Source organism: Triticum urartu, chromosome 3A, assembly GCF_056163025.1.
Source record: "Triticum urartu cultivar PI428250 chromosome 3A, HENAU_Tu73, whole genome shotgun sequence".
Lineage (NCBI taxonomy): Eukaryota > Viridiplantae > Streptophyta > Magnoliopsida > Poales > Poaceae > Triticum > Triticum urartu.
The window spans coordinates 565,324,430-565,468,608 of NC_141875.1; the positions used below are offsets into that span (position 1 = coordinate 565,324,430).

Genomic DNA, 144,179 nt, shown 5'->3' on the forward strand with positions numbered 1-144,179 from the left:
TCGAGCGACCCGTCCGCCTTGAACTTGTGGCGAAAGAGCCATTTGCCGGTGACGACATTGACGCTGGGGGCCGTGGCACGAGCCGGCAGGTTGCATTCTCCATCAGCGCCCTGTACTCCACCTGCATAGCAGACAGCCAACATGGATCTTGCAAAGCAGAGCACACCGATTGGGGTATGGGTGAGATGGCAATGTCGGCGACAGTGGCAGTAAGGCTGTCGGCATACTTTGGGTTGGGCAGGAACTTGCCGGCCTTAGGGCGCGTAGTCATGGTGTGGGTTGGGATGGGCGCGACGCGGCACCGTGGACGCGGTGGCGTGGGTAGTGGCGAAGGGGTGTTGCTGGGAGCAGTGGTGGGTGTGCTGGTAGGAGGGGTGGCTGGATCAGCTGTCGGTGTAGGTGCCGTAGGCGAGGAAGGGGCTGTGACACCCGGATAATTAAGCTACAGTAACCCTCTACTAATGTTGCCACGTCATCATGATTACCGTTGATAATCTCACGATGATTCAAAACTCGTTCAAATACATATTTGAAATAAAGTTAAACTAGAAGAGTTTACAAAAGTCAAAACTAAAATGTTCTAAATGTAGCAAGTAATTCATAATAAATATTGGTGGAGAAACCAAACATTTAAAACATGTTTAAATGCTCAAAAGTAATTAACCTAGTGGCTAAAACAATTAGATAAATGACTTTTGTATTTTATAAAATCCTAAACTAATTTATTTGGAAGTCAAGCTTTTATGGCAGAGGCTTAATTTACAACATTAATTTAGGCACTAATTATTTATTATAGAGAGTTAAAATAAATTGAAAGTTAAAAGAAAACAGAAAAGAAAATAAATAAAAGAAAGAAAATACAAAAGAGGAAAACAAACAAAAAAAGAGGAAAGGAAAACCCCCCGGGGCTCCGGCCCAACAGGCCACCGGCCGAACTGGGCCACGACCCACCAGGCCGGCCCACATCGCCCCACTCCCTTATCCCCCTTTCCCCCGTAACCTAATCCAACCACCCCCACTCCCCCCTGCAAAATATCCTTCCCCTCTTCCCCGATTGGATCGGGAGGAGACCATCGCGCCCGGAGCCGATGCCGCCTCGCCGGGCCTCCCTCACCTCGCCTTCCTCTTCGTTGTCGACCGCGTCTCCGACACCCACCTCGAGCACCGTTGCCCCGGACCCTACCTCCCCCTCGTGAGCGCCCCTCCTTTCTCCGCCCTGAACCGCACCCGCGCGTGCACCGTGGCTGTCCGCTGCTGCTCTCGCCGCGCCCCGCGCGCCCCGCTCCGCTCCACTCCGGCGGCCCGCTCTCACCGTGGCCTCACCCCGCTTCGGCCCCTCCTGCTTCTCGCGCGCCTCGCCTCCATCGCTGCGCCCCGCCACTCCTCGATACCCCCGCGCCGGCTCCGCCCTTCGTTGCCACGGCTCGCCCCCCCCTCCGCCACGCCTCCACCACATCCCTTGTCGGCACCCGCGCGGTCTCCACCGCTCGCGCCCACAGCCGCCACGCTCGGCGCCCTACTGCGCCGATGGCCGCGCGCCGCCTTGCCGTCGTCGAGCTGCGCGCGTCGCCCCCACCGTCCGCCCTCGCCTCCTTTGTGCCCCGGCCTCGCCTCATCCGCCCCGACGCACCGTCCCGTCGCCCCGGCACCGCCTGCATCCCCATAGCCTCGCCCTGCCGTGGCCTCTCCGCTGCCATGTCGACGCCGGCTGGCGCCGCGCCGGCGTCCTCCCCTCGCCGTGGCACCGACTGGCCGCGCCCGCGCCCGTAGCGGCACACCGCCCGCACCCGCTCCGGTTGGCCTTTGGCCCTATGACAAACGGGGCCCCCACCCTAGAACGATTTTTTTAAAGGAATAATATATATATAAAATAAAAATAAAATTAATTAATTAAAGAAATAGTTAACTTAATTAATTTTGATTAACTAAACTAATTAAACATTACTTATCTAATTAACCTGGTTAGTTAATTAGCTAATTAATTAGTATGACAGTGGGGCCCACCCCTTAATTAATACTAATTAGGTTAATTAATATGTCTAATTAAAATGTGTCACTCATCAGTGGGACCCACTGGTCAGGTTGACTAGTCAACCCTGTTGACTGCCGACGTCAGCATGACATCATGCTGATGTCATAAATCCATTTTCAGATTAAATTAAATAATTAATTAAATTCTAGAAATTAATAAAATATTTAGAAAATCATATCTTTTAATCCGTAACTCGGATTAAATTATTTTCAACATGAAAGTTGCTCAGAACGACGAGACGAATCCGGATACGCAGCCCGTTCGTCCGCCACGCATCCCTAGCATAGCAAACACGCAACTTTCCCCCTCCGGTTCATCTGTCCGAAAACACGAAACACGGGGAATACTTTCCCAGATGTTTTCCCCCTTCACCGGTACCACCTCGTACCGCGTTAGGGCACACCTAGCATCACGCTTTGTCATGTCATGCAACGTCATGCATTTGTTTGCATTATATTTATTGTTTCTCCCCCGTCTTCTCTCGCTAGACACCGAGACCGACGACGCTGCTACCCAGTACGACTACGGAGTTGACGACCCCTCTCTCTTGCCAGAGCAACCAGGCAAGCCCCCCCTTTGATCACCAGATATCGCCTACTCTTCTCTCTACTGCTTGCATTAGAGTAGTGTAGCATGTTACTGCTTTCCGTTAATCCTATCCTGATGCATAGCCTGTCATTGCTACTACTGTTGTTACCTTTACCTGCAATCTTAATGCTTAGTATAGGATACTAGTTTATCATAAGTGGCCCTACATTTTTGTCCGTCTGCCATGCTATACTATCGGGCCGCGATCGCTCGGGAGGTGATCACGGGTATATACTATATACTTTATACATGATACATGTGGTGACTAAAGTCGGGTCGGCTCGTGGAGCACCCGCGAGTGATTCATGGATTGGGGGCTGAAAGGACCTTTGTCCCAACGACCCTCTGTGTGGATCTTTGTGGCGAAGCGACAGGGCAGGTTGAGACCACCTAGGAGAGAGGTGGGCCTGGCCCTGGTCGGCGTTCGCAGTTATTTCAAGATAACACGTTTAACGAGATCTTGGTATTTGATCTGAGTCTGGCCACTGGCCTATACGCACTAACCATCTACACGGGGATAGTTATGGGCACTCGACGTCGTGGTATCAGCCGAAGCCTTCATGACGTCAGCGACTAAGTGGCGCGCGCCGGATTGGAACGTAAGCCTGCTCTTGTATTAAGGGGGCTAGTTCTGCTTCCGGCCGCCCACGCAACGTGCATGTGTGCGATGGGCGATGGGCCCAGACCCCTGCACCATAGGATTTAGACCGACGTGTTGACCTCTCTGTTGTGCCTAGGTAGGGCTGCGACGTGTTGATCTTCCGAGGCCGGGCATGACCCAGAAAAGTGTGTCCGGCCAAATGGGATCGAGTGTGTTGGGTTATGTGGTGCACCCCTGCAGGGAAGTTAATCTATTCGAATAGCCGTGATCTTCGGTAACAGGACAACTTGGAGTTGTACTTTGACCTTATGGCAACTAGAACCGGATACTTAATAAAACACACCCTTCCAAGTGCTAGATACAACTGGTGATCGCTCTCTAACAGGGCGATGAGGAGAGGATCATCGGTTAGGATGTTGCTATGCGATGCTACTTGGGGAACTTACCATCTACTCTCTTCTGCATTCTGCAAGATCGAGGTGGCCAGAAGCGTAGTCTTCGAAAGGACTAGCTATCCCCCTTTTATTCCGGCATTCCGCAGTTCAGTCCACATACACTACTAGGGAAAAGCTTATACACAGGATCTTACCAGCAGCGAGTTTTAAAATAAGGCGCTGCTGCAATGTAGCAATAGCGCGCTCCGTCAATACGCGCTGCTGAAATAGACATATCAGCAGCGCGCCTCCTCTAAGCCGTGCTACTGCTATAATTCCCACGACCCCGTCGCAAAGCTAGTTCTAGCAGCAGCGCGTTTACTGGGACCGCGCTATAGGTAGTTCTGCAGTAGCGCCTGTGCCTTTAGAGCGCTACTACTAAAACTAGCTATCTCCAACCCCACGTACGCTCCTCTCCGCGATCCACACTCACACACTCAGACTCACTCCCCCTCAACCCCCCCGCGCACCAGTCCTCCCCCGCCGGCCGCCGTCGCCCCGGCTAGCCGTCGTCGCCTACCCCTCTTCCCTCTGTGCCGCTATCAACTCCTCCTCCTCGCTGGACTCAGTACCGCCCTCCTCCTCCGTCCTCCCTCGACTTGCCGCCGGCCGTCCCCTCCTCGCTCCGCCTTCCTCTCCGTCCTACTCTCTTCTCCCTCCTCGAGTCGCCCCTCCTTCTCCCTCCTCCCTGCTACATTTTGATTTAGTAGGCTAGTTCATATGCAACATTTTGATTTAGTAGATTTAGTAGTCTAGTTGATTTAGAACATTTTGATTTAGTTGATTTAGTAGGCTAGTTGATTTAGTTGATTTAGTACGCACCATTTTATTGTTATTTTTCTGTACATGGATATGTAGATGTTTTTGTTTTTTTGTAATAAGTTATTTTTTGGCAAAATGTAGGTGCCAATTTAGTTAAAATCACATGCTACTGTTTTTCTTTCCTGTGAAGTGGATCGTTAATGCTTTGCTCATATTGCTTTAGGAAAATGGCGCCGCCACCACCACCACTATGTCGACTGTGCAAGACAAGGTGCGCCAGCAGCCTTGCAACTGGCAAGCTGTTCGGCATCTACTTCCAGCCGAGTTTTCATCATGCGGCGGTAAGAAATTAGATGAAATGTAACAACTATTTTATTTTTAGTGTTGACATTACTGCATTGTGTCATTTTGCTTTTTTTTACACAGATCGTCCCATGCAATGTGAGGTTGCTGGCTGTCATTTATCTCAACCTGGTGGAAGATGATGAAGATGACGAAGATGATGAGAACCCACTTCATGAAGCCATCGTAGCTCAAAGAATGAGGTTGAGCGAGGAGGAGGTGCGCAACCTATGGGACATAATTCCGCCACGTGATGACTTTGTCGGGGTGCCATTCGTGACCCGCCTGACAAGTACCGTGGTCGATCGGCATGAAATGGTATGTTATACTTACTGTAGTAAGTTGATGATATATATATATATATATGCTTTATTGTTATACTTACAAATGCAAATTATCCGATGATATGCTTAGTGTAGAGTCCAATGATATGCTATGTGGAATCTAGTAGATAATCCATATATACTTATTAGTAGAATTCATGATTAAATAGTACAAATGCGTAGTACTGTGTCTTTTGATAGTGTAGAAATATAGACTTAATAGAAATATATTTGTAAGAGTATGTGCAAAGCTATTTATTAATTTATATGTTTTTCTTATTCAGAAATTGCCAAAGAACCTATCTGCGAGTTGTGGTATCGAGCCTCATGAAGAAGGCTCAGCTGGACTACGCCTTATCGCAAGGGGCTCCGTCATCACCTGTACTTACCACATGGACACAGACGACGGTCGCACACACTTAAACTCGGTTGGGTGGAAGAGATTCCTTGTTGGCAAGAATCTTCGTGTTGGACAGGCCATCCTAATTACTATCAGGAACACCCGCCGCCCAGGCTTGAGGATGATGATCGTCGTCGATATCATCTAGAACTACATATGTGTGTGTGGCTATATCATCTAGAACTACATATGATGATTGTCGTCATATCATGTAGAACTACATATGATGATCGTTGTCGATATCATCTAAAACTACATATGATGATCGTCGTCGATATCACCTAGTACTGCTTGAGGATGCATGTTGAGTATATATGAAATTGTTATCTAGTACTCCCTCCATTTCAAATTACTCATTGTGGTTTTAGTTCAAATTTGAACTAAAACCACGACGAGTAATTTGGAACCGGGGGAATACTACCTAGTACCTATAATGCTTTATGGCTTTATGAAATTGATATCTAGTAGTACCTAGTATCTCGAAATTGTAGTTTATTGAAGCTGAAACGGGGTTGAAAAAATGAAAGATATAGCAGTAGCGCGGGGCTAGGAAATCGCTACAGCTAACTAATAGTAGCGCGTTCTGTAAAAGCGCTGCTGCTATAGTCAATAGTAGTAGCGCGGGTACATACAACGCTACTACTAAGAGTTAGCTGTAGCGCCTTATTGGTAGTGCGGCCACCCGCGCTGCTGATAGCCTAAAACCCGCGCTACTACTAGGGTTTTCCCTAGTAGTGATATGATACCCTTATTCCATTTGATACCAATGCATACATATGTAGTGTAGCTCCTTGCTTGCGAGTACTTTGGATGAGTACTCACGGTTGCTTTGCTCCCTCTTTTCCCCCTTTCTATACTCGATTGCTGCAACCAGACGTTGGAGCCCAGGAGCCAGACGCCACTGTCGATGACGACTAATACTACTCGGGAGGTGCCTACTACTACGTGCACCCCGCTGACGACGATCAGGAGTAGTTTAGGAGGATCCCAGGCAGGAGGCATGCGCCTCTTTCGATCTGTATCCCTGTTTATGCTAGCCTTCTTAAGGCAAACTTGTTTAACTTATGTTTGTACTCAGATATTGTTGCTTCCGCTGACTCGTCTATGATCGAGCTCTTGTATTCGAGCCCTCGAGGCCCCTGGCTTGTAATATGATGCTTGTATGACTTATTTTATTTGTAGAGTTGTGTTGTGATATCTTCCCGTGAGTCCCTGATCTTGATCGTACACGTTTGCGTGTATGCTTAGTGTACGATTGAATCGGGGGCGTCACAAGTTGGTATCAGAGTCGACTGCCTGTAGGAATCCCCCTTTCCAACTCCTTGGCCGAAGTCGAGTCTAGTCATTGAAAAACTTTTACTAACATGGCCGTGTGGCTTACGGGCCCACGTCGCCATTGGGTGGTATTAGGATCTTTTACTCCTTGTCTATACTCTGGAACTATGATCTCTCTTCTATTCGGGTTAAATGAATTTTGCTAACTCTAACTCTAGGTTCTCGTAAATACTTTCTCCCGGAGAGCCCTACCGTCCGGACGATCGACTGCTTCAACAGAAGATTCTGACAATACTCTCAGTTGTCCTCCCGAGACTTTGTGCCATCGCGTTTGCAATTCCCCTTCCACCGTCAACCCTTATGGATAACTACTTGCAGTTGTTATTCTTACATTCATCCCCAGTTGATCTTGTTATTACAAGATACCCCGAAATACTCGTCATTGTTTCGATAACCCTTTGAGCTTACTGCCTTGATGTTCTTTGTCATCTGAATACCCCTATGGATAATTCTCGCACTTATCGAGTATCCGCTCATCCCCCAGTTGTTCATGTGTTTCACAATGGTCTTCGAAATACTATTCGATCCTCCAAAAATCCTTAGTAGCTTATTGCTCTGCAATACTTGTCTGCTTGCATTATGGATGCTTTCCATATGTCTGGCAATATTTGTTAGTATCCTTAGACACTGTCATTTTGATCCTATTGAATCAACATGAGTGCGAATGCACGCAATCATTAGTTGATCCTTTTAAATTATCTTTCTGGCTCAGACGTCATTTTTGGACATGAGCTTGTTCTCGACCAATCTGTTTGCCGTCAATTGTACCCTTAGGTCTATTGAACTTATCCACCCTTGATCTGAGCGTCTACTTCTGATCCTTCTATTTGGAAATCATAATTCCTTTGATATCTGAGCATCGAATCATTCAGGTGTCCTATAATATGATGCCCTTGCATCCTTTCTTCAACTGACTGTGTGCCGATGCTCACATCAGCTCCGCTATGGACCATCAGATCCTTTATTGGATTATTATTCGATAGTGTCCTCCTTATTCAATAACCTTGTGAGCCTTTCCTCGGATACATAATGCTTTTGGTAAATTGTATCCTCTGTTTTCTCAAACATGCTCTGTTTTCAAGCTGGTGGTATTTACGATTGAAGCTTGTGGTATATGTTTCAACGATACCCTGACGGGTTGAACCTATGCCTTTCTTAATCGGTGTGAACCCGAAAGTTTTCACGGGCATACTCCTATGGTAATTCACCAGGTAGGTTTTGACATTGAAATCATTTTTATCTAGAGCAGTGAATGAAAGGTTATGCATTGAAGAAGTGGGAGTCGACCTTGAACTTTGTGTTCACGCCCATGGACACGATGTAGATCTTATCATTAGAGCTTCTCTTAGATTAATTTTTCCCTTGGTATAAGTTCTTATATCTGGGATCCGCCTTTTGCAATCGTGGTTTCGACCATATGTTCTTCTTTGACCCCATTTCACGGGCAAGTTTCAGCACTTGTCTTCTGTGGATCAATACACCACTCCAACCTTTACTTTGATCTTCCGTTGAGTATTACACCATGGTACATCGATAATATCAAGTACTACATAACCTCTTATGAGTTCTTCATCAAGTACTACATTCTCACTGATTCCAATTTTTCACGGGCTCTGAGTTATTAAACACTCAGAAACCGATAACTGAACTGAGTCCACACTACGGTTCAACAACTATTATAAATCTTCTTTGCTTACGAGTTTGTACCCGATCACATCCTTCCTACCCTATTTGGCAATATCATCATTGTTATGATTTTAACTGTGCTACCTGGTCCTTATTCCCGGAGCACAACTTTCGACGATGAGCTAAGCTTACGTCGATCTTCCTCATCATACCATTTTGCCTTAAACAACAAGCTTGGTTTCGAGTTTGTGTCATACCCTTGGGTTCAATAACCTTTTGCTTCATCATTCATTTGGCTTGATGTCATCGCCGACCGATTACATCTTCATGAAATCTCTCAACAATTGTGTCGTGATCATCATCGGCATTCTGAGCTCTTCCAGGATGTCAATTGAGTTCATTATGAGAAATACCATCCTTTCCCTCGATGATCTGTGTTATCGTCGACCACTTTATTGACTTCCCTCCAACACAAACGTATTCGTGTTTTGTGCTATACTTTGAGATCCTTGCTATCCAGCAATTATTCTTCTTTACCTTGGAGTATTACTATCTTATATGTCAAGAAGGTCGTGAGAATTGCTCCACCTCTATTCCTTCTTGGTTTCCATGTTGATTCTAGCCAGGATACCAACAGGTGAATGGTGCTGCTTGGATTCTACACTTCTAGCAACCATATTGCTTTGAAGTTAATGGTCGACATTTCATTCTTAGACCATTGGTTATAGAATCACCATTCTTACATCGGTCATGCTACCTAAGCCCATATTTCGGGTGCACCTTCCAACCAATGTTTAATTGGGTATGTTTTCCTCGAGCATACCTCATTATATCATTTGATCTGACAAATGTTATCTCCTTGTTCACATAATTGTGGAAATCCATCTTTTGGAAATCTCGATGAATTGTCGCTAAATTCATCAGCTGCCTCCTCACCCTCTCCTTGTTTTAATGATGAACCCTTGTTTTGGAACTCGCTTCCATAGTCCATTTCCCGAGAATTTTATAATGACATCTCGTAAATTGGTGTTGCAACTTTTCTTTTCAGGGATCCCGTGTCTGAGTTATCTTGATACCAATCAGATCTGAATCTCGGTCAGATATGATGGTTGGAACATATTTTCAAGAGTTATAACATTGATCCTCATATGACCCGGTAAGGTGATGTCATGCACACCTGACCGGAGGACCAAGTGTTATAGTTTCCTTTTTAAAAAGGTTAACCATTTTTCCATGAGGAAATTGAAAGCCTTGTTTAATAAGTTTATCCCAATGGATCCTTTGTGCATCCAAATTCTGAACCTTACTTGATGACCATGCCAATGCTATCTCGAAGCATGTCCGTGGTACTCTGATCATCGATAAGAACATTTTAAGCACCATGCTAAATTTCCTTTATCAATTATTCAAACGCCGTTGATTGGGTAAAGTCATGAACTTCCTCTCCTGTTACCTAAATGGTTTTCTATGTTATATCCTGTCATGGATATCATGCTCTGCTTGTCCTTGTGGAGGATATACCCCTGAAAAATGTGTTTAAACACATTTTCCTCTCCATCGTTCTGTTTAATCTGATGACCACCTTTTTCTTTCCATTGTTATGTTTAACCTTTCTGGTGATCTATATGATCTAAGCAGCAATATTCTCCTGCTTATGTAAACACCTCGGTGTACAACTCTATCAGTAAGATCCTGTTACTATTGTTGATGACATTCCGGTAACCACCGATGGACGAGAACTTTGCCTATTGGTCCGCCTCGTCCTAACGAGCAGGATAGTGGTTCTCTTTGTCCCTCGCCCTTGGTACCGAGGTTGTTGCCGACATAACTAACATGCTATCCTCTGACATGCCTTGCTTACATGATCGTGCAAGACGTCACCGCCTTTCCTACTTTTAACCACATGGTGGGCCCATAACCCACAGTTCCACAGGATCGTAACCTGACTCTCATGTACCCCCTGTTCCCAAGGTTGTTCCTCGCGCATGGCCTCGTAGGTAATTCATGAGCCACTTTCCGAGAGATCATCAAATCTGTTACCAGGCACAATACTTATTCCCGTTGCTTTGAGCCCCTTTCACGCCCTCTTTCAGGCATCGAACAGTTCCCTGCCCGCTCGAAACTTCCCATGATACCTCATTACTTTGCTCTCAGTATTTTCTTAAGTTTCAATTCGAGAGTTACTTTCCACCACCTTCCCCGATGTTATCGACCAGGTAGTCAACCTTGCCGATGTCCGTTCTCCCCGAATACTCCCCCTTTATTCTTTCATAAGTACGATGGAGTTTCAGTAGAAAGGATACCGACTTCATCATGATGACATGAAGCTGAGAAATGGAGACATCAACGTAATGGATCGACCTCTTCGAGAAGGACAACCAAGACCGAGAAGATTCGTTAGAATTTCGTAACCAAATCCTTTCCCCCTTACTCCCCCTCTTAAATCTCGGGACGAGATTTCTTGTAGTGGAGGAGAATTGTAACGCCCAGATAATTAAGCTACAGTAACCCTCTACTAATGTTGCCATGTCACCATGATTACTGTTGATAATCTCGCGATGATTCAAAACTCGTTCAAATTCAAATTTGAAATAAAGTCAAACTAGAAGAGTTTACAAAAGTCAAAACTAAAATGTTCTAAATGTAGCAAGTAATTCATAATAAATATTGGTGGAGAAACCAAACCTTTAAAACATGTTTCAATGCTCAAAAGTAATTAACCTAATGGATAAAACAATTAGATAAATGACTTTTGTATTTTATAAAATCCTAAACTAATTTATTTGGAAGTCAAGCTTTTATGGCAGAGGCTTAATTTACAACACTAATTTAGGCACTAATTATTTATTATATAGAGTTAAAATAAATTGGAAGTTAAAATAAACAGAAAAAAAAGAAAATACAAAAGAGGAAAACAAACAAAAAAAGAGAGGAAAGGAAAACCCCCCGGGGCTCCGGCCCAGCAGGCCACCGGCCCAACTGGGCCACGACCCACCAGGCCGGCCCACACCGCCCCACTCCCTTATCCCCCCTTCCCCTGTAACCTAATCCAACCACCCCCACTCCCCCCCCCGGGCAAAATATCCTCCCCGTCTCCCCGATTGGATCGGGAGGAGACCACCGCGCCCGGAGCCGACGCCGCCTCGCGGGGCCTCCCTCACCTCGCCTTCCTCTTCGTCGTCGACCGCGTCCCCGACACCCACCTCGAGCACCGTTGCCCCGGACCCTACCTCCCCCTCGTGAGCGCCCCTCCTCTCTCCGCCCTGGACCGCACCCGCGCATGCACCGTGGCTGTCCGTTGTTGCTCTCGCCGCGCCCCGCTCCGCTCCACTCCAGCGGCCCGCGCTCACCGTGGCCTCGCCCCGCTTCGGCCCTTCCTGCTTCTCGCGCGCCTCGCCTCCATCGTTGTGCGCCGCCACTCCCTGATACCCCCGCGCCGGCTCCGCCCTTCGTTGCCACGGCTTGCCCCCCTGCCGCGCCTCCACCGCATCCCTTGCCGGCACCCGCGCGGTCCCCACCGCTCGCGCCCACAGCCACCACGCTCGGCGCCCTACTGCGCCGATGGCCGCGCGCCGCCTTGCCGTCGTCGCGCTGCGCACGTCGCCCCCACCGTCCGCCCTCGCCTCGTCTGTGCCCCAGCCTCGCCTCGTCCGCCCCGACGCACCGTCCCGTCGCCCCGGCACCGCCTGCATCCCCACAGCCTCGCCCTGCCGTGGCCTCTCTGCTGCCACGTCGGCGCCGGCTGGCGCCGTGCCGGCGTCCTCCCCTCGCCGTGGCACCGACTGGCCGCGCCCAGTCCGGGTGCCCGCGCCCGCAGCGGCACACCGCCCGCACCCGCTCCGGTTGGCCTTTGGCCCTATGAAAAACGGGGCCCCCACCCCATAACATTTTTTTTAAAAAAGGAATAAAAATATATAATAAAAATAAAAATATATAATTAAAGAAATAATTAACTTAATTAATTTTGATTAACTAAACTATACAACTAATTAAACATTAGTTGTCTAATTAACCTGGTTAGTTAATTAGCTAATTAATTAGTATGACAGTGGGGCCCACCCCTTAATTTATACTAATTAGGTTAATTAATATGTCTAATTAAAATGTGTCACTGACCAGTGGGACCCACTGGTCAGGTTGACCAGTCAACCCTGTTGACTGCTGATGTCATAAATCCATTTTCAGATTAAATTAAATAATTAATTAAATTCCAGAAATTAATAAAATCTTTAGAAAATCGTACCTTTTAATCCGTAACTCGGATTAAATTATTTTCAACATGAAAGTTGCTCAGAACGACGAGACGAATCCGGATGCGCAGCCCGTTCGTCCGCCACGCATCCCTAGCATAGCAAACACGCAACTTTCCCCCTCCGGTTCATCTGTCCGAAAACGCGAAACACGGGGAATACTTTCCCAGATGTTTTTCCCCCTTCACCGGTACCACCTCGTACCGCGTTAGGGCACACCTAGCATCACGCTTTGTCATGTCATGCAACGTCATGCATTTGTTTGCATTATATTTATTGTTTCTCCCCCCTCTTCTCTCGCTAGACACCGAGACCGACGACGCTGCTACCCAGTACGACTATGAAGTTGACGACCCCTCTCTCTTGCCAGAGCAACCAGGCAAGCCCCCCTTTGATCACCAGATATCGCCTACTCTTCTCTCTACTGCTTGCATTAGAGTAGTGTAGCATGTTACTGCTTTCCATTAATCCTATCCTGATGCATAGCCTGTCCTTGCTACTACTGTTGTTACCTTTACCTGCAATCCTAATGCTTAGTATAGGATGCTAGTTTATCATAAGTGGCCCTACAATCTTGTCCGTCTGCCATGCTATACTATCGGGCCGTGATCGCTCGGGAGGTGATCACAGGTATATACTATATACTTTATACATGATACATGTGGTGACTAAAGTCAGGTCGGCTCGTGGAGCACCCGCGAGTGATTCACGGATTGGGGGCTGAAAGGACCTTTGTCCCAACGGCCCTCTGTGTGGATCTTTGTGGCGAAGCGACAGGGCAGGTTGAGACCACCTAGGAGAGAGGTGGGCCTGGCCCTGGCCGGCGTTCGCGGTTATTTCAAGATAACACGTTTAACGAGATCTTGGTATTTGATCTGAGTCTGGCCACTGGCCTATACGCACTAACCATCTACGCGGGGACAGTTATGGGCACTCGACGTCGTGGTATCAGCCGAAGCCTTCGTGACGTCAGCGACTGAGCGGCGCGCGCCGGATTGGAACGTAAGCCTGCTCTTGTATTAAGGGGGCTAGTTCTGCTTCCAGCAGCCCACGCAACATGCAGGTGTGCAATGGGCGATGGGCCCAGACCCCTGCGCCATAGGATTTAGACCGGCGTGCTGACCTCTCTGTTGTGCCTAGGTAGGGTTGCGACGTGTTGATCTTCCGAGGCCGGGCATGACCCAGAAAAGTGTGTCCGTCCAAATGGGATCGAGCATGTTGGGTTATGTGGTGCACCCCTGCAGGGAAGTTAATCTATTCGAATAGCCATGATCTTCGGTAACAGGACGACTTGGAGTTGTACTTTGACCTTATGACAACTAGAACCGGATACTTAATAAAACACACCCTTCCAAGTGCCAGATACAACCGGTGATCGCTCTCTAACAGGGCGACGAGGAGAGGATCATCGGTTAGGATGTTGCTATGCGATGCTACTTGGGGAACTTACCATCTACTCTCTTCTACATTCTGCAAGGTGGAGGTGGCCAGAAGCGTAGTCTTCGAAAGGACTAGCTATCCCCCTCTTATTCCGGCATTCTGCAGTTCAGTCCACATATGATACCCTTATTCCATTTGATACCAATGCATACATATGTACTGTAGCTCCTTGCTTGCGAGTACTTTGGATGAGTACTCACGGTTGCTTTGCTCCCTCTTTTCCCCCTTTCTATACTCGATTGCTGCGACCAGACGTTGGAGCCCAGGAGCCAGACGCCACTGTCGATGACGACTACTACTACTACTCGGGAGGTGCCTACTACTACGTGCAGCCCGCTGACGACGACCAGGAGTAGTTTAGGAGGATCCCAGGCAGGAGGCATGCGCCTCTTTCGATCTGTATCCCAGTTTGTGCTAGCCTTCTTAAGGCAAACTTGTTTAGCTTATGTCTGTACTGAGATATTGTTGCTTCCGCTGACTCGTCTATGATCGAGCTCTTGTATTCGAGCCCTCGAGGCCCCTGGCTTGTAATATGATGCTTGTATGACTTATTTTATTTGTAGAGTTGCGTTGTGATATCTTCCCGTGAGTCCCTGATCTTAATCTTACACGTTTGCGTGTATGCTTAGTGTACGATTGAATCGGGGGCGTCACAGGGATGGATGGAGCTGTGTTGGCGGGAGGGGAGTGATCGACCATCGTGTCCACAGGGTGGTCTGGTGCAGAAGCGGGTTGTGCCCGCGCAGTATGAGGTCGCCGGGGCACGAACGGGAGCGTGAGCTCGTCGTCAAGGGGGGCATTGGATCAGGTGGCGACGCACTGTATGGATCGCGAAAGGGAAAGCGGCGCTCGTCGAAGACGACATGACCAGGGACGAAGCTAGAAAAAAGTCTACTGGGGTCATGTCTATGACAGTGGGGTCATCTTTCATAAATGAATAGTCATTAGTACTAAACTGATGAAGGATTGCCTAATTTCATTGGGGTCAATTGACCCCAATGCTTACCAAGTAGCTCCGTCCCTGGACATGACGAGAGATGATCACTCGCCCAGTTGCAGGGTTGAGACATCTATATCCCTTATGATCGGTGGCATAGCCGAGGAGAACGCACAGCGCCGAGCGCAGGGCGAGCTTGTGAGGGGTTGTGGCTATGAGGTTGGGGAAGCATAGACACCTGAAAACGCGCATGGTTGTGTAGTCGGGGTGAGCACCGTACAGAAGGAAGAACGGTGTCTGGTCATGGCCAGGTCGGCACGGCCGTCGGTTGAGTAGGAAGGTAGAGGTTTGCGGCGCTTCTGCCCAGTAGGAGAACGACATATGGGCATGGGTTAGCAGTGCTTTGGCGATGTCATTGAGTGTACGGAGCACGCGCTCAGCGCGTCCGTTCTGTGGAGACGTGTACGGGCACTACATGCACAGGGCAATGCCGAGCGAGGCGAAAAGGGCACGTGAGGAAGCATTGTCGAATTCTCTACCGTTGTCTGTTTGGATTGTGAGGATAGGGAGATTGAAGTGGTTTTTGACGAATGCGATGAAATTGCGTATGGTAGGAAAAACGTCTGATTTGTGGCGAAGAGGGAACGTCCATGCAAAATGACAATAGTCGTCGAGCAATAATAGATAGTATTGACAACCAGAATTGCTAGGTACGGGGAAGGTCCAAACATCACTGTGTACAAGCTGAAACGGAAAGTAAGATACATGCGATGATGAACTAAAGGGTAGTCTAGTGCTTTTGCCGAGATGACACGCCTGACACACGCCGATGGTGCTGGGTTCTGGGGTGATGACGGAGGGGCGCAGGGTCCGGTCGAGGGAGTCGATGGCGGGATGACCTAGGCGTTGGTGCCAAAGGTCACGCGAGACCGCGGTGAGCGCATGGTGAGCATGGGTCGGTGGCGTGTACGCCAGGGGGTAGAGCTCGTCACCGACGTCATTACAGCGGAGGATCACCTTCCTCGTTCTTCGATCCTTGAAAGAGAAGCCAAGATCATCAAACTCCACATTAACTGGGTTATCATGGGCGAGAGCTTTGACAAAAAGTAGGTTTTTGATGAGGTATGGGGAGACGAGGATGTTATTGAGGTGGAGCGGGGAGTGGGATGTAGGTATGGTGGTGTGACCGGTGTGCGTTACTGCAAGCGACGATCCATCGCCGACTACTATGCGATGAGAGTAGCAAGGGTTTGTGGAGGAGAGAATACCTAACGACGACGCCATCTGCGATGAAGCGCCTGTGTCCAGGTACCAGTCGGTGCTCGGGGGGAGACGGTTGCTGCTGCTGCACCGTCATGTTGTTGAGCGCGGCGATGAGGGCGCTCTGGTCCCACGCCGAGGTTGAGGACGAGGGCGGGGGAGCAGGCGCGGGTGCGGGCGCGGCGTTGTAGAGCGGGTGTGGAGGCACGGCCGGGTACCAGGCAGTGGGCGGGGCAGTATTGTAGGCGCCGGGCGCGGTCGCGTGGTGTGTGGCCGAGCCAGCGAACGGAGCAGCCCCTCCAGGGCTTGGCCCAAGGATGCCGGAGCCTGGGGCGTGGGGGCGCCATGGCATGGGCCATGCGTGCACCATGCCAGTCCATGGAGTGGGTGCGGGAGCAGCAGGACGAGGAGCTTGGGTGCCCCCGCCGGAGTTGTGGCCCCCGCCGGAGTTGTTGCCCCTCCCGCGGCCGCGTCGACCACCGCGCTGCCCGCGGTTGGTGCCGCCGCCCTGTCCAGGAGCAGCGGGACCGCCAGGATTTTTGGTTTTGGCGGGGGGCCGAGCAGCATGGAGAGCCGTGTCGGTGGTGGTGTCGGCGGTGAGCCGGCTCTCCTCAAGAAGAAGAAAGGCGCGGCAATGCAGGAGCGACGGGAATGGAGTCTGCATGGTGAGAATTGGCACGGCATACCTGAACTGGGGGTGAAGCCCACGAATCATGTTGAGAACCTGGTCGCGGTCGTTGACGGCGGCACCGAGCTCGGTGAGGCGATCGGACCTCTTCTTTGAGACGCGTGAAGAAGGAGAGGATGGAGGAGCCGCCTTGCTCGATGCGCCGGAACTCGGTGGAGAGCACCACCACCTGATGCTCGGCGTTCTCCAGGAAGAGGTCACAGATGGAGCTCCAGACGACGGCGGCCGTGGCGCCTCGCTGATCGATCAGGCCAAACACCTCCGGAGTGACGCGGTTGTACAGCCATGAGAAGATGTGGGCATTGATACATCTCCAATGTATCTATAATTTTTGATTGCTTCATGCTATATTATCTACTGTTTTGGACATTATTGGGCTTTATTATTCACTTTTATATTATTTTTGGGACTAACCTATTAACCGGAGGCCCAGCCCAGAATTGCTGTTTTTGCCTGTTTTAGGGTTTCGAAGAAAAGGAATATCAAACGGAGTCCAAACGGAATGAAACCTTCGGGAACGTGATTTTCTCACCGAATACAACTCAGGAGACTTGGACCCTACGTCAAGCTAACTAACAAGAGGCCACGAGGTAGGGGGCGCGCCTGCCCCCCTGTTGCTCCACCGACATACTTCTTCCTCCTAAATATACCCACCTACCCCCAAATGATCAGAACAGGAGCCAAAACCCTAATTCCACCGCCGTAACTTTCTGTATCCACGAGATCCCATCTTAGGGCCTGTTCCGGAGCTCCGCCGGAGGGGGCATCGATCACGGAGGGCTTCTACACCAACACCATAGCCTCTCCGATGAAGTGTGAGTAGTTTAGTTCAAACCTACGGGTCCATAGTTAGTAGCTAGATGGCTTCTTCTCTCTTTTTGGATCTCAATACAACGTTCTCCCCCTCTCTTGTGGAGATCTATTCGATGTAATCTTCTTTTTGCGGTGTGTTTGTTGAGACCGATGAATTGTGGGTTTATGATCAAGTCTATCTATGAATAATATTTGAATCTTCTCTATATTCTTTTATGTATGATTGGTTATCTTTGCAAGTCTCTTCGAATTATTAGTTTGGTTTGGCCTACTAGATTGATCTTTCCTGCAATGGGAGAAGTGCTTAGCTTCGGGTTCAATCTTGCGGTGTCCTTTCCCAGTGACAGTAAGGGCAGCAAGGCACGTATTGTATTGTTGCCATCGAGGATAACAAGATGGGGTTTTCTTCATATTGCATGAGTCTATCCCTCTACATCATCTCATCTTGCTTAAGGCGTTACTCTGTTTTTAACTTAATACTCTAGATGCATGCTGGATAGCGGTCGATGAGTGGAGTAATAGTAGTAGATGCAGGCAGGAGTCTGTCTACTTGTCTCGGACGTGATGCCTATATACATGATCATACCTAGATATTCTCATAACTATGCTCAATTCTGTCAATTGCTCAACAGTAATTTGTTCACCCACCGTAGAATACTTATGCTCTCGAGAGAAGCCACTAGTGAAACCTATGGCTCCCGGGTCTATCTTTATCATATTAATCTCCTACTACTTAGTTATTTACTTTGCTATTTACTTTTCCTTTATTTTACTTTGCATCTTTATCATAAAAATACCAAAAATATTATCTTATCATATCTATCAGATCTCACTCTCGTAAGTGGCCCTATAGGGATTGACAAACCCTATTTGCGTTGGTTGCGAGGATTTATTTGTTTTGTGCAGGTACGAGGAAAGCCAACGCAGTGCTAAAAGAGGTAGCAAGAAAGATTTCTGGCGCCGTTGCCGGGGAGGTCTACGCAAAAAGTCAACATACCAAGTACCCATCACATACCCTTATCTCCCGCATTACATTATTTGCCATTTGCCTCTCGTTTTCCTCTCCCCCCAATTCACCCTTGCTGTTTTATTCGCCCCATCTCAATCCTCCCTCTCTTTCTCTATTTGCCTCTTTTTGTCCGCTTGCTTTTTGTTTGCTTGTGTGTTAGTTTGCTTGTTTGTCGCGATGGCTCAAGATAATACTAAATTGTGTGACTTCACCAATACCAACAACAATGATTTTATTAGCACTCCGATTGCTCCTCTTACCGATGCTGAATCTTATGAAATTAATACTGCTTTGCTGAATCTTGTGATGAAATATCCGTTCTCCAGCCTTCCTAGTGAAGATGCCGCTACCCATCTAAATAGCTTCGTTGACTTGTGTGACATGCAAAAGAAGAAAGATGCGGATAATGATATTGTTAAATTGAAGCTATTTCCTTTTTGGCTTAGAGATCGTACTAAAGCTTGGTTTTCGACTTTGCCTAAAAATAGTATTGATTCATGGAATAAGTGCAAATATGCTTTTATCTCTAAGTATTTTCCTCCCGCTAAGGTCATCTCTCTTAGAAATGATATTATGAACTTTAAGCAACTTGATCATGAACATGTTGGACAAGCTTGGGAGAGAATGAAATTAATGATACGTAATTGCCCTACTCATGGTTTAAATTTGTGGATGATCATACAAATTTTTTATGCCGGATTGAATTTTGCTTCTAGTAATCTTTTAGATTCGGCCGCGGGAGGCACTTCTATGGAAATCACCTTAGGAGAAGATACTAAACTCCTAGATAATATTATGGTTAATTATTCTCAATGGCATACTGAAAGATCTACTAATAAAAAGGTGCATGCGATAGAAGAAATTAATGTTTTGAGTGGAAAGATGGATGAACTTATGAAATTATTTGCAAATAAGAGTGTTTCTTCTGATCCTAATGATATGCCCTTGTCTACTTTGATTGAGAATAATAATGAATCTATGGATGTGAATTTTGTTGGTAGGAACAATTTTGGTAATAATGCGTATAGAGGAAATTTCAATCCTAGGCCTTATCCTAGTAATCCCTCTAATAGTTATGGTAATTCCTACGACAATTCTTATGGAAGTTATTATAAGATGCCCTCTGATTTTGATTCTAATATTAAAGAATTTATTACTTCGCAAAAGAATTTTAATGCTATGATTGATGAAAAATTTCTTAAGACTGATGATTTGGCTAGGAACGTTGATAGAATTGCTCTTGATGTTGATTCATTAAAACTTAGATCTATTCCACCTAAGCATGATATCAATGAGTCTCTCAAAGCCATGAGAATTTCCATCAACGAGTGCAAAGAAAGAACCGCTAGGATGCGTGCTAAGAAAGATGCCTTTATAAAAGTGTGTTCTTCTAGTTGCTATGAAAATAATGATAAAGATCTAAAAGTTATTGATGTGTCCCCTATTAAATCTTTGTTTTTCAATATGAATCTTGATAATGATGGGACTGAATATGATCCACATTTACCTAGAAGGCGTTCCAAGAATTCTGAATCTTTTGATCTTGATGCTAAATTTGATAAAAGTGGGATTGAAGAAATTAAAACCCTTGATGTTGCTAAACCCACTATTATGGATTTCAAGGAATTTAACTATGAAAATTGCTCTTTTATTGATTGTATTTCCTTGTTGCAATCCGTACTAAATTCTCCTCGCGCTTATAGTCAAAATAAAGCGTTTACTAAACATATCGTTGATGCCTTGATGCAATCTTATGAAGAAAAACTTGAATTGGAAGTTTCTATCCATAGAAAACTTTATGATGAGTGAGAACCAACTATTAAAATTAAATTTAAACATCATGAATGCTATGCTTTATGTGATTTGGGTGCTAGTGTTTCCACGATTCCAAAGACTTTGTGTGATTTGTTAGGTTTCCGTGATTTTGATAATTGCTCTCTAAACTTGCACCTTGCGGATTCCACTATTAAACCTATGGGAAGAATTAATGATGTTCTTATTGTTGCAAGTAGGAATTATGTGCCCGTACATTTTATTGTTCTTGACATAGATTGCAATCCTTCATGTCCTATTATTCTTGGTAGACCTTTCCTTAGAACGATTGGTGCAATTATTGATATGAAGGAAGGAAATATTAGATTCCAATTTCCGTTAAGGAAAGGCATGGAACACTTTCCTAGAAAGAAAATTAAAATACCTTATGAATCTATTATGAGAGCCACTTATGGATTGCCTACCAAAGATGGCAATACCTAGATCTATTCTTGCTTGTTATGCCTAGCTAGGGGCGTTAAACGATAGCGCTTGTTGGGAGGCAACCCAATTTTATTTTTATTCCTTGCTTTTCGCTCCTGCTTAGTAATAAATAAATTATTTAGCCTCTGTTTTGGTTGTGTTTTTTTGTGTTTAATTAGTGTTTGTGCCAAGTAGAACCGTTGGGAAGACTTGGGGAAAGTCTTGTTGAACTTGCTGTAAAAAAACAGAAACTTTAGCGCTCACGAGAACTGCTGTCATTTTTATTTGGAAAGTGCTATTTAGTTAACTATTTTTGCAGATGATTAATAGACAAATTACTCATGTCCAGCAATTTATTTTAGAATTTTTGGGGTTCCAGATCTTGCGCTAGCTACAGATTACTACAGACTGTTTTGTTTTTGACAGATTCTGTTTTGCGTGTGTTGTTTGCTTATTTTGATGAATCTATGGCCAGTAAATTAGTTTATGAACCATAGAGAAGTTGAAATACAGTAGGTATAACACCCATATAAATAAAGAATGAGTTCATTACAGTACCTTGAAGTGGTATTTTGTTTTCTTTCGCTAACGGAGCTCACGAGATTTTCTACTTTAAGTTTTGTGTTGTGAAGTTTTCAAGTTTTGGGTATAGATTTGATGGATTATGGAACAAGGAGTGGCAAGAGCCTAAGCTTGGGGATGCCCATGGCACCCCCAAGATAATCTAAGGACACCTAAAAGCCAAAGCTTGGTGATGCTCCGGAAGGCATCCCCTCTTTCGTCTACTTCTATCGGTAACTTTACTTGGAGCTATATTTTTATTTGCCACACGATATGTGTTTTGCTTGGAGCGTCTTGTATTATTTGAGTCTTTGCTTGTTAGTCTACCACAATCATCCTTGTTGTACACACCTTTTGAGAGAGCCATACATGATTTGGAATTTGTTAGAATACTCTATGTGCTTCGCTTATATCTTTTGAGTTATATAATTTTGCTCTAGTGCTTCACTTATATCTTTTAGAGCACGGTGGTGGATTTGTTTTATAGAAACTATTGATCTCTCATGCTTCACTTAGATTATTTTGAGAGTCTTAATAGCATGGTAATTTGCTTATAATCCTAATATGCTTGGTATGCAAGATTAATAATAAAACTTTCTTATGAGTGTGTTGAATACTAAGAGAAGTTTGATGCTTGATGATTGTTTTGAGAAATGGAGGTAATAATATAAAAGTCGTGCTAGTTGAGTAGTTGTGAAATGGAGAAATACTTGTGTTGAGGTTTGCAAGCCCCATAGCATGCACGTATGGTAAACGTTATGCAACAAATTTGAAACATGAGGTGTTATTTGATTGTCTTCCTTATGAGTGGCGGTCGGGGACGAGCGATGGTCTTTTCCTACCAATCTATCCCCCTAGGAGCATGCGCGTGGTACTAAGGTTTTTGATGACTTGTAGATTTTTGCAATAAGTATGTGAGTTCTTTATGACTAATGTTGAGTCCATGGATTATACGAACTCTCACCCTTCCATCCTAGCTAGCCTCTTCGGTACCATGCATTGCCCTTTCTCACATTGAGAGTTGGCGCAAACTTCGCCGGTGCATCCAAACCCCGTGATATGATACGCTCTTTCACACATAAACCTCCTTATATCTTCCTCAAAACAGCCACCATACCTACCTATTATTGCATTTTCATAGCCATTCCGAGATATATTGCCATGCAACTTTCCATCATTCTCTTCATCATGACACATTCATCATTGTCATATTGCTTAGCATGATCATGTAGTTGACATAGTATTTGTGGCAAAGCCACCGTTCATAATTCTTTCATACATGTCACTCTTGGTTCATTGCATATCCCGGTACACCGCCGGAGGCATTCATACAGAGTCATCTTTGTTCTAGTATCGAGTTGTAATCATTGAGTTGTAAATAAATAGAAATGTGATGATCATCATTTTCTAGAGCGTTGTCCCAAGTGAGGAATATATAAAAAGAGGAAAGGTCATAGAAAAAAGAGAAGGCCCAAAAAGAAAGAGAAAGGCCATACACAAAAAAAGGCCAAAGAAAAAAATGAGAGAAAAAGAGAGAAGGGACAATGTTACTATCTTTTGCCACACTTGTGCTTCAAAGTAGCACCATGATCTTCATAGTAGAGAGTCTCTCATGTTATCACTTTCATATACTAGCCGGATAAAAATTTCTACACTACAACTTTCTCAAAAGAGAGAAGTAAATGAGAGGTTATGCATTGAAGAAGTGGGAATCGACCTTGTACTTTTTGTTCATGCCCATGGACATGATGTAGATCCTATCATGTAAGTTTCTTGTAATAATAACTTCCTTGATATAATATCATCTGGTATCTGTGAATTGATCCTTTGCAATCGTGGTTCCGACCATATTCTCTCCTTGATTCCATTTCTCACACAAGTTAAAGCACTTGTCATCTACAGATCAATATATCTCCGCACACCCCTATGTTTATCTTCCTTCGAGTATTACCCTCCGGTATCTCGAGAATATCAAAGAGCTGTGTTGCTTCCTATGAGTCTTCTTCTAGTATTGGTTCTCGCCGATTTCGGATTTCCCCAACACCTATAAGTGAATCGATTCTGCCTTCGATTCAATAACTCTAAGTAATTTTCGTGCTTACGAGTTTAATAATCCTTTAAGTCATTCCTAGCCCGATCGACTATATCATTATCGTGCTAAATTTTAACTGTGCTATCTGGTCCTTCCTGGAGCACAATTTTTCAATGATGAGCTAATCTTACGTCGATCTTCTTCGTCATATTGTTTTTCCTTGAACAGTAAGCTTGATTCCGAGTTTCTGTCATATTTGTGGTTCCGATAACCTTTCGCTTCATCATTCCTTTTGCTTTTTGTCATCCATGATCAATTAGATCTTAAGAAAACTCTCGACAATTGTGACGTGATCATCATCAAAATTCTGAGCTCTTCCAGGATATCAATCGAATTCATGTTGAGAAATACCATCTTTTCCCATCAATAAATTGTGTTGCCGTCGACAACGTCCTTGCCTTCATTCCAAACACAGACTTGGTCTTGTTTTGTGTTGTACCTTGAGTTCCTTGCTATCCAACTCATGTTATGATCTACCTTGGGGTATTACCATCTTTAGTGTCAAGAATGTCGTGAAAATTTCACCACCTCTTAAGAATTCTTGATATAGTAGTACTTCTTGCCATCTCCTTCATTTAATTTTGGAAATCCATGTTTATGGAAATTTCGACGAGTTGTTGAGCCCATCGGCCACATCCTCATCTTTTACATGATGAAATTGTACGAGCTGTTCTAGCAGTTCTTCCTGGATCCTTTTGAGTTTCCGAAGTCCGACCTTTACCTGCTGACCATGTAGATGCTATCCTGAAGCATGACTGTGGTACTCAAACCTCAACTAGGAACATTAGAAGAAAAAAATCTTGACCAATTATCCAAACACCATGACATGGGTAACATGTTGAGTTTCATCGCCCCTTTACCCAAATGGTTATCTACTTGTTGTCTTGTTGTGCATATCAATCTCTACTTGTCCTTTGGAAGGATATACTCTAATACTTGAGTATAAACACCTTTTCCTTCCCATTGGTCGGATTAAAATAATAATAACATGTTCCTTTCCATTGTTTTGTTTAACCTTTCTTGTGATCTATATGACATAAGTAGTAATATTTCCCTGCTTATGGAAACACCTCGGTGTACAACTCTGTCAGTAAGACCCTGTTACTATTGTTGATAACATTTCGGTAACCACCGATTGACGAGAACTTTGCCTATTAGTTCGCCTCGTTTCAACGAGAAGGAAAATGGTTCACTTCATCCCTCGCCCTTGGTACCAACGTTGTTGCCAACATAACTGGCAGGCTATCCCCTGACCTGCCTTGCTGCCATGGCCGTACAAGATGTCACCGCTCTTCCCACTCCTAACCCACATGGTGGGCCCATAACCCACAGTTCCACAGGATCAAAACCTGACTCTTCTGTATATCCCTATGTCCAAAGTTCTTTCTCGTGCGTGGCTTCTTAGGTAATTCACAAGCCACCTTCCTAGTGATCTATTCTGGTATCAGACGCAATACTTATTCTCGTTGCTCTGAACCCCCTTCACACTCTACTTCAGGCATCAAAATGATTGCTAACCCGTTTGAAACTTTCGTACCCTCTTAGAAAGCTCCCGATGTGCTCCCGATGTGTTTCATGTAATCAACCCGAGAGATACTTTATGCTTCTTCCCCCGAGTTAACCGTGTGATGCTCAATCTTATTAACATCCATCCTTATAGAGTTTTCCCTCTTATCCCTTCATAAGTACGGAGAAGATCCTGAAGGAAGGACGACAACTTCATCATGATGCATGGCTGCAGAGAACTGAAGACATCAACGAGTGGGATCAACTACTTCGAGAAGAACAACCAAGGACGAGAAGATCCGTTAGAATTACGTAACCACAACTTTCCCCCTTACTCTACCTCCTAAATCTCGGGACGAGATTTCTTGTAGTAGAGGAGATTTGTAACACTCCGAGAATCTTGCTACAGTAATCCCCCCTAATGGTGGCCATGACATCTTGTTACAATGCAGTTTGCCACTTGTCCGAAATCAGAGTCAAATTCAAATTTTAAAATATAAAGTCCAGAAATTTAGCTCATCAAACACTAGGACAAAATGTGTTCAATATTCTAAATAATCCCCAGGTACTTGTCATGGTGAAACTAACTTTTGGTAAAGTGTTTAAAGGCACTAAAACAATTAAATCAAGGGCCAAAACATATTTAAAATGCTTTTTTAATTATAAAAATTCCCAAACCATTTTATTATGTGCCAAACCTTTTTGTGACAGTGTCTAATTTAGCAACATTATTTGTGAACTAAGTTTCATATTTTAGGAAACTAGTTTGCTATTAAAACTAAAGGAAACGGATATAAATAGAGATAAAAAAGAGGCCCACTACGCTCCTGAGCTCAAATGCACATTGCACTGAGGCCCAGCCCACCTCCACGTTCCTCCACCTCCTGCTACAGAAGGCAGGGGCCGTGACGCTCATCCCCCGGCGCCATGGCCGGCGATGCATACGCGTCGGGCATCCACCCGAGCTTCGGAGAAGATAAGATCGACCCCCAGGCCCCCGCAATGAACCCTAGCCCCGTTTTCCCCTCTCCCTCGCTGGTCCTCTTCTCCACAACGATAGCAGTCGCAGCCGTTACCACGGCCTTGCCGTCCTCGCGGCGGTCGTCGTCCCCGCGTTGAGCTGGGACGTCCAGGAGCTTCACCACCATCGCCTCCTTCGTCTACGCTATTGGGTTAGACTGGGCAGGCCATGTACGCCCGCCATCGCCGTCGTCCCCGTCGCGTACATCTCCGGCCGCCGTCGTGGATTCCGACCGCCCCGGTCCGTCCCCGACCTCCCCGAGCACGCATACGGCTCCACGGTGAGCTTCTCCACCGGATCCTTCCTTTCCCTGCCTCGATCTGTCGCCGTTGAGGCCAGCCCCGCGCTCGGCCGCCATGGACGGGAGCTCGAGCCCTTGTGTGTACGTGCATGCGCTGCTGCTTGCTTCTGCTATGCTACTGCGCCACTGCTGCAGCATCCGCCTGTTGCTAGCTGCACCGCGGCCGCTGCTTGCTAATGTTGCTAGCGCTGCTGCTACTGGCGGCTGCTGCAGCTACTGGCGGCCATGGCCATGGCCGTGTGCTTTGTGTGCGTGTGTGTACAAAGCCGTATGGCTGGCTGTGCCTCTGGCCGGCCATGTGCATTTTAGATTAGGTGCTAATTAACACTAGTTAGATTAGTTGCTACCCTATGACACGTAGGTCCCATTTAATTAGGTTAGTTTTATTTATTTATTTTTGGTACAGCCTATGATATGTAGGCCACCCCTATTTGACTAGTCAAGTTGACCTTGTCAACTCGTTTTAGAATAAATTCAAAAAATCTAGAAAATCTTTTAAGACTTTAAAAGTCATAGAAATTAATCCGTAACTCGGATGAAAATAATTTATATATGAAAGTTGCTCAGAAAAATCCAGCGAATCCGATTACGCGGTCCGTTCATCTGTCACATGCTCCTAGCATGCTGAACATGGAACTTTCCCCCTTCGGTCATCTGTCTGACACAGGTCCGGAACAGGGAAAACATTCCCGGTTGTTTTCCCCCTTCACCGTTATCGTGTAGCCATACGTTAGGTCACACCCGACACATCTTATTGCCATGTTATGCTTTGTGGTGCTATGTTGCTTTATATTTACTGTTTCTTCTCCCTCTTCTCTCCGGTAGACCCCGAGACCGATGTTGCCCCTATGATCGACTACGTCGACGACGACCCCTCCTTGCCAGAGCAACCAGGCAAGCAAACCCTCCTTGAGCATTCCGATATCGCCCATTTCTTCCCTCTCATGCTTGCATTAGAACTGCTACTGCTTTCTGTATGATCCTACTCTGATGCATAGCCTGTTTTTGTTACCTGCTTATTGTTACCTTACATACTTATCCTAAACTGCTTAGTATATGTTGGTTAGTGATCCATCAGTGACCCCCACCTTGTCCCAGTTGCCTCGCTTTATGTTCGATGACTCGATCAACGTGATCGACGTTCAGGCCCCGACACCGCACATCACCCCCCTAGTTGTACGGCTCTGCAGAGTTATCATCGAGTGCCGAGGGTGGAACCTCTTACATCACTCCTGATGAGATCTTTGTAGTGTAGCTATCCGGTCGAGGTCATCGAGGGTGATTTCCTCCTTAACCACTTCAGTTACGGCTCTGTCGTGCAACCCCTCAAGTGTGAACCTCGAGGGTGGATCCTCTTCCGTTCACCTTGATGATAACATCTAGTGGAATTCATCGAGGGTGATTCCTTGGGTTTTCCCCTTGGTGTTAGACACACAGTTACTATGGTTACTATGATTTTGCACTGAGCCATGTTACTAAAGACGGGTCGGCCCTGAGGGGTACCCGCGCGAGCTTAATAGCGAGTGATGTGGAGTCGGGTTGACCTGGAAGGTGCCCGCGAGATACTTACGAGGCGTGGCCGGGCATTCTTAGCCCTTGCCGCAACTACTCGAGACGGGGCAACAGGGTCACATCTTTTGTGAGTCTTTGTTTGTTACCGCGCGTTACTAATCCACTACGATTTGGATATTTGATCCAAGGGGCCTCTGGCCTGATAGCACTAACCATCACGTGGGCATAGTATGGGCGTTCTGCGTCGTATGCATCAGCCGAAGCTTAATAGACGTCAGCGACTGAGCGGCACGCGGCGGGTTGGACTAGTAAGCACCTGCCTTTTTGAAGGAGGTAGCTAGGTCTGCTCACCGGCCGCGTACGCAACATGCAGGAGTTCCTGGGGAGATGGCCCATGACCCCTGGGGGCATAGGTTTAGTCCGGCGTGCTTGACCTCTCTATTAAGCCTGGGTCGGGTTGCGGCGTATTGTTTGGCCGAGGCCGGGCATGACCCAGGAAAGTGTGTCCGGTCGGAGTTAATCGAGTGTGATGGGTAAGTTGGAGCATCCCTGTAGGGAAGAAAACATCTATCGATAGCCTGTCCTACGGTAACGGACACTTGGAGTTGTATCCCGATCGATACAACTAGAACTGGATACTTGAGATGAGACATGGATATGAGACTTGGATATGAGATGATAACTGAATAGTATGGCTCTGGGATTGCTTTCTCGCAGGGAGTCGAGAAAGGATCTCTGGCCGAGGTTGATAACACTTCTACTACTTTACTTTATGCTACTCTACTCCCTCCTGTTGCTGCAAGATGGTGGTTTCCAGAAGATGCTAGTCTTCGATAGGCTAGGCTTTCCCCTTCTCTTCTGGCATTCTGTAGTTTAGTCCACAGATACAACCCATTCCTTTGATACAGATGCATACTTAGTTTAGATCTGATGTAAGTCTTGCGAGTACTTTGGATGAGTACTCACGGTTGCTTTGCTACTTCTTTTTCCCCCATACCCGATTGTTGCGACCAGATAACGGATCCCGGTAGCCAGACGATGCCACTGATGACTACTACTACCTGGAGGATGCCTACTACTACGTGAAGACCGCAGATGACAAGGAGTAGTTAGGAAGCTCCCAGGAAGGAGGCCTTGCCTTTTCGATCGTTGTTGCTTTTGTGCTAGCCTTCTTAAGGAAAACTTGTCTAACTTATGTCCATACTCAGATATTGTTGCTTCCGCTGACTCTTGTGTATTCGAGCTTATGTATTCGAGCCCTCGAGGCCCCTGGCTTGTAATATAAAGTTTGTATTATTTTAATTTGTGTCTAGAGTTGTGTTGTGATATCTTCCCGTGAGTCCTTGATCTTGATCATACACATTTGCGTGTATGATTAGTGTACGGTTGAATCGAGGGCGTCACACTCAACAGTAATTTGTTCACCCACCGTAGAATACTTATGCTCTCGAGAGAAGCCACTAGTGAAACCTATGGCCCCGGGTCTATCTTTATCATATTAATCTCCTGCTACTTAGTTATTTACTTTGCTATTTACTTTGCGTTTATTTTTTACTTTGCATCTTTATCATAAAAATACCAAAAATATTATCTTATCATATCTATCAGATCTCACTCTCGTAAGTGGCCCTATAGGGATTGACAACCCCTATTTGCGTTGGTTGCGAGGATTTATTTGTTTTGTGCAGGTACGAGGGACTTGCGCGTAGCCTCCTACTGGATTGATACCTTGGTTCTCAAAAACTGAGGGAAATACTTACGCTACTTTGCTGCATCATCCCTTCCTCTTCGGTGAAAACCAACGCAGTGCTAAAAGAGGTAGCAGGCATCATCCTGGAGCCAGTACGGGTCTTGGGACCACGGCGGTCCGGTGAGGTGGTCGCCTACCGCCTGCTTCTGGAACATCACCTCAAACAAGGTACGCCAGTGGGAGAAATTGGGAGGGTTCAGCGATAGCATGATGGGGACGTGCTGGTTAGTGAAGATGCCCGCCAACGGAGAGGCTGGCGGCGGCGCTGTGGAAGTGGAGGCACCGGCATCGGAGACGAAGAGTGCTCCGTGGTTGAAGACGGAGGGGGTCAGGAGAGCTGGGTTGGAAGGCTGGGTCATCGGCGTGGCCGGCGTGCAGGGTGCGCCGCCAGTGCCACTGCCAGGACGTGGGGGAGGAGGTGGTGGCATTGACATGGCTCGGCTAAGCAGTTGGAATGGGCAGCGGAAGAGGTCTATAGGCTGGAGAAGGGTCCAGTGTCTGATACCATGTGGACGAGACAAAGAATGAGCAATCCACCTTAGGTGGTGCTGTGATTGATCTCTGCTTATATAGGGCCAGCACAGAGGGAGTGCCGAGCGCTAGCGAGATCGCGTAGTCGATCGTGGAGATCATGTACAGGAGCATGCAGGCGCATGCAGGACGTGGGCGAGCGGGGGTTGTAATCTATACAACTAACATTGACCACAGGCCACAACTAAAAAAGCGCGTTGATCCAGAGCAACAAGACGACATAATGTTATATCCAACCTAAAGCCAAACTACTAGTGCTTGCAATGGGGTCGATGATTGTGCCGATGGAGCCGATCACAAACGTCGACGACGGCAACGACGATCCACCGCCCTCCCATGCAGGTCGCCAGCAGCGTCCTAAGTTCCCAAACATGGTAGTAGTGCCACTCCTGAAGAAGGTATGAAACTGAACCTTCTTCTGGCTACATTCCTTCGGGCTTCGGCCAACCAAGAACTAATGGTTCGATCAGGCGACGGTGGAGTTCCTCGGGACGTTCATCCTGATGTTCACCCAAGTGTCGGCCATCATCATGGACGAGCAGCACGACGGCGTGGAGGGCCTCATGGGCGTCGCCGTGTCCGTCGGCCTGGCGGTCACGGTGCTCGTCTTCTCCACCATCCACGTCTCCGGGTGCCACCTGAACCCCACGGCGAGCATCGCCATGGCGGCCTTCGGCCATCTCCCGCCGGCCCACCTCGTCCCCTACGTCGCCGCGCAGGTGCTGGGCTCCACCGCCGCCTCGTTCGTGGGTGTCAGATGGAAGCATTCCTACTCTCCGTAGAGAGCCGCGTGAGTTTATATTGATCGAGGGCAAGAGGCGCCCTTGCCGTGGCTTACAAGTTTACCTGATCGCTAGAATTCAGGTTCGGTACATAAAGATAGAGATAAAGGTTGTTACGGGAGAGAGAGAGAAGATAAATAGTTGAGATTACAATCTATCTCTAATTCTAACACCCTCCCTTAATCTCAACTATCCTACATTGAGATTCTTCTTGAATTCCTCGAATGGCTTGACTGGTAAAGCTTTGGTGAATCCATCTGCAACTTGATCTCTGGAGGGAACGAATCATATGTCCAACTTCTTCTCTGCAACCCTTTCTCTTACAAAATGAAAGTCAATCTCTATATGCTTGGTTCTTCCATGAAATACTGGGTTTGCAGAAAGATATGTGGCTCCTAGATTATCACACCACAAACATGACACACGACGATGTTTAATTCCCAACTCATTGAGCAACGATTCAACCCAAATGATTTCAGCAGTAGCATTCTAGTGACTTGTATTCAGCTTCAGTACTTGACCTGGATACTGTGGCTTGTTTCCTAGCACTCCAAGAGATAATATTAGAACAAAAAAATACTACAAAGCCTCCAGTTGACTTCCTGTCATCACTTCATCATGCCCAGTCAGCATCCGAGAAAGCACTAACAAGAGTGGAGCTGGAGCGTTTAACTTGAAGGCCTAAACTCACAGTATGTTTTATATACCGTACAATTCTTTTAACAACTGTCCAATGTATAATAGTGCGTGCATGAAGATACTGACAAACCTTGTTAACAGCAAAGGAAATATCTGGTCTTGTCAATGTCAAATACTGTAAGGCTCCTACTGCACTTCTATACCTTGTGATTTCTTCCTCCTTGAGCGGATCACCTTCAAAAGCTGAGAGTTTTTCTGAAGAGGATAATGGTGTAGGTGAAGGCTTACAATCTTTCATCCCCATACGAGCTAGAAGTTCAGTGGCATATTTTTCCTGGTTCGGTGCTATGCCATCTTGAATCTTCTTTACTTCAATGCCCAAGAAGAAGTGTAGACCACCAAGATCCTTCAAAGCAAACTCTAAGCTCAAATCATGTAGAAGGGCATTAGTAGCACTTTGCGATGAACTTGCAACTATAATATCATCAACATATACTAGTACAAAAATAGTTGTGTTTGCCTTGTTGTAAATGAACAATGAAGTATCTGCCTTAGATGCAACAAAGCCTAAACGCCTTAACTGAGAGCTTAACCTTGAGTACCATGCCCTTGGTGCTTGCTTCAGGCCATAAAGCGCCTTGTCAAGCTTGCACACATGATGAGGTGCTTTCTTGTCTACATACCCAGGTGGTTGTCTTATGTAAACCTCCTCTTCTAGAACACCATGCAAAAACGTGTTCTGAACGTCTAGCTGTCTCAAGCTCCATCCTATGGACACAGAAATAGCTAGCACAAGTCTAATAGTTGCAGCTTTGACAACAGGACTAAAAGTACCCTCATAATCCAAACCATAGCGTTGTTTGAACCCCTTTGCAACCAAACAAGCTTTATACCTGACAATGGAGCCATCTGCCTTTCTTTTGATTTTGTAAACCCACTTACAGTCAATAATATTTTTTACCTTTTTTCTCTGGTACAAGATGCCAAGTCTTGTTCCTCATGAGTGCCGAATATTCATCATCCATTGCATTTTTCCATTTGGGATCTCCAAGTGCATCTTCCAATTTTGTTGGTTCTCCTGCGATACACAGCATACCATATGGAATAGCACCATCAGTTCGGACTTTGGGGTTTCTTATACCTTTTTGCGACCGAGTCATGACACGTGAAGTTGTAACTTGTTGGGGCTGGCTTTGACGTGTACGTGCTAGTTGTGCTACAGGAGATGGCGCAGAAGACTCCGGCACAGAAGATCCCGAAGAGTGCCCAAATTTGCTTTCCACAGCAGATCCCGTGGCCTGAGGTGTGTCTGACTTATCAGAGTTTATTGCCGCCGAAGGTCCGCCACTGATTGCTGGCGCATGCAAAAGTGGCGGGGATCCTGACGCTGACCCCACCAAATGTCCTGCCGCTTCGCTGATTTCTGGTGCATGCGCGCGAGACAGCGACCTTGACGCGGACCCCATCGAATCTGTCGTTGTCGCTTGCCCGCGCGTGGGACGCGGTGTGGACCGCGGTTCGTCCGCACATGATGACGGGGCGCTAGCTGATTGGCGCGGCTGGAGGAGACCAGGCGCGCGGCTTGGCGCCCGATCCAAGGCAGTCAGGCGAACAGGAGTTCCATGTGACTCCAGATCCGCCTCGTGCTCTGCACCGGCTTCTACCTCTTCTGCTGCATGCAACATAGGCTCATTTTCTGCAAAAATTTGATCATTTTCTCCACCAATTTCTGCACCGTTTTCTGCCGCATGGTCCTGCACACATGGAGACACAGTTCCACTAGTAGGATCATCAGTTGGATTAGTACAATTGTCGCCCCCATGATCAGTGTTTTGGAGATGTGGTGGAAGAAGAAGGATTGCTTGTTTGAGAAGTGCTCCGTCATTAGGATGAAGGGATTCGAATGGAAAAATTGACTCATCAAATACTACATCACGAGAGATATAGACCCTGCCAGTAGACACGTCTAGGCATTTGAGTCCTTTGTGAATGGGACTATACCCAAGAAACACGCACTTCTTTGAGCGAAAAGCAAGCTTGCGTGTATTATATGGTCAAAGATTGGGCCAACAAGCACAGCCAAATAGACGTAGCGACTTATAGTCAGGAGAGACGCCAAAGATACGTGTGATGGGAGTTTCAAAATTTATGACCTTGCTGGGCAGCAAGTTGATGAGATATGTGGCAGTTAAGAAGGCTTCATCCCAGAATTTTAGTGGCATAGATGAATTTGCTAGTGGAGCTAGCCCTACTTCAACAACATGGCGATGCTTCCTTTCAGCAGAGCCATTCTGTTGATGTGCATGAGGACATGCAACATGATGTGAGACGCTAAGTTCTTGAAAGAAGGAATTTAGTTTTCTGTATTCACCTCCCCAGTCGGTTTGCATGGCAATGATTTTAGTGTTTAATTGGCGCTCAAAAAGATTTTGGGAGTTCTTAAAAACCTGAAAAACTTCAGATCGTTTCTTGAGGAGGTAGATCCATGTAAACTTGCTATAGTCATCAATGAAACTAACATAATATGAGTATCTACCAACGGAGGTGGGGGCTGGCCCCCACACATCTGAAAATACAAGCTGTAATGGAGCAGTTGAAATACTGGTAGATATGGGATATGGCAGCTGATGACTTTTAGCTTGTTGACATGGATCACAAACAGACTCAATATTGGACTCATGAGAGTACGGAAGATTATTCTTGCTAAGAACAAATTTAACAATAACTGACGAAGGATGACCTAGTCTAGTATGCCACTTTGATGATGAAGGCTTGACAGCAATGAGGGGTTGTTTATTTGACGATGTTGATGAAGATATGAGCGGGTAGAAACCTCCCACGCATTTGCCCCTAAGAAGGATTCTCCTCGTGTCCAAGTCCTTTACCAAAAGAAATATGGATGGAATTCAATGAGAACATGATTATCAAGGGTAAATCTATGAACAGAAAGGAGGCTCTTTGATGTTGTGGGCACATATAGAACTCTTTTAAGATGCAAGTTTTTCATGGGAGTTTTAACAATTGAACTACTAATGTGAGTAATTTCCATACCAGATCCACTTGCAGTGTGCACTTGGTCATGCCCACGGTACTTGTCTCTGACTGTCAGCTTGTCGAGTTCCCCTGTAATATGATTAGTGGCACCGGAGTCCGCATACCAATTTGTGTCGATGTCGTAGGAGTTGGTGATGACATTTGCCTCTTTTTCTTCATACTCATCGTCTTCATAGCGATCCCAACACTCGCGGGCGCCCCCGCGATGATGCTTGAGGCAGATTTGGCACTCAGGATAATCCCAGTGCTGTGGTCGTTGCTACTGCTATTGTTGGGGACGACCGCCTCTCCTGTTGCCGCCGCTTGAAGAAGAGGAGGAGGGCGAGCGCCTCCCTCGGCCGCGACCTCTGTTGCCGCGCCCGCGCCCTCTACCACGAGGGTGATCGAGCCCCCTGTACACCAGGTTCGCGGAGGTGTTGAAGCCAGCTTCTGGACCGTCGCCTAGCATCTCCACCCGTTGATCGAAGGCAGCGATCTGGGCGAAGAGTTCATCGACGGCGATGGATGATTTGACGGCGCCGATCGCCGCCACGACCGGATCATAGTCCCGATCAAGACCAGCAAGGACGTAGTCCACCATCTCTGGATCACAGACAGGCCGGCCTGCTGCAGCAAGTTCATCCCCGGATTTTTCATCCGGGTGATGTAGGAGGTGCTTGACATGGAGCCCTTCTTGGTGGTGGTGATGGCAATTCTCAAATTCGTGATTCGAGATTGAGACTACGAAGCAAACATACTGGTAATGGCAGTCCATAAAGCAAAGGTATTTTCTTTACTCACAACTTGGGCGAGGATTTCCTTTGACAGAGAGTTCAGGAGAGAGCTGAGAACTTGCTGATCTTTGGACAGCCATGGCGCATAGAGGGGATTGGGCACCGCGACCATTATCTTGTCCGACTGCTGCTGCTGCTCCATCTTCGCGGGCGCTGCGTCGGTTCCATTAAGGAGGTCGGTGAACTGCGCTCCTTGCAGGGCCGGCATCACTTGAGCCTTCCATAGGAGAAAATTCCCCTTGGTAAGCTTCTCGATGGGTGGTGCACCTAGGTTGAGGGCAACGGGAGCCGAGGAGAACATGTCGATCTGATTTTTTTGGTGATTGTGGAGCTTTGGCTAGATAGATGGGAAGAGGATGGCTCTGTATACCATGTCAGATGGAAGAATTCCTACTCTCCGTAGAGAGCCGCGTGAGTTTATATTGATCGAGGGCAAGAGGCACCCTTGCCGTGGCTTACAAGTTTACCCGATCGCTAGAATTCAGGTTCGGTACATAGAGGTAGAGATAAAGGTTGTTACGGGAGAGAGAGAAGATAAATAGTTGAGATTACAATCTATCTCTAATTCTAACAGTGGGCAACGCCATCTACCACCCCGTGAACCCCGGCATTGCCACCGTCCCGAGCGTCGGCGCCGTCGAGGCCTTCGCCGTTGAGTTCATCATCACCTTCGTCCTTATCTGTAGAAAACTAGGCTTAAGCGTATGCAAAGCTGCAGGACGTGTGCATGTTAATATAGGGCTCAAGGCCAAGAGATTACAAGGGTTGGTTAGGCTAGGATTGATCTCCAAGTAATCTAACAAACTATGGGATCATATCTCTAAGCCTAACCATATTACAACAACTATACTCACGCACATGTCACAATACAATGTTTAACACTCCCCCTCAATCACAACTTTCTAAGTTGAGATTGTGCCTAAAAGGTTCTAATTTCTGCAAGGTGAGTGGTTTAGTAAACCCATCCGCCACATGATCACCCGTAGGTATGAATCTGATATTCAGCAGTTTATCAGCCACTCTTTCTCGAACAAAGTGGTAGTCAATTTCAATATGCTTCGTCCTGGCATGGAAGATAGGATTAGCAGACAAATAGGTTGCACCAAGATTGTCACACCAAAGTGATGCTGCTCTTGGATGAGAAACACCCAACTCTGTTAACAAATTCTGAACCCAGATAATCTCTGCAGTGGCATTATCTAAGGCCTTGTACTCAGCTTCTGTACTTGACCTGGATACAGTTGGCTGCTTGCGAGCACTCCAAGAAACCAAATTACTGCCAAGAAACACTGCAAAGCCTCCTGTTGATCTTCTATCATCAGGACAACCTGCCCAATCTGCATCTGAAAAAGCACTTACAAGCATCGAGTCTGACTTTCCAATTTCCAGTCCATGACTCTGAGTCCCTTGAAGATATCTAAGTATCCTCTTTACTGCAGTCCAATGTGCACTAGTAGGAGCATGTAAGAACTGACATACTTTATTTACTTAATATGAGATATCTGGTCTAGTTAATGTCAAATACTGTAATGCTCCTACAATACTTCTGTACCTGGTGGAGTCCTCTGCTCCAAGGATCTCTCCATCATGAAGAGACATTTTCTCAGAGGTAGACAAGGTGTAGATGACAGCTTACATCCTTTCATGCCCATTCTCTGAAGTATTTCCTGCACATATTTTCCTTGTGACAACACAATTCCATATTTTGCATTCTTTACCTAAATTCCAAGGAAGAAGTGAAGACTACCAAGATCTTAAAGTGCAAACTCCTTGCTCAAATCCATACGAAGAGCTTCAACTGCTTTAGACGATGAACTAGTGACAACTATATCATCAACATAAATAAGCATAAAAATGGTTATCCCACGTCGGTGATAGAAAAACAATGAGGTATCTGTAAGTGCATCTAGTGCCCCTTAGTGATTTTGGTGTATTGAAGACTTATAGGTTAAGGGACTAATGCGTGTGTGAGTGCACACAGGTCTATAAGTCTATGAGGAGTGTGATATTTACAGGAAAAGTCGACCCCTAAAAATGAATATCTTCGACTGAAGTTTTTGGTATTTCTGAAGACTTTCATGAAGACTTTGAAAGTGAAGAAATTGGTGTGTCCGTGAAGACTTGATATTCATGCGAGAAATATGAAGCTTGAAGACTTTCGTGTTCATAGTTTTGTTTTTCTCTTCCTTGAGTCATAGGAAACACCGTACTGTTAAAGGGGGTCGAGGAAATACTAAGGAAAAATTTCCATGTGATGCTCAACTCAAAATCCTACACCTACCAATCCCTTCGAGTGAAGCCATTGGAAATCTCATACAGTTCAGTCAATTTCTTCAGTGACAGAGACGAAGTTCTTCTGGTCTCTGAGGAATTTGTCCTGACTGAGGAGTTAGGAATTCGCCAGTGCGGATTGCCTACACAGTGAGGAACATGATAGCCCTGAGGATTTTGCTACTCAAAATTCCGACCGTTGCTGTGCTATGTGCCAGCTGCCTCAAAATATATATCCACCTAACGGTCATATCATTGAAGGGCATTTATGTCTTATCATGTCGGGCTGCTCCCTAGGCTATAAATAGCCGCCCCCTACAACCACTAGCTGGTTGGCTGCTCCAAGAGAAACTGACACTTGTCATTTGAGAGCAACCCATCCTCCGAGGACTTTGAGCGAAAATCATCAAGTGAGGAAAAACCAAAAACCCAAAACCCAAACACCTACAAACCCCACGTGATTGAGCATCACTGAAGAGATTGATCTTGAGTGGATCCAACGCTTGTTACCTTTGAAGAATGTGCTTCTTCCAAACGGTTAGGCGTCATGGTCTAGAGCATCCAAGAGGAATTGTGGATCGTCGAGTGACCAAGTTTGTGAAGGTTTGGAAGTCGCCTGAAGACTTACCACGAGTGATTGGACGAGGTCTGTGTGACCTTAGTTCAAGGAGAATACGGTGAGGACTGGGTGTCTTGGACTAAGGGTCCTTGACTGGGTGTCTGGGACTGTGTGTCCTCGAGTTTAAATACTCAGCCGCTCCAACCAGACGTACAACCGAGACAGAAGTTGGAACTGGTCTACCAAATCATTGTCTTCACCGAGATTATTGGTTCTATTTCCTCAACTCTTTCATTTCCTCATAACTGTGTTGTATGTTTGTTCATATCTGTGTTTAAAGACTTTGATTGAAGACTTTCTCAATTTCCTCAGTTCAATTTCTTCAGTCTGTTTGTCTTCATCCTGTGTTATCCTGTGATTACGCTTCCTGTACTCTGTGTCTGTCTTCATTTCATCATGATGACTGTGCTTGTATTCTGTTGTGTTTACTTTTGAGTACTTATTCCGCTGCTAGTAGTTCTTCGCTAAGGAATTTCCTCACCGGCAAATTCCTTAGTGAAGAATTTCATAAAAATCGCCTATTCACCCCCCTCTCGTCGATATAACGCACTTTCAATTGGTATCAGAGCAAGGTACTCCCTTGTTCTGTGTGATTTTGGTTTAACCACCTGGAGTTTTAGTTATGTCGACTGCAGGTATGATCAAGGTATCTGCTGGGTGTCCTACCTTCGATGGGACGGACTACCCCTACTGGAAGAATAAGATGTGAATGCATCTTGAAGAAATTGATAACGATCTCTGGTATGTTGTGGAAAATGGTGTTCCCTCAGTCACACCTTCTCTGAATGCTGCCGATGTGAAGAGATTCAAGCAACTCGACTCTCAAGCGAAGAATATCATATGTGGCCATCTGAGCAAAGGACAGTATGGCAGAGTGAGTGCTTTGGAAACAGCGAAGCTTATCTGGGACAGGTTGTCCAAAGTGAATGAAGGAGTCTCAACTCAGCGTGACTCTTGAGTTGATGTTCTTCGCAATCTCTTCAACCGCTTAAAAAGACTCGACAATGAAAATGTTCAACAGACCTTCGATCGCCTCACTGACATCTCAAATGAGCTTCAAGCACTTGGTGCCACTGACATCACTGACCATGAGGTGGTGAAGAAATTGCTGAGATCGCTTGATTCCTCATTTGACACTCTGGCATTGATGATACAAGAACGTGATGATTACAAGTCACTTGATCCCGCTGATATTCTCGAGAGGCTAAATACTCATGAGTTCCAACTTGCTGAAAAGAGAGATCTCTATGGTTCAAGCTATGGCAGAACACGTGCACTGAAGGCCAAGGCAGTATCTGAGTCCGAAGATGAAGACTCTAGTAGCAGCCTTGGTGATCCTGAAGAACTGAGCCATGATCTGGCTCTGCTAGTGAAGAAGTTCCAAAAGTTTTCAAGACGTGGTCGCCTTGGAAGATCCTGAAGGAGCAATGATTCCTCATCCAGTGACTACAAGAAGAGGCTCTGTCACAAATGCAAGAAACCTGGACATTTCATTCAAGATTGTCCTCAGTGGGAAAAGGAATCAAAGAAGAAGAAATACAAGGATTACAGTTCTGATGATGCGAAGAAAAAGAAGAAATCCACAAAATCCTCATCAACAAAATCCTCCAAGCCTTCATATCACAAGAAGAGCATCTCCAAGAAGGCCAGGGCATTCATTGGCAAGGAAATGGACTCTGAGGCTGAATCTAAAGAAAATGAGGAAGAGGAGTCATCCGAGGAGTCCGAATCCGGAGTGGCGAGCCTTGCTCTCGCTACTGCATTCGTCAGCAAGTCTATCTTCAACACTGAAGAAAATGACCTCACCGACAAGGCTGATGAAGGCGATGATGACTACGCTCCCACCTATTGCTTCATGGCAAAGGGTGCCAAGGTACTCAAATATACCTCCTCTGAATCAAGTAATAATGAATCTGATGAAAACCTTAAACCCAGCTATTCTAAACTTGCTAAGATTGCTATAAAACAACAAAGGGCTTTAGAAAAGGTTCAAAACATGCTAAATAAAAGTGATGATATGTTGGGTGAAGAAATGGATCGCACTGAAATTTTGACTGAAAATCTTCAGAGACTTCAGTCCAAGCTTGACAAACTTCAAAGTCATCATAACACTCTCTTATCGGATCATGAGAAGCTTTCTTATGAATTTCTTCAAAGAAAGAAAGACCTTGAGAAGCTAAGAGTGAGTTATGAAGATCTTCAGAAGGAGCGCGATTCATTACTTGCTCAACAAATCAGCGCTTCTCAGGAAGAATTTGTTCCACCATGCTTGAAGTGCATTGAACGTGAATCTGCTAATTCTTCACCTGAATGTTCAAATGCTGCTAATGTTTCAAATTCTTCACATGCCTCTGCTATCACTAATTCCTCATCTGAGGACATTGCTAGTATCACTGACAATGCAGGGCTGAAGGAATTGTACACAACAGGAATGTACAAAAGCCTCAAAGGGCATCAGGCTCTTTGTGATGTGCTTAAAAAGCAGATCCTCAACAGGAACCCTAGGAAAGAGGGTATCGCCTTTGAGAGGAAACTCAATGCTGATGGTACATATTGGAAGCCTGAGCAGTACCCCAAAACTACATGGGTTGCTGCAAAGGGACCTCCAGTTGATCCATCTAACTTATCTGGATTTGCATGTGAATCTCCTCATTCTGATGATGAGTCAATTGACTCCAACTATAAGCTATTCAAAAATCAGAATGTTGAAGTATTTGCTAGATATGTTGGCACTAACTGCAGGAACGGCTCCCCTATGCAAAAAAATATGGGTTCCCAAAAGATGTCTTGAAAATCTTCAGGTAAATTTCATCATGACACCACCTGTGAAGAACAGGAACCCCAGATCAAATTCTTCATATGGACCAAATTCCTCATATGGATCAAAGTCCTCACATGAACATCATCATGCTAATCCGTCTGTTTCGCAGGGAAGATCTAAGGATTATGGATATGTGCATTATTCTTCAAATCATTATGTCCATAAGTCCTCGAAGAATTTCTCTGCTTACTCTTATGCTTACTCTAACCCCTCTTATGTGAAACAAAATGGACTGGCTTCTATGCCATCCTTTTCGTATGGAGCTCGCAGAATGATGAACTCTTTGCCACCCCTTCAGATGTGGGTGGTGAAGAAAAAGAACTAATCTCTTCTGCAGGGTCAGGTCTCCAGACGCACATAATCGTCTGAAGAATTTGCTGGAGACCTGAGCATGCCTGACAGGACGCAGGCTAATCATGAAGAAATGAACTTTCATTTCTCACGTCCTCATATTGCTTTATCAGTTCTTTTACTTGATGAAATTGATCTCATGAATTGATGTCATATTCTTCATTAATGAAGTATATGAGTTTGTAAACTGCACTAATTCATCTGCAGGATGATCAACCCAAAGCCACTGAGTGGGTCCTCGATAGTGGATGTACAAACCACATGACTGGTGACAAGAATCTATTGATGGATGCTCCATTATCTCCGTCGTATTTGAAGCATATCATCTTTGCTGACAAAGGCAAAAGTCAGGTATTGGGTCTAGGTAAGGTTGCGATTACAAAGGATCGACACATGGACAAAGTCATGCTTGTTGAGTCCTTAGGATACAACCTTATGTCTGTCTCAATGCTTTGTGATCTTGATATGGTTGTTGTCTTCGGCAAGTACCGTTGTGTTGTGGTTATGGAAGCTGACAATTCCAAAGTCTTCGAAGGCTTTAGGAGAGGAGACCTGTATATTGTTGATTTCTCTACAGGACCACAACCAGCCGTGTGCTTACTTGCAAAAGCTTCAGAAGGCTGGCTCTGGCATCGACGACTTGGTCATGCAGGCATGAGGAATTTGCACATGCTTGCGAAGAAGAAGCATGTCATTGGCATCGAGAATTTCAAATTCCTCAAGGATCACCTATGCGGAGCCTGTGAAGCTGGGAAGATGACCAAGGCCAAGCATCCAGCGAAGACTATCATGACCACCACTCGCCCATTTGAATTGCTTCACATGGATCTCTTTGGTCCTTATCATTATTCTGCTATCTCAAATGAAGCATCTCAATATGGCTTCGTTATTGTTGATGATTATTCTCGCTACACATGGGTACACCTTGTTACTTACAAACATGAAGTGCAGGAAGTCTTCAAACGATTCTCCTCGAGGGCTTCAACCAACTTTGGTGTGAAGATCAAGCACATCAGAAGTGACAATGGCACTGAGTTCAAGAATTCTGGTCTCGATGACTATCTTGATGAACTTGGTATCACTCATGAGTTATCTGCTACTTACACTCCTCAGCAGAATGGCGTCGTGGAGCGCAAGAACAGGACTCTTGCTGAGATGGCTCACACTATGCTTGATGAATACAAAACGCCTCATCGTTTCTGGACTGAGGCAATTGATACTGCGTGCCACATCATCAACAGAGTATATCTTCACAAATTCTTCAAAAAGACTGCCTATGAACTCCTCACTGATAAGAAACCCAATGTAAGTTATTTCAAAGTCTTCGGTGCTAAATGTTGGATTAGAGATCCTCATCACAACTCAAAATTTGCACCGAAAGCACATGAAGGTTTTATGCTTGGTTACGGAAAGGACTCGCACACCTACAGAGTCTTCAACAACGTTCTTCACAAAGTTGTTGAAACTGTAGATGTGCGGTTCGATGAAACTAATGGCTCGCAAAGAGAGCACCTACCTACTGTGATAGATGAACCAACACCTGAGGAAACTATCAAGTTCAAGGCTACTGAGGATGTCATTCCTACTGAAGAATCTGCTGAAGAATTCATTCCAGAACATGAAGAACGTCGAGCTAATGCACCTGAAGAAAATGCTGAAGAAAATGGTGCTGAAGAAAACGCTGATCAAATTCTTCAACAACAACCAGCTCATCCTCGCATTGCAAAAGAAGTGCAAATTGAAAAGATCATCAATGACATCAAAGCGCCAGGTCCTCTCACATGCTCAAAAGCTTCACATTTGTCTAACTTTTGTGGGTAGTATGCTTTTGTCTCTATTACAGAGCCCACTAAGGTAGATGAAGCATTTCTGGAGCCTGAGGATTCAGGCCATGCAAGAAGAATTACATCAGTTCGAGCTCAACAATGTCTGGGAACTGGTCAAACGTCCAGATCCTCGCAAGCACAATATCATCGGCACAAAGTGGATCTACCGCAACAAGCAAGATGAAAATGGCCTTGTGGTGAGGAATAAGGCACGGCTTGTAGCTCAAGGCTACACACAGGTTGAAGGAATTGATTTCGATAAAACTTTTGCACCTGTTGCTAGACTTGAGGCTATTCGCATATTACTTGCTTATGCTAACCATCATGATATCACTCTATATCAAATGGATGTGAAAAGTGCATTCCTCAATGGTAAGCTTGAGGAAGAAGTATATGTTGCTCAACCCCCAGGTTTTGAAGATCCAAAGAATCCTGACAAAGTCTTGAGACTCAACAAGGCCCTCTATGGCCTCAAGCAGGCCCCACGGGCTTGGTATGATACTTTGAAGGAACTCTTCATGAAGAAAGGCTTCAAACCCGGTTCACTCGACCCTACTTTTTTCACTAAATCTTATGATGGTGAATTGTTTGTGTGCCAAGTATATGTTGATGATATTATCTTTGGCTGTACTGACCAACGTTATAGTGATGAATTTGCCTATATGATGAGTGAATAATATCAAATGTCTAGTATGGGAGAGTTGAAATTCTTCTTAGGTCTTCAAATTCGTCAACAACACAATGGCATATTCATATCTCAGGAGAAATACCTCAAGGATGCACTGTGGAAATTCGGCATGCAAGATTGCAAAGGCGTCAAAATTCCTATGCCTACAAATGGCCATCTATGCACTGATGAAAATGGTATTGACTTCGATCATAAGGTATACCGCTCCATGATAGGTTCCTTATTATACTTATGTGCATCTAGGCCAGATATAATGCTTAGTGTTTGCATGTGTGCCCGATTTCAAGCTACACCGAAGGAATCACACCATAAGGCTGTGAAGCATATTCTTCGATATCTAGCTCACACACCAACACTTGGATTATGGTACCCCAAGGGCTCGGCTTTTGATCTTGTTGGATATTCTAACTCTGACTATGCTGGTGATCGTGTGGATCACAAGTCAACATCTGGTACATGTCATTTCCTCGAACGATCCTTGTTCTGTTGGTCCTCAAAGAAACAGAACTGCGTATCACTATCTACTTCTGAAGCTGAGTACATTGCCGTTGGTTCTTGCTGTGCCCAATTGCTATGGATGAAGCAAACTCTCAAGGACTATGGCGTCAACATGAAGAATGTGCCTCTCTTCTGTGACAATGAGAGTGCCATCAAGATTGCTCACAACCCAGTTCAGCACTCGAAGACAAAGCACATTCAAATTCGTCATCATTTTCTTCATGATCATGTGTTGAAGGGCGACATTTCTATTGATCATGTGAAGACTGAAGAACAGCTAGCCGATATCTTCACAAAGCCCTTGGATGAGAAGAGATTTAGCAAGTTGCGGTGTGAGCTAAATATCCTAGAATCTTCGAATGTTCTTTGAAAAGGACACTCATCCTAACACTTATGCAAAATTGATGACTTAGATGTGCAACACATGAAGAAACGTTTTACTTCAATCAAATGAAGAATAACACTCTTAGTGTGAAGAAATTAACGAAGAATTTGATTCTCAGAACCCTACGATCATTGTACGCGGTGTCTGAAATCATCATTCTTATACGGTGGGTCACACCACCACCAAAAGTTGAAATTCCTCAAATTATTCATATTCTTCAACTTTGCATAGTCTTCACTGGTTCCGTCGTTTTTCTTCATTGGCTATATATATATATATGAGTTTATGTCCTCTACAGCATTCACTTATTGCTATTTCTTCAAGTTGGTTCTCTACTAAGTGAATGTGATCGGACCCTTCCCCTATATGCTATACTCAATCCAATCTGTTCACAAATTCTTCATGTGTGTTCTATTTGAAACTCGTTCAAAATCTTCACTGTGTCCTTGCCAGCTGAAGAAATTGCGAACGGAACTTTAAAATCTATCTTATCTAAATTTTCGGCTTTGCCGCTCAAACCGTTCCGCATCCCACGATACACTTATCCACTCACCCATGATCTAACACAATCTCCACCTCTCACTACGTGGGTGACACATGTCATGCGAATGAGAAGGGTCTGGGGCACGTTCGTCCAATTTCTTCGGGCGAGCAGTTTTTCACCGTGGCTATAAATACCCCTCCTTTCCTTCCTCACTTCTTTTACTCCGCTCAACCTCTCTCTCCAGCTCGAGCTTCTCAAACCCTAGCGCCGCCGCTACTTCATCACCGCCAATGAGGAAGAGCCTCACTGCCTCGACCTTGTCGCCGACGTACTCGCGCCGACCGCGGACATCTTCACTCCGCCGCCGCCATAGCCGTCTTCCTCCGCCAAGTTAGGGCGTGGAAGATCTGCACAGACGAACTTCACATCTCCTCACTCCAGTTCGTCGTGTTCTTCGTCCAGGGTAAATAAAAGTTACTTTTACTGCCCTCGTTGATTCGAATGATTATCTACAAAATCTTCAAAAGTGTTTTTCTTCATATCTTCACACATTGAACACCTCACAAAGTCATCTGTTCTTGATTCGTTTCTCTAAGCATCATTTTTCTTCAAGATTCCTCAATTGTGTGGATCTTCGATCTATAAAACTCTGGAACCTAAGACAAAGAACGCTTAGTGAAAATCTTCAAGACTCATCTGGTCAAATTCCTCAAACTTGTTCTTTTTGAAAAACCTTCTGAGAACGCATATGACCTCTCCAAATTCCTCGCAACTATACTCTGTTCACAGGTACACATGTGAGCTGCTGAATCACTAGGTTCTCATCAACTTAACTCATTTGCAGCGTTCCTCGAAGAAAAGTTGCATACTTCTTCAGAGAATTCAATTGTTCAAATTCCTCAACTGAAGAAAATGGCTGATGGTAAAAGGCCACAGAAGGGAGGAAAGAGGCCTGAGGTAAATACAGTGTTTGAAATCCCTCGGGACATATATGCTGGGTACTGCACACCTCCTGAGGAAACCAAGAATGAGTGCAAAGTGCACATTCAGAAGATAGAGAGGAGATGGGCAAGAGAATGGAGGGAGTATAGATATGTCACTCCTAAGTACATGAAGAAATTCGCACTCAATCCTCCATGCCCAAGAGCACCACTGGCACCTGGCCAAATTGCTGATCCCACCAGCCTCAAGCGAGGTGAGGACTATCCTGATGAATGGGTTGAGCACCAAGGCAAGTTGGCTAAGCAAGCCAGAGAAGCAGTGAGGAAATTTAATGAAGACTCTGCCGCTGCTGCCTCTGCTGAGGTCCTTGCTGTCAAGCCAAAGAAGGCTATGTCAAAGAAGCCTGCGCACAAGCCAAGTGCTTCCTCAGCAATGCCCTCACGGCCAGAATCATCAAAGCCCTCACGGCCAATTACTCATGCTGCTCCTGTTCCTCCAAAGTCCTCAGCTGGCCCCTCACTGCTGAAGGCAAAGGCCACTGCTGGACGAGGTCCACGCCCAAGTCCTCAAAAGAAGCAAGTCGCTTTCCAAGTGCCGTATGATGAAGACGAAGCTGATGATGATGAACTTGCAGAAATCATCAGAGACAGGCAAGTCAGGGCCGCTAGAGCCAAAGGATCAGAGGTGCCACTGCTTTTGGATCCCAAGCTGATCCTCGACTACATTGAGGATTGGCACAAGGACCCCAACACTCCCTTGCCTGACTTCAAGCTGACTCCTGGCCAAAGTCACATGCTGACCCACTTCATTCAAGAAGAAAAGTGGAAATTTGAGAAGGCCAGGCAGATCAAGAAAGCGCAGTACAAGAAGGAGAAATTTCTGAAGAACAACGTTGTCACTATGACAACTGATGAACTTGTAAAAATCCAATCTGAAATCAAAACCCTCAGCGATGACTTCAAAGCCTACTATGCTGATTGGCAAGGAGCCAAAGTTAGATTTGTAAAGATAACTCAACAGTTCACTTCAAATGTTGCTGCCCCAACGCAACAGGAAATTCCTCAGGCTGAAGCATCTGCTCAGTCGACTGAAGAACATGCCAGCACCGCTGATGAAAATCAGGCTGCTGAAGAAAATGTGAGTTCCAGGGCTGATGACTGCACTCCAGCCGCTGAAGAAATTGCCAGGGCATCCACTAGTGATGCGCCTGAAGAAACTGAAGAAATCAGGGCAACTGCATCAGTTGTGCCTGAAGAAAATCAACCAGACTCCTCTGGTCCTCCTACGCCAACACCAACTCCAATCCTTCCATCTGCATCAGATGTGAAGAAGACCAAGGCTGCAGAGCATGCTGTAGTGAAGAAAAGGAAAGCATCAGCTGCTTCAGATTCTTCAACTCCGAAGAAAATGAAGCCTATGACAAGTTCATTTGCACATCCGATTGATGTTGTTCCCATCTCAACCAGGCCATCAAAGGACCTTGTTCTTTTTGATGAAGAATATGTGATCCTCAGTGGATCTGATGAAGAAACTCCTTCTGCTGCTTCGTCTGAACCGTTGGATGAAGAAATTGAAGTGGATACGATCCCTTCAACACCTATCATCTCCTCGCCTATGCCCCAGTTCACAGCTGAAGAGGCTGGCTTTGAAGAAATGGAAGATGAAGATGTGGAGATTGGCTGCTCCACACCCGTAATCAGTGATGAATTCTGGGAAAGTCAGCATCCAAACTCTCCAATGTTCACCCCTCTACAGCAAATTCCTTTATCCCCCACACAAACTGTTCACATGGGCTCTGAAGAAACTCATCCCACTGCATCTGTCCATGAGGAAAATCCAGCCACTAGCGCTGAAGAAACTGCTGCTGCTGCACAACCAACGACGCAGACTGCCACTGAGGAGGAACCAGAAATTCCTCAGCCTGAAGAACCTGCGATTGAGATTCCTGGGGTCGTGATGCAACTCACTGACACTCCTCTGCCGAAGCCAAAGGATCCATTTTCACGCAAGCAAAAGTTCAAGGCTGATGATTTCTTCGGCGAGCACGTATTCTTCGAAGATTACAACCCATATGACTCTGCTCGCATTAGGAAGAGGCGTTTTGGGACTGCTAGTCAAGCCAATTTCTATTCCTCAGTGTTGTTCAACAAGGAGAAGATTTTCTACCATGAGCATATTCCTCACGTGGATATGGAATCTCTGTCGTGCTTCGCACCAGTCCTCAGTGTTCTTCACGACGCTGGGCTGCTCAACTTTTGCTCTGACATCTGCGATTGGAATGAAGAACTGATTCTTCAATTCTATGCAACGCTGCACATCACCGGAGATGCTGAAGATGTGAATTCATGGGTGCTGGACTGGATGTCTGAAAACACTCACTACACTGCACCAGCCTCTGAATAGCTTCGTGCTCTACCACTCAGTCCTCCCCTTGAAGAAGCTCACTGCATCTATAGTGAACCTGAGCTCATACATCATTACATGCAGGTGCTGATGAAACCTTTGAAGCCAGGTCAAGCACCAAGAACCAAATTCCTCGTGAAGGAATTATTGCACGTGCCCAGAACTGTCTATCGTATTCTTACGAGGACAATCAGTCCTATCAAAGGTCACGACTCATCTGATGAGGAAATTGTTGGCATCATGAAGAATCTAGTATTCAACATCGTTCATGGCATTCCTGTCAATTATCACAATTTCTTCATGAGGACTATGGCCAATGTTGCACTGTCTCCGTTTGAGCTGAAGCCTTATGCACCTTGGATCATGAGATTCCTCAGAACAAGGTCTTCACTCAACTACAAAGCTGATTTCCAGAATCATCTCAGCTACTTGCCCCCAATTGAAGTCCTCAAGCAGACATATTCCTCAGTTGATGGAAAGGGCAAGGCACCAGCTGTAATTGATGAAGGCATTCGTCCATTGGATGGTCAGTTTCGCAAAGCAGCATCTTATTCCACCAATGATGACTCTGCCACACATGACTCTGCCAATGCTCCCAAGTCCACTCCTCAAGCCACTGCTCCGCGCGTGATGACAGACCGTGAACTTCTACTTAGTCTTCACCAGAAGGTGGATCGAAATCACAAATGGGTTAAGCGTCAGTTTGGTTCACTTCTTCACAACATGACTGCCACACACAATGCAGTGAAGAAAAACCACTACTACCTCCATCAAGTCTTCGGTCGCACCTGGGCAATCCTGTCACATCTGTATGGTGAAGAAGATCTGAAGAACATGGGTCTTAATGAAGATTTTGACTGGTCTGCACCTCCACCGAAGAAATTCAAGAAGGTCAAGGTTCCTTCTCTGGTGGCCAGCTCATATTCTTCATCGCGCGACACTGATGAACATGAAGATTTGGACGACATTGCGGCAGGCCCTACATCAACCAACGACCCCAACAACGCTGGCGCTCCTTCATCACCATGATTCAACTCTTGCACGCATGCTGAATTTCATCAGGCACCATATTTCATCATGCATTTCAAATTCTTCATAGTATATGTTAAATGTGTGTGTGAATTACAAGATATAGGGGGAGATCTCCATGATTCAACTCTTCAAGTGTGCATTGCTTCAAAAGCAAATTCCTCACTATGCACATCTTCAGGGGGAGTTCTTCTATATCTTGCAATCAAATTCCTCAATATCAATATTTACACTTCATAGGTTTATCCCCGTTGAAAACTTAACCTATATTGTCATCAATCACCAAAAAGGGGGAGATTGTAAGTGCATCTAGTGCCCCTTAGTGATTTTGGTGTATTGAAGACTTATAGGTTAAGGGACTAATGCGTGTGTGAGTGCACACAGGTCTATAAGTCTATGAGGAGTGTGATATTTACAGGAAAAGTCGACCCCTAAAAATGAATATCTTCGACTGAAGTTTTTGGTATTTCTGAAGACTTTCATGAAGACTTTGAAAGTGAAGAAATTGGTGTGTCCGTGAAGACTTGATATTCATGCGAGAAATATGAAGCTTGAAGACTTTCGTGTTCATAGTTTTGTTTTTCTCTTCCTTGAGTCATAGGAAACACCGTACTGTTAAAGGGGGTCGAGGAAATACTAAGGAAAAATTTCCATGTGATGCTCAACTCAAAATCCTACACCTACCAATCCCTTCGAGTGAAGCCATTGGAAATCTCATACAGTTCAGTCAATTTCTTCAGTGACAGAGACGAAGTTCTTCTGGTCTCTGAGGAATTTGTCCTGACTGAGGAGTTAGGAATTCGCCAGTGCGGATTGCCTACACAGTGAGGAACATGATAGCCCTGAGGATTTTGCTACTCAAAATTCCGACCGTTGCTGTGCTATGCGCCGGCTGCCCCAAAATATCTATCCACCTAACGATCATATCATTGAAGGGCATTTATGTCTTATCATGTCAGGCTGCTCCCTAGGCTATAAATAGCCGCCCCCTACAACCACTAGCTGGCTGGCTTCTCCGAGAGAAACTGACACTTGTCATTTGAGAGCAACCCATCCTCCGAGGACTTTGAGCGAAAACATCAAGTGAGGAAAAACCAAAAACCCAAAACCCAAACACCTACAAACCCCAGGTGATTGAGCATCATTGAAGAGATTGATCATGAGTGGATCCGACGCTTGTTACCTTTGAAGACTATGCTTCTTCCAGACGGTTAGGCGCCATGGTCTAGAGCATCCAAGAGGAATTGTGGATCGTCGAGTGACCAAGTTTGTGAAGGTTTGGAAGTCGCCTGAAGACTTACCACGAGTGATTGGACGAGGTCTGTGTGACCTTAGTTCAAGGAGAATACGGTGAGGACTGGGTGTCTTGGACTAAGTGTCCTTGACTGGGTGTCCGGGAGTGTGTGTCCTCGAGTTTAAATACTCAGCCGCTCCAACCAGACGTACAACTGAGACAGCAGTTGGAACTGGTCTACCAAATCATTGTCTTCACCGAGCTTATTGGTTCTATTTCCTCATAACTGTGTTGTCTGTTTGTTCATATCTGTGTTTGAAGACTTTGACTGAAGACTTTCTCAATTTTCTCAGTTCAATTTCTTCAGTCTGTTTGTCTTCATCCTGTGTTATCCTGTGATTACTCTTCCTGTAATCTGTGCCTGTCTTCATTTCATCATGATGACTATGCTTGTATTCAGTTGTGTTTACTTTTGAGTACTTATTCCGCTGCTAGTAGTTCTTCGCTAAGGAATTTCCTCACTGGCAAATTCCTCAGTGAAGAATTTCGTAAAAATCGCCTATTCACCCCCCTCTAGTCGATATAAGGCACTTTCAGTATCTCCCTTTGAGGGAGTAAATCCAAGTGATTGTAACTTAGAGGAGAGCCGAGTGTACCAAGCTCTAGGTGCTTGTTTTAGTCCATACAGTGCCTTATCAAGTTTGCAAATATGACGTGGTGCATTTGGATTCTCATACCTAGGAGGTTGCCTCATGAACACTTCCTCTTCCAGAACACCATGCAAGAACGCGTCCTTTACATCTAGTTGTCTTATGCACCAACCTCTAGATACTGCAACTGAAAGAATCAATCTAATAGTAGCAGCTTTTACCACTGGACTAAATGTATCCTCATAGTCAATCTCATACCTCTGTTTAAATCCTTTAGCAACTAGACGTGCCTTGTATCTGTCAATGGTGCCATCAGATTTCCTCTTTACCTTATAGACCCACTTGCAGTCAATTACATTTGTGCCTCTGACTGGTGGAACTAGACGCCAAGTTTTGTTCTTCATTAAAGCAGCATACTCTTCATCCATTGCCTCCCTCCAATGAGGTTCACCCAATGCTTCTCCAAAAATTTGTGGTTCACCTGTTGCACAAAACGAGCCCCAACGTACACAACCATCTTTATATATTTTAGGTTTAACAATACCACTTTGTGACCTGGTGTTGGAGAGCACAGGAGGTGGCGGAGCTGGTCGTTCAAGTTGTTGTAGAAGACGATTTGAAGAAGATGGCACGGCTGCACCGGAATCATCCGCAGAAGATCCCAGAGAGAGCTCCTGTAGCGGATCCAGATCGGGAGACGGGATCGCCTCTCGAGAACTGCCACTTGGCGCGCCTGGGTTGGCATGCAGCATCCTGTCGGGCGCGTTCCCGCCCACATGACGTGGACTCCGCTCGTCCACATCCGGGAGCCGACCACCCGCACGTGGGAGTGGGCCACCAGGCCCCGTCGAGGCTGGCTGTCGGGCGACGCGACGGACCGCGGGCCCGCTGCGTGACCCAGACTGGTCTGCCGCCAAATCAGGAGATGGCGCGGATCCCGCCGGGGATTCTCCTGCGCCTGCGCCAACTGACGCATCTGGCGCCACGGATCTCGAGCGATTCGCCCCGGGATTGACGTCTGGATTTTCTGCAGCCTCCTCTGTCGTTTCTGCATGCATAAAATCATACGAATTCTGTCCAAAATCTTCTCCGTTTTCCTGCATACTTGCATCAAGGTTTTGATCAAAGGTATTATTAGACATAGACATGTGGTCAGCAGCATCTACTACTCCCCCTTGATCAAAACAAGGTGATGGCAGAAGATGAACTGGTAAAAGAGTGAGCTCTTTGTGTAGTTGAGCACCAGCATTGAGATGGAGTGTGGCGAAAGGAAACACATGTTCATCAAAGACAACGTCCCTAGAAATATAGACACGACCAGAGGCTACATCGAGGCACTTGTATCCCTTGTGTAGGCTGCTATACCCCAAGAAGACACATTGTTTTGACCTAAATTCAAGTTTGTGCTTATTGAAAGGACGCAGATTAGGCCAAACGGCACACCCAAAGATGCGGAGAAAGGTATAGTCAGGTTTCTTGCCAAAGAGACGTTCAAGTGGCGTTTGGTTTTTGATAACCCTACTAGGACACGGTTGATAAGATACACAGTGGTAAGAAACGCCTCGTCCCAAAATTTTAAGGGCATAAAGGCATGGGCAAGAAGGGACAGACCAACTTCCACAATATGCCGGTGCTTCCATTCTGCAGATCCATTCTGCTGGTGAGCATGTGGACATGAGACGTAATGAGTGATGCCAATGCGTTCAAAAAAGGAATTGAGTTTTTGATACTCACCCCCCCCCCAATTCGTTTGCATAGCAAGAATTTTGCGATCAAAGAGACGTTCAACATGCTGTTGAAAGAGATGAAATTTCTCAAACACGTCAGACTTATTTTTGAGCAAATAAATCCAACTAAACTTGCTAAAATCATCAATAAAGCTCACATAATATTTGTGTCTGCCTACAGAGACGGGTCCAGGACCCCATACATCCGAAAAAATAAGCTCTAAAGGAGCTTTTGACACACTAAAAGACTTAGGATAGGGAAGTTGATGGCTCTTGGCCATCTGACAAGCATCACAAACCAGCAAATGATCTTGTTTATTTGACACAGGAAGACTAAAATCTCGAAGAATTTTCTGAACCACCGGTAATGCAGGATGTCCTAAGCGCTTGTGCCACCGTGAAGTAGATGGTTTGATCACACTTAGAACTTGTGGAGAAGGAGCATCTTGTCGGCCAGAAATAGGAAACAAGCCACCCCTACTCTCGTTTTGAAGAATGGTCCTCCGAGTGGCCCGATCCTTAACAAAAAAGGTTTCAGGGTAAATCTCAAGAAAAGCATGATTATCTTTGATGAGTTGATAGGCAGAAAGTAAAATTTTGTCGGCATGCGGACAGTGAAGTATGTTCTTGAGATCTAAGGAGCCATGAGGAGTAGATAGAACTGAATGACCGACATGTGCAATGTCCATACCTTGACCACTTGCGGTGTGGATTTGCTCCGAGCCGGTGTAACGGTCATGAACAGCAAGCTTCTCCAGCTCACCGGTCACGTGGTTGGTTGCGCCGGAGTCGAGATACTAGTTGGTATCAACTCCATAGGAGTGGACGGTGTTGGCAGAACGGTTCCCACCGCCGCCACCACCACCTCCACCACCAGCAGGGTTACGCACATTGTTGTTGAAGTTGCGGTCGTCGCGCTTCTTGCAGCGCCACGCACCATGCCCCTTGTTCTTGCAGATTTGACACTTCTCGCGGTCACCGTGGTCACCGCGATCACCACCCTGGCGAGGCGCTCTGCCAGAGCCGCCACCACCAGAGTAGTTGTCGAAGAAGCAGGCGCCCGTGTTGTTGTTGTTGTTGTAGCCACGGGAGCCGCTGTTGCTGCCGCCACGAGAGCCTCCCTAGTTGGAGTTGCCACGGCCTCCGCCTTTTGTAGCAATGTTGGCGGAGTAGGCGGAGGTCTGGGCGGTGATGCGTGACTCAGCATCAAGCAGCAGCGAGAATAACTCGCCTAGGCCGATGGGCTGGTCGGTGATGGTGCGTGTAGAGACGGCGGAGACGAACCCGCTGTACTCCGCCTCGTGCATGAGCCCCTGGATGATGTGAGAGACAACATCATCTTCATCCAGAGGCCTCCTGGCGGCTGCAAGTTCGTCAGTGAGCCCCTTCATCTTGGTGAAGTAGGCAGCCACCGTCATGTCGCCCTTCTTGGTGTGGCCGATCTGATCGCGAAGCTGGATGATGTGGGCGCAGGATTGTGAGGAGAAGCTCTGGAGAAGAGCGCTCAAGGTGGCGGCGGCCGTCGTGCAGTTGCTGACCTGCAGGAGCACTTCGCGAGAAAGGGAAGCGATCAAAAACAAGAGCACCTGCTGGTCCTGGGTAACCCAGATGGCGTGCTCTGGGTTGGCGGCGACGGTGACCTCCTTCTTGCCGATGACGTCCCTCTCCGTGCGGATCTCGGCGTCGGGTTCCTTCTGGGAACCGTCCAGGAACCCCATCATGCCCGCCGTGCGAACATGTGGTAGTACCTGCGCCCTCCAGACAAGGAAATTCTCACGGTTCAGCATTTCCGTGATGGTATGGCCGAGGGAAGTGAGGGAGGGTCCGGCCATGGCGGAGGAGGACGATGAGGACATCTAGATGCATGGAAGGGTTATGCTCTGATACCATGTAGAAAACTAGGCTTAAGCGTATGCAAAGCTGCAGGAACGCGTGCATGTTAGTATTGGGCTCAAGACCAAGAGATTACAAGGGTTGGTTAGGCTAGGATTGATCTCCAAGTAATCTAACAAACTATGGGATCATATCTCTAAGCCTAACTGTCATGGATATGAGACACGGGTATCCTCATGGAGATAGGTCGCGGCCCATCATGGGAGGTGGCCCAACAGGCTGACTTAAACAGTTTGAATAAGACCTGGATTGCTATCTATCTTGTAATAGAAAAGAGACTAGTCCTAATCCTATTAGGACTCTACATGTAAGCCGGCCCATTCAACTTATATAAGGAGGGGCAAGGCTCCCCAAGAGGGACAAGGGAGAAGCTACAAGCAAGAAGAAACAATCTTAGGGCTAGACACAAAGAGCAGAGCCAGTTTACGGCGACTCCCTCATAATCATAATGAGACCTAGCCACAAACAGCATGTAAGGTTATTATCGGATGATGTTTCCCGGGGCCCGAAGCTGTCTAAATCCTTGTCTTACGTGTTGATCCACCCTGCGTCTCTCGTCCCGCTCAACCCCTCTCAAGCTACCACATAGATGCGTTGGCCTCGTGACTAAGTCCTGACACTAAAGACATCCGCCGTGACAAAACCACGACACTAACCATATTACAACAACCATACTCACGCACACGTCACAATACAATGTTTAACATTCTCTTCGTCATAACCGTTGTTGCCACTGATCCTCATGCAGTAATATATACAGTACTTCTTCCTTTCCTCCTATAAGTATTTTCTCTTTGGTGTCTTCCTTAGATAGCTGGTGATCTCAACCGTCTTACCAAAATGCTTAGGTGAAAGAGCTGATTGTGGTGGCAGTTGGTGCGACAGTAGTGATGAACATTCTCGTCATAGGATAAGTGGAATCTGTGAGTGGTACAAGTATATATATATTGGGTTCTTTATGTTTTGGCTTCAAGCTGATCACGATTTTACTTATGCTGGCTGAATTTTGTTGTGAGAAGGCCATCGACAGGTGCATCTATGAACCCAGTGCGTACAACAAGATTTGGGTCTATCTGCTGGCTACACCACTGGGTGCTATTGCTGGAGCTGGATCTGTAAGTGCATCTAGTGCCACCCCTAGTTGGTTTTGGAGTATTGACGACAAACCTGGTTGAGGGACTAATGTGTTAGTGAGAATTACAGGAAAACACAGGTAGAAGTCCCTCATCGATTCGGTTTTACTACCAGAGATGACCCCTAAAAATGTATGAAGACATTGAAGACAAAGGTGGTATATGAAGATATTCACTTTGAAGACTATGACAAAAGAAGACACGTTATGAAGCCTATGGAGCTCGAAGACTTAGATCTTTCGTAGTTCCTTTTATTTTGTGTTGAGTCATAGGAACCACCGTACTGTTAAGTGGGGTCCAGGAGAACCAGTCAGAATGACTGAAGTGATGCCTAAATCAAAAACCTATGTCTTCGGGTGAAGACAATGAGAGCGAATCTTGTCCAGAGCCGGACAAGTCAGCTTTACTTGTAGCCCAAGTAAAGTTGCCATGAGAGTTCGAAATCTGACCGTTGAGACACGTGTCAGTTCCTTAGTGACCCAGGGTCATTTCGGACAAATCAGGTCGGGTTGCCAAGTGGCTATAAATAGCCCACCCCCACAACCATAAACGGTTGGCTGCTCAGATTTCAGTGCACGGCTTTTGTCGTTTGAGAGCAAACCACCTCGAAGCCTTTGAGATAAAATTCCTAGTGAGGAGAAAAGCCCTAACCACCCAGAGCCAGAGTAAATTGGGCATCACTTAAGTCTTCTTGTCTGTGTGATCTGAAGACTTATTACACTTGAGGACTGTGAATCCTCCAGACGGTTAGGCGTCGCGTTCAGAGCATCCAAGAGACATTGTGGATTGCCAGTGAATGAAGTCTGTGAAGGTTTGGGAGTCTACCTTGAAGACTTACCAGAGTGATTGGGCGAGGACTAAGTGACCTTAGCTCAAGGAGAATACGGTGAGGACTTGGTGTCCTGAACTGTGTGTTCAGGACTGGGTGTGCGGAACTGTGTGTCCTAAGGTTTAAATTCCTAGCCGCTCCAACCAGACGTACAGTTGTCACAGCAGCTGGAACTGGTCCAACATATCATTGTCTTCAACGAGTCACTGGTTTCATCTTCACCTCCTTCTCTTGCTGTTACTCATTGTGAAGTCATTGCATGCTTGCTTTATCATTTGTCTTCACAACATGAATGCATGATCTGTTTGGCTTCATAACTTCTTCCTACTTGATCCTTATTACACTGAAGCTGTTTGTCACTATGCTTTCACACTATTGAATACATGACCATGGCTGGCCTAGTGTAATCTAACTTCCGCTGCATAGTAATAGGCATAATCTTCACTGTTTGTCTTCATAACTCCCAAGTTTTGAAGACTTTCATAAAAATCGCCTATTCACCCCCCCCCCTCTAGTCGATATAACACACTTTCAATTGGTATCAGAGCAAGGTGCTCCCTTGTTCTGTGTGATTCGGTTTAACCACCTGGAGTTTTAGCTATGTCGACTGCAGGGATAATCAAAGTCTCCACTGCTTGCCCCGTCTTCGATGGAACTGAATATCCCTACTGGAAGAATAAGATGCGAATGCATCTTGAAGCCATTGACGTCGACCTATGGTATGTCATGGAGAACGGCGTTCCCAAGGCTGGAGAAGGTGTCACTGCTGCTGATGTCAAGAAGTTCGCTCAACTGGACTCTACTGCCAAAAATATCATCTGTGGTCATCTGACAAAAGGACAGTATGGTCGTGTGAGTGCCTTGAAGACATCCAAGCTGGTCTGGGACTGGCTCTCCAAGGTCAATGAAGGCGTCTCAACCCAGAGAGATCAAAGAATTAGTGTTCTTCGCAACCTCTTCAACCGCTTCAAGCGAAATGACAATGAGAATGTCCAACACACATTTGACCGACTCACTGACATCACAAATGACCTTCAAGCCCTCGGCGCCACTGAAATCACCAAACATGAAATCGTCAAGACGCTGCTGAGATCACTTGATAGTTCGTTTGACATTCTGGCCCTGATGATTCAAGAACGTCCTGATTTCAAGACACTCGATCCGTCTGACATACTTGAGAGGCTCAACACACATGAGTTTCAGCTTTCTGAGAAAAGAGATATCTACGGTCCAAACTATGGGCGAACTCGCGCCTTGAAGGCAAAAGCTGTCTCTTCATCTGAAGAAGAATCTGACTGCAGTTCTGATGATCCTGAAGACATTGGAAGAGAACTTGCAATGCTAGTGAAGAAGTTCCAAAAATTCACCAAGAAGAAAGTCTTCAGAAAATCTTCACGATCAAGCTCAAGGAATGATGAAGCTTCTGCTCATGACTACAAGAAGAAAACATGTCACAAGTGCAAGAAAACTGGACACTTCATCTCTGAGTGTCCACAGTGGGACAATGAGAACAGAAGGAAGAAGAAGAGCAAGGAATATGATTCTGACGACAAGAAGAAGAAGAAATACTCAAAGTCTTCTTCCAAGTCTTCATCAAAGTCTTCATCACACAAGAAGAGCTCATCTGGCAAGGCACGTGCGTTTGTTGGAAAGGAGATGGATTCAGAGGAGGAGTCCGCATCTGAGGAGGCAGAGGTGGAATCTGAGGAGGAGTCTGATTCTGGCATTGCGAGTTTGGCTACAGCATACGTAGCCAAGTCTATCTTCAACACTGAAGACAATGACTGCATCACCGACACCGACGCAAATGACAAGAACGACTCCACTCCTACCTACTGCTTCATGGCACGCGGTGCCAAGGTAAACACACGCACTACTCGCTATCAAACATCTAGTGACGATGACTCTGAATGTGATTCAAAACCTAGCTACAAAACACTTGCTAAAATTGCAACTGAACAACAGAAAGCTATGGAACATATTCAAAAACTGTTAGACAGAAGCGATGATCTGTTGGGTGCTGAAATGACTCGATCTGAATCCTTAATTGAAGACATAAAAAACCTTCATGTTAAGTATCAGGAACTTGAAGATCGTCATGATACTCTCTCAACAACTCATGAAAAGCTTTCCTATGATTATCTTCAAAGGAAGCAAGAACTTGAAAAATTGAGGGTGGCTCATGAAGATCTTCAAAAGGAAAATGAGTCACTTCGCTCCGAACAGATCAGTCCCGCTCAGGAAGGATTTGAACCACCATGTCTTAAATGCATTGAGCGTGATAATGCTAATTCTGTTGCTGAATGTTCCACTGCTACTGCTGTTGCAATATCTTCAACTGTTGATGTGGTAACTAACCCCTCTGCTGAGGATACCACTGCTATTGCTGATGAGAATGCTAGGTTGAAGACATTGCTTGAAACAGGGATGTACAAAAGTCTTAAAGGACATCAGACATTATGTGATGTCCTCAAGAAGCAGATTCTGAACCGAAACCCTAGGAAAGAGGGTGTTGGATTTGTGAGGAAAATAAATGCAGATGGCTCTTACTGGAAACCTGAGCAGTACCCCAAAACCACATGGGTTGCTGCAAAGGAACCTCCAGCAGATCCATCCAACTTATCTGGCTTCACTTGTGCTAACCCCATTATCATTGATGAATCCTTTGATGCAAACTATAAACTGTTTAAGAATCAGAATGGTGAAGTGTTTGCCAGGTACATTGGTACTAACTGCAGGAATGGACCGCCTATGAAGAAGATCTGGGTTTCCAAAAGTTGTCTGGAAAATCTTCCTGTGAATGTCTTCATGACACCTCACTTGAAGAAGACAAACCTCAGACCAAAGGCTTCATACGGTCCAATGGCTTCATACAGACAGAGGACTCACCTGAGTCAAACTAACGCAAATGTTTTGCAGGGAAACTATACTCAGGCATATGAATATGAGAACGGTTCATCGAACCGTGTTCATGTGACCAAAAATTATTCTGCTTATTCCTATGAGTATTATTGTCCACCCGCTAGACTATTTGTTAAGGCTTCAAAGCCAAAATTCTCATATGCTGCACTTAGACTTATTGCTTCTAAGCCACCCTTGAAGATATGGGTGGTTAAGAAAGCTTAACTCTCTTTTGCAGGGAAAGGTCTCCAGCAGAAAAACAAAATCTTCTGAAGCTATTGCTGGGGACCTTAAAAATCTTGTAGGGCGCAAGATAAAATGCCCAAATGGCATCATTATGTACTTTGTTCCTGAATCGCATGCTACTCTCCCTATTAGTCCTAATCTGGATCTAAGTTTTCATAACCCACTGGTTCGTCAAATGTTTATGCTTCACAATTCTCTTTGTGAAGCCTATCCCCCTAACTGCACTGTAGGGTACAACACCAGCGACTTCAAAGTCTTCAGAATGGATTATTGATAGTGGGTGTACAAATCACATGACTGGCAGAAGAAGCCTTCTTATGGACTCAACATTACGTCCATCCGACAAGAGCCACATCACATTTGCTGACACTGGTAAAAGTAAGGTATTGGGTCTAGGTAGAGTTGCAATCTCAAAGGATCAACACATGGATAAAGTCATGCTTGTTGAATCCCTTGGCTTCAACTTAACGTCTGTCTCAATGCTTTGTGATTTGAATATGATTGTAATGTTTGGAAAATATCGTTGCCTGGTGCTAATGGAATCTGACAAATCTCTAGTGTTTGAAGGGTATCGGAAAGGTGATTTGTACGTGGTAGATTTCTCAGCAGGACCACAACTTGCAGTATGTCTTCTTGCAAAAGCTTCAGAATGCTGGCTTTGGCATCGGAGGCTTGGGCATGCTGGCATGAGAAACCTCCACACCCTTGCAAAGAAGAAGCATCTCATGGGCATCGAGGGCGTCAAGTTCAAGAAAGATCATTTATGCGGTGCCTGTGAAGCAGGGAACATGACAAGGGCAAAACATCCTTCGAAGACAATCATGACTACTACACAACCCTTCGAACTGCTCCACATGGATCTTTTCGGTCCCACTCACTACTCAACCTTTACTACTTCTGCTTGCCTCTATGGCTTCGTCATTGTTGATGATTACTCTAGATATACTTGGGTACACATAATCCTTTACAAGACTGAAGTGCAGGATGTATTCAGACGCTTCGCCAATCAAGCTATGAACAATTTTGGCGCCAAGATAAAGCACATCAGAAGTGACAATGGCACTGAATTCAAGAACACTGGCCTTGATACATATCTTGATACCTTGGGCATCACACATGAATTCTCAGCCCCGTACACGCCACAGCAGAATGGCGTCGTCCGCAAGAACAGAACACTTATTGAAATGGCCAGAACAATGCTAGATGAATACAAGACTCCAAGAAAATTCTGGACTGAAGCCATTGATACTGCATGCCATACAATCAATCGTGTTTATCTTCACAAGCTTCTGAACAAAACATCTTATGAACTCCTAACTGGCAGGAAGCCAAATGTCAGTTACTTCAGAGTATTTGGCGCAAAGTGCTAGATCAAGGACTCACACCACACCTCAAAGTTTGCACCAAAAGCACATGAGGGCTTCATGCTTGGGTATGGAAAGGATTCACACTCCTATAGAGTCTTCAATCTATTCAATTACAAAGTGGTCGAAACAGTGGATGTGCGGTTTGATGAAACAAATGGTTCACAAAGAGAGCAACTGCCAAATGTGCTAGATGAAGTACCAGCTAGTGAATCAACCAAGCTTATGGGAACTGGAGAGATTATGCCTTCTGAAGCTCATCCTGAAGAAGAACTCATCATCTCAGCACCTGATCAACATGAAGACAATGCTCAGCATGAAGACATTCCTCCAAACAACAACGCAGATCAGCAAGAGCAAAGTCTTCGCCCTGTACATCCTCGTGTTGCAAATGAAGTGCAGATTGACAGAATAATTGACAGCATCAATGCACCTGGTCCACTCACTCGTTCAAGGGCAACTCAGCTAGCAAATTTCTGTGGGCACTTCGCATTCGTGTCAATATCAGAACCCAAGAAAGTTGAAGAAGCCTTCATGGAACCTGAATGGATTCAAGCTATGCAAGAAGAGCTTCAACAGTTTGAGCTGAATAATGTATGGGAACTGGTTAAGCATCCTGATCCACGGAAGCACAACATAATAGGCACCAAATGGATATACCGCAACAAGCAAGATAAGCATGGTCAAGTTGTCAGAAACAAAGCTCGTCTTGTTGCTCAAGGATATACTCAAGTGGAGGGCATTGACTTCGATGAAACATTTGCTCCTGTGGCAAGGCTTGAAGCTATACGCATACTGCTGGCATATGCAAATCATCATAACATACTTCTATATCAAATGGATGTGAAAAGTGCCTTTCTCAATGGCAAGATTGAAGAAGAAGTGTATGTTGCACAACCGCCTGGCTTTGAAAATCCAAAACATCCTGATATGGTATACAAGCTCAACAAGGCACTGTATGGCCTCAAACAAGCCCCTAGGGCCTGGTATGACACACTCAAGTACTTTCTGAAGAGCAAAGGCTTCATACCTGGTTCCCTGGATCCCACTCTTTTCACGAAGACATACGATGGTGAACTGTTTGTGTGCCAAATATATGTGGATGACATTATCTTCGGCTGCACCAATCAGAAGTACAGTGAAGAGTTTGGATATATGATGCAAGAGCAATATTAGATGTCCATGATGGGGGAGCTGAAGTTCTTCCTTGGTCTTCAAATACGACAACAGCGCAATGGCATCTTCATATCTCAAGAGAAGTATCTCAAAGATTGCCTGAAGAAGTTCGGTATGCAAGACTGCAAAGGCTTCACAACACCGATGCCAGCCAAACATCATCTAGGTCCTGACGACAATGGTAAAGAGTTCGATCAAAAGGTATACCGCTCCATGATTGGGTCTTTGCTTTATTTATGTGCATCTAGGCCAGATATCATGCTTAGTGTTTGCATGTGTGCTCAATTTCAAGCGGCACCAAAGGAGTCGCATCACTTAGCTGTGAAGCGAATTCTTCGATATTTGGCTCACACCCCAACTCTAGGACTATGGTATCCAAAGGGCTTAGAGTTTGACTTGGTTGGATTTTCGGATGCTGATTATGCTGGTGACAAAGTTGATCGCAAGTCTACATCAGGCACATGTCACTTTCTGGGACGATCACTTGTATGTTGGTCTTCAAAGAAGCAGAACTGTGTATCTCTCTCCACTGCTGAATCTCAATACATTGCTGCTGGATCTTGCTGCGCTCAGCTTCTGTGGATGAAGCAAACACTCAAAGATTATGGCATTCATCTGAAGCAAGTGCCACTTTACTGCGACAACGAAAGCGCCATCAAGATTGCCAACAACCCAGTTCAGCACTCGAAGACAAAGCACATTGAAATTCGTCATCACTTTCTCAGAGATCATGTTGTGAAGGAAGACATTGATATCATACACGCCAACACTGAAGAGCAATTGGCAGATATCTTCACCAAGCCCTTGGATGAGAAGAGGTTTTTCAAGTTACGGTGTGAGCTAAATATCCTGGAATCCTCAAATGTCCTGTGATCAGGCACACATCCTAACACTTATGCATATTGATGACTTAGATGTGCAACACACAAAGTAAAGTATATCTTCAATCAATGAAGACATACATTCTAAGTGTGAATACATTAATGTGGAATTTGACTTCGGAGCGCCACGATAATTGTGCGCCGTGTCTGGGTCTAATGCTTCCTATACGGTGGGTAACGCCACCACCAAACGTTCCATTTTGAAGTGTTTAACTCTTGGCGTTACCTTGCAATATCTTCACATTTGGTTTGGCTTCAAACTCAACATGTCTTCATGATTATCTTCACTACATTGATTATATAGATATATACATACTAGTGTTCTGTCCTCTACAGCATTCACTTATAGCTATGTCTTCTTGGTTGAATCTTTTGAACTAAGTGAATGTGATCGGACCCTAATCTCTCTATGCTTTCTATCTCAAGCTCTATCTCTCCAAGTCATATGCATTTTGTTGAAACTGTCAAATGTCTTCACTGTGTCCTTGTCAGCCGAAGACATAGAGACAACCATAAAAGTCCATTTTTAATGCTCATTCCTCCACATAAGATCCGGAGAAGCAGGAACGACCGCCCGACAATTTAGGCGTGCGTGGGTCGTGGAACAAACCCCAAACTTCCGCTAACTGGCCACGCGTGCCTCAAATGCGAACCGCCAGGGGTACCTGCGTAATAGCACAGTGCCGCCTCTGAGTCTATAAATTCACACTTACCGCGGTCATTATCTCCTTCTTCCATCCTCGCACGAACCCTAGCGCCACCGCTAGCACTCGACGACGCCGGAGACGAAGCGCTTCGCTGCCACAACCTCTCCAACGCCGTCCTCACGCCGACCGCGGACATCGTCCTCTCCGCCGTCGCCGTAGGTGTTTTCCGTCGCCAAGTTAGGGCACGGAGGACTGAACTGCTCGGCATCAACTTCCTTCCGTCTAGCAGTTCCAGTGTGGTAAATAAAACTTCTTTTTACAGCCTCTTTTGATCTCATGGTTCTGTCACTTTCTACCATAAGAAGTTTCTCTTCACACCAGTTAGATCTCTCGCTGCATCTCATAACATGCCTAGTATATTCACTTGTGCTTCATAAAGTAGTTAGATTCCTCACTTGTACTGATCTATGGGTTCGTACAAATCTGGAACCAACTTCTTATCTATAAGTGAATGTCTTCGCACAATGAGGTCAATGTCTTCTAAACTGATTAATCTTCAAAACCTTCTGAGAATGCATATGACCTCTTCCCCTTCCCTCGCACCTTAATGCTGTCACAGGTACATGTCCGTGGGAGAATCCTTCGGTTCTCATAGTCTGCATTCATTTGCAGAATTCCTACAGCATCACATAAACTCTCCTGAAGCCAGTTCCTGTTTGTCAAGAAAAAGAAAACCTTCGAAGCCTTCGAAAGTTTTGAAGCCTTTCAAGTTAAAGTTTATGGCTTCAGTTGCAACAGCAAGAAAGGGGGGCAGACAGAGACGTGAGGGAACTTCCAAGGATCTGCCTGAAGACTTGGCAGAAATGTACAAAACAGATCCAGGAGAGAGCTATGGGCAGCGCAAAACCCGAATCCAATGGATTCGACGCTATTGGGCAGAACAGTGGTTCAAATATCGCTTCGTCACCCAGGAGTATGCTGAAAAGAATGCTATCAAGAGTCCATGGGGGGATATCTTATACAAGAACCTTGTACCCAGGACCAGAGATGAAGCCATTGCTCAAGGCTTCTACCCATGCATGGTCCGAGGACCCCAGCCTGATGATGCACATCCGTCGTCACTTCTCTGGTGTCGTGACGACAATCTCTTCAAACGCAACTTTCAGTTTGCTCAACAGTCAGCGAAGCTAAACAAGAAGAAATTTGGGCTTGACTTCAATCCTGGTCCCTCCTCACCAAGGGCTGATGGCACACGCGACGCGGAACCCAATATCATTGGTCCGTTTGCCAATCTTGAGGGCTTGATCACCCACATCTTGGTCCAAGGGACTGCTGTGAATGACCCTCCAGCTGATTCTGAGTCTGATGAAGCCCCTGCTGTGCCGAAGCCAAAGCAGTCAAAGAAACCAAAAGTCTCGAAGTCGGCCCCTGCCACCAAAATCTCAAGGGCGAAGCCATTGAAAACTGCACCTCCTGAAGTCAGTGTGCAGTCTGAAGACGTATCCCGTGTCTCCAAGCCCCTGAAGGGAAAGGAGCCCCAACAACAAACAAGTAAAGAGCTCACTGCTGCTGCCATTCTGCGCTGTGAAGCCATTGATCTATCAAGCGATGAAGATCTGGGCGATGACGCACTAGAACAGCTCATCAAAAGCAAGGAGGAAGCGGAAATCTTCAACAATCTGCCTCTCTTTGATGTCGCCATCATCCACAGCTTCATCGATGAATGGTTTGACACACCAGATATAAGCTTCAATGATCTGCAGCTGTCTGTTGGACTCAGCGTCGCCTTCCAAGGCGCAATTGCTTCAGAACTGGCCATTGCTCAGTGCATTGTTGAGCTGAAGCAGAAGATTGATCACGAAAAAGCTCAGTTCAAAAAGCACATGGCGAGCCTCAGCGTGCAGGAAGTGAGGAGCTTCAAAATCATGCTGCATGATCTCAAAGAAAACTTTCTGAAGAAGCGTGCTGAACCTCAAGGCTCGCGTGAAAGGATGAAGTCATTGGCTGACAAATGTGTTCAAGCCTACAACGAGGCTGAAAAGCACAAGGCACTTGGGCGTCCAGGTATCGACCCCAGGATGGCCGCAAAGAAGAAGAAGCAGCCTGCTGTGAGTGAACCAGAGGCATCAAGACAAGCAGCCACTCCCATTGTCTTCCCAACCGCCACGACTGGCTCGAAGCCAAAGAGCCGGTCAACAGCTTCAGAGCTAAAGAAGACAAAAGCTGCAGAAGCTGAAGCCAGAAAAAGGAAGAGCTCTGAAGCCTCTCCTACTGCTCCCAGTAAAAAGAAGCGCAAGACCAAGAAATCTAGGGCTGCTCTCACAGAGCCCTTGATGGTTGAACCCCTTTCTATCATTCACCCCAATACAGAAAGAAGACTGACGGTTCATGAGCCTGCTCCCACAGAGGCACCTGACGCTGAAGATATTCCAGCAGCCAATCCAATACCTGCTAAAGACATTGGTCATCAGGACAATGTGCAAGGTGATGCAGCCCTTCCTCAGCTTGAAACAAGCGATCTCATCAGCATTGGACGTCCTCTGACGCCAATGGCACAAGATGAGTCATGGGCGGATCGCCCTCAGGAGGAAGAATAAGACATTGAGGCCCAGTCCACTCCGACACCACAAGCGTCGTCTGCGTTCCGTAGGCTTCGCAAAGGTCCACGGCCTCAAGTCCAGTCTACAGAAATTCCGGCTACATCAGCCGAAGACAATGAAGAAGCACCTCCAAAACCCACTCCCTTGCTCCATCAAGATGCAGTTCCCCAGGAGAACGTGCCTGAAGTTGTCCCTCAAACAACTAACACTGAAGCCAATGTGGAGCCCGCCCCACCAAATGCTTCAGCGGACAGCGAAGCCACTGAGCCAGACACTTCAGTTCCTGAGTCTGCTACAGGTCCACAATTTGATTATCACATAGAGCACAGGCCTCATGTCCAGAAGCCAGTCCCAAGGCTTCCAAGGTTCCCAGGTCCTGCATCAGCACCTGGCTCCTTTGATATAAACAGCTTCAAGGCAGACAACACATTTTTCAATAGCTCCAAGAACCCCTATTCAAGGGAAAGGATTGTATCAGACAGGTTCTGGAGCTATTCACAGCGCAGCTATTATTCTTGCATCTTATACAACCAAGGTCGCATCTTCCCTCACAAGCGCCTTGAGGTTGAAGCTATTGCTGGTCTGCCATGTCTTGAGGAAGCTTTGGACTGCTTCAGGCAAGTGGGTCTGCTGCCGTTCGTGACTGATGAAGAGCACTGGAACGAAGAGCTTCTGCTTCAGTTTTATGCCACTCTCCATATCAAAGGATACAACAGAGATCCGAAGACTTGGATCCTGGAGTGGATGACGGGAAATGTCCATCATGAAGCCAATGCATTTGATATCATTGAGCTCACCGGCCTACCCACTCCAGGCGAATTCTTCGAAGAAGGTTGTCAACTTCATTCTGAAGCTATTGAGAGTATATTTCAGAGACCTGAACCCAATATGAGTCAGATGCTCTCAATGATGAAGCCATTGCCTCAGGATGCACCCTATCCAACTGAGTTCTTCGTTGAAGACCTAGAGTACCTGCCCAGGACCATATATCACATTATCAGGCGGACTCTCTGGCCCATCAAGGGACACTCACCACATGCCAAGATTGAGGGTGCAATGAAGACTCTCATATTCTATATCATGCATGGCAAATGCTTCAACGCACAAGATCTTTTCGTACGACAACTTGCAGCGTCAGGCTCGGACTTAATTGGTCTAAAATTCTATGCCCCTTGGGTGATGAGGCTGATCAAACTGCACTCTACAATTTCGTATCAGCCCTCAGCCCGAAACCATCGCATCTTCCTGCCAGATGTGGATATCTCTGCTGAAGCAATATACCCTGAGCCTGCCAAGCAACCAATAAGTCTTCAGAATGCCGAACACCAGAGCTTCACGCAGAATGTTGAAGGTGTTGAAGCCATGTCCAGGGTCTATCCGATGGCTGGCACTACACGTGCACCAGCATCAACTGAAGCCACAGATAGCACAAATGCTCCAAGACCCAAGAAGCGTGCTCGTGTCCTCACTGACCGAGAGCTCCTTGTGGCCCTTCACCAAAAGCAAGATAGGCATCACGACTGGTTGAAATGTCAGATGAAGAGCCTCTTGGTGGATGTCAATCGTCTTCGCAATCTTGCCACCAAGAATGCCTTCGTTGCACATGAGACTGGCCGTCGTACGTGGAAAGGGCTCTCAATGATCTGCACTGAAGCTGAACTTGAAGAGGATGGCTTCACAGAGCGCTTCAAATTTGACACCACACCTCCTAGAAGGGCTGTGATGTGCAACACACCATCACTTGAAGACTCTGAGTTTTCTTCATCTGCTGCCACAGTTACTGCAAGGATCATTGATGAAGACGATGATGCTACTTCACCACCACCTGCAACAGCACCTCAAAGCTCAGCACCGCCAAACAACTCCACCGACCCTGCTGCGCCTAGGAACGCGTAGAGAACTCTATGTCTTCAAACCTTTTTGGTCATTCCTGACAAAAGGGGGAGAAGCATATGATGTTTATAGTCTTCAAGCGGGTCAACATGGGCGGGTGCCTTGTTTTGTTATACTTTGCTTCGTGTTTACAACTCTTGTTTTTGCTTCATTTGGTTCTTTTGAGTTGTAAACACTAAAACTCGATGGTCGTCTGCTACTTGCTTACCACTCTGTTTGCGAAGATAAATTCCGCATGTGCGACGATAAATTCCGCACTCATCTCATTCTACAGACGTCCATTTTTCATTATGCATGTCATTATCTTCATATACTTTCACATGCATAGTGGATTGTCATCATAAGCTGAAGCTGATCTCCACAAGTACAACCTGCCATGTGCATTTGCATTCCAAAAGCAAATTAACTTATATGCACATCTTCAGGGGGAGCTCTTGCAACTTATGAAGACAATTTCTTTACAAACTTCACACTTTATATTCCCCGTTGAAAACTTCAACTAGTTTGTCATCAATCACCAAAAAGGGGGAGATTGTAAGTGCATCTAGTGCCACCCCTAGTTGGTTTTGGAGTATTGACGACAAACCTGGTTGAGGGACTAATGTGTTTGTGAGAATTACAGGAAAACACAGGTAGAAGTCCCTCATCGATTCGGTTTTACTACCAGAGATGACCCCTAAAAATGTATGAAGACATTGAAGACAAAGGTGGTATATGAAGATATTCACTTTGAAGACTATGACAAAAGAAGACACGTTATGAAGCCTATGGAGCTCGAAGACTTAGATCTTTCGTAGTTCCTTTTATTTTGTGTTGAGTCATAGGAACCACCGTACTGTTAAGTGGGGTCCAGGAGAACCAGTCAGAATGACTGAAGTGATGCCTAAATCAAAAACCTATGTCTTCGGGTGAAGACAATGAGAGCGAATCTTGTCCAGAGCCGGACAAGTCAGCTTTACTTGTAGCCCAAGTAAAGTTGCCATGAGAGTGCGAAATCTGACCGTTGAGACACGTGTCAGTTCCTTAGTGACCCAGGGTCATTTCGGACAAATCAGGTCGGGTTGCCAAGTGGCTATAAATAGCCCACCCCCACAACCATAAACGGTTGGCTGCTCAGATTTCAGTGCACGGCTTTTGTCGTTTGAGAGCAACCCACCTCAAAGCCTTTGAGATAAAATTCCTAGTGAGGAGAAAAGCCCTAACCACCCAGAGCCAGAGTAAATTGGGCATCACTTAAGTCTTCTTGTCTGTGTGATCTGAAGACTTATTACACTTGAGGACTGTGAATCCTCCAGACGGTTAGGCGTCGCGTTCAGAGCATCCAAGAGACATTGTGGATTGCCAGTGAATGAAGTCTGTGAAGGTTTGGGAGTCTACCTTGAAGACTTACCAGAGTGATTGGGCGAGGACTAAGTGACCTTAGCTCAAGGAGAATACGGTGAGGACTTGGTGTCCTGAACTGTGTGTTCAGGACTGGGTGTCCGGGACTGTGTGTCCTAAGGTTTAAATTCCTAGCCGCTCCAACCAGACGTACAGTTGTCACAGCAACTGGAACTGGTCCAACATATCATTGTCTTCAACGAGTCACTGGTTTCATCTTCACCTCCTTCTCTTGTTGTTACTCATTGTGAAGTCATTGCATGCTTGCTTTATCATTTGTCTTCACAACGTGAATGCATGATCTGTTTGGCTTCATAACTTCTTCCTACTTGATCCTTATTACACTGAAGCTGTTTGTCACTGTGCTTTCACACTATTGAATACATGACCATGGCTGGCCTAGTGTAATCTAACTTCCGCTGCATAGTAATAGGCATAATCTTCATTGTTTGTCTTCATAACTCCCAAGTTTTGAAGACTTTCATAAAAATCGCCTATTCACCCCCCCCCCCTCTAGTCGATATAACACACTTTCAGGATCCTACGTTGCAATTAAGCTGTAGTAGTTACCAAGATGCACACGAAAAAGAGTTTGAAAGAGACCAATGTAAATAGTTCAATTTTTTTTAGCAAAGTGCCTTTTTTGCAGTAACATTTGCTGCTCTATTCACTAGTCCTTCTCAAGGCACAACTGCGTGTGCTTAGAAAATCTCTATCACATCTCATATCATTTAACTTCTCAAATGACCTTCTAAAACTTAACTTCTCAAATTTTAAGGGGTCCGGTGTTTTGCACTTAGCCCTTTCCCAAATTATTAACTCCTCAAAAGCTCAAATTTACACAAATGCTCATTTCAAACTGAAACTAGATTTAGTGCATAACTGTACAATGGTACCACATTAAACTTAGTACCTTAAATGTACCATAGTACCACTAGATTAGAGCTAAAATGAGCTAAAAAGGGGGTTAAACTACTCCTTGCCTCACCGGGGAGGAGCTCGATGACCACCGTGTTGCCGGAACGCGAGGCCTCATGGTCATGGGTGCCCCTTCGAATCCACAAGATCAACGAGCTCCATGAACATTGCGTCTTGGTCCCTCTACATCGCCACCAAGGTCACCCGGCTCCGCTCAACCTCGTGCTCATCCTCCATCGATGACGCAATGGCGCGGTGCCCCGCCACAGCATCGGGGTTGGCAATGGTCACGACAGTGTGCTCAGTGGTGAGTTGGACCTCCGCAGCAAGTTCCTTGACTTCTTGCCTACAAAGTCAACCACGCATCGCACAACAACTCATCCTCCTCCACCGAGTACCCCGCCATCTTGCTTACTCTAGAAAACAACAAGAAGTTCAAAAAAGCTCAATAGCATTTAACTGAACACCTGTCGGGCGTGGTGTCCGCCATGGACGTCGTCAGCACGAGGCGGAGGGTACCGAGCTACGAACGGATCCTAGGTGGACGACGACGTAGCCCAAGGAGGGCAGATGCGTTGGTGGGGGCTGCAGACGCCATACGATGCCTGGGTGGCAGCTAGAGAGGTAGAACAGCGGCGTCAGACCAGGAGGGTGCACATGCAAAGTAAGGCGGAAGCAGGGGAGGACTAGAAGAAAAATGGACAAGGAGGGGGATTTGAGTGGGTCGGGGTGTAAGAGTCCTAAGAGGCGGGCAGGCGGCGTTGTCCACACTCCCGCAAAGCCCTCCCGCCCCTACCCCTGGGGGTTTGCTTCTGGTTTACAGGAAAACGGACGTCTGGACCGCTCGGCGGACCAATAGTAGTGTTCTGCGTTGGATGGCAAAATGGGTCCAGACAGCTCAGTCCGAACGGATGCGGGCGGTTCAAGAATCAGCTTTGGAGATGCCCTAACTTGTCGTAGCATTGGAGATGTCCAGACAGCTCAGTCCGAACAGATGCGGGCCAAAGATGAGCATCTCCAATAGATCGCCGAAAAACCTTCTCCTATAGGTGGTTATAGGGGGTTTTCCAGTAAATTTATTAGATTATGTAGGTGTGTTGTTGTAGCAAATCATTAATAACCTCATCCCCCATACTCCTGGCATGGGACTGGCATGTTGGTGAACCAGATTTTTAGTCTCTCTCTCTCCCCCATGGCGACGGCAAGGTGGGGCGGTGGTCGCCGACAATGAGGAGGGCGGATGTCAGGCTGGCGGTGGCGCGTGGAAGGGTCAACGGGGATAGGATCATTAGGAGAGGTTGTATCTTCTCCTCTATATAGGGAGAGTCGAGGTGCTCTTTTTTGTGACAATCAGAAAATATTGAAAAAGGGGGTCTGCTGGAGTAATTTTTTTTCCTAACTTTCCCTTATACCAGAAATATTTTGGGGATATGGAATTTGCTGTAGATGCTCCTTAACGTTTCACGAAAATATAAAAAGTACGTACGTGAGATGCCAACTTGTCACTCGTTGGGTGCGAAGGAACAAAACTTTTGAGGCATCCCAAACGCATGGTCACGCTTTAATATGCGTGCCTGATCATTGGAAGATGCACGGCGCAAAAGCTGTAGCAAGTGGACGCGAGATATTCCATCATTCCATTCCATTCCATTCATCAGTGCGTTATTTTTCTTTCTTTCTGTGGAGCGATTGCTTTCTCTAAAAGCAGCAAAAGAAACGAAAAACAAATGAAATTAATCCTTAGCCTATCTTTCGTCTCTAGGTTTCCTGGCTCACATCATAGGTTCAGGATATCATATCTGAATATCTGATATCTGAAATTTCTATGCTATTCGGAGCCTCAAAGGGCGAACGTGAGAGAGGAGCAAAAATACAAACAAGTGGCCAATTTATAAGAGAACTAAAATGATAAATTCCTAGCTATATACTCCTACGCTCCATCGCTAAATCACAAAGTACATAAAATAAAAAAGACTGGGTATTGGCTACTGATAATGAAGATCGCCCCAACATTTCAGGCCGCCAAACATGACAGTAGAACTCCTGCTCTCGCACTCATAAATCACACACGCAATACTCACTAATTCTGTATGGGATTGGACTTGGTGCCCGGCGTCTGCTTGTCGCTTCCTTCTGCTGCTGCATGGAAGGCCTGTTGATGCTCCGACCTTGCGAGCACATTGCTTTGCAGAAGCTTCCTTGTAACGAGCCTCTCCTCTCTTGATGCTCTATCACCGAAAGGCATTGCTGTCAGATAGCAAAAATGCAGAAGTAGCAAGGCGGAGAAGAAGCAAGCACAGAAGCTGGCACCTCGCATGGCTGCGTTTAGCGAGCACTGATTACAGTGGAGAAGCGATAGATGGGTGCTCGAGTCCGTCCACATATATATGCCCCATATGATGTGATGCCGGTGCAATCAGCGGTGCGAGATCCGGTCGTGATCGGGAGATCTGGGGCCTGATGATTGTTATGATAGCATGTGATTTGCGCGTTATATATACTAGTGCCATATTGGATGTCTAGAAGCGATTGGGCGTAGCTTAAATGTTTAGGCTTGTTGTGGCGAAAGCAATTTATCGGAATTCAAGTTCTAAACCTAGCACTGGTTGCATTTTTCTGAATTTATTTAAAACTATTTGTTGATGTTCGTTTAATGGAAAAAGATGTTTCTATCGACTATGAGGCCGGCTCAGTATCTCGAAGATGTGCATATAGTTGGGTGTGAGCGTGTGTTAGATGAGTGTATGTGCCTGTAATCCTGTACTATGTGAGCCTTTTAGGCAGTGGATCCAAAACCATCGATTAGCTTCGCTGGAGACCTGGAGTGTATGTGACGAGAAACAGACGGCCACCCACCCACCGGCCCTGCCCGATGCGTGAACAACTCTGGCCTGGACCGCCGGAAGGACGTCCATGTGGCGGAAATCTGCACAAGGAGGCACAGAAATCGAGGGCAGGCGGCGGTCCCGGCCCGGCCCGGCCTCCACATGCCGCCGCCGCGCGTACCAACGCGCCCTACACCTGCTGCCAAAATTGCCCGTTGCCGTTGGACTGGCCAGCTTGACCAGCCAAGCCGTCCAGCTTCTTCGCCTCATCGCGCGGGGCCGATACAGAGCACCTAGACGGGTCTCACCCGAAACTAGCCGGGATCGTGGCCTCACGCTCTGACGCTCCCAGGCCGATGCGGCTGGCAGCGCCACGTTTCCGATCCGAGGAAAGTGGGGCACGAGGGCATCTATTCCTCTCTCACTGCGTTTGGCGACTGAATTCCGCCCACTCTTTCTCTGCCAGGCATAAGAAACGTGTCCTCCCGCGATCGGATCAGATCCCACGCGAGAAAATGCTGCTCCGTAGCGACGAGATTCGACCATTTGTAACCAACGAACCGCTTCCCTGGCTTGCGGCGTGACCGCGTCCAGTCCTGGGGTCACATCGACCCGCGGTGCTACTCCCTCCTTCCATCTATATATCTATATAGGGCTTAATGCATTTTTTAAGACCGCCTTTGACTATTGACAAGATTAATAGTACATGACATGCATAATGTGAAAATTATATCATTAAAAACTTCTTTCACACACGAATTTAACGGTGTGCTTTGTGTAAGTTGCATGTCATATATTATTGCTCTAATATTTGATCAAACTTAGCCTCAAAAAATGCATTCGGCCCTATATAGATGGAATGAGGGAGTAGGTGCGAACTGGCTAACCATCATGCGGAATGCGAAATTCTCAGGATTTCTCTAGGGAGCGGCCAAAATGCCCCTAAAATTTCTCTAGGGAACCTCACGTAGAAATTTGCGTTTTTTTACCTTTCAACACAAAAGGTAGCGTCGAGCTGCTGCAACCGGTCGCAGTTGAGGTGCTGCCGCACTTGCATGGAGAATTCTGGTCGCCATGTAGAAATTCCGGTCGCCTTTTACAAGTCACCGTCGTTTCCAACCTTGCTTCACCAACCAAGGCGCGCAGCAATTGGAAACCTTGCTTCACCAACCACGGCGCACAGCAATTGGAACCTCACCGTCCACCAGCAACCATGTCACACTCAAACCCTCATGAGAAACTTGTCGAGAAGCTATGCGCCGAGGGACAAGATCTAGGTCTAGAGACCCGAACGGCTCCAACCATGAAAAATCGCACCATATATTCCTCTCTTGCTGCAACTTTCCCTTGGCTGTTCGTGCATAGCCCGAACCACGCAGCAGTCTACAAGAGGAACGACCAGCCAATACTTCCGACGCTTCCGTGCAACAACGACAGCATCAAAAAAAGCAGCAGTGCAAACTATTGATATTTTGAGTTTTGGAACCATGTCAGCAGAAAGGTTAGCCTTCTGAAATCTGAAACACTAGTCACCATTCAAGATCAAGATTTAGCTCCCCAAACATAATGACTCCTTTTTAGAAGCCAGACAGACAACAAGAACTAAAACTACAACCGTGGAATGTCAATGTGCATACCCGGGAGGCCATGATGCACAACTTGTGGAGAAATTATGAGCCAGTACACAGTGCCGATGCATATACTCCCTAGAAAATCCTGTATAAACTTCAGATCGAGACAATCATTCTCAAGTATCCTAGCTAAGCAGGAAATTATAACTTGCAAACACATTGCCACCAGACTGATACATCCTTCCGATTACCAAGAGAAATGCAAATTGCTTAAAAGAATACTGAGATAGTACAATGTAACCTGTCAGACTAGTCCAAAGTTACGACACTAGCATATACAGAAATTTAATTTAGTAAATCATCTCGGCACATTGCTGTGGCTAGATTTGGCTCTGTGGCCTCATTGCATCAATAAGTTTACTCAACTCATAAAGATCTTGTCATCAAATATCAGTATATACTCACATCTTATAAAGTTGGCTAATATCAAAAAATGCAAGCAGACAAATCAACATGAACTACTGAATAAGTAAAACTACAGATGGATATTTGACCAAATGAGCACACGAGAGAATGATAAAACTTTATTCTAAGATCGTCTAAGCAAGCCATCTCATAACACCAGATCACCACGAACCGACTGAACAAAATATTTCAAGCCTCACTCATTATTACCAACCAACCGACCGACTTACCATCTACAAGTTTCTTGGCCTGTGTCCAAGCAAATGAGGCTAGGGCGATGCACAGCGCAAGCAAAGCATGCCCCGACCTACTTACCCTCTACTATACCCAAATCACTTGTCCTCACTGCTAACATTAGCAGCAATGGCATCGCCCTCGGCTATCAATCTCTCCTTGGCTTCTGAATCAGAAGATGCCGGCTTATCTGATTTCTGCGCACCGGTGAGCCTTGCGAGCAACACGAAGGACATTCCACCAAGCACGTTGTTCATGCATCGTAGAGCAATCACAGACACCTTGAAGACCGGGGGTGGCATGACATTGCCAAGAAGGAACTCAACCCCATTAAGGGTCTGGTACCGCAGGTTGCTGCTGATGCCCATGTGGAGAGCCCAGGTGCCGGCGTTGAGCAGCGTGGGCGGCGCCTTGTTTGGGGTCTCGAAGGCCGGGTCCATGCGCTTCCTCAAGGTGATGAGCCCGTTTGAGATGGCGGTGCCCATGAGCCCGGCGCCGAACCCCACCACCGCGAACGTGGTGCCCTTGGACACGAGGGTCGCGACGCGGGAGCCCAGCGAGTAAGGACCCGGCTCGAACATGTGGCTGGGGAGGGAGGAGACGGCGGCGGCCGCTGCGGCGGACACCCCGGCGGTGGGGGCGAGCATGTACATGAGCACGAAGTTGAGGATGGATCCGACGACGAGGGTGGAGAAGACGAAGTCGAGCTCGTTGAGGCCGAAGTTGGGGCGCGACGACATGTCGCCGAGCACGCAGGCGGTGACGCCGACCAGCTCCTCCATGAGCACCTTGAACGGGAACTGGGGATCCGCGGCGACGCGGGCCGCCCACCCGGCGAGGAACATGCCGAGGATGCCTGCGCGGCCGCCGGCACCGTCTCCGGCGCCCCCGGAGTCCGCCGCGTCGCCAGATCCGCCGCCGCCATAGGAGCGCGGGGGCGGGGGTGGGGGCAGCTTCCCTCCCGGCCCGGACGGGAACGGGGATGGGGAGGCGGAGCGGAGGGCGACGAGCGCGGAGGAGGAGGAAGCCGGCAGCGGGGAGAAGGCGAGGTTGGAGGTCGGGGCGGCGCGGAGCGGGGCGAGTCGCGCGGAGGAGTCGAGGTGGGCGGAGGGGAGGAACCTGGCGGCGGCGAAGGCCGTCGGGGCGGCCATGGCGATCGGGCGGGGGAGAAGCTTGGTGTCCTCGGCGGCGGCGGCGGCGGCGGCGGCGGCGGCGGAGAGGCGTGAGATGCGGGGAGGTTTTGGGGGGTTGGTGTGATTTGGTGGTGTGGTGCGGTGGTTGGGTGGGGAGTGGGTGCGCGGCGCAATATGTATACGTGCCGCGACAGCGCGACACCTGACCTACGGGACCGGACGGGGCCGCCGCTCGTGGGGGAAAATATTGACGTTTGATTGTCGCAGCGCACAGCGCCGGCTGCGGACCTCAGCTCCTCAACTAGGAACTTCGCTTCGTTTGCTTCCTCTGAAAATTCGTTGGAGCTCCAAGCTCTGAAAATTTTGCATGAGTTTTCGTTTGATTCACACTCTTGCGTGATTGGAACGGTCCAAGCTTTTTTTTTCTAGAATAATATGCACTCGTACGTATCATATACGTACTTCCCTACGTGTCTAGGTTCATCTGTATCTATATAAATTTAAGAGAGGTGATTCGGGACGAAACGTGTCTAAATACATTTGTATCTAAATAAATTTAAGATAAATAATTCGAAACGAAGGTAATATTAGAGAAGAATGGGATAACAACCTCACCACCAAACAAGTTTTACATGGCATGATTACAAGGAATCACAACCCACTCCGGTCCTACCCTATAAGGAACTACTCCCTCCTATTTTTAAATATAATTAATTTTTGAGATTCCGGTTACATAGGAATGTATATAGCTATATTTTAGAGTATAAATTCACTCATTTTACTTCATATGTAGTTCATTCTAATCTCTAAAAAGACTTATATTTAAGAACGAAGGGATTGGTGGCTACATTCACACAAAGCGCCACGACAAAGAAAACATCAAGAACGTGTTTGGTTGCATGTAGCAATTGGACCAGGATGTACGAGGAAAACGAGTCAAACTGAGCAGGGTCAGGTTGAAAAAAAATTAATACAAAAAACGATGTAGCCATGTTGTTTGGTTGCCTGCATGATGTTTGTGGGGTTTGACAGCATGCATGCTCACATCTTTGGTGACAACGGCTTTCTGCATGCGTCGTGAGAGAAGCATGCAGCCTGGCACGGAAAAGGAGAGAATCTTTCTCACCTCGTGATCCACATGAGTCTGTATGAGTGGAAACTGCCAATTTGAGGGTTACTTCTCAGCCTAGTCCTGAAGTGCTAAAAACACAGTGTGATGAAGGGAATTTGGTCTAAGCCAAATAACCAAACATGGTGCAAAGTAAAATTTTCTATGCATATGTAGTCTACTAACCACCATGCAAACAACCAAACACGTCTCAAGCTCTTCACACATTAAACCCGCTTGTCTCCATGTTCTACTTCCGCTCGTGATACTGCAAAGTACATGTTGTTGGCACGACACCGCTCCATCGAACACTATGGAATTCGATGTTTTCAGAGCTCCCACATGGCCAATAATTATATGGCACGCATCGTTTTATCCCGGCGACCATACGGACCAATAAATGAAGTAACATCACACATATCACACATACGGAGTCTACCAACAAGAATCCTATATGGCAAAGTCTACCAACAACTATCTTATAACCATTGGAGATGCCCTAAATCGAAAAGGAGGGAGTATGAATGTTACTAGTAGTCTATGTTACTCCCTCCATTCCACAATGTAGTGCTTTCTCTATCCACGTGCTTCAACTTTGACCGTAAATTTAACTATCAAGACCGATTGCGGCGGGAGCAAAAATTATATCAGTGAATTCGTATTTGTAAGAAGTTTTCAATTATATAATTTTTTTCTCCCGCCGCAATTGGTCTCGTTGGTTAAATTTATGGTCAAAGTTGGACCTCGGAAAGCGCGGGCGCATTATATTTTGGAATGAAGAGAGTACTACTCCTACCTATTACGGCCAGTCATTTTTAGCGCGGGCCACGTGGAGAGCCGGCAACATAATGACGCTCCCGTTTTCCAAAGTGAAAGCTGGCTGCAGTGGGAGATACCTCCAAAGCTGCAAACTTGGCCAGGAAAAGGCCATCTTTCTCACACAAGCACATTAACTGGTCCCGCTGCTGCGTGCCTAACCGCACCACCACCACCATAGGCCACACATCCAGGAAATTGCGTTAATGTCCCGGCGTCGATTGCCGCTACCACAACCCTTGCCCAGGTTCCGTCTCATAAAGCCTCAAGGACCGTGCGTGTCGACTTGATTCTCTCGGGCACTCTCGCGTAACCTTGTGCGGCAAGTTCCTCTAGCCGGAATCCATTCGATGATCTATCCTCCCAGAAGAGGATTCGCAGTTTTGGGGTCATGTTTTCTTTTTATTTTAGAAAAGAAAAGGAAAGAAAGCAGTTCTAGGGTCATGATTTCTGTCCGGGGACGCTGACTCGCACACGATCCTTGTGTATGGCGACATTTGATGTGGCGGACGTCGTCCTCTTCCTCGGATGCGCAACCATCTGTGATTCGCTTCTTCAGGTTACGGTGCCACTTGCAGGGGAGCTTCACCACGGCGGGGCCGGGGCGGGGGATGCGAGACAAGCAGATACGTACCGCACCTGCACTGTGGTGGTGTAAAACCGTGACCAACCAAACCGGCGGCAAATGGCATCATCGTCCAGCAAACGCTCTCCACTTCTCGTGAAAAGAACGTCTGACTGGAGTGAAGGATTCTTTGGGTTTATTTCTCCTGGACACAACATCCAAGTATATAAGTTTTCTAGTGCACATACTGCAGTACTGCACCTTTGGGCCGTCGTGTGCTCATGACCATCCAGGGTTCAAAAGAACTCAGAGCACATCCCATGAGGAGTGAAACGCACCACAGGCCCTGGAACTACGCGAGTGGCACGGTGAGCAGCCACTGTGGCGCCGGAGAGGAAGCAGTGCAGCATACAAAGCCAAAGACTGCCCGTTGGATCCAACTTCTACGGCATTGAGGAAGGTTCCATTAAGGACTAGGTTTTTTTTTTTTTTTTTTGAAACAGAGGCAAAAGATTTGCCTCGGAAGTATATTAATTAAGGTGACAATAGAGTTTTACAGTTATCCCGAATAACTTGGGAGCATTAAGGACTAGTAGTTCATGAAGCAAAAGGAAACTGCATCACTGTTCTCCACCACAGCAATCTGAAGCCACAGAAGAGCCTGAAACCAAAGCACCCAGCTTCGTGCCGGTGAGAACACATCCGAATCTCACACCAGAACACGGAGTAGTAGCAAACATGTTTCACCAGAACGTCTCGTACCCTACGGTAGTTCACCTGACTCAAAAGTATTCTGGCTAAATGTAAGTTGCACTTTTCAAAAGAAAGAAACAAAAAAGAGCAAATTGCATACCACTTTGCATTTACATGAAAGAGCAGCCCATGTCAAGAAAGCTCTGATAACTTTAAAATGTGTCCACCAGATTTACATACTAGGCTGGTGGCAGGGCCTCCGCACACAGGTAAATAAGAGTGCCAAGTGCTAACACAGCACATGCTAGGCTCCCGCTGATCTACACACTGGAAATCACTGGGCAAGGATAAGCCAAAAAGGAACTCCCAGGTTCGCAAACGATTCTAAACCGAAGAGGCAAAACTTACGAGCGACACCGCTTTAAAATCTACAAGGCGAAGTATTCTGGACAGAGTCAGAAAGCGGCCGAGCATGTTCTCCTGAGTTGGTACTTGGGTTCTGGTAGAGGCACCGAGCAAAGCATCATGTTCAACTCCTGAAGATAGGGCAGAAAAAGGTCAGCATGTCAATGTAATGCATGGAAGATTCGTCAATAGCATCAGAGTGGATAAACAACATTTGGCTGAAAGCAGGACTAGACAGGAAATAAGCACAAGAAATTTGTTGACAGATTGTTAATTAACCCCTGGTGCCACGGCCCTTGTATCAGTGATAAAGGGCTACCATGTATTCCGTACTATATTTCGCAACAAAAGAGATGAATAATGTACTGAAATTATGCAGTAGCAGAAAATGAAATGTGAGTTCTCCCTTCTAATCTTAAAGGCACCTAAAATAGATCATTCCACTCAATTACCACTTACAGTCATAGTATAACTAATGCATCTCTACAACTAAAACCTGAAGCCACAAAATGATGCAGTAATCAAATCTACACTTCCATAGAAGCAGACAGAGTCGATACATGATACATATCTGGATATCCCTCACTCGCAAGATTGGGCTTCTTTGATTCAAAGGATTTGAGAAGGAATTTTGGAGAATTCTAATCCTTAGGAATTTTTCCTATGTGGGTTGTTTGATTCGTAGGATTGCAAACCATATGAATTTTTCCATAGGATCATTTGCACTAGGTTTCATGGGAAAATATGCATCCACTTCAACCTCTTTGGAAGAATCCTCGGTTTTTCCTGTGCACAATCAAACATCCTCACAATCCTGTAGAATTAAAGATGACATGCCACTCTACTCCTACGTTTTTCCTATCTCAAAACTTTGGAAATCCTGCGGATCACAGAGGCCCTAAACGATGGCGGTGATATAATCTTTCAGATAAACTGATGATGCAGAGACTGGAGAGAACCTCGCTTTCCCTTGCAACACCACTATTTCTAACATTACATACCATGTTAGCACTGTGATAATATTTTTCAGTCACGCTCTTGAAGTGTCCCTAAAGGCTCTATGCTCCCTAGGAATAGAGCTCTGGGAGAGCTCCTGCGTTTTATTCTCGGAGTTGACCTCATATGTCAGTGAAAGGTCGTGGTATGGGCCCCTCCTGTCCCTGCAACCGCTGTTCCTGGGTTAGTCAAACTCCTCCCAGCGCTGCGTGTCGCTTCGCTCCCCTCCATTTTCCGCACGCCCAGGTTTCTCTCTTCGACTCCCCTATCTTTCCGGGAATATGGTAACTAATCCCGCAGAATAACTGAGCACCAGGTACAAAATATCCTGCTGATCGTAACCTGACATATCCATGGTAACAAATCCTACCTCTCTCTCTAAAAAAACAACAAATACTCCAGTGTAGACATTCATAATCAGGAGTATCTCACATAATGCATAACCCTGCTGATTATATATGCATTCGCATAATCAGATGTATAGCTTTTTTCAGGGCAATCAGGAGTATAAACTCTTGTAATATGTATTTCCCTTTTATTACTCTTATACATTATCAGGTCTATGTCATCCGGAAAATCTACATCTTCCTGGTTCCTACCTCTCTATTGCAACCTATAACTGAAGTACACTCTACCTTTAGAGCTAGACTGCAGAATTATTGTGCTGAAATTTCTAATGCAGGGAGCAAATCAGAAGTGTTCATTAGAATATCCAACAAGAACTTTATACAGTTCTCTCATGAAATCAAATGAGCCCCTATTGTCTTCTAGTTTTTCTTTTTCTACCATGTAATTCATATTAGTATAGTGCAGCCTTATTTGGTTAGCATGTAAATTGAGGTAAATACAAGGTGAACTCCAATATTCAATAGAAAAGTGGTTGCCTAGTAGTTCATTGTACATTAACCTATTAATTACATAAACCAACAGGTCGAATTGTCCATTGTACACCAGATTGTTCCTATCCCACCCAGTAATGGCTGGGCCCCAGTAGTGGAAGCAGATACATAGGATTATAGAACTGTGATACTCTCATACCCATACACCGGAAGGGGATAGCTTAAGTGCTTAACAGTGCGAACTATGAAATTGACACCAGCTGCCGATACGAGCAATCACATTTATTCCCTGCTACTTATCAGATAGTCCGACTTCCACTGAAAAGTGTGGCATTTCAGTAAACTTGTATTGAAAAGAAAATACCTTTTGCTTCTTTAGCCTCTCATTCTCCTCTTCTAAACGGGATACCTTGTTTTCGAGTTCATTGGTGTAGGCCTGTTGCAAATACAAGGTAAGTAATACTGAACCTAAGACAATTATGGAAAACTAAAGTAAGCATGTTGCAACATTTTTCAGATCACAGATCACATGAAAAGCCAAATTCAAACAAGTACCACTGATAACCCTTCATGAATGTTGATCTATAGTTAGAGCAAATAATTAGAGGGAAAAAAGAGAGGTCAAATATACCTGTTTCCTAGCCCTTGAACGTGCAGCCGACTCCCTATTCTTGATCATCCTCTTCTGCCTTCTCTCCACAAACTTATTGGGGACATCTCCTGATACACCACGCTTTCTCCCAGGTGTCTGAGAATCAGAGATTGGACTGATCATTGGTGATGTACTCTGGCCATCAGAGTAAGCAGACCCCAGAGTGGCACCAGGGCCAACAACATTCAGCGGCTGAGGGACAAACTGAATGGGCATATAAGCAGCTGGCACAATTTGCTGGCCATGCTGATGAGTGTCGATGGCTGCAGCTGCAATCTGCTGCTGGTAATGGCCTAACCACTGTGCTCCCGATGTCAAATCTGCGGCTCCGGCTGCTGTAGCCTCTCTCCCCACCAGACCCAAATTGCCAGCATCGCTCGTGTCCTTGAGAAATCCCTGGGAAACAACCCCTGCTTGGACCAAGAAATCCTCGAGTGTCATCTCCCCGAGTGTGGGCTGCCTCTCCCGCTTGCGCCGGCCACTCCCCTGGACACTCCTCTTGGGCGCATCCTGGATGCCCTTCCACACCTCATCCACCGTCTTCTTGCTGAGCTCGGTCGGCATCGTGATGCTGCCCTGGCGCAGGAGGCTTGAACTCGGCACATACTGGCTGGTGGTCGCGCCATCGGGCTCCATGTCGTCAGGAAACACGGTCCTGAGCAGCTCGTCGAGGTTCATGCTCTGCAGGGGCTCTCCCAGATGGTTCTGCACCTCGTCGAGGGTGAGGCTGTACAGAGACCCCTGCCTCGCCAGGCTCTGCACCTGCCCGCGCTGCGACGTCCCAGCGTCGCCGCCGCCGCCGGTGCCGCGCCCGGGCTGTGACGCCATTTTCCGACTCCCCATGGATGGGCACACAGCCCTACCTCCGCCCGATTTCTGCCGCGGCGAGACCTCCGGGTTCAGGGGCCGGATCTACGGCGTGCCGGATGCGCGCCGGCGCGCCAAGGAGCTGCGGGGGTCAGTGCGGTGTAACGAATCACCGGGTGAAAACAAGCTCGTACCGTACCTCAGAGCGCAAATGGCTAGAGATTGAGGGCGGGGTGGACTGGGGACAGCGGGGGCGCGATGCGGCGGTGGGGAAGGACGGGAACGGCGACGCGCGTGAGAGGCGGAGGGGTTGGGGGGCGCGGGATTGAGGCGGCGGGCGGTGGCGCTAGGCTACGGCGTGCGGCGCGGCGGCGGGAGAGATTTCAAGGCGGGCTGGGTCGGGTGGGTAGGTCGCTGTGGGGAGGAGAGACGAAGGTATGAGAGCGTGGCGTGGCAGGAATACATAAACAGAAGTGGGATAATTTAGTTATGGCCTCTTTGTTCAACACCACACGGGTTAAGAGTTGGAGTAAATCCTGAGGTCAGTGATGGTGACCAAGTTTACATGTAATCATTGTCAGCGGTCTCGCTAGTCTTGTTCAGTTAATGAGATTGACCGGTAAAAAAAAAGGTTGCCACTAGTTTTAAGGGTGTGTATATTTATTTATTTATTTTGAGAGAGAAATTTTCAAAATAACCATCAATCATGACAGTACATAGAACACAAGAGGTAATAAAAATTACAATCAGGTCTATGAACAACCTAGCGAAGACTACAAGCACTGAAGCGAGCCGAAGTTGTGCCGCCGTCATCGCCCCTCTCTCGACAAAGCCGGGCAAACCTTATTGTAATAGACAGTCAGAAAGTCTTCATGGTAAGGCCTCAAAGGACCAGCGAACCAGAGCAGCAATCATCGTCAATAAAGAGAGTTGTAGGTCAGAAAGACCAAACCTGGAACCACACAAACGAAAACGAACAAAAACTAGATCCAAACAGATCCACCGAAGACCAACATCGATCGAATCCCACGAGATCCGACGGAGACACACCTCCACACATCCTCCGACGACGATATTCGCACCATCAGGACGGGGATAGGACATAGGAGACATTATTCCTACCGAGGGACATCGCCACCACCACACAGCCTCAACCAAGACGTTGAACCTAACAAAAACTAGAACGGAGTTCCCCCCAGCGGCGGGGGGCCGAGAACCTCCACACATCCACGGCCCGATGGCCATTGGAGGTGGGACGGATCTGCGGCACCGCCGGCAGGAGAAGAAAGGAGACTTTTTTAGAAGCGCCACATGAAACAAATATTAAGATGGAGGAGAAAGAAATCAAAAGAAAAAGCTTGCCTCTCTTCTGCACACGGGTGGTGAGAGCTCAACTCAACGGGGTTGCCAACAGGAATGTCAACCGGGTCCGGTTTAAAGTCTACTTATAATATAATAGTTCAAAAAGGTTTTTTGTTTGTTTGAGAAAAATAAACTATCAAGCTAGCAAAAACTAACTAAACGGGATTGCGGACGCCATTTATTTGTTACTTACATCCCTGGTTGCCAAGCTACTCAATGACACCCAGAGCAGGGGACGTCTTTGATATCCTTCGTGGCAGTGGTTGCCACATCCATGAAGGTCAAATACGTAAACTTGGTTCCAGAGGATGTCGTTTGACAAACGTTCCTCATAAAGAATACTGACTGGAGGCACCCGACCTGCTCGGAATTTTATTATATGCCCTTAGTCAAGCCATAAGCAATCCTCTTTCTAAAGAGGTTGATTTGGGTATTGATACGTTTATTTTGCATCACTATCTTCTACTATAGTTTATCTCGCTTCAGTGATATATTGCACAATAAGATGCAATTCTAATGCCTTTTCTCCCTTAAAATGTAAAGTAAACACAAAGAGCAAAATTACCGAACAGCTGAAAATCTAGACCAAAAATACAAGAGAGGAAAAAGCAAATTTTGGAGCTCCAAATGCATCGGAGATATTACCGAATTCATTTCAAAAAAATATGAAGCCATGTGCTAGACGATAGGCCAGAGGGGACCCACCAGGGCACCACATGGCCACCCCATGCGGGTGGGCCCTGGGTCGCGCCATGTGGCCGCGTGGGCCCTTGGTGGCTCGCCTCCCGATGCCCTTTGGTCATAATTTACCACTTGCCCTAGAAAAAATCATAGAAAATACTCAGAACTTCCCTCCGTCATCTACGAGGCGGAAGCCTACCGATCATGATCGATATGATGTCTTGTGAGTAGATCCATTAGTTATTTAGGACATGGGAGAAGTCTTGTTGCTAGTAGTCATGTGAAGTTGATTATGGTTTAATGTTTTGATGATAAGTTGCGTCATTCTTCCTTTAGTGGTGTTATGTGAACATTGACTACATGACACTTCATCATCTTTGGGCCTAGGGGAAGACATTGTGAAATTAGTTTATAGATGATGGGTTGTGGGAGTGATAGAAATATAAACCCAGTTTATGAATTGTTCCATGAGGGGTTGTTTCGTATCCTATTGTTTAATGCTATGGTTAGATTTATTTTTGAGTACTTCTATATTATATTTGCGGATGCTTGCATGAAGAGTATAATCATAAGTAGTTTTTTTTAAGTAAGGACAGTACCTTAGCTCTGGTCCATCCACACAACACTTATCAAATCAATGACTGGTAACTTCATGAATCATGGTGAAAGTAACTTGACGAAATTCTTGTTATGGAACGTTGCATGGAAAACAAAAACAAAAATTCTATGCACAAGCAAGATCTATCCATGAAGATGCATAACTACAAGAGGGGGAGAGCGTCTACATACCCTTGTAGATCGCTAAACAGAAGCGTTTATCAACGTGGTTGATGTAGTCGTACTCCTTCACGATCTATTCCGATCAAGCACCGAGCGTGCGGCACCTCCGCGTTCAGCATACGTTTAGCTCGATGACGTCCTCGCCTTCTTGATCCAGCAAGAGGAGCGAAGTAGTAGATGAGTTTTGGCAGCACGACGACGTGTTGACGGTGGTGGTGAACTAGAGGGAGGAGATTAGAACCACACTAGGCTTCTAATTATGAGGATTAGAGGCAGCTATGGCTAGCTCTAATTAGTCAACTAGGACCAACTAGAGGAGGCTCAAAAACTTGTGTTCTAGGAGCTAGCCCTGCTCCTCTATTTATATGTTGAGCCCCGGGGTCGTAACTTGGAGAGGAGCCTCCCCAAAGTCAGTTTGGAACGCAAAGACAAGTCCGTCTCGGACTCCAGGGCTAAACGCCATGGTTCCCGATGTTTACGTAGACGCCACGGACTCCGGCGTCTATCCCAGGGGTAGACGCCATGAACCCTTGCGTCTAGCCCCTGCCTTCCATACAACTCCTTTGCGTAATGACCTAAAGCCTCGTGGGCTTGACCCCTTGGCTCAACCATATCATCCTATATATCAATCTTTACCTCCGGACCATTCCGGTGCTCCTCGTCATGTCCGTGATCTCATCCGGGACTCCGAACAACATTCGGTCACCAAAATACATAACTCATATAATACTATATCATCAATGAACGTTAAGTGTGCGGACCCTATGGGTTCGAGAATGGTGTAGACATGACCGAGATGATTCTCCAGTTAATAACCAATAGTAGGACCTGGATGCCCATATTGATTCCTACATATTCTATGAAGATTTTTATCGGTCGAATCTTTATGACAACATATGTAGTTCCCTTTGTCTGTCGGCATGTTACTTGCCCGAGATTCTGTCGTCGGTATCTCCATACCTAGTTCAATCTCGTTACCGGCAAGTCTCTTTACTCATTCCGTAATACATCATCTTACAACTAACTCCTTAGTCACTTTACTTGCAAGCTTATTGTGATGTTATATTACCGAGAGAGCCAAGAGATACCTCTCTGTCATACGGAGTGACAAATCCCAATCTCGATTCATGCCAACTCAACAGACACCTTCAGAGATACCTGTAGAGCACCTTTATGATCACCCAGTTACGAAATGACGTTTGATAGCACACAAGGTATTCCTCCGGTATCCGGGAGTTGCATGATCTCATGGTTGAAGGAATATGTATTTGACATTAAGAAAACAGTAGCAGTAAACCGAACTATCATATGCTAAGCTAACATGTGGGTCTTTCCCATCACATCATTCTCCTAATGATGTGATCCCGTTATCAAATGATAACTCATGTCTATGGTCAGGAAACCTTAACCATCTTTTGATCAACGAGCTAGTCTAGTAAAGACTTACTAGGGACTTGGTTTGCTTATGTATTCACACATGTATTTAAGTTTTTGATCAACACAATTATAGCATTAATAATAAACCTTTATCATGATTAAGGACATATAATAATAACCACTTTATTATTGCCTCTAGGGCATATTTCCAACAATTCTCGTATGTCCTCAAGACCGTTTTAGCTATATAAGAAACACCACCGGCTTATCCTTAGCATACATAAGGATAGGGACACTTGTTGCACTCTTTTACCTTTGTTACTATTTTCCTTGTCACAATTTATCTTGCTATTAAACTATCTTTACGACATTTACAGTGAAACCTTCCTGAAAACCACTTGTCAATTCCTTTAGACCATCATTGGGTTTGACACTCTTACTTATCGAAAGGGCTATGATTGACCCCTATATTTGTGGGTCATCGGGTATCACAAAGTTTTTCCATGAACTTTCTTAACACCAACTTTTGTTAGTATGCTCTTTTGAGTCCGCCAAGATCTCACAACGAGTAATCAAATGTCGCCTCGAGTTCGGTGGCCAGTCAAAATCTTTCTGTCTGAGACACAGTTGGTTTCCACAACATGACCTGGAGGACTCGGGGGCTACTAACGAGGGAATGCCCACCAGGGAGGCCCTCAACGACATACTACCTAGGCCCAAGAAGATCACAGTCAATGGGAGGGCCTAGTAGTGGGTCATTTTCCAATCAATGGTCGGCCGCTAGTGAAGGAAATATGCCCTAGAGGCAATAATAAAGTTGTTATTTATATTTCCTTATATCATGGTAAATGCTTATTATTCATGCTAGAATTGTATTAACCGGAAACTTAGTACATGTGTGAATACATAGACAAACTAAGTGTCACTAGTATGCCTCTACTTGACTAGCTCGTAAATCAAAGATGGTTAAGTTTCCTAGCCATGAACAAAGAGTTGTCATTTGATGAACAGGATCACATCATTAGAGAATGATGTGATTGACTTGACCCATCCGTTAGCTTAGCACGATGATCGTTTAGTTTGTTGCTATTGCTTTCTCCATAACTTATATATGTTCCTATGACTATGAGATTATGCAACTCCCGAATACCGGAGGAACACTTAGTGTGCTATCAAACGTCACAACATAACTGGGTGACTATAAAGATGCTCTACAGGTGTCTCCGATGGTGTTTTTTGAGTTGGCATAGATCGAGATTAGGATTTGTCACTCCGTGTATCGGAGAGGTATCTCCGGGCCCTCTCGGTAATGCACATCACTATAAGCCTTGCAAGCAATGTGACTAATGAGTTAGTTACGTGATGTTGCATTACGGAACGAGTAAAGAGACTTGGTGATAACGAGATTGAACTAGGTATTGAGATACAGACAATCGAATCTCGGGCAAGTAACATACCGATGACAAAGGGAACAACGTATGTTGTTATGCGGTTTGACCGATAAAGATCTTCATAGAATATGTAGGAACCAATATGAGTATCCAGGTTCTGCTATTGGTTATTCACCGGTGATAAGTCTCGGTCATGTCTACATAGTTCTCGAACCCGTAGGGTCCGCACGCTTAACGTTCGGTGATGATCAGTATTATGAGTTTATATATTTTGATGTACCGAAGGTAGTTTGGAGTCCCGGATATGATAACGGACATGACGAGGAGTCCCGAAATGGTTGAGACATAAAGATCGAAATATTGGAAGGTTATGTTTGGACATCGGAATGATTCCGGGTGAGTTCAGGCATTTACTGGAGTACCGGGGGGTTACCGGAATCCCCCGGGGAGTATATGTTGAGGAACGTAGTAATTTCAAAAAAATTCCTACGCACACGCAAGATCATGGTGATGCATAGCAACGAGAGGGGAGAGTGTGATCTACGTACCCTTGTAGATCGACAACGGAAGCGTTTGGTTGATATAGTCGTACGTCTCCACGACCCGACCGATCAAGCACCGAAACTACGGCACCTCCGAGTTCTAGCACACGTTCAGCTCGATGACGATCCCCGGACTCCGATCCAGCAAAGTGTTGGGGATGAGTTCCGTCAGCACGACGGCGTGGTGACGATCTTGATGCACTACCGTCGCAGGGCTTCGCCTAAGCACCGCTACAATATTATCGAGGACTATGGTGGAAGGGGGCACCGCACACAGCTAAGAATATGATCACGTGGATCAACTTGTGTGTCAAGGGGTGCCCTCTGCCCCCGTATATAAAGGATCAAGGGGAGGAGGCCGGCCGGCCCTCTATGGCGCGCCAAGGAGGAGTCCTCCTCCTAGTAGGAGTAGGACTCCTACTAGGAGGGGGAAAGAAGTGGGGAGGGAGAGGGAAAGGGGGGCGCTGCCCCCCCTCTCCTAGTCCAATTCGGACCAGGGGGAGGAGGCGTGCGGCCCACCTTTGGCTGCCCCTCTCTCTCTCCACTAAGGCCCATATGTCCCATTACTTCTCCCGGGGGGTTCCGGTAACCCTCCGGCTCTCCGGTTTTCTCCGAAATCACCCGGAACACTTCCGGTGTCCGAATATAGCCGTCCAATATATCAATCTTTATGTCTCGACCATTTCAAGACTCCTCGTCATGTCCGTGATCACATCCGGGACTCCGAACTAACTTCGGTACATCAAAACTCATAAACTCATAATATAACTGTCATCGAAACCTTAAGCGTGTGGACCCTACGGGTTCGAGAATAATGTAGACATGACCGAGACACGTCTCCGGTCAATAACCAAAAGCGGAACCTGGATGCTTATATTGGCTCCTACATATTCTACGAAGATCTTTATCGGTCAGACCGCATAACAACATACGTTGTTCCCTTTGTCATCGGTATGTTACTTGCCCGAGATTCGATCGTCGGTATCCCATACCTAGTTCAATCTCGTTACCGGCAAGTCTCTTTACTCGTTCTGTAATACATCATCTCACAACTAACTCATTAGTTGCAATGCTTGCAAGGCTTATGTGATGTGTATTACCGAGAGGGCCCAGAGATACCTCTCCGACAATCGGAGTGACAAATCCTAATCTCGAAATACGCCAACCCAACATGTACCTTTGGAGACACCTGTAGAGCTCCTTTATAATCACCCAGTTACGTTGTGATGTTTGGTAGCACACAAAGTGTTCCTCCGGCAAACGGTAGTTGCATAATCTCATAGTCATAGGAACATGTATAAGTCATGAAGAAAGCAATAGCAATATACTAAACGATCGGGTGCTAAGCTAATGGAATGGGTCATGTCAATCACATCATTCTCCTAATGATGTGATCCCGTTAATCAAATAACAACTCTTTTGTTTATGGTTAGGAAACATAACCATCTTCGATTAACGAGCTAGTCAAGTAGAGGCATACTAGTGACACTTTGTTTGTCTATGTATTCACACAAGTATTATATTTCCGGTTAATACAATTCTAGCATGAATAATAAACATTTATCATGATATAAGGAAATAAATAATTACTTTATTATTGCCTCTAGGGCATATTTCCTTCAGTCTCCCACTTGCACTAGAGTCAATAATCTAGTTCACATCGCCATGTGATTTAACAGCAATAGTTCACATCACCATGTGATTAACACCCATAGTTCACATCGATATGTGATCAACACCCAAAGGGTTTACTAGAGTCAGTAATCTAGTTCACATCGCTATGTGATTAACACCCAAAGAGTACTAAGGTGTGATCATGTTTTGCTTGTGAGATAATTTTAGTCAACAGGTCTGTCACATTCAGATCCGTAAGTATTTTGCGAATTACTATGTCAACAATGCTCTGCACGGAGCTACTCTAGCTTATTGCTCCCACTTTCAATATGTATCTAGATCGAGACTTAGAGTCATCCAGATCTGTGTCAAAACTTGCATCGACGTAACCTTTTACGACGAACCTTTTTGTCACCTCCATAATTGAGAAATATTTCCTTATTCCACTAAGGATAATTTTGACCGCTGTCCGGTGATCTACTCTTAGATCACTATTGTACTCCCTTGCTTAACACAGTGTAGGGTATACAATAGATCTGGTACACAACATGGCATACTTTATAGAACCTATGGCTGAGGCATAGGGAATGACTTTCATTCTATTTCTATCTTCTGTCGTGGTCGGGCTTTGAGTCTTACTCAATTTCACACCTTGCAACACAGGCAAGAACTCTTTCTTTGACTGTTCCATTTTGAACTACTTCAAAATTTTGTCAAGGTATGTACTCATTGAAAAAACTTATCAAGCGTCTTGATCTATCTCTATAGATCTTGAGGCTCAATATGTAAGCAGCTTTACCGAGGTCTTTCTTTGAAAAACTCCTTTCAAATATTCCTTTATGCTTTCTAGAAAATTATACATTATTTCCGATCAACAATATGTTGTTCACATATACTTTATCGGAAATGTTGTAGTGCTCCCACTCACTTTCTTGTAAATACAGGCTTCACCGTAAGTCTGTATAAAACTTATATGCTTTGATCAACTTATCAAAGCGTATATTCCAACTCCGAGATGCTTGCACCAGTCCATAGATGGATCGTTGGAGCTTGCATATTTTGTTAACACCTTTAGGATTGACAAAACCTTCTGGTTGCATCATATACAACTCTTCTTTAAGAAATCCATTAAGGAATGCAGTTTTGTTTATCCATTTGCCAGATTTCATAAAATGCGGCAATTGCTAACATGATTCGGACAGACTTAAGCATATATACGAGTGAGAAAATCTCATCGTAGTCAACACCTTGAACTTGTCGAAAACCTTTTGCGACAATTCTAGCTTTGTAGATAGTAACACTACTATCAGCGTCCATCTTCCTCTTGAAGATCCATTTATTTTCTATGGCTTGCCGATCATCGGGCAAATCCATCAAAGTCCATACTTTGTTCTCATACATGGATCATATCTCAGATTTTATGGCCTCAAACCATTTCGCAGAATCTGGGCTCATCATCGCTTCCTCATAGTTCGCAAGTTCGTCATGGTCTAGTAACATGACTTCCAGAACAGGATTACTGTACCACTCTGGTGCGGATCTCACTCTGGTTTACCTACGAGATTCGGTAGTAACTCGATCTGAAGTTACATGATCATCATCATTAGCTTCCTCACTAATTGGTGTAGTAGTCACAGGAATAGATTTCTGTGATGAACTACTTTCCAATAAGGGAGCAGGTACAGTTACCTCATCAAGTTCTACTTTCCTCCCACTCACTTCTTTCGAGAGAAACTCCTTCTCTAGAAAAACTCCGAATTTAGCAACAAAAGTCTTGCCTTCGGATTTGTGATAGAAGGTGTACCCAACAGTCTCCTTTGGGTATCCTATGAAGACACATTTCTCCAATTTGGGTTTGAGCTTATCAGGATGAAACTTTTTCATATAAGCATCACAATCCCAAACTTTAAGAAACGACAACTTTGGTTTCTTGCCAAACCACAGTTCAGATTGTGTTGTCTCAACAGACTTAGATGGTGCCCTTTTAAACGTGAATGCAGCTGTGTTTAATGCATAACCCCAAAACGATAGTGGTAGATCGATAAGAGACATCATAGATTGCACCATATCTAATAAAGTACAGTTATAATGTTCGGACACACCATTATGCTGTGGTGTTCCAGGTGGCGTGAGTAGTAAAACTATTTCACATTGTTTTAACTGAAGGCCAAACTCGTAACTCAAATATTTTACCTCTGTGATCATATCGTAGAAACTTTTATTTTCTTGTTACGATGATTCTCCACTTCACTCTGAAATTCTTTGAACTTTTCAAATATTTCAGACTTGTGTTTCATTAAGTATATATACCCATATCTTCTCAAATCATCTGTGAAGGTCAGAAAATAATGATACCCGCCGCGAGCCTTAACACTCATCAGATCTCATACATCAGTATGTATTATTTCCAATAAGTCAGTTGCTCGCTCCATAGTTCCGGAGAACGGCGTTTTAGTCATCTTGCCCATGAGGCATGGTTCACAAGCATCAACTGATTCATAATCAAGTGATTCCAAAAACCCATTAGCATGGAGTTTCTTCATGCGCTTTACACCAATATGACCTAAACGGCAGTGCCACAAATAAGTTGCACTATCATTATTAACTTTGCATCTTTTGGTTTCAATATTATGATTATGTGTATCACTACGATCGAGATCCAACGAACTATTTTCATTGGGTGTGTAACCATATAAGGTTTTATTCATGTAAACAGAACAACAATTTATTCTCTTACTTAAATGAATAACCGTATTACAATAAACATGATCAAATCATATTCATGCTCAACGCAAACACCAAATAACACTTATTCAGGTTCAACACTAATCCCGAAAGTATAGGGAGTGTGCGATGATGATCATATCAATCTTGGAACCACTTCCAACACACATCGTCACTTCACCCTTAACTAGTCTCTGTTTATTCTGCAACTCCCGTTTCGAGTTACTAATCTTAGCAACTGAACTAGTATCAAATACTGAGGGGTTGCTATAAACACTAGTAAAGTACACATCAATAACATGTATATCAAATATACTTATGTTCACTTTGCCATCCTTCTTATCTGCCAATCACTTGGGGTAGTTCCGCTTCCAGTGACCAGTCCCTTTGCAGTAGAAACACTTAGTCTCAGGCTTAGGACCAGACTTGGGCTTCTTCACTTGAGCAGCAACTTGCTTGCTGTTCTTCTTGAAGTTCCCCTTCTTCCCTCTGCCCTTTTCTTGAAACTAGTGGTCTTGTCTACCATCAACACTTGATGTTTTTCTCGATTTCTACCTTCGTCAATTTCCGCATTACGAAGAGCTTGGGAATCGTTTCCGTTATCCCTTGCATATCATAGTTCATCACGAAGTTCTACTAACTTGGTGATGGTGACTAGAGAATTCTGTCAATCACTATCTTATCTGGAAGATTAACTCCCACTTGATTCAAGCGATTGTAGTACTCAGACAATCTGAGCACATGCTCACTAGTTGAGCGATTCTCCTCCATCTTTTAGCTATAGAACTTGTTGGAGACTTCATATCTCTCAACTCGGGTATTTGCTTGAAATATTAACTTCAACTCCTGGAACATCTCATATGCTCCATGATGTTCAAAACATCTTTGAAGTCCCGATTCTAAGACATTAAGCATGGTGCACTAAACTATCAAGTAGTCATCATATTGAGCTAGCCAAACGTTCATAACGTCTGCATCTGCTCCTGCAATAGGTCCGTCACCTAGCGGTGCATCAAGGACATAATTCTTCTGTGCAGCAATGAGGATAAACCTCAGATCACGGATCCAATCCACATCATTGCTACTAACATCTTTCAACACAATTTTCTCTAGGAACATATCAAAATAAACACAAGGAAGCAACAACGCGAGCTATTGATCTACAACATAATTTGCAAAATACTACCAGGACTAAGTTCATGATAAATTTAAGTTCTATTAATCATATTACTTAAGAACTCCCACTTAGATAGACATCCCTCTAATCCTCTAAGTGATTACGTGATCCAAATCAACTAAACCATGTCCGATCATCACGTGAGATGGAGTAGTTTCATTGGTGAACATCGCTATGTTGATCATATCTTCTATATGATTCACGCTCGACCTTTCGGTCTCCGTGTTCCGAGGCCATATCTGTATATGCTTGGCTCGTCAAGTATAACCTGAGTATTCTGCGTGTGCAACTGTTTTGCACCCGTTGTATTTGAACGTAGAGCCTATCACACCCGATCATCACGTGGTGTCTCAGCACGAAGAACTTTCGCAACGGTGCATACTCAGGGAGAACACTTCTTGATAATTAGTGAGAGATCATCTTATAATGCTATCGTCAATCAAAGCAAGATAAGATGCATAAAAGATAAACATCACATGCAATCAATGTAAGTGATATGATATGGCCATCATCATCTTGTGCTTGTGATCTCCATCTTCGAAGCACCGTCGTGATCACCATCGTCACCGGCGCGACACCTTGATCTCCATCGTAGCATCGTTGTCGTCTCGCCAATCTTATGCTTCCATGACTATCGCTACCGCTTAGTGATAAAGTAAAGCATTACAGCGCGATTGCATTGCATACAATAAAGCGACAACCATATGGCTCCTGCCAGTTGCCGATAACTCGGTTACAAAACATGATCATCTCATACAATAAAATTTAGCAGCATGTCTTGACCATATCACATCACAACATGCCCTGCAAAAACAAGTTAGACGTCCTCTACTTTGTTGTTGCAAGTTTTACGTGGCTGCTACGGGCTTAAGCAAGAACCAATCTTACCTACGCATCAAAACCACAACGATAGTTTGTCAAGTTGGTGTTGTCTTAACCTTCGCAACGACCGGGCGTAGCCACACTCGGTTCAACTAAAGTTGGAGAAACTGTCACCCGCAAGCCACCTATGTGCAAAGCACGTCGGGAGAACCGGTCTCGCGTAAGCGTACGCGTAATGTCGGTCCGGGCCGCTTCGTCCAACAATACCGCCGAACCAAAGTATGACATGCTGGTAAGCAGTATGACTTATATCGCCCACAACTCACTTGTGTTCTACTCGTGCATATAACATCAACATATAAAACCTAGGCTCGGATGCCACTGTTGGGGAACGTAGTAATTTCAAAAAAATTCCTACGCACACGCAAGATCATGGTGATGCATAGCAACGAGAGGGGAGAGTGTGATCTACGTAACCTTGTAGATCGACAACGGAAGCGTTTGGTTGATGTAGTCGTACGTCTCCACGACCCGACCGATCAAGCACCGAAACTATGGCACCTCCGAGTTCTAGCACACGTTCAGCTCGATGACGATCCCCGGACTCCGATCCAGCAAAGTGTCAGGGATGAGTTCCGTCAGCACGACGGCGTGGTGACGATCTTGATGCACTACCGTCGCAGGGCTTCGCCTAAGCACCGCTACAATATTATCGAGGACTATGGTGGAAGGGGGCACCGCACACGGCTAAGAATATGATCACGTGGACCAACTTGTGTGTCAAGGGGTGCCCTCTGCTCCTACTAGGAGGGGGAAAGAAGTGGGGAGGGAGAGGGAAAGGGGGGCGCCGCCCCCCTCTCCTAGTCCAATTCGGACCAGGGGGGAGGAGGCGTGCGGCCCACCTTTGGCTGCCCCCCTCTCTCTCCACTAAGGCCCATATGGCCCATTACTTCTCCCCGGGGGGTTCCGGTAACCCTCCGGCTCTCCGGTTTTCTCCGAAATCACCCGGAACACTTCCGGTGTCCGAATATAGCCGTCCAATATATCAATCTTTATGTCTCGACCATTTCGAGACTCCTCGTCATGTCCGTGATCACATCCGGGACTCCGAACTAACTTCGGTACATCAAAACTCATAAACTCATAATATAATTGTCATTGAAACCTTAAGCGTGCGGACCCTACGGGTTCGAGAACAATGTAGACATGACCGAGACATGTCTCCGGTCAATAACCAATAGCGGAACCTGGATGCTCATATTGGCTCCTACATATTCTACGAAGATCTTTATCGGTCAGACCGCATAACAACATACGTTGTTCCCTTTGTTATCGGTATGTTACTTGCCCGAGATTCGATCGTTGGTATCCCATACCTAGTTCAATCTCGTTACGGGCAAGTGTCTTTACTCGTTCTATAATACATCATCTCACAAGTAACTCATTAGTTGCAATGCTTGCAAGGCTTATGTGATGTGTATTACCGAGAGGGCCCAGAGATACCTCTCCGACAATCGGAGTGACAAATCCTAATCTCGAAATATGCCAACCCAACATGTACCTTTGGAGACACCTGTAGAGCTCCTTTATAATCACCCAGTTACGTTGTGACGTTTGGTAGCACACAAAGTGTTCCTCCGGCAAACGGTAGTTGCATAATCTCATAGTCATAGGAACATGTATAAGTCATGAAGAAAGCAATAGCAATATACTAAACGATCGGGTGCTAAGCTAATGGAATGGGTCATGTCAATCACATCATTCTCCTAATGATGTGATCCCGTTAATCAAATAACAACTCTTTTGTTTATGGTTAGGAAACATAACCATCTTCGATTAACGAGCTAGTCAAGTAGAGGCATACTAGTGACACTTTGTTTGTCTATGTATTCACACAAGTATTATGTTTCTGGTTAATACAATTCTAGCATGAATAATAAACATTTATCATGATATAAGGAAATAAATAATTACTTTATTATTGCCTCTAGGGCATATTTCCTTCAGTATATGGGCCTTATTGGGCCTTAGTGGAAGAGAGGAAGGGAAGGCCAAGGTGGAGGGCGCGTCCCCCTAGCCCAATCCGAATTGGGTGGGAGGGCCGGCCCCCCTTCCTTCCCTCTCTCTCTCTCCCTTCCTTCTCTCCTACTCCGACAAGGGAAAGAGGGAATCATACTCCCACCAGGAGTAGGACTCCCCCCTTAGGGCGCACCATAGAGGGCCGTGTTGGGTAACGCAGTAATTTCAAAAAAAATCCTACGTACACGCAAGATCATGGTGATGCATAGCAACGAGAGGGAAGAGTGTTGTCTACGCACCCTCGTAGACCGTAAGCGGAAGCTATATGACAACGCGGTTGATGTAGTCGTACGTCTTCACGGTCGACCGATCCTAGTACCGAAAGTACGGCACCTCCGCAATCTGCACACGTTCAGCTCGATGACGTCCCACGAACTCACGATCTAGCAGAGTGTCGAGGGAGAGCTTCATCAGCACGACGGCGTGATGACGGTGATGATGATGCTACCGGAACAGGGCTTCGCCTAAGCACCGCTACGATATGACTGAGGTGGATTATGGTGGAGGGGGCACCGCACACGGCTGGAAGCAATCAACTTGTGTGTTCTAGGGTGCCCCCTGCCCCCGTATATAAAGGAGCAAGGGGGAGGCCGGTCGGCCTTGGGGCGCACCAAGGAGAGGGTGGAGTCCTCCTCCTAGTAGGAGGACTCCCCCTTTCCTAGTCCAACTAGGAAGGAGGGGGAAGGAAAGAGAGGGAGAGAGGGAGGGAAAGAGGGGGTGCCGCCCCCCTCCTTTTCCAATTCGGATTCCCAAGGGAGGGGGGGCGGCCAGCCCTATGGCCCCTCCTCTCTCTCAAGGCCCATGCTGGCCCATTAGTTCCCCTGGGGGTTCTGATAACCCCCGGCACTCCAATAATTATCTGGTGACCTCCGGAACTCATTCGGTGTTCGAATATAGTCATCCAATATATCAATGTTTATGTCTCGACCATTTCGAGACTCCTCGTCATGTCCGTGATCACATCCGGGACTCCAAACAACCTTCGGTACATCAAAACACATAAACTCATAATACCGATCATCACCGAACGTTAAGCGTGCGGACCCTACGAGTTCGAGAACTATGTAGACATGACCAAGACACGTCTCTGGTCAATAACCAATAGCGGAACCTTGATGTTCATATTGGCTCCCGCATATTCTACGAACATCTTTATCGGTCAAACCGCATAACGATATACGTTGTTCCCTTTGTCATTGGTATGTTACTTGCCCGAGATTCGATCGTCGGTATCTCAATACCTAGTTCAATCTCATTACCAGCAAGTCTCTTTACTCGTTCCGTAATGCATCATCCCGTAACTAACTCATTAGTCACATTGCTTGCAAGGCTTATTTTGATGTGCATTACCGAGAGGGCCCAGAGATAACTCTTTGACAATCGGAGTGTCAAATCCTAATCTCAATCTATGCCAACTCAACAAACACCATCGGAGACACCTGTAGAGCACCTTTATAATCACCCAGCTACGTTGTGACGTTTGATAGCACACAAAGTGTTCCTCCGGTATTCGGGAGTTGCATGATCTCATAGTCATAGGAACATGTATAAGTTATGGAGAAAGCAATAGCAACAAACTAAACGATTATCGTGCTAAGCTTACGGATGGGTCAAGTCAATCACATCATTCTCTAATGATGTGACCCCGTTAATCAAATGACAACTCATGCCTATGGTTAGGAAACATAACCATCATTGATTCAACGAGCTAGTCAAGTAGAGGCATACTAGTGACATTATGTTTGTCTATGTATTCACACATGTACTAAGTTTCCGATTAATACAATTCTAGCATCAATAATAAACATTTATCATGATATAAGGAAATATCAATAACAACTTTATTATTGCCTCTAGGGCATATTTCCTTCAGGCCGTCCCTCCCCCTCCTCCACTCCTTTATATACGGGGGAGGGGGGCACCCCATAGACACACAAGTTGATTGTTTAGCCGTGTGCGGTGCCCCCTCCATAGAATTCCACCTCGGTCATATCATTGTAGTGCTTAGGTGAAGCCCTGCGTCGGTAACTTCATCATCACCGTCATCACGCCGTCGTGCTGACGAAACTCTCCCTCGACCTCATCTGGATCTAGAGTTCGTGGGACGTCACTGAGCTGAACGTGTGCAGATCGCGGAGGTGCCGTACCTTCGGTGCTAGGATCGGTCGGATCGTGAAGACGTACGACTATATCAATTGCGTTGTCATAACGCTTCCGCTTACGGTCTACGAGGGTACATGGACAACACGCTCCCCTCTCGTTGCTATGCAATATGCATCACCTAGATAGATCTTGCGTGTGCGTAGGATTTTTTTTGAATTACTACGTTCCCCAACAGCTAGTTGGGCGTCTTCTCCTCAAGAGGTTTTAGGAGGGCCATAGGCAATCGTCTAACGGAGGCATCACCCATGATCTCCACTACATAGTAAATATAGACGTTACCCAATGCCGGTATATCCTATTAACTACAACCAGGCAGGATTAGGTCATTCCCCGGGCCTGCTTAAGTGTACTCTAGCTACATGACATTGCATGGCGGTGGTGGAAGTCTGCGCACGGCGCTTATGAGAATATCTATTGCATTGCTCATCGATCGCAATCAAGCTATTTCACCATGGCTTGCACCAAGAAACACCACTAGGGGTAGTCTTCACAAATTAGGTGATCTTGTTGACCTCACAAACTCATTAGTTCTTCACACATTGATGGTGAATGCTCTCAAGTGACCCCTGACCATCTTTTTTTAGAAACACCTATAACTTTATTCACACTCATAACAATTACAAGTACACCAATTTGGACCTAAAATTCAAGAAAATACAAAGTAACTCCTATGACTAAGAATTACAATGAAATATCTTGAAAACACCTTCTTCACGGCGTCAATCTCTGCTTGAAGAAATATTCCAAGGACTCCGGTAAAGAGGCTGTAATTTGACTTGAGCATCGATGTTGTCACTCCTCCACCCACGCGAACATTACCAATAATGGTTTTTGAAAGCGCCTTGAGTCGCCCATCCAAACAGATGGGAAGCCTTGATCGATGAAAGTACTTGGGCCGGGGATGATCCCCTAGAAGTGCAGGCCAACGAATCACTATATCTTCACCATGTTGTCGATGAAATACTTCACCCCCACAAAGAATCAAACCAACAAAAAAGGCTTGACACAACAACATAAACTCATCATATCTGAATAATCGGATCTGAGAGGACAGAAAACTCTCTAACCTCATGGCACCGCCAAAAGAACGTGAGGAAATTTATTCTCACAAAACTATGATGATCACTAGACGATGGCGAAGAACATAGAGGTCTTGAAGATTCGAGGTCCCCCCACCTCTCAGCCCCAAGATGGCAGCCGGAGGCGAGGGGACCTAAATTTCTTAGATGACGACGGCGGTGGCGCAATAAACCCTACCCCCTGACCATCTAGGAGGCACACACCCTCCAAGAGTAACATGTGAAGCAAAGTCACCTGGTAGAACTTTCTCAAAAGATCTTCAATCAAACTATCTCTCATGAACCCATATGATCCCTCACACACACAAAAGGTGGGTTGTGGTGAAAGAGATTAATTTGATGTGTATGGGTTCAATAAAGGGAGGAATAATTCTTGGCCTTCAAGAATCAAGAAGTGTTCTTGGAATCACCCAACACTTCTCTTCTCCCTTCTTGTCTTGGAGATGTCTCTCTATCTCTTCTCTCTCTCTCTCTTCCCTATTTCACACACACACACATTTGATGTGCCAGTTGGAAATGAATTATATTAGTTGGTTGCTACCACAAAGGTGTATGGGGATCTATAAACCGAGAGTCCAGAATTAGATTGTTGCCTTGGAAATATAACTAGTTCAGAAGTGCCAGGAGAATACCTTCTAAACTTCCAAACACATTTATATACTTGAACTATCGGGGGCATATTAGGAGCCAGGCATAAACACAGTACACAAAAGTATTGGGCTAAAATAGAAAGGTGGTTTTAAGCAACAAAAGGTGGCTCTTTTCTGCGAGAAGAGAACTTGCTCGGAAAGTAATGGGTAAAACCAATTTATCGATGGTACTATAGTAGACTCAAATGCAAATTGCGCAAAAATCCAAAGTCACATCTCAAAGGTACCGAACCTATAATGTGACCACATAAAGAAGCAACCCGAGAGAGCTCGGAAATGCCGCATAAAATTGTTATGCTCGGAGGTGTCAGAGCTAACCGAGAATGTCTTAATAAGATTAAGTTTGGCAGTAGGGAAAAAGGTGCGGTAGTTCCGACGATACTGAAACTGGATTTGATCTCTATGGATAAGTAACTCTGAGTGCTCATTTGTACCGGAAGAAAAACTTGGGTGGTACCGAGATTTAAAGAAACTAGGAATCTATGTGGATTGAGTGAATTTAGAGGACTTTGATATGTGATATTTCTTGGAGTTCAAACTAAAGTACCTCTGCTTGTACCCTTCTTGATTGTAGATGGTCCTACACTTAATATGAACCTTAGATTCACCAAAAGACTATAAAATACAATCTAAGAGTTTGAGCTAGACAACAACTTATAATTCTTGCGGTAGGGATCACCGTTTATGTTTTACTCAAAGCAACATGACTATGAAATAAGCTCGGTAGAAACATTAGTCATCTATCATAAATAACCAAAACCCAATATCGGTATCTAAAATATTGACTTTCGATGGTTATTTTGCACGAGACAGTTCATGAACTCCACATCGAGAAATTGGAATTAGGTAATCTTTAAAATAGATGTTGAGAATACTTATCATACATTAGCGGGTCCTTTTACATCAAGTCTTGTGTGCATGAAAGTTTCCTTCAGTTTGGCGGGTATGGATGGGTAATTCTATCCAGTAGGGTAGCATGGCCATTAGAGTGAATGTTGATGTTAGGTACTTCTTTCAAAACAAGAAAGTCGTTTGATGAGGTGACTCTTGATCCATTATTTGTTTAACATCGTTATCGATATAGTAGCTACTCTCATGAATATAACCAAGGAAAACGGTCAGATTAGCGCTCTCATTCCTCATTTAGTGGATGATGGACTCTCTATTTTTGCAGTTTGTTGACTACACAAATCTTTTTTATGGATCATGATTTAATCAATGTTCCGACAATGAAGTTAATTTTTAGTACATTCAAACAACTATTAAGACTAAAGGTACATTCTCGAAAGAGTGAACTCTACTATCTTAGAATAGCTAAGGATCATGAGCTGGAATACACACATCTTTTTGACTATAGTGTGTGCTCAATCCCCTTTAAGTACCTTGGAAGTGCTACTCATTATCGCAAAGTGCATACCGGAGATTGGAAAGCTATTCAATATCCTTTTCAAAAATGCCTCGATAGCCATAGGTCTAATAACTTATGTTGTGGATGTTGCGTAGTCCTTATTAGATGGATGCTTAGCAGTTGTCATATTTTTATGATGTCCCCTTCAGGAAAAAAATATCCCAAATGGGGTCCGAAAGATTAGTCTTATTGATGTGCAACAACAATAAGGACTACCTTTTTGGCTATGCAACTTCTGATGTATCGAATTTTTTATGGGCTACCTTTTCATGACTTGTACACTATTTCCTCCATTTTTACTTACTTGCACATTAGTTTTGTACTAAGTTAAATTTATAAATTTTGACCAAATTTATATAAAAGAGTTCCTAACATCTATAACACCAAATCAATACGACTAGATCGTTACTCTCTCTAAACATATGCATATCATGTACATTTATTATTGTGAATGTTCATATTGTTCTCTATAAACTTGATCAGGCTTTATACATTTGACTTAAAATAAAGCTAATATGTGGAGTAATAATAAAAAATAGAAGGAACAATGAACAGTGTAATAATCGAGACTATATGCATCCACGATGCAGACAGCACAAAAAAAAAACTCTAACCTCATGTCACTATGTGCATCGGCTCCCTACATAGTGACAATTGTAGCAAAGACCGTTGTAGCCGCTTCGTTGCACGGGCATGTGTCCATCCCAATTGTATATTTGCAGGCCAATTTGATTTGGAATATGATACACAGTCATTCATGTGAAGAATGTATCTAGTTGAAATTTCGTTCAAAGAAAAGAATAAGATATACAAACGGCTGCCAATACGTTCGCCAATTTGCCTTGTTTATTACTCCAATCCGGGATATACCGATTCAGTTTTAGCTGCTGACTATATCTTCTTATAAAAGAGTTCCTAACATCTATAACACCAAACAATACTACTAGACCATCACTCTCTCTATACATATTCATATCATATACATTTATTATTGTGAATGTTCATATTGTTCTCTATAAACTTGATCAAACTTTATACATTTGACTTAAAATAAAGCTAACATGCGGAGTGCCACTGTTGCTAGTAATTGATTACCGTGGCGAGGCATTTTTTTTCTTTTTTGATTGTGTGTATCTTTAATGTCTTTGTACGTCTTGTTGGTACAGAGGCCAGGGGCAGGGCCGGCCCTGGGGAGAGCAGGGGGGCGGCCGCCCCGGGCCCCCAAAATCCAGGGCCCCCCGATAGTTAGGCCATAGGCCTATGGCCCATACGCGTGCCAGGGAGCAGCAGGTCGATCTCCCGATCCCAGCGATCGAGTGTTTGATAGCGAGCGATCAGCGGAATTTCCTTTCACGTAAAAGAAAGAGCGATCAATTAGCTGCATGGGCGATTTCCTTCCTATTCTGTTCGACCATTCCATCAGGCAGAGTCACGCAACGACTCCGAGGTCCAAGCCTAGCTGCTGGCCCCCGCCGCCGCCGTGCACGCACGCACGCACTCCCGCCTGGCCGCCCCAGCCCCTGGTAGTTTCCTTCCTAATTTGTGTATGTTCACCTCTGATTTCAGTTCCGGGGCCCTGTTGGCATTTGCCCAATTGTTCTCTTCTCAATCCTCTGCAGACTCTAGGTGCTGCGCCGACCCCTGTGTATTGTATACGCACACGCACTGAAGTTTGATCATCACTCCGTCAGGTATTGAGGTATATATTCATATAATATTGATACAAAAAAGTTCCTTTGATGCATAAGCCGCACTGTTCAATAATTGATAGAACAAATTGTTTTGTTTTCAGCATTGTGTGTGTTATTATGACGTCCTGCGGTAAGAGGAATTTTTTTAATGTTTTGATTGATATGGCGATCACTTACATGAATGATAGACTCAAATAACTCATGGTGTTTAAAGATATATTCGGATTTTTATTGAGCTCGGACACCCTGATGTCATTAAGTGACAATGAACTTGAAGAATGTTGCACAAGATTTGCAGAAACTTTCTCTCTTAATTGTTCATCTGATGTTGAGGTATACAATCTTATTTTTGAACTGATGATTATGAGATTCACTTTGCCAGATGGCGTAATGTCTGCTATGGAGATTTTCGGGCATGTCAGAGAAGTTGATTGTTATCCTAATATATCCAGTGTCTATCACATCTTATTTACTGTGTTTGTGACGGTCGCATCGGCCGAAAGAAGCTTTTCAAAGTTGAATTATTGAAGAATTATTTGAGGTCAACAATGACTCAAGAGAGGTTAAATGCTTTGGCAAGATTATGCATCAAGAAGAAATTATTGGACCAGATTGACATCGACCCTATTATATGTGACTTTGCATTGAGGAATGTTAGAAGATATTTAAAGGTAATATGTATAAATTAGTTGGTATGCATACTGATTTTAGATGCATTTAAGTGTTACTTGTAGTAATTTATATATCGATTTTTTTTATAATATATATATACACAGATATACGTATATTACAATGAGTATACATATATTAAGGGCCCCTAATTTTTAGTCCGCCCCGGGCCCCCGAAATCTCAGGACCGGCCCTGGCCAGGGGTAATTGATATCTTCGCGATATTAATAATATTCCCTTTCTCGAAAAAAGCAAAGTAATAATAAAAATAGAGGGAGTAATAAACAGTGTAATAATCGAGACTATATGCATCGGCTCCCTACAAGGTGACAATTGTAGCAAAGACCGGTGTAGCCGCTTCGTTGCAAGGTCACGCGTCCATCAGAATTTTATATCTGCAGGCCGATTTGGTTTGGAGTATGATACACGGTCATTCATGCGAAGAGTGGATCCAGTTGAAATTTCGTTCAAAAAAGAATAAGATACACATACGGCTGCCAATACATTCGCCAGCTTGCCTTGTCTAGTACTCCAATCCGGGATATACCGATTCAGTTCCAGCTGCTGACTACATCTTCTTATCATATTAGATCAGACACAATTGGCAAAGCCGGGAAAGCAAGCCGCGCGAGCATTTTTGTATCCTGCGCTTGCTTTTCAGGGCATGTACAATGGTGTCATATGGTTACATATGCCCCATGACAAAAAGTAATTTGAGGCATTTATATTTTTTTTTCTTCCCAATGCAAGCTACTACTAGTGACCTCATTAAGAAATAGAAAATAAAGACTCTAGGACACATGCAACTCTATTTTTTACCCCAACCTTTTCAGCTTTTGTCACCGGACCACATTTTTTCTCTTCAAGCACCCGCCTCCTGGAAAGGATCCCGCTTTCCTATCCGAACCTACTTTACGTCATATCCGATCCTACATGATATGCGAGGCATCACCTTGAGGCTATGCATTATACATGCCCTCGATCAACCAATCAATCAAGCAAAACAATAGAACGTGGCGATGGCGTGACAGTAATATACTCCGGCGCCTCCAATCATCCACGCCGGAGAAAGAGAAAGCAGACGGACGCCACGAGAAATAGAATAAAGCCTAGCGCATGTGGTGGTGATCGAACGACGGCGACCGTCGTGGCGAGGGCTCATGGGACTTGACATAAACGGGCGCCCTCCGCAGGCGCCATCCTACTTTACTTTACGCTTTGGTTCGTTCCCGGAAGAAGATATCTCCGCCGCGTGTAAAGTAGTCGTCTCAGCATATAAAAACGCAGCCTGCTGAGATGCCGATCTCCCCCGCCCGGGAACCTGAACCTGAACCTTCTCCCCCGCAACGAAACAAAATCGACGAGCCGGCTCCTGCCGAGCGATCGGCCGGAAGAATATGCCGTCGCACCTAACGATTGCGCCGGGCCAAGGTGGCGACGGGATGATGGATACGGATGGATCAGATAAGCAGGCAGGCCAAATTGATGCTGCTCGCCACCTCGGCCTGGGGCTTTGCCAAAACCAGCGACCGCGTGCAGCAAACCACCCGCTGAATGGCAGTGGTGCCGCGGGCCAGTGAGTGAGTGGCCGATCGGTCGATGGATGGCTTGACGTCAATGGCTGGCGCACATGGTTTTGGTTCCACGTACGTACGTATGTCACTCACTCGGTTCAGTTGCACTGCGCCGGCCGTCGGTGGTGGTGGCTTGGAGCGGGAGCGGGAGCGGGAGTGGAGGTCGACGCTCGGTCACGACGCAACAGCGACCGACCGCGCAATCAATTCCGGCGCACCGACGGCCACGCGGACGGAATGGACGCACGGATAGCTGCTGCCTACGCCCACCCTGCACTGTGTCAGTACTCCTATTAAGTAACGCAAGTGGCGGTTCTGTAATGAACGTTGGTCCATACTCGTATTTATTTTTTTTCTCTGGTTTTGTTTCAGGGGAAAAAAGGGGTAAGGCCGACTGTAATGTAGTGGGCTGGGAGAACATACGCAGGCCACATGTCTGGACTCTGCTGCTTAGGCCTTGTACAATGCAAAGGTGTTTAGAAGAGTTGTTTGAAAAAATAAACCGAATTTTTCTTAAGCACCGGTGCTTATTTGCACAGGGTAGACGTTTAATTAGGCGTCTCTTCTGTAGAAATAGGCATCGGTGCTTTAGAAAACCCGATTTATTTTTCTAAGCACCTCTCGAAACATCTAGCATTGTACAAGGTCTTAGTGGTCTGCCTAACGGAAATAACTGGGCTGGCCAGCTCAGGCGCTGATACGCTTCACGCGCGATGAAGCGACCAAGTAAGGAGTACTCTTGGCAAAGCTCATTCTCGTCTTCTCTTAGGTTGCAAGTGGTGTATTGCATGTGTGTCACCTGTAGTAATCTGGGAGTTTTCCTTTTCTTTTAGATCTGTTTACTCAAATGTTTTATCTATTAAATCGTATGTTCAAATCTTGAATCATTTTCATCGTTGAATTACTCGCGTCGACATCTTCAAAACTAGATCTCATGCTGATAGGTTTTAACGAACTTTTTTTCCAAAAAAACAAGGCGAAAAAATCACACCGAGAGCACGTTATTTTCCCTTTCCGAGAGGCACAACCGTGCATCTCATGAAAGCATAACTATGCCTCTCACAGAAGCAAAAAAAAATGTTTTTCCGTTTCCGAGAAGCACGGCTCGCCGAAGCAAAACTTTGCCTCTCACGGAAGAGGGGGGGGGAGAGAAAAAAAGTACTTTTTCCGATTCCAAGAGGCACGGCCATACCTCTCGCGGAAGCAAAACAAAAAACATGTTTTTTTCGTTTTCAAGAGGCACGGGTATACCTCTTACGGAAGCAAATCCATGCTTCGCGCGGAAGTAAAACCGTGCCTCTCACGAAACCAAAAAACCCTGCGCTATTTCCGTTTTCGAGAGGCATGACCGTGACTCTCGCGGTAGCCGTGCCTCGTGCGGAAGCAAAACCATGCCTCGCGAAAGCAAAAAAACCTGCACTTCTTCCGTTTCCGAGAGGCACGTCCGTGACTCTAGCGGTAGTCATGCATCTCGTGGAAGCAAATCTGTGCCTCTCCGAAAGCAAATCCGCGCCTCTCACGAAAGCAAAAAAATCTACGTTTTTTTCCGTTTCCGAGAGGCACGGCCGTGACTCTCACGGTAGTCGTGCCTCTCACGGAAGCAAATCTGTGCCTCTCCGAAAGCAAATCCGTGCCTCTCGCGAAAGCAAAAAATACATGCCCTCCTGATTTATTTTCTTCCAAGCTAAGAAAGACTGGTGAAACATAGAAAAGCCAAAATAAACAAGAAAAAAATATCTAAAAATCTTAAAATATGTGCGAAAAAAAAAAATAAATAATCAGAAGAAAGCGTCGAGAACGCGACATATGGCGGCGGTGGCGCGCTCTCAGCCCATCGCACGCGATCCTTGGGGAGGCTCCCGAAGGACCGCTCCTCAATTAGTTGCTGTCAGGCTCGCCTTCAAGCAGCGCCCACAATGGGCCAGCCAAGTGGGGACTGCGCGCATTCAACGTTTTTCCTTCTTTCATTTTTTCCACTTTTTTGCCTTGTTTTTTTTAAATTGCTTATATTTCGTAATATTGTAGTTATATCTATAATAAAAATCATTTTACACACAGTACTAAAAAATGTTAAATGTATATAAAGAAAATGTTATCACATATATGAAAAAATGTACATATACAAAAAAATCACGAACCAATTTGATCATGTATTTGAAAAATGTTAATCAAGAATTTTAAAAAATATTGAACAAGTTGAAAAATGTTAATCAAGCATTTGAAAAATGTTAAATATGTATAGAATTTTTTTGACCATGTATTAAAAAATGATGATTTTATATCATGTATATAAAAATGTTAATCAAGCACTTCAAAAAATGTTGGACAAGTATTTGAAAATTTTAATCAAACATTTTAGAAATGCTAAATGTGTATAGAAAAATTATTGACCATGTGTTAAAATAAGATGGAAATTTTGATCATGTACATAAAACTTTAATTAAGCATTTTAAAAATGTTGAACAAGTATTTGAAAAACTCAATCAAGCATTTGAAAAATGTTAAATGTGTATGGAAAATATGTTGACCATCTATTAAAAAATGATGGAATTTTTTGATCATTTATCTAACAATGGTAATCAAGCATTTGAAAAAATGTTGAACAAGTCTTTCTAAGATGTTAATCGAGCATTTAAAAAATGTGAAATGCGTATATAAAATTGTTGACAGTGTACTAAAAAATATAGAAAATTTTATCATGTACATAAAAATGTTAATCGAGCATTTGAAAAAATGTTGAACGATTATTTAAAAAATGTTAATCAAGCATTGTAAAATTTTAAAATGTGTATGGGAAAATATTGACCATGCTTTAAAAAATATATAATCTCATATTCAAAGAAATATAATTTAAGCATTTGAAAATGTAAAAATGTATATAAAAATGTTGACCATGTATTAATTTTTTGATCTTCTATTGTTAATCAAGTATTTAAAAAATTAAAATGTTTATAGAAAAATGTTGACCTCAAATTTAAAAAATGTTAAACTTTTTTTTGAAAAGGTTAAGCATGTATTAGAAAAATGTTATTGACATATACGGAAAATGTAGAATGAAAACCAAAAGAAAGAAAGTGGAACGAATAATCGATGATACCATTGGAAATAATAATAATAAATCCAAAGAAAAAGTGGAGAAAACCTATAAAAACAGGGCAAGAAACAAATAAAACCGATGAAAAATCGAAAGACACAACAAAGAAAAACGAAACAAAAAAAACCAAAGCAAACAGAACGTAGACAAAGAACCAAGTGAAGCCAGGAACAAACGCGTCTAAAATGGGCTGGCCGAGTACTGTACCAAGAAGGAAAAGCTTCAGCGAGAGCACGTTCCATCGTTGCTTAATGCGAGATATAACTCCCGCGTAACGTCTGGACACAAGCGCTAGCTGGCTGCCAGAAATAACTGGGCTAGTTAGCTGGATGTGCGCGATTCGTTGGGCCCATTTCGTCTTAGGGTCGCTGCTGCTCTCTCAGGCCAGGCCTATACAATGTGCTAAAAAGGGTCCATGCCAAATCGATAAGGTGTGATAAAATGCGTGTTTTCCTATACTACGCTCATTGCGGAGAGCAACTTAACGTCAAGGGGTACCGCCGAATGTCACTTTGGTGGAGAGCGCGTAAGTGCTACGTCCAGCCACCGTCACCTGTCGTGTGCGGTGCTAGGCGCTCACTCAGGATTATTATTTTTTACATAATTTTGGGTTTTAGATGTTTCTTTTTGTTTTTTTTCAGTATTTACCCAGTTTTGGAGAACTTCCTTTTTAAAAAATTACGATTTTTTTCCACACGTAGCATGGGCTTATTTTTTATGGAGGCACATATTTGTTTCCACGAAAAGCAATGCAGTGCTTCTTGGAAAGAAAACATGCATTTATTTATTTCTCATGGAGGCGTAGATTTGCTTACACGAGAAGAATCGTTGTGCTTTTTGGAAAAGGAAAAACTACAGAAAAAATGTGTTTTCTATTTTGCTTTCACGAGCCCCACAGATTTACTTTTGCGAGACGCATAAATTTGCTCCTCAGGAAATAAAAAAAGCGTTATTTTGCTTTCATGAGAAGCACAAATTTGCTTCTCGTCCAGCCACAGAAAAAGCTGCTTCTTCTGCTTTCACGAGACTCACAAATTTGCTTTCATGAGAAGTACATATTTGCTTCCCCGAGACGTAAAAAAGATATATGTTTCCTATGGAGGCATACATTTTCTTGCGCGAAAACAAAGCTTCGACTCTGGTTTTTTCGGGGCTTTTCATCAAAAAAGTTCGTTGTAACGTATTAACATGGTATCTAGTTTCGAAGATATCGATGCAAGAAACCCAACGGTGAAAACGGTTTGAAATTTGGACGCACGGTTTGAGAGATAAAACATTTTGAATAAATGAATCTACGGGAAAAAAGAAAAACTTATTGTAGGAGACAAATGGTGCCATATGCGTATTGTAGCATGTTTACACCATTTTCAGCATTTTCCTCAATCACTCCCTTAATTTATCCATTTCTCCTAGCTCTGTCCATAAGTATAGTTAAGACGTCAACAACAATGCCAAGGATCAAAGGAGATAAATAATCTTCCACTGTCAGCCCTTTATGAATGGGAAAATAATATCATATCATTAATTTAAATACCCCCTTCTAATATTATGCATAATCCAATCAATCCAGGGAACCCCTTTATTTTTAACATCTGTAGCAAAAAAAGGGCATTTGACCTTGGCCATATGCTTTTTCAAAGTCAAGTTTGAAAACCACTTAACTATGTTTTTCACATGAGTACTATTTAAAGCTTAATGTAAATATCAGAAACCCCTCCATTATATATATGTACCCTTTCACAAAAGCAGTTTGAATTGGAGAGATAACAACCCCAAAAATCCCATTCAATCTCCCCATGAGAACTTTAAACCCATCATTAAGCATGCATATAGGCCTAAATTTTTGAATTTGATTAGCATCTTTGGTTTTACGGATCTAAGTGATAATAATCCCATAATTTAGCCAAGAAATGTCCAAGTTACCATTGTGAAGATCGTCAAATAGGACTTTTAAATCAAATTTATAGAAATTCCATAAATGTTGATTGAATTCAGCCAATGACTCTAGTCCAAATGGTTTTACGGGTGAATTATATCGACATTTGTTAGGGTTAGCGGCCTCCACTCCCACCAAATATGATTTTTGGTGGACCATGAGCAAGTCTTGGTAAAAGTACTAATTCATTAATATAAATAGACATATGTTGACTACTGAGTTCAAGCTTTGGCCATAAATTTCTTCAGAGATGTATTAACGGTAATTGTTCATAATCATAAGAAAAGCGTTTTCATATAGAATATAACAGCTTATTAACTGATTAACTGTTGATCATGGGAAGAGAACTTGTAGGGCAAGTAAAAAATTTCAGCAAAGCTATCCTTATTGATAGCACTACCAAAGAGATATAATCCACTCTTATGAAAGTTAACTTTTAAACTAGACACATGTTTTAACAATTACATAATGAATTTTATGGGCACTATATAATCATCTTGTAGGAGAAAAATGGTGTCATATGCGTATTGCAGCATGTTTACACAATTTTCAGTATTTGCCTCCATTTCTCCTAGCTCTATCCATAAGCATAGCGAGGAAGTCAACAACAATGCCAAGGATCAAAGGAGATAAATAATATCTAAGTGTTAGCCCTTTATGAATGGCAAAATAATTTCATATATTATCATTAATTTAAATACCCCCCTAATAGTATGCATAAGACAATCAATCCAAGGAACCCCTTTATTTTTAACTTCTGTAGCAAAAAAAGGCATTTGACCTGGGCCATATGCTTTTTTAAAATCAAGTTTGAAAACCACATAACTATGTTTTTCACATGAATACTATTTAAAGCTTAACATAGTATGCTAATCAAATTCAAAATTTTAGGCCTATATGCTGTTAGTGGCGCCACCGATCTGCTTCGTCTCCCGTGGCCTTATGGCCACGGGGGCGGGGTGGATGAGGGAGTCCTGAATTAGGGGGTCCCCGGGCGTCTGGCTATGTGACATGGGCCGGATTGGTGGGCCGTGAAGATACAAGATAGAAGACTTCCTCCCGTGTCCAGATGGGACTCTCCTTGGCGTGGAAGGCAAGCCTGGCGTTCGGATATGAAGATTCCTTTCTCTGTAAACCAACTCTGTACAACCCTAGGCCTCTCCGGTGTCTATATAAACCGGAGGGTTTAGTCCGTAGAGGCAATCATAATCATACATGCTAGACATCTAGGGTTTAGGCATCACGACCTCGAGGTAGATCAACTCTTGTAACCCCTATACTCATCAAAGTCAATCAAGCAGGACGTAGGGTTTTACCTCCATCAAGAGGGCCCGAACCTGGGTAAACCTCGTGTCCCCTGCCTCCTGTTACCTTCAATCCTCAGACACACAATTCGGGACCCCCTACCCGAGATCGGCCGGTTTTGACACCGACATTGGTGCTTTCATTGAGAGTTCCATTGTATTGTTAGTAGAAGGCTCGATGTCTAGTTCAACCATCTTCAACAATGCTGTTTTCGGGGAAGTTTTCCTCCCCGGTCAAATCTTTGTATTCGGCGGCTTCGTTCTGCGTGCCAACTCGATTGGCCACCTCGAACAGATCGACAACTACGCCCCTGGTCCTCAGATATGTTTTGGGAATCTGAATTATGTCGCTGATATCCAAGGAGATTCGATCTTCGAAGGGTTCATGACCCCAACCACCGCTCTGGCCTCAGATCCAGGGCAGGCTACCAGGTCCGAAGATGGGAGTTTGGAGCCCACCGGACTCTCCACTTCAAATCGCATTGCCACAGACCCAGAGGCGATTGTATCTGCGCTAAACTCAAAAAAGCTGGACTCGCCCCCGGACTACAAATCCGAACCCTCGCTCTTAAACGAGGCTCTGGACTTAATGCGATCCATCGCTATTGTAGAGGAATCGCTTCCGAATCACTCCCAGCCCGGACTAGGGGCTGAGACGGGGAATTTTATGTCCCACCCACCACCCACTTCATAGCCACTGTCGAAAATCTAACCGACATGCTGAACTATGCTTCCGAAGACATCGACGGTATGGACGACGATGCCGGAGACGATCAAGGCCAAAACCTTCCGTTTACCAGAAGTTGGACGGCCACCTCCACATACGACGTTTACATGGTGGATACACCGAAAGAGGATGGCGATGGCGGCAAGAAGGATCCGGTTGAGGACAAGCCTACCGAAGCACCTCCAAAGCGTCGACGTCGGCGGCGCCGCTCAAAATCGCGTCGCAAAAAAGACGGTAATATCGGCGCCGAAGACAATAATACCCCGGAGAACGCCGAATACCCCGAAGCCCCTGTCAAGCCAACATCCGAACATGATGATTGGGAGGATGGGCAAGTTAACCCCGATGATCCAATCGAAACGAAGATTCGGAGGATAGTAACTACCTACCGATCTCCGAAGAGGACGTGAGCCTCGGTAACGAAGACTTTATCGTGCCAGAGGAGCCCCTCGAGCAAGAGCGCTTTAAGCGCATGCTAATAGCAACTGCAAGAAGCCTGAAAAAGAAGCAGCAGCAGCTTCAAGCTTATCAGGATTTACTCAATGACAGATGGACTAATGTCCTGGCAGCCGAGGAATACGGCCTCGAACGCCCAACTAAGAGTTACCCGAAGTGCAAGCTACTACGTCAATTCGACGACGAGGCCTTTGAGCCCATACCGCCAAAGCATAAAACTGCTGACGAGCCTACCCGACCATCACGTGGATGGGACAGATCGACTACTCATGCCGAACACCAGCCCGCGCCACCCTGCCGTCGGGGCAGGAGGCAGCTGCCGCGGGCTATACCTACGACTTATGCAAGGACCTGGATAGTAGAGCCGGTCTAACAAGATCAATCTATGGATCGAGGGGGCGTGCTCCAACGCGCAAGCACGGTCATCAAACCTGGCGTGACAGACATAACCTCACACGGGCCGAAAACCGCATACGACCTTCGTCCGAACTACATCGTGATATCGCCCGATACAGAGGCGCCGCACACCCCCTTTTTTGGGAACATAGTAATTTCAAAAAATTTCCTACGCACACGCAAGATCATGTTGATGCATAGCAACGGGAGGGGAGAGTGTTGTCCACGTACCCTCGTAGAGCGAAAGTGGAAGCGTTAGCACACCGCGGTTGATGTAGTCGTACGTCTTCACGATCCGACCGATCAAGTACCGAACGCACGGTACCTCCGAGTTCAGCACACGTTCAGCCCGATGACGTCCCTCGAACTCCGATCCAGCCGAGTATTGAGGGAGAGTTTCGTCAGCACAACGGCGTGGTGACGATGATGATGTTCTACCGACGCAGGGCTTCGCCTAAGCACCGCTACAGTATTATCGAGGTGGACTATGGTGGAGGGGGGCACCGCACACGGCTAAAAGATCAAATCAATTGTTGTGTCCTTGGGGTGCCCCTGCCCCCGTATATAGAGGAGCAAGGAGGGGAGGTGCGGCCGGCCAGGAGGAGGCGCGCCAGGGGGAGTCCTACTCCCATCGGGAGTAGGACTCCCTCCCTTCCTTGTTGGATTAGGAGAAGGGGGGAAAGAGGAGGGAGAGAGGAAGGAAAGGGGGGAGCCGCCCCCCTCTCCTTTTCCTATTCGGACTAGAGGGGGAGGGGCGCGCGGCCCTGCCCTAGCCACCTCTCCTCTTCTCCACTAAGGCCCACTATGGCCCATTAAGCCCCCGGGGGGTTCCGGTAACCCCTCAGTACTCCGGTAAAATCCCATTTTCACCCAGAACACTTCTGATATCCAAATATAGGCTTCCAATATATCAATCTTCATGTCTCGTCCATTTCGAGACTCCTCGTCATGTACGTGATCACATCCGGGACTCCGAACAGCCTTCGGTACATCAAAACTCATAAACTCATAATATAACCGTCATCGAAACTTTAAGCGTGCGGACCCTACGGGTTCGAGAACTATGTAGACATGACCGAGACACGTCTCCGGTCAATAACCAATAGCAGAACCTGGATGCTCATATTGGCTCCTACATATTCTACAAAGATCTTTATTGGTCAGACCGCATAACAACATACATTGTTCCCTTTGTCATCGGTATGTTACTTGCCCGAGATTCGATAGTCGGTATCTCAATACCTAGTTCAATCTCGTTACCGGCAAGTCTCTTTACTCGTTTCGTAATACATCATCCCGCAACTAACTCATTAGTTGCAATGCTTGCAAGGCTTAAGTGATGTGCATTACCGAGTGGGCCTAGAGATACCTCTCCGACAATCGGAGTGACAAATCCTAATCTCGAAATACGCCAACCCAACAAGTACCTTCAGAGACACCTGTAGAGCACCTTTATAATCACCCAGTTACGTTGTGACGTTTGGTAGCACACAAAGTATTCCTCTGGTAAACGGGAGTTGCATAATCTCATAGTCATAGGAACATGTATAAGTCATGAAGAAAGCAATAGCAACATACTAAACGATCGAGTGCTAAGCTAACGGAATGGGTCAAGTCAATCACATCATTCTCCTAATGATGTGATCCTGTTAATCAAATGACAACTCATGTCTATGGCTAGGAAACATAACCATCTTTGATCAACGAGCTAGTCAAGTAGAGGCATACTAGTGACACTCTGTTTGTCTATGTATTCACACAAGTATTATGTTTCCGGTTAATACAATTCTAGCATGAATAATAAACATTTATCATGATATAAGGAAATAAATAATAACTTTATTATTGCCTCTAGGGCATATTTCCTTCAGAAATCCTGTTTTGGAGGTTATGTTACTAGACCATGACGAACCTGCGAACTATGAAGAAGCGACGGTGAGCCCTTCTCCTAATCCAACAAGGAAGGGAGGGAGTCCTACGATCGGTCGGATCGTGAAGACGTACGACTACATCAACCGCGTTGTGCTAACGCTTCCGCTTTCGGTCTACGAGGGTACGTGGACAACACTCTCCCCTCTCGTTGCTATGCATCACCATGATCTTGCATGTGCGTAGGAAATTTTTTGAAATTACTACGTTCCCCAAAAGTGGCATCTGAGCCTGGTTTTATGCGTAGATGTTATATGCATGAGTAGAACACAAGTGAGTTGTGGGCGATACAAGTCATACTGCTTATCAGCATGTCATACTTTGGTTCGGCGGTATTGTTGGATGAAGCGGCCCGGACCGACATTACGCGTACGCTTCCGCGAGACTGGTTCTACCGACGTGCTTTGCACACAGGTGGCTGGCGGGTGTCAGTTTCTCCAATTTTAGTTGAACCGAGTGTGGCTACGCCCGGTCCTTGAGAAGGTTGAAACAACACTAACTTGACGAACTATCGTTGTGGTTTTGATGCGTAGGTAAGAACGGTTCTTGCTAAGCCCGTAGCAGCCACGTAAAACTTGCAACAAACAAAGTAGAGGACGTCTAATTTGTTTTTGCAGGGCATGTTGTGATGTGATATGGTCAAGGCATGATGCTAAATTTTATTGTATGAGATGATCATGTTTTGTAACCAAGTTATCGGCAACTGGCAGGAGCCATATGGTTGTCGCTTTATTGTATGTAATGCAATCGCCTTGTAATGCTTTACTTTATCATTAAGCGGTAGCGATAGTCGTAGAAGCATGAGATTGGCGAGACGACAACGATGCTACGATGGAGATCAAGGTGTCGCGCCGGTGATGATGGTCATCATGACGATGCTTCGGAGATGGAGATCACAAGCACAAGATGATGATGGTCATATCATATCACTTATATTGATTGCATGTGATGTTTATCTTTTATGCATCTTATCTTGCTTTGATTGACGGTAGCATTATAAGATGATCTCTCACTAAATTTCAAGATAAAAGTGTTCTCCCTGAGTATGCACCATTGCCAAAGTTCGTCGTGCCCAGACACCACGTGATGATCGGGTGTGATAAGCTCTACGTCCATCTACAACGGGTGCAAGCCAGTTTTGCACACGCAGAATACTCAGGTTAAACTTGACGAGCCTAGCGTATGCAGATATGGCCTCGGAACACTGAGACCGAAAGGTCGAGCGTGAATCATATAGTAGATATGATCAACATAGTGATGTTCACCATTGAAAACTACTCCATTTCACGTGATGATTGGTTATTGTTTAGTTGATTTGGATCACGTGATCACTTAGAAGATTAGAGGGATGTCTTTCTAAGTGGGAGTTCTTTAGAAATATGATTAATTGAACTTAAATTTATCATGAACTTAGTACCTGATAGTATCTTGCTTGTTTATGTTTGATTGTAGATAGATGGCCCGTGCTATTGTTCCGTTGAATTTTAATGCGTTCCTTGAGAAAGCAAAGTTGAAAGATGATGGTAGCAATTATACGGACTGGGTCCGTAACTTGAGGATTATCCTCATTGCTGCATAGAAGAATTACGTCCTGGAAGCACTGCTGGGTGCCAGGCCTACTGCTGATGCAACTGACGATGTTAAGAACGTCTGGCAGAGCAAAGCTGATGACTACTCGATAGTTCAATGTGCCATGCTTTACGGCTTAGAACCGGGTCTTCAACGACGTTTTGAACATCATGGAGCATATGAGATGTTCCAGGAGTTGAAGCTAATATTTCAAGCAAATGCCCGGATTGAGAGATATGAAGTCTCCAATAAGTTCTATAGCTGCAAGATGGAGGAGAGCAGTTCTGTTAGTGAGCATATACTCAAAATGTCTGGGGTATAATAATCACTTGATTCAACTGGGAGTTAATCTTCCGGATGATTGCATCATTGACAGAATTCTCCAATCACTTCCACCTAGCTACAAGAGCTTCATGATGAACTATAATATGCAAAGGATGGATAAGACAATTCCCGAGTTCTCTGCAATGCTAAAAACTGCGGAGGTAGAAATCAAGAAGGAGCATCAAGTGTTGATGGTCAACAAGACCACTAGTTTCAAGAAAAAAGGCAAGGGGAAGAAGAAGGGGAACTTCAAGAAGAACAACAAGCAAGTTGCTGCTCAGGAGAAGAAACCCAAGTCTGGGCCTAAGCCTGAAACTGAGTGCTTCTACTGCAAGCAGACTGGTCACTGGAAACGGAACTGCCCCAAGTATTTGGCGGATAAGAAGGATGGCAAGGTGAACAAAGGTATATGTGATATACATGTTATTGATGTGTACCTTACTAGAGCTCGCAGTAGCACCTGGGTATTTGATACTGGTTCTGTTGCTAATATTTGCAACTCGAAACAGGGACAACGGATTAAGCGAACACTGGCGAAGGACGAGGTGACGATGCGTGTGGGAAATGGTTCCAAAGTCGATGTGATCGCGGTCGGCACGCTACCTCTACATCTACCATCGGGATTAGTATTAGACCTAAATAATTGTTATTTGGTGCCAGCGTTGAGCATGAACATTATATCTGGATCTTGTTTGATGCGAGGCGGTTATTCATTTAAATCAGAGAATAATGGTTGTTCTATTTATATGAGTAATATCTTTTATGGTCATGCACCCTTGAAGAGTGGTATATTTTTGATGAATCTCGATAGTAGTGATACACATATTCATAATGTTGAAGCCAAAAGATGCAGAGTTGATAATGATAGTGCAACTTATTTGTGGCACTGCCGTTGAGGTCATATCGGTGTAAAGCGCATGAAGAAACTCCATACTGATGGACTTTTGGAACCACTTGATAATGAATCACTTGGTACTTGCGAACCGTGCCTCATGGGCAAGATGACTAAAACGTCGTTCTCCGGTACTATGGAGAGAGCAACAGATTTGTTGGAAATCATACATACAGATGTATGTGGTCCAATGAATGTTGAAGCTCGTGGCGGATATCGTTATTTTCTCACCTTCATAGATGATTTAAGCAGATATGGGTATATCTACTTAATGAAACATAAGTCTGAAACATTTGAAAAGTTCAAAGAATTTCAGAGTGAAGTTGAAAATCATCGTAACAAGAAAATAAAGTTTCTACGATCTGATCTTGGAGGAGAATATTTGAGTTACGAGTTTGGTTTACATTTGAAACAATGCGGAATAGTTTTGCAACTCACGCCACCCGGAACACCACAGCGTAATGGTGTGTCCGAACGTCGTAATCGTACTTTACTTGATATGGTGCGATCTATGATGTCTCTTACAGATTTACCGCTATCATTTTGGGGTTATGCTTTAGAGACGGCCGCATTCACGTTAAATAGGGCACCATCAAAATCCATTGAGACGACGCCTTATGAACTATGGTTTAGCAAGAAACCAAAGTTGTTGTTTCTGAAAGTTTGGGGCTGCGATGCTTATGTGAAAAAGCTTCAACCTGATAAGCTCGAACCCAAATCGGAGAAATGTGTCTTCATAGGATACCCGAAGGAGACTGTTGGGTACACCTTCTATCACAGATCCGAAGGCAAGACATTTGTTGTTAAGAATGGATCCTTTCTAGAGAAGGAGTTTCTCTTGAAAGAAGTGAGTGAGAGGAAAGTAGAACTTGATGAGGTAACTGTACCTGCTCCCTTATTGGAAAGTAGTACATCACAGAAACTAGTTTCTGTGACACCTACACCAATTAGTGAGGAAGCTAATGATGATGATCATGAACCTTCAGAACAAGTTACTACTGAACCTTGTAGATCAACCAGAGTAAGATCCGCACCAGAGTGGTATGGTAATCCTGTTCTGGAAGTCATGCTACTAGATCATGATGAACCTACGAACTATGAAGAAGCAATGGTGAGCCCAGATTCCGCAAAATGGCTTGAAGCCATGAAATCTGAGATGGGATCCATGTATGAGAACAAAGTGTGGACTTTGGTTGACTTGCCCAATGATCGGCAAGCAATTGAAAATAAATGGATCTTCAAGAAGAAGACTAACGCTGACAGTAATGTTACTGTCTACAAAGCTCGACTTGTCACAAAAGGTTTTTGACAAGTTCAAGGAATTGACTACGATGAGACCTTCTCACCCGTAGCGATGCTTAAGTCTGTCCGAATCATGTTAGCAATTGCCGCATTTTATGATTATGAAATTTGGCAGATGGATGTCAAAACTGCATTCCTAAATGGATTTCTGGAAGAAGAGTTGTATATGATGCAGCCGGAAGGTTTTGTCGATCCAAAAGGAGCTAACAAAGTGTGCAAGCTCCAGTGATCCATTTATGGACTGGTGCAAGCATCTCGGAGTTGGAATAAACGCTTTGATAGTGTGATCAAAGCATTTGGTTTTGTACAGACTTTTGGAGAAGCCTGTATTTACAAGAAAGTGAGTGGGAGCTCTATAGCATTTCTGATATTATATGTGGATGACATATTGCTAATCGGAAATGATATAGAATTTCTGGATAGCATAAAGGGATACTTGAATAAGAGTTTTTCAATGAAAGACCTCGGTGAAGCTGCTTACATATTGGGCATTAAGATCTATAGAGATAGATCAAGAGGCTTAATTGGACTTTCACAAAGCACATACCTTGACAAAGTTTTGAAGAAGTTCAAAATGGATCAAGCAAAGAAAGGATTCTTGCCTGTGTTACAAGGTGTCAAGTTGAGTAAGACTCAATGCCCGACCACTGCAGAAGATAGAGAGAAAATGAAAGATGTTCCCTATGCTTCAGCCATAGGCTCTATCATGTATGCAATACTGTGTACCAGACCTAATGTGTGCCTTGCTATAAGTCTAACAGGGAGGTACCAAAGTAATCCAGGAGTGGATCACTGGACAGCGGTCAAGAACATCCTAAAATACCTGAAAAGGACTAAGGATATGTTTCTCGTATATGGAGGTGACAGAGAGCTCATCGTAAACGGTTACGTTGATGCAAGCTTTGACAATGATCCGGACGATTCTAAAATCGCAAACCGGATACGTATTTACATTAAACGGTGGAGCTGTCAGTTGGTGCAGTTCTAAACAAAGCTTCATGGCAGGATCTACATGTGAAGCGGAGTACATAGCTGCTTCGGAAGCAGCAAACGAAGGAGTCTGGATGAAGGAGTTCATATCCGATCTAGGTGTCATACCTAGTGCATCGGGTCCAATGAAAATCTTTTGTGACAATACTGGTGCAATTGCCTTGGCAAAGAAATCCAGATTTCACAAGAGAACCGAGCACATCAAGAGACGCTTTAATTCCATCCGGGATCTAGTCCAGGTGGGAGACATAGAGATTTGCAAGATACATACGGATCTGAATGTAGCAGACCCATTGACTAAGCCTCTTCCACGAGCAAAACATGATCAGCACCAAGGCTCCATGGGTGTTAGAATCATTACTGTGTAATCTAGATTATTGACTCTAGTGCAAGTGGGAGACTGAAGGAAATATGCCCTAGAGGCAATAATAAAGTTATTATTTATTTCCTTATATCATGATAAATGTTTATTATTCATGCTAGAATTGTATTAACCGGAAACGTAATACTTGTGTGAATACATAGACAAACAAAGTGTCACTAGTATGCCTCTACTTGACTAGCTCGTTAATCGAAGATGGTTATGTTTCCTAACCATAGACATGAGTTGTCATTTGATTAACGGGATCACATCATTAGGAGAATGATGTGATTGACATGACCCATTCCATTAGCTTAGCACCCGATCGTTTAGTATGTTGCTATTGCTTTCTTCATGACTTATACATGTTCCTATGACTATGAGATTATGCAGCTCCCGTTTACCGGAGGAACACTTTGTGTGCTACCAAACGTCACAACGTAACTGGGTGATTATAAAGGTGCTCTATAGGTGTCTCCAAAGGTACATGTTGGGTTGGCGTATTTCGAGATTAGGATTTGTCGCTCCGATTGTCGGAGAGGTATCTCTGGGCCCTCTCGGTAATACACATCACTTAAGCCTTGCAAGCAATGCAACTAATAAGTTAGTTGCAAGATGATGTATTATAGAACGAGTAAAGAGACTTGCCGGTAATGAGATTGAACTAGGTATTGAGATATCGACGATCGAATCTCGGGCAAGTAACATACCGATGACAAAGGGAACAACGTATGTTGTTATGCGGTCTGACCGATAAAGATCTTCGTAGAATATGTAGGAGCCAATATGAGCATCCAGGTTCCGCTATTGGTTATTGACCGGAGACGTGTCTCGGTCATGTCTACATTGTTCTCGAACCCGTAGGGTCCGCACGCTTAACATTACGATGACAGTTTCATTATGAGTTTATATATTTTGATGTACCGAAGGTTGTTCGGAGTCCCAGATGTGATCACGGACTTGACGAGGAGTCTCGAAATGGTCGAGACATAAAGATCGATATATTGGATGACTATATTTGCACACCGGAAAGGTTTCGGGTAAGATTGGGACAATACCGGATCACCGGGAGGTTATCGGAACCCCCGGGAGGTATATGGGCCTTATTGGGCCTTAGTGGAAAGGAGGGGAAAGGAGCAAGGGAGGGGGCGCGCCCCCCAAGCCCAATCCGAATTGGGAGGGGGGCCGGCCCCCCTTTCCTTCCTCCCTCCTTCCTCTTCCTTCCCTCTCCTACTCCTAATAGGAAAAGGGGGAGTCCTACTCCCGGTGGGAGTTGGACTCCCCCCCTTGGGCGTGCCACCCTCCTTGGCCGACCCCTCCTCCACTCCTTTATATACGGGGGTAGGGGGGCACCCCAGAGACACAACAATTGATCATTGATCTCTTAGCCGTGTGCGGTGCCCCCCTCCACCATAATCCTCGATAATATTGTAGCGGTGCTTAGGCGAAGCCCTGCGACGGTAGAACATCAAGATCGTCACCACGCCATCGTGCTGACGGAACTCATCCCCGACACTTTGCTGGATCGGAGTCCGGGGATCGTCATCGAGCTGAACGTGTGCAAAAACTCGGAGGTGTCGTAGTTTCGGTGCTTGATCGGTCGGGCCGTGAAGACGTACGACTACATCAACCGCGTTGTTATAACGCTTCCGCTTCCGGTCTATGAGGGTACGTAGACAACACTCTCCCCTCTTGTTGTTGTGCATCACCATGATCTTGCGTGTGCGTAGGATTTTTTTTGAAATTACCTCATCAAGTTCTACTTTCCTCCCACTCACTTCTTTTGAGAGAAACTCCTTCCCTAAAAAGGACCCATTCTTAGCAACAAATGTCTTGCCTTCGGATCTGTGATAGAAGGTGTACCCAACAGTCTCCTTTGGGTATCCTATGAAGACACATTTCTCCGATTTGGGTTCGAGCTTATCAGGTTGAAGCTTTTTCACATAAGCATCGCAGCCCCAAACTTTAAGAAACGACAACTTTGGTTTCTTGCCAACCCATAGTTCATAAGGTGTCGTCTCAACGGATTTTGATGGTGCCCTATTTAACGTGAATGCAGCCGTCTCTAAAGCATAACCCCAAAACGATAGCGGTAAATCAGTAAGAGACATCATAGATCACACCATATCTAGTAAAGTACGATTACGACGTTCAGATACACCATTACATTGTGGTGTTCCAGGTGGCGTGATTTGCGAAACTATTCCGCATTGTTTCAAATGTAAACCAAACTCGTAACTCAAATATTCTCCTCCACGATCAGATCATAGAAACTTTATTTTCTTGTTATGATGATTTTCAACTTCACTCTGAAATTCTTTGAAGTTTTCAAATGTTTCAGACTTATGTTTCATTAAGTAGATATACCCATATATGCTTAAATCATCTGTGAAGGTGAGAAAATAACGATATCCGCCACGAGCTTCAACATTCATTGGACCACATACATCTGTATGTATGATTTCCAACAAATCTGTTGCTCGCTCCATACTTCTGGAGAACGGCGTTTTAGTCATCTTGCCCATGAGGCACGGTTCGCAAGTACCAAGTGATTCATAATCAAGTGGTTCCAAAAGTCCATCAGTATGGAGTTTCTTCATGCGCTTTACACCGATATGACCTTAATGGCAGTGCCACAAATAAGTTGCACTATCATTATCAACTCTGCATCTTTTGGCTTCAACATTATGAATATGTGTATTACTACTATCGAGATTCATTAAAAATAAACCACTCTTCAAGGGTGCATGACCATAAAAGATATTATTCATATAAATAGAGCAACCATTATTCTCTGATTTAAATGAATAATCGTCTCGCATCAAACAAGATCCAGATATAATGTTCATGCTCAACGCTAGCACCAAATAACAATTATTAGGTTTAATACTAATCCCGAAGGTAGATGTAGAGGTAGCGTGCCGACGGCGATCACATCGACTTTGGAACCGTTTCCCACGCCCATCATCACCACGTCCTTGGCCAGTGTTCGCCTAATTCGTAGTCCCTGTTTTGAGTTGCATATATTAGCAACAGAACCAGTATCAAATATCCAGGTGCTATTGCGAGCTCTGGTAAGGTACACATCAATAACATGTATATCACATATACCTTTGTTCACCTTGCCATCCTTCTTATCCGCCAAATACTTGGGGCAGTTCCACTTCTAGTGACCAGTCTGTTTGCAGTAGAAGCACTCAGTCTCAGGCTTAGGTCCAGACTTGGGTTTCTTCTCTTGAGCAGCAACTTGCTTGATGTTCTTCTTGAAGTTACCCTTCTTCTTCCCTTTGCCCTTTTTCTTGAAACTAGTGGTCTTATTGACCATCAACACTTGATGCTCCTTCTTGATTTCTACCTCCGCAGCCTTTAGCATTGCGAAGAGCTCGGGAATCGTCTTATCCATCCCTTGCATGTTATAGTTCATCATGAAGCTTTTGTAGCTTGGTGGCAGTGATTGAAGAATTCTGTCAATGACGCTATCATCTGGAAGATTAACTCCCAGTTAAATCAAGTGATTGCAGTACCCAGAGATCTTGAGTATATGCTCACTGATAGAACTATTTTCCTCCATATTGCAGCTGTAGAACTTATTGGAGACTTCATATCTCTCAATCCGGGCATTCTTTTGAAATATTAACTTCAACTCTTGGAACATCTCATATGCTCCATGACGTTCAAAACATCGTTGAAGTCCCGGTTCTAAGCCGTAAAGCATGGCACACTGAACTATCGAGTAGTCATCAACACGTGACTGCTAGGCATTCATAATGTCTGCAGTTGCTGGCGCAGGCGGCACACCTAGCGGTGCTTCCAGGACGTAACTCTTCTGTGCAGCAATGAGGATAATCCTCAAGTTACGGACCCAGTCCGTGTAATTGCTACCATCATCTTTCAACTTTGCTTTCTCAAGGAACGCATTAAAATTCAATGGAACAACAACACGGGCCATCTATCTACAATCAACATAGACAAGCAAGATACTATCAGGTACTAAGTTCATGATAAATTTAAGTTCAATTAATCATATTACTTAAGAACTCCCACTTAGATAGACATCCCGCTAATCCTCTAAGTAATCACGTGATCCAAATCAACTAAACCATAACCGATCATCACGTGAAATGGAGTAGCTGATACGTCTCCAACGTATCTATAATTTTTGATTGCTCCATGCTATGTTATCTACTGTTTTGGGCAATATTGGGCTTTATTATCCACTTTTATATTATTTTTGGGACTAACCTATTAACCGGAGGCCCAGCCCAGAATTGCTGTTTTTTGCCTATTTCAGTGTTTCGAAGAAAAGGAATATCAAACGGAGTCGAAACAGAATGAAATCAACTGGAGAAGTTATTTTGGGAAGGAAAGCTACCGGATGGACTTGGACCCCACGTCACGAGCCAAGGGAGGTGCTCACGAGGGTAGGGGCGCCCCCCTAGGACGCGCCCCCTGCCTCGTGGGGCCCCCGAAGCTCCATCGACGTACTTCCTGCACCCATATATACTCACATACCCTAAATCTTCCAGAACAGACAATAGATCGGGAGTTCCGCCGCCAGAAGCCTCCGTAGCCACCGAAAGCCAATCTAGACCCTTTCCGGCACCCTGCCGGAGGGGGCAATCTCTCTCCGGTGGCCATCTTCATCATCCCGGTGCTCTCCATGATGAGGAGGGAGTAGTTCTCCCTCGGGGCTGAGGGTATGTACCAGTAGCTATGTGTTTGATCTCTCTCTCTCTCTCTCTCGTGTTCTTGAGGTGATACAATCTTGATGTATCGCGAGCTTTGCTATTATATTTGGATCCTATGATGTTTCTTCCCCCCTCTACTCTCTTGAAATGAATTGAGTTTCCCCTTTGAAGTTATCTTATCGGATCGAGTCTTTAAAGATTTGAGAACACTTGATGTATGTCTTGCCGTGGATATCTGTGGTGACAATGGGATATCACGTGATTCACTTGATGTATGTTTTGGTGATCAACTTGCGGGTTCTACCCATAAACCTATGCATAGGGGTTGGCACACGTTTTCGTCGTGATTCTCCGGTAGAAACTTTGGGGCACTCTTTGAGGTCCTTTGTGTTGGTTGAATAGATGAATCTGAGATTGTGTGATGCATATCGTATAATCATATCCACGGATACTTGAGGTGACATTGGAGTATCTAGGTGACATTAGGGTTTTGGTTGATTTGTGTCTTAAGGTGTTATTCTAGTATGAACTCTAGGGTTGTTTGTGACACCTATAGGAATAGCCCAACAGATTGATTGGAAAGAATAACTTTGAGGTGGTTTCGTACCCTACCATAATCTCTTCGTTCGTTCTCCGCTATTAGTGACTTTGGAGTGACTCTTTGTTGCATGTTGACGGATAGTTATGTGATCCAATTATGTTAGTATTGTTGAGGGAACTTACACTAGCGAAAGTATGAACCCTAGGCCTTGTTTCCTAGCATTGCAATACCGTTTACGCTCACTTTTATCATTAGTTACCTTGCTGTTTTTATATTTTCAGATTACAGAAATCTTTATCTACTATCCATATACCACTTGTATCACCATCTCTTTGCCGAACTAGTGCACCTATACAATTTACCATTGTATTGGGTGTGTTGGGGACACAAGAGACTCTTTGTTATTTGGTTGTAGGGTTGCTTGAGAGAGACCATCTTCATCCTACGCCTCCTACGGATTGATAAACCTTAGGTCATCCACTTGAGGGAAATTTGCTACTGTCCTACAAACCTCTGCACTTGGAGGCCCAACAACGTCTATAATAAGAAGGTTGTGTAGTAGACATCAAGCTCTTTTTTGGCGCCGTTGCCGGGGAGGTGAGTGCTTGAAGGTATATCTTTAGATCTTGAAATCGAGTGTTTTAGTTTCTTGTTTTATCACTAGTTTAGTTTATAAAAGAAAACTATAAAAAAATGGAATTGAGTTTGTCTCATACGCTTCACCTTTTTAATATCTTTCATGAGTATGATGGAAAGGATAATTGTGCTCAAGTGCTAGAAGAAGAAATGTATAAAATGTGTGGCACTATATATTTGAATGATGAGCATGATTGCAATGTTGTTAGTATGAATTCCTTGAATATCCATGATGCTAATGATATGCAAAGCCACAAGCTTGGGGAAGCTATGTTTGATGAAGATGATATTTTTTGTCCCCCAAGTTTTGATGAGCAAATTTATTATGATGAAAGCATGCCTCCTATCTATGATGATTATTGTGATGACATGTATGCTTTAAAGAATACTGATAACCATGAAACTTTTCATCTTGATCTTAATTTTCAATCACATGATAGTTATTTTGTTGAGTTTGCTCCCACTATTATTCATGAGAAGAATTTTGCTTATGAGGAGAGTAGTAAATTTTCTATGCTTGTAGATCATGAAAACAATGCTTTAGGTGCTGGTTATATTGTTGAATTCATTCATGATTCTACTGAAAATTACTATGAGGGAGGAATATATGCTTGTAGGAATTGCAATAATATCAACTTTCCTCTCTATGTGCTTAAAATTTCGAAGTTATGCTTATTTTACCTTCCTATGCAAGTCAATTCTTGTTCCCACAAGTTGTTTGATCACAAAAGCCCTATGCATAGGAAGTATGTTAGACTTAAATGCGCTAGTCATATTCTTATTGATGCTCTCTTTATGTTTCAATTCTTATCCTTTATGTGAGCATCATTGAAATCATAATGCCTAGCTAGGGGCGTTAAACGATAGCGCTTGTTGGGAGGCAACCCAATTTTATTTTTGTTCCTTGATTTTTGCTCCTGTTTAGTAATAAATAATTCATCTATCCTGTGTTTAGATTTGGTTTTATTGTTTTAATTAGTGTTTGTTCCGAGTAGAACCTTTGGGAAGACTCGGGGAAAGTCTTGTTGATCATGCTGTAAAAAATAGAAACTTTAGCGCTCACGAGAATTGTTGCCATTTTTATTTGGAGAGTGATATTTAGTTAATTATTTTTTCATATTATTAATAGATAAATTCCTCAGGTCCATCAATTTATTTGAGAATTTTATGAGTTCCAGAAGTATACGTTTGATTCAGATTACTACAGACTGTTCTGTTTTCGTCAGATTCTGTTTTTCATGTGTTGATTACTTATTTTGATGAATCTATGGCTAGTAAAAGAGTTTATAAACCATAGATAAGTTGGAATACAGTTGGTTTAACACCAATATAAATAAAGAATGAGTTCATTACAGTACCTTGAAGTGGTGATTTATTTTCTTATACTAACGGAGCTTACGAGTTTTCTGTTAAGTTTTGTGTTGTGAAGTTTTCAAGTTTTGGGTAAAGATTCGATGGACTATGGAACAAGGAGTGGTAAGATCCTAAGCTTGGGGATGCCCAAGGCACCCCAAGGTAATATTCAAGGACAACCAAGAGCCTAAGCTTGGGGAAGCCCCGGAAGGCATCCCCTCTTTCGTCTACTTCCATCAGTAACTTTACTTGGAGCTATATTTTTATTCACCACATGATATGTGTTTTGGTTGGAGCGTCAATTTATTTTGTTAGGATTTTCTTGCTGTTATTTAGAACAATGTTTTGCATCTTTTATTTCAATAAAAGTGGCATAGATAGCCTTTACTATGCCTATTTTAGAAGTCCACATGTTGCTGTTTGAAAACAGAAAGTTTACCGCTGTTGCAATAATTCCATAGAAAAGTCAGAATGTGATAAAATGTTGAAACCTTTTGCATATTAAGATCTGATAAATTTACTACAGTGGTAATTTTATTTCATAATTTTTGGAGCTAGGGAAGTATGGATGTTGCTGCATTCTTTACAGATTATCCCGTTTAGGCAGATTGCTGTTATGTTTGCATTGTTTGCATATGTTTGCTTATTTAATGATTCTATTTGAGGATAGGACTATTAAATATGCAGAGGAATTTAGTATTCAATGTCGAATAATAATTTTTAGTGATTTGCTACAGTAGAGTATGATAAGGTTTTTGCAATGGTTTATACTAACTTATCTCACGAGTCCTTGTTGAGTTTTGTGTGGATGAAGCTTTTGAGATTTAGGGAGACCGTGATATGAGAGGAATTAAGGAGACACAAAATCTCAAGCTTGGGGATTCCCAAGGCATCGCAATATAATATTTCAAGAAGTCTCAAGCATCTAAGCTTGGGGATGCCCCGGTTGGCATCCCACCTTTCTTCTTCAACAACTATCGGTTAGTTTCGGTTGATCCTAAGTTTTTGCTTCTTCACATGATGTTTGCCATTCTTAGAATGTCATTTTATTTTGCTTTGCTTGCTGTTTGAATAAAATACCAAGATCTGAAATTATTAAATGTTAGAGAATCTTCACATAGTTGCATAATTATTCGACTACTCGTTGATCTTCACTTATATCTTTCGGAGTAGTTTGTCATTTGCTCTAGTGCTTCACTTATATCTTTTAGAGCATGGTGGTAGTTTTATTTTGAAGAAATAGATGAACTCTCATGCTTCACTTAGATTATTTTGAGAGTCTTAATAGCATGGTAATTTGCTTAAATAATCCTAATATGCTAGGTATACAAGATTAGTAAAAACTTTCATATAGAGCATTGAATACTAAGAGAAGTTTGATGCTTGATGATTGTTTTGAGATATGGAGGTAATAATATCAAAGTCGTGCTAGTTGAGTAGTTGTGAATTTGAGAAATGCTTGTGTTGAAGTTTGCAAGTCCCGTAGCATGCACGTATGGTAAACATTATGTAACAAATTTGAAACATGAGGTGTTATTTGATTGTCCTCCTCATGAGTGGCGGTCGGGGACGAGCGATGGTCTTTTCCTACCAATCTATCCCCCTAGGAACATGCGCGTAGTGCCGAGGTTTTTGATGACTTGTAGACTTTTGCAATAAGTATGTGAGTTCTTTATGACTAATGTTGAGTCCATGGATTATACGCACTCTCACCCTTCCATCATTGCTAGCCTCTTCGGTACCGTGAATTGCCCTTTCTCACATTGAGAGTTGGTGCAAACTTCGCCGATGCATCCAAACCCCGTGAGACGATACACTCTATCACACATAAACCTCCTTATATCTTCCTTAAAACAGCCACCATACCTACCTATTATGGCATTTCCATAGCCATTCCGAGATATATTGCCATGCAACTTTCCATCATTCCATTCATCATGACACATTCATCATTGTCATATTGCTTAGCATGATCATATAGTTGACATAGTATTTGTGGCAAAGCCACCGTTCATAATTCTTTCATACATGTCACACTTGGTTCATTGCATATCCCGCTACACCGCCGGAGGCATTCATATAGAGTAATCCTTGTTCTAGTATCGAGTTGTAATCATTGAGTTGTAAATAAATAGAAGTGTGATGATCGTCATTATTAGAGCATTGTCCCAAGTGAGGAATAAAAAAAAGAGAAAGGCCATAAAAAAGAGAAGGCCCAAAAAGAAAGAGAAAGGCCATAAAAAGAGAAGGCCCAAAAAAATGAGAGAAAAAGAGAGAAGGGACAATGCTACTATCCTTTTACCACACTTGTGCTTCAAAGTAGCACCATGATCTTCATAGTAGAGAGTCTCTCATGTTATCACTTTCATATACTAGTGGGAAATTTTCATTATAGAACTTGGCTTGTATATTCCAACAATGGGCCTCCTCAAGTGCCCTAGGTCTTCGTGAGCAAGCAAGTTGGATGCACACCCACTTAGTTTCTTTTGTTGAGCTTTCGTACATTTATAGCTCTAGTGCATCCGTTGCATGGCAATCCCTACTCCTTGCATTAACATCAATCGGTGGGCATCTCCATAGACCATTGATTAGCCTCGTTGATGTGAGACTTTCTCCTTTTCGTCTTCTCCACATAACCCCCCTCATTATTCTATACCACCCATAATGCTATGTCCATGGCTCACGCTCATGTATTGCGTGAAAGTTTATAGGTTTGAGATTACTAAAGTATGAAATAATTGCTTGGCTTGTCATCGGGGTTGTGCATGATGAGAGTATTCTTGTGTGACGAAAATGGAGCATGACTAAACTATATGATTTTGTAGGGATGAACTTTCTTTGGCCATGTTATTTTGAGAATACATAATTGCTTAGTTAGTATGCTTAAAGTATTATCATTTTTATGTCAATATGAACTTTTGTCTTGAATCTTTCGGATCTGAATATTCCGACCACAATTAATAAGAATTACATTGAAATTATGCCAAGTAGCACTCCGCATCAAAAATTCTGTTTTTATCATTTACCTACTCGAGGGCGAGCAGGAATTAAGCTTGGGGATGCTTGATACGTCTCCAACGTATCTATAATTTTTGATTGCTCCATGCTATGTTATCTACTGTTTTGGGCAATATTGGGCTTTATTATCCACTTTTATATTATTTTTGGGACTAACCTATTAACCGGAGGCCCAGCCCAGAATTGCTGTTTTTTTTGCCTATTTCAGTGTTTCAAAGAAAAGGAATATCAAACGGAGTAGAAACGGTACGAAATCAACTAGAGAAGTTATTTTTGGAAGGAAAGCTACCGGATGGACTTGGACCCCACGTCAGGAGCCAAGGGAGGTGCTCACGAGGGTAGGGGGCGCCCCCTGCCTCATGGGGCCCCCGAAGCTCCACCGACGTACTTCCTGCACCCATATATACTCACATACCCTAAAACTTCCAGAACAGACAATAGATCGGGAGTTCCGCCGCCAGAAGCCTCTATAGCCACCGAAAGCCAATCTAGACCCGTTCCGGCACCCTGTCGGAGGGGGCAATCTCTCTCCGGTGGCCATCTTCATCATCCCGGTGCTCTCCATGACGAGGAGGGAGTAGTTCTCCCTCGGGGCTGAGGGTATGTACCAGTAGCTATGTGTTTGATCTCTCTCTCTCTCTCTCTCGTGTTCTTGAGGTGATACGATCTTGATGTATCGCGAGCTTTGCTATTATATTTGGATCCTATGATGTTTCATCCCCCCTCTACTCTCTTGTAATGAATTGAGTTTCCCCTTTGAAGTTATCTTATCAGATTGAGTCTTTAAAGATTTGAGAACACTTGATGTATGTCTTGCCGTGGATATCTGTGGTGACAATGGGATATCACGTGATTCACTTGATGTATGTTTTGGTGATCAACTTGCAGGTTCCGCCCATGAACCTATGCATAGGGGTTGGCACACGTTTTCATCGTGATTCTCTGGTAGAAACTTTGGGGCACTCTTTGAGGTCCTTTGTGTTGGTTGAATAGATGAATCTGAGATTGTGTGATGCATATCGTATAATCATACCCACGGATACTTGAGGTGACATTGGAGTATCTAGGTGACATTAGGGTTTTGGTTGATTTGTGTCTTAAGGTGTTATTCTAGTATGAACTCTAGGGCTGTTTGTGACACCTATAGGAATAGCCCAACGGATTGATTGGAAAGAATAAATTTAAGGTGGTTTCGTACACCGAAAGCGGAAGCATTAGCACAACGCGGTTGATGTAGTCGTACGTCTTCACGATCCGACCGATCGTAGGACTCCCTCCCTTCCTTGTTGGATTAGGAGAAGGGGGGAAAGAGGAGGGAGAGAGGAAGGAAAGGGGGGGCACCGCCCCCTCTCCTTTTCCTATTCGGACTAGAGGGGGAGGGGCGCGCGGCCCTGCCCTAGCCGACTCTCCTCTTCTCCACTAAGGCCCACTATGGCCCATTAAGCCCCCGGGGGGTTCCGGTAACCCCTTGGTACTCCGGTAAAATCCTATTTTCACCCGGAACACTTCCGATATCCAAATATAGGCTTCCAATATATCAATCTTCATGTCTCGTCCATTTCGAGACTCCTCGTCATGTACGTGATCACATCCGGGACTCCGAACAACCTTTGGTATATCAGAACTCATAAACTCATAATATAACCGTCATCGAAACTTTAAGCGTGCGGACCCTACGGGTTCGAGAACTATGTAGACATGACTGAGACACGTCTCCGGTCAATAACCAATAGCGGAACTTGGATGCTCATATTGGCCCCCACATATTCTACGAAGATCTTTATCGGTTAGACCGCATAACAACATACGTTGTTCCCTTTGTCATCGGTATGTTACTTGCCCGAGATTCGATCGTCGGTATCTCAATACCTAGTTCAATCTCGTTACCGGAAAATCTCTTTACTCATTTCGTAATACATCATCCCATAACTAACTCATTAGTTGCAATGCTTGCAAGGCTTAAGTGATGTGCATTACCGAGTGGGCCTAGAGATACCTCTCCGACAATCGGAGTGACAAATCCTAATCTCGAAATACGCCAACTCAACAAGTACCTTCGGAGACACCTGTAGAGCACCTTTATAATCACCCAGTTACGTTGTGACGTTTGGTAGCACACAAAGTGTTCCTCTAGTAAACGGGAGTTGCATAATCGCATAGTCATAGGAACATGTATAAGTCATGAAGAAAGCAATAGCAACATACTAAACGATCGAGTGCTAAGCTAACGGAATGGGTCAAGTCAATCACATCATTCTCCTAATGATGTGATCCCGTTAATCAAATGACAACTCATGTGTATGGCTAGGAAACATAACCATCTTTGATCAACGAGCTAGTCAAGTAGAGGCATACTAGTGACACTCTGTTTGTCTATGTATTCACACAAGTATTATGTTTCCGGTTAATACAATTCTAGCATGAATAATAAACATTTATCATGATATAAGGAAATAAATAATAACTTTATTATTGCCTCTACGGCATATTTCCTTCACCCCTATGCTTCACCGACGAAGTAATGGAACAACAGTTCCCAGAAGGGTTCAAACCCGCCAACATTGAATCATACAATGGTACGACAGATCCCGCAGTATGGATCGAAGACTTTCTTCTCCATATCCACATGGCATGTGGTGATGATCTCCATGCCATCAAATACCTCCCACTCAAATTAAAGGGACCAGCTCGGCACTGGCTAAACAGCCTCCCAGAGAACTCTATCGGCAGCTGGGAAGACTTGGAGGATGCCTTTAGAGACAACTTACAAGGGACCTATGCCCGGCCTCCAGACGTCGATGACCTTAGTCACATAGTCCAGCAACCCGGAGAGTCAGCCCAGAAACTCTGGACTAGGTTCTTAATTAAAAAGAACCAAATTGTGGATTGTCCAGACGCCGAAGCCCTCGCGGCCTTTAAACACATCATCCGAGATGAGTGGCTCACCCGACACCTCGGCCAAGAAAAGCCGAAGTCCATGGCAGCCCTCACCGCACTCATGACCCACTTTTGCACGGGAGAAGATAGCTAGTTGGCTCGTATAGAAGCAATAGCACCAGCGACCCCGGCACGTCCGAAGCCAGAGACGGCAACGACAAGCCACGACGCAACAAGCACAAGCGTCAAAGCAACAACCAAGATACCGAGGACATGACGGTCAAGGACGGATTCAGTGGCTCTAAACCCGGTTAGCGTAAGAGGCCATTTAAAGGAAATAGAGATGGTCCATCTAGTCTGGACAGAATACTCGATCGGCCTTGCCAGATTCATGGCACCCCCGATAAGCCTGCCAATCATACCAACAGAAATTGTTGGGTCTTTAAACAGGCCGGCAAGCTCAACGCCGAACACAAGGGGAAAGGGCCGCCCAAGAAGGACGAGGATGAAGAGCCTCGCCTATAGAACACAGGGGGATAGAAGATATTTCCCCCCGAGGTCAAAACAGTGAACATGATCTACGTCACTCATATCCCCAAGCGGGAGCGCAAGCGCGCGTTAAGGGACGTCTATGCTTTAGAGCCAGTCGCCCCGAAATTTAATCCATGGTCAGCCTGCCCGATCACTTTCGATCGTAGAGACCATCCAACCAGTATCTGTCATGGGGGTTCGGCTGCATTGGTCCTCGATCCAAATATTGATGGATTCCACCTCACACGAGTCCTTATGGACGGCGGTAGCAGTCTCAATCTGCTTTATCAGGACACCGTCCGTAAAATGGGCATTGATCCATCAAGAATCAAGCCCACTAAAACCACCTTTAAAGGGGTAATACCCGGCGTAGAGGCCTGTTGCACAGGATCCATAACGCTGAAAGTCGTATTTGGCTCACCGGATAACTTCCGAAGCGAAGACCTGATCTTCAACATCGTCCCGTTCCACAGTGTCTATCACGCACTACTCGGACAAACCGCTTCCGCCCGTTTCAATGCAGTCCCGCACTATGCTTATCTCAAGCTTAAGATGCCTGGACCACGTGGCGTTATAACAATCAATGGAAACATGGAACGCTCCCTCCGTACAGAGGAGCATACCGCGGCCCTCGCGAACGAGGTGCAGGGTTGCCTCGCTAAGCCGAAAACTACACCGGCAGTCAAGCCCCCGGATACTATTAAACGAGTCCGGTCTACCATGCAGAATGACAGTCCGGCTCATCTAGAGCTGGATTAGCAATTCGGCCTCCGCCAAAACCCCAGCCTGACAGCGGCATACGTACCGCGCGTACATAACTACGCGTTAAAAATACCATGGGCAAGGACGGGGGCATGCTAAACATAGGGTCCACGATACGGCTTGACCCTATCCGGACCTACATATTGCTCCACCTTCTTCTTCTTCTTCTTCTTCTTCTTGTTGTTGTTTTTATTTTTTCCAGTTCTTTACAACTCACATCGATTTCTGGAGCTAACACGGGCCTCCTTCTGGGCCCCTTATGCATAATTAATTGTCGATCCTCTCAAAGGATCCTAAACCAAGGTGAAAAGCGGCGTAGACGTGCGGTAGAATGTCCAAAGGATCTTCTAGATCATCTTTTCAAATTTTGGACCTGTATACAGCTTTCCTTTGTCTCGGCATGTAAAATAGCCGTGATGCTTATTGCATCTTCTGTAAAAATATGTTTTGATGTATCAATCATATTGTAATGGAAACAGTTTCGCCCAGCCTTGTTTGGTATTGGCCTACTTTTTCTGTTTTCCCACATTACGTTCAAATCGGCATATACACGTTGGTACGACTTAAATCGCCAAGGGCTCTATTCAAGGCATATACATATCTTCAACAATAGAAAGTCCGAACACTCTCAAAGTACAGTTCGACGTCCTGAATACTGCATTATATGCATCGGCTCCGAATCACGTCTTTGGTCAATAGTTGGGTTGCCCGACTCCTGTGCTTGCTACCTTGCGTTCCATTTTTGGCTAAGGTAGTAAAGGGAGAACTACTGCGATTGTGTTTCCGGCTGGCCCGGTCAAGCACCTCAGTAGAGAAAGCCGAAAACTGACTGTCGTGATGTGGCGAGAGCTGGTCATCAACTCGGCGACTTATTAAAATCTTTAGCAATTTCTTCTGTATTACACGAAGGGCTGACCTTTTATTAGTCATGCGTTTTAAGGCACCTAAGTTTGATAGCTGCATACGCACCAGGGGCTATCTTACAACCCCATCTATTAAACTCCTATGGCTAAGTGAGAGTGGTAAAGCCACATAGTCCGATTGCCTCGTTCACATCACTGACACCTCCTTTACGGACCAAGATGTTGGATGAAGTGTGGCTACATGCTACCCCGAACACCCTCGCAGTATCTATGTGGGGGCTGAAGCTGATGACTGGCAAACTCTCAAAGATAAAAACAGCTGCACAGGAGAAACAACAATTTAAATATATTATAAAGCTCTGGTTTATACAAACATCTAGGCATTGAGACACATTCATTAAAACAAGATGTCCTTTGAACACTGGCCCTCTATTAAACGGGCGCCTTCCAGGACGTCTTCGAAATAGCGCTCGGGCGTACGATGGATCTTGTCTCCGTGCGGCCCTTCGATGGCCACGCTGGCGGCCTTCATCTTAGCCCAGTGCATCTTGACATGGGCAAAGGCCAGCCGCACACCTTTTATGCATGACAACCGCTTAACTGCATCAATTTAGGGCAGGGCGTCAATAAGTCACCGTACCAGGCCAAAATAGCTGCCTGGAACGGGTTCGGTTGGCCACAGCCGGACTATGATGTCCATCATAGCTGAGCCGGACATCCTATGCAGCTCGGCCCACTTCACCATTTGGGCATTCAACAGTGCGGGGTGCTCCCGTGTTACGAATTGGCTCCAGAATTGCTTCTCCGTCGCATGCCCCTCTTGGCCTTGGAAGAGCCGCGCGGCGTCAGTAGCGCTCTCCGGAAGATCCCCAAAGATATCTAGGGCACCCCGCAGTTACGTAAGTAAAACATACGACTCATTGCAGAATCTACTCTGTAGAAGAAAGGGCTTACCGGCCGCTATTTGTCCGGCTTGCTTAATCTCCTCACGCGCCGCTTGGGATTCGGCCCGTGCCTCCTCGGCATCTTTAAGGGCCTCGGCAAGGTCGGTCTCCTGAGCTTTGCTCTTCTCTTCCAGGGACTTGTACTTGTCAGCGGCGTCTTTGAGCGCTTTCTCTACTTCGGCCACCCGCTCCTCGTACTGGGAGCGGATAGCCTGTTCGGCCTTCAAGTCCTCGGCCGCTTTGTCAGCGGCCGCGTTGTTCACCCTTGCCTGCTCCTAGGCCTGGGTAAGTTCACCCCTAAGGGCCTCAACTGTAGCTGCACTACCTGCAATTACGCACATAGCAATGCATGAGCTTTAACTCCAAAGGTACGGGCCCGAACGAAACATTTTAATAACATACTCTGCGCCTCGTCAAAACCCTTATTGATGAGGACGAGATCCTCATCAGGCAGTCCCAGCTGACGCTTGAGTTCGGATACCTCAGCGGCCTGGGCGGTTACCGCTAATAGTGAAGCCTACATTTCAACATATGAAAGTACATTAGCTCCTGCAAAGTGATTGATCCTCTGTCTGCCTCCTTTTGATTAACAAAAGGGACGAACAAAGTCTCAGGGGCTACTATCTATATACATGCATCTTTTCATAAGAAAAGTAGTCAGGAATATTACATTGCATACCTCGAAGCCTGTTAGCAGGCTAGCAAAGGCTTCTTTCAGTCCGTTCTTGGCTGACTGAACCTTTTCAACCACCACACCCATCAGGGTGCGGTGCTCCTCCATGATGGAAGCTAGTTGTAATGCCTCCATCAGTGTATATTCGGCGCCTCTGGACTAGCGGAGGTCGCCGCGGGAGTTGACACTCCCTCCTCCCGCAAGGAGGGTTGCTTATTCGGCTCCGGAGCCATTTGGGTTTCCGGAGTAATATTCGGCTGATGATCGGACTGGTCTAGACCCCCGCCGTCAGCCCTCAAGGGGATTGTTACCCCCATGTTTTTGGCGACCGAAGTGTCACCTTCTGGCGCCGTTTTTGTGGCTCCCGTACCGTCCCGTGCCCCGGAAAGGCCCTTCGGGACAACACCTCGGTGTAGTCCTTGGCAAGAGGCAGAGAGGCTCGCGAAAGTGACTCTCTCTCCATCATTCTTGGATCCAAGGAGTTCCCCTCCGATGATTGTTGGGGAAGATCACGGGTCGGCCTGCGCCATTCAAAACGTCAATACCATACTCATCAAAACCGGACTTATGTGCGGCATCTTCTGATACTCACGATTCGGCAAGGGGCTTCGGCCTGGGGCGCCACTTGGGACGGCTTCGGCGTCTGAATCCGAGCCATCTGGGAGGTATAATTTCCCCCTTTTAGACACCCCCGCCTCAGGGTCTTCAGAGGCCGCCCTCTTCATCTTCCTCCTCTTCGGGGAAGGATTGCTTTCCTCCTCCTCCTCCTCCTCATCTCCATCTTCATCGGAGTAGTGAGTGTTGGTCTCTCTGGACACCACGTCCGGAGTATCTTTGCGGTAGGGGCCATCTTTGGCTCCCTTGTTCTTCTTCTGGACCTTTTTCTCCGGCGCTTGATAGGGCGCCGGGACCAGCATCTTCATTAAAAGAGGATTTGCTGGGTTTTCGGGCAATGGAGCTGGACACCTGATTCGCTCCACCTTCTTCGTCCAGCCCTGTGTTATAAGATGGAAATTCCCAGTCCGTCCCTCTTTTGGTTAATTGTCTGTGTTATGAAAAATAGCACTTACTAGGGAGACTGGATGATTGTAGTCGAGGCCGATGTCTTCGAACGCCTCCGACCATGACTTTTGAGTCTTGAAAAGTAGTTTCCAGATCGCTTTATGCGTTGTGCCAAAGAATCGCGTCAGGATCCGTGGCCCTTTTGGATTGAACTCCAACATGCGGAGAGGCCGGCGTTGACAGGGAAGAGACTGGCGAATGAGCATCACCTGAATCACATCTGTGAGGCTGGTGTTTTTCTCTATGATATTCTTAATGCGCTTCTTCAGTGTCAACACCTCGTCAGATGATCCCCAATCCAGACCCTTGTTGGTCCAAGATGCAAGCCGTAGCGGGGGTCCGGATCTGAACGCAGGGGTGGCTGCCCATTTGGTGCCGCGGGGTTCGGTAATGTAAAACCACTCATGCTGCCATATCTAGATAGTATCCACAAAGGCCCCTTTTGGCCAGATAACTTTGGGAAGTTTGCTTATCATGGCGCTGCCGCAGTCTGCGTGTCGCCTGTCGACCACCTTCGGCTTCACATTGAAAATTTTGAGCCATAAGCCGAAATGTGGAGGGACGCGGAGGAATGCCTCGCACATGACGATAAACGCCGAGATGTGGAGAAAAGAATTCAGGGCCAGATCATGAAAGTCTAGCCCATAACAAAACATGAGGCCTCAGACAAAGGGGTATAGGGGAAACCCTAGTCCGCAGAGAAAGTGAGGGAGGAATACGACCCTCTCATCAGGTTTAGGAGTGGGGATAACTTGCTCTTTGGCGGGAAGTCTATGCCTAGTCTCCGCTGTCAGATACCTCGCTTCCCGAAGCTCTTTGATGTCCTTCTCTGTCATGGAGGAGGCCATCCACTTTCCTTGCGAGCCGGATCCGGACATGATCGAAGTACTTGGCGGCGAGGGGAGAGCTTGGAACTTGGGCGCTGGAGCTTGAGGACGGATGGGCTGAGGAGGTGGAAGGCGTGGGGTAAAAAGGTGGATTCTTATCTTCTTATAAAGGGAGTGAATGTCGAGCGTCCCCCCACGAGCCTTAAAGCTCGCCTATCCCCAAGGCTTCGTGTAAACGACATGGTTGGGTTACCCAAAACTGTATTGATGAGAATTCCGCAATAAGGGGACACGATCTCTGCTTCGACAGGACGTGTCAATAAAAATTGCGTCTCGAAACGCGAAGTGGGAGGCTAAAAAATGGTTCGAAATAATAATAAGGCCGAAACACAACGCCTCGCCGGAAAAGCTGTCAGAAAACATGACCTATTTTTTCAAGTATTTTGCCCTTGTGGTTCAGGGTTGTAACTATTATACAGAGCCGAATATAGTTCTTTTGGTCTACTACTCTGAAGTGTTCGGAGGAGTAACCCGCCTTGCAATGCCAAAGACAATCTGCGCGCCGGACACATCGTCATTGAAGCCTGGTTCAGGGGCTACTGAGGGAGTCCTGGATTAGGGGGTCCCCGGGCGTCCGGGCTATGTGACATGGGCCGGACTGGTGGGCCGTGAAGATACAAGATAGAAGACTTCTCCCCGTGTCCAGATGGGACTCTCCTTGGCGTGGAAGGCAAGCTTAGTGTTCGGATATGAAGATTCCTTTCTCTGTAAACCGACTATGTACAACCCTAGGTCCCTCCGGTGTCTATATAAACCGGAGGGTTTAGTCCGTAGAGGCAACCATAATCATACATGCTAGACATCTAGGGTTTAGCCATTACGATCTCGAGGTAGATCAACTCTTGTAACCCCTATACTCATCAAAGTCAATCAAGCAGAACGTAAGGTTTTACCTCCATCAAGAGGGCCCAAATCTGGGTAAACATCGTGTCCCCTGCCTCCTGTTACCTTCGATCCTTAGACGCATAGTTCAAGACCCCCTACCCAAGATCGGCCGGTTTTGACACCGACAATGGACTCCAGCCCTTTCCGGCGAGAGGGCTTCGTTTGAGATGTTTATTCGATTTTCGTTAGGGTTTGTGTCCTCCCCAGGAAGACGAGATGGGGCGGCTCCCAGAACATGAAATATGATTCTCCCCACCTAGGCCTCGCCCCATTGGCGCGTCTAGCATCATCGAAGGGCATGTGGAGGCTGACGTATGTGGTCGGTGGTTGTCTTTGGTGGATACGTTCGAAACCGGGCTTCGTTCGTCTACCTTCATGTATTTCTATGGTTGAATTCTTCTGATGTACATTTCTCTTCATCGGGGACGGTTGCTGTTCTGCTGCACTGGCCCATGAGGCCTTAGCACGACGACTTCTCGGTTGTCTACTGCAACAAGTTTTGTCTGGCTCCAGTGAGGGAGGGACGATCACGGCGGCGCGCTATTGGCTTACTTCAGTGCTTGTAGTCGTTGCTAGATGGGCCACGGATCTAGATGTAATTTTATTTCTGATGTTTGTTGTATCGTCATGACTGAATACAAATAGATCAAAAGTTTTTCCTTTAGAAAAAGGATATACCCTGCATAAAAATGCATCCAAGGAGGTGTTTGGTTACCGAGATTGTAACGTAATCTGATTACAATGGGATCAGTTACCGCCCAATCGTGTTTGTTTCGCCACGGCTGTAATCAAATACAGTGTAATCAGGTCCCATTGCTATACAAAACTGATTACGCCCCAAATCGGCTGTATCGGGACCCCGTCTTCTGTTCCCGCAGCCGCACAAGCCGCTTAAAGAGCG

General features: G+C 45.1%; 2 protein-coding genes and 1 pseudogene across 3 annotated transcripts; 1 reads left to right on the forward strand and 2 right to left on the reverse strand.

The window, feature by feature from the left end:
* The first annotated feature begins 30,633 nt into the window (after nt 1–30,633).
* On the forward strand, nt 30,634–56,593 carry LOC125546975 (aquaporin NIP3-3-like; annotated as a pseudogene).
* Nucleotides 56,594–76,348: 19,755 nt separating this feature from the next.
* On the reverse strand, nt 76,349–77,775 carry LOC125545129 (protein RETICULATA-RELATED 3, chloroplastic-like). Its single transcript, XM_048709004.2, has one exon. The coding sequence runs from the start codon at nt 77,630–77,632 to the stop codon at nt 76,580–76,582; it is 1,053 nt and encodes a 350-aa protein (XP_048564961.1). The 5' UTR covers nt 77,633–77,775; the 3' UTR covers nt 76,349–76,579.
* A 3,151-nt stretch (nt 77,776–80,926) lies between these two features.
* LOC125545130 (ABSCISIC ACID-INSENSITIVE 5-like protein 2) lies at nt 80,927–84,944 on the reverse strand. Of its 2 annotated transcripts, XM_087547728.1 has the most exons (4): nt 83,668–84,944; nt 83,401–83,472; nt 81,205–81,332; nt 80,927–81,123 (listed from the first exon to the last, which is right to left on the reverse strand). In XM_087547728.1, the coding sequence occupies exons 1-3, from the start codon at nt 84,529–84,531 to the stop codon at nt 81,252–81,254; spliced, it is 1,017 nt and encodes a 338-aa protein (XP_087403854.1). In that variant the 5' UTR covers nt 84,532–84,944; the 3' UTR covers nt 80,927–81,123; nt 81,205–81,251. The 2 variants fall into 2 exon arrangements, with proteins under 2 accessions (XP_087403854.1, XP_048564962.1); XM_048709005.2 differs by having other exon boundaries at nt 80,927–81,332.
* Nucleotides 84,945–144,179: the final 59,235 nt, after the last annotated feature.

Excerpts from the sequence above, each read along its gene's own strand:
- LOC125545129 (XM_048709004.2), bottom strand. The coding sequence starts at position 77,632 with ATGGCCGCCCCGACGGCCTTCGCCGCCGCCAGGTTCCTCCCCTCCGCC.
- LOC125545130 (XM_087547728.1), bottom strand. The coding sequence starts at position 84,531 with ATGGGGAGTCGGAAAATGGCGTCACAGCCCGGGCGCGGCACCGGCGGC. Across the intron at positions 83,473-83,667 it reads GTTCAAGGGCTAGGAAACAG|GCCTACACCAATGAACTCGA; the intron begins GTATATTTGACC and ends TATTTGCAACAG. Across the intron at positions 81,333-83,400 it reads AGAGGCTAAAGAAGCAAAAG|GAGTTGAACATGATGCTTTG; the intron begins GTATTTTCTTTT and ends CCCTATCTTCAG.